General features: G+C 38.1%; 20 protein-coding genes and 2 pseudogenes across 26 annotated transcripts; 8 read left to right on the forward strand and 14 right to left on the reverse strand.

Moving 5' to 3' along the window:
• The first annotated feature begins 222 nt into the window (after positions 1–222).
• On the forward strand, positions 223–1,129 carry LOC137952717 (transcription factor bHLH52-like). Its single transcript, XM_068799776.1, has 2 exons — positions 223–831; positions 941–1,129. The coding sequence occupies exons 1-2, from the start codon at positions 223–225 to the stop codon at positions 1,127–1,129; spliced, it is 798 nt and encodes a 265-aa protein (XP_068655877.1).
• A 2,293-nt stretch (positions 1,130–3,422) lies between these two features.
• LOC137952718 (cysteine-rich receptor-like protein kinase 44) lies at positions 3,423–5,107 on the forward strand. Its single transcript, XM_068799777.1, has 2 exons — positions 3,423–4,662; positions 4,761–5,107. Exons 1-2 carry the CDS (start codon positions 3,423–3,425, stop codon positions 5,105–5,107), a joined length of 1,587 nt encoding a protein of 528 aa, XP_068655878.1.
• Positions 5,108–5,535: 428 nt separating this feature from the next.
• LOC137953244 (alpha N-terminal protein methyltransferase 1) lies at positions 5,536–8,967 on the reverse strand. Its single transcript, XM_068800536.1, has 8 exons — positions 8,668–8,967; positions 8,431–8,569; positions 8,090–8,148; positions 7,523–7,642; positions 6,712–6,813; positions 6,261–6,315; positions 6,042–6,139; positions 5,536–5,825 (listed from the first exon to the last, which is right to left on the reverse strand). The coding sequence occupies exons 1-8, from the start codon at positions 8,800–8,802 to the stop codon at positions 5,700–5,702; spliced, it is 834 nt and encodes a 277-aa protein (XP_068656637.1). The 5' UTR covers positions 8,803–8,967; the 3' UTR covers positions 5,536–5,699.
• A 160-nt stretch (positions 8,968–9,127) lies between these two features.
• LOC137953984 (pentatricopeptide repeat-containing protein At4g20770) lies at positions 9,128–12,911 on the forward strand. The gene is made up of 2 exons (XM_068801559.1): positions 9,128–11,892; positions 12,850–12,911. The coding sequence occupies exon 1, from the start codon at positions 9,128–9,130 to the stop codon at positions 11,564–11,566; it is 2,439 nt and encodes an 812-aa protein (XP_068657660.1). The 3' UTR covers positions 11,567–11,892; positions 12,850–12,911.
• Positions 12,912–13,106: 195 nt separating this feature from the next.
• Positions 13,107–24,477, reverse strand: LOC137952942 (thiosulfate/3-mercaptopyruvate sulfurtransferase 2). Of its 3 annotated transcripts, none has more exons than XM_068800071.1 (12): positions 24,180–24,477; positions 23,563–23,751; positions 23,269–23,328; positions 21,915–21,977; positions 16,631–16,755; positions 16,387–16,549; positions 14,663–14,722; positions 14,436–14,494; positions 14,116–14,197; positions 13,921–13,984; positions 13,689–13,756; positions 13,107–13,582 (listed from the first exon to the last, which is right to left on the reverse strand). In XM_068800071.1, the coding sequence occupies exons 1-12, from the start codon at positions 24,279–24,281 to the stop codon at positions 13,484–13,486; spliced, it is 1,134 nt and encodes a 377-aa protein (XP_068656172.1). In that variant the 5' UTR covers positions 24,282–24,477; the 3' UTR covers positions 13,107–13,483. The 3 variants fall into 3 exon arrangements, with proteins under 3 accessions (XP_068656172.1, XP_068656171.1, XP_068656173.1); XM_068800070.1 differs by having other exon boundaries at positions 23,563–23,766; XM_068800072.1 differs by having other exon boundaries at positions 13,493–13,582; positions 14,069–14,197; positions 23,563–23,766.
• An 859-nt stretch (positions 24,478–25,336) lies between these two features.
• LOC137953704 (uncharacterized) lies at positions 25,337–29,204 on the reverse strand. Its single transcript, XM_068801179.1, has 6 exons — positions 28,975–29,204; positions 27,380–27,532; positions 27,057–27,150; positions 26,730–26,812; positions 26,209–26,362; positions 25,337–25,650 (listed from the first exon to the last, which is right to left on the reverse strand). Exons 1-6 carry the CDS (start codon positions 29,092–29,094, stop codon positions 25,415–25,417), a joined length of 840 nt encoding a protein of 279 aa, XP_068657280.1. The 5' UTR covers positions 29,095–29,204; the 3' UTR covers positions 25,337–25,414.
• A 722-nt stretch (positions 29,205–29,926) lies between these two features.
• On the reverse strand, positions 29,927–30,295 carry LOC137952719 (auxin-responsive protein SAUR77-like). Its single transcript, XM_068799779.1, has one exon. The coding sequence runs from the start codon at positions 30,293–30,295 to the stop codon at positions 29,927–29,929; it is 369 nt and encodes a 122-aa protein (XP_068655880.1).
• On the reverse strand, positions 30,205–34,331 carry LOC137952720 (uncharacterized; annotated as a pseudogene).
• Positions 34,332–37,798: 3,467 nt separating this feature from the next.
• On the reverse strand, positions 37,799–40,812 carry LOC137953387 (probable WRKY transcription factor 14). Its single transcript, XM_068800762.1, has 3 exons — positions 40,265–40,812; positions 39,413–39,553; positions 37,799–39,095 (listed from the first exon to the last, which is right to left on the reverse strand). Exons 1-3 carry the CDS (start codon positions 40,810–40,812, stop codon positions 38,486–38,488), a joined length of 1,299 nt encoding a protein of 432 aa, XP_068656863.1. The 3' UTR covers positions 37,799–38,485.
• Positions 40,813–53,113: 12,301 nt separating this feature from the next.
• LOC137953138 (putative germin-like protein 2-1) lies at positions 53,114–53,844 on the reverse strand. The gene is made up of 2 exons (XM_068800377.1): positions 53,733–53,844; positions 53,114–53,649 (listed from the first exon to the last, which is right to left on the reverse strand). The coding sequence occupies exons 1-2, from the start codon at positions 53,839–53,841 to the stop codon at positions 53,114–53,116; spliced, it is 645 nt and encodes a 214-aa protein (XP_068656478.1). The 5' UTR covers positions 53,842–53,844.
• A 1,310-nt stretch (positions 53,845–55,154) lies between these two features.
• LOC137953007 (germin-like protein 8-2) lies at positions 55,155–55,895 on the reverse strand. The gene is made up of 2 exons (XM_068800178.1): positions 55,781–55,895; positions 55,155–55,690 (listed from the first exon to the last, which is right to left on the reverse strand). The coding sequence occupies exons 1-2, from the start codon at positions 55,890–55,892 to the stop codon at positions 55,155–55,157; spliced, it is 648 nt and encodes a 215-aa protein (XP_068656279.1). The 5' UTR covers positions 55,893–55,895.
• Positions 55,896–59,882: 3,987 nt separating this feature from the next.
• On the reverse strand, positions 59,883–60,647 carry LOC137952506 (putative germin-like protein 2-1). Its single transcript, XM_068799576.1, has 2 exons — positions 60,539–60,647; positions 59,883–60,434 (listed from the first exon to the last, which is right to left on the reverse strand). Exons 1-2 carry the CDS (start codon positions 60,645–60,647, stop codon positions 59,899–59,901), a joined length of 645 nt encoding a protein of 214 aa, XP_068655677.1. The 3' UTR covers positions 59,883–59,898.
• A 1,596-nt stretch (positions 60,648–62,243) lies between these two features.
• On the reverse strand, positions 62,244–81,556 carry LOC137952505 (DExH-box ATP-dependent RNA helicase DExH6-like). 2 transcript variants are annotated; one of them, XM_068799574.1, is made up of 16 exons: positions 81,303–81,556; positions 80,751–80,988; positions 71,755–71,845; positions 71,274–71,589; positions 71,045–71,119; positions 70,900–70,944; positions 69,390–69,480; positions 69,248–69,306; positions 68,944–69,105; positions 67,412–67,464; positions 66,562–66,595; positions 66,323–66,412; positions 65,215–66,219; positions 63,913–64,989; positions 62,612–63,033; positions 62,244–62,534 (listed from the first exon to the last, which is right to left on the reverse strand). In XM_068799574.1, exons 2-16 carry the CDS (start codon positions 80,866–80,868, stop codon positions 62,450–62,452), a joined length of 3,723 nt encoding a protein of 1,240 aa, XP_068655675.1. In that variant the 5' UTR covers positions 80,869–80,988; positions 81,303–81,556; the 3' UTR covers positions 62,244–62,449. The 2 variants fall into 2 exon arrangements, with proteins under 2 accessions (XP_068655675.1, XP_068655676.1); XM_068799575.1 differs by having other exon boundaries at positions 80,751–80,993.
• Positions 81,557–83,372: 1,816 nt separating this feature from the next.
• Positions 83,373–86,591, forward strand: LOC137953430 (O-fucosyltransferase 23-like). Its single transcript, XM_068800841.1, has one exon. It carries the CDS (start codon positions 84,575–84,577, stop codon positions 85,862–85,864), a length of 1,290 nt encoding a protein of 429 aa, XP_068656942.1. The 5' UTR covers positions 83,373–84,574; the 3' UTR covers positions 85,865–86,591.
• Positions 86,592–86,976: 385 nt separating this feature from the next.
• Positions 86,977–91,153, reverse strand: LOC137953058 (E3 ubiquitin-protein ligase RSL1-like). Its single transcript, XM_068800254.1, has 3 exons — positions 89,899–91,153; positions 88,200–88,921; positions 86,977–87,691 (listed from the first exon to the last, which is right to left on the reverse strand). Exons 1-3 carry the CDS (start codon positions 90,313–90,315, stop codon positions 87,301–87,303), a joined length of 1,530 nt encoding a protein of 509 aa, XP_068656355.1. The 5' UTR covers positions 90,316–91,153; the 3' UTR covers positions 86,977–87,300.
• Positions 91,154–105,198: 14,045 nt separating this feature from the next.
• On the reverse strand, positions 105,199–106,518 carry LOC137953851 (probable BOI-related E3 ubiquitin-protein ligase 2). The gene is made up of 3 exons (XM_068801377.1): positions 106,344–106,518; positions 106,011–106,254; positions 105,199–105,699 (listed from the first exon to the last, which is right to left on the reverse strand). The coding sequence occupies exons 1-3, from the start codon at positions 106,397–106,399 to the stop codon at positions 105,199–105,201; spliced, it is 801 nt and encodes a 266-aa protein (XP_068657478.1). The 5' UTR covers positions 106,400–106,518.
• Positions 106,519–108,173: 1,655 nt separating this feature from the next.
• On the reverse strand, positions 108,174–112,646 carry LOC137953506 (OVARIAN TUMOR DOMAIN-containing deubiquitinating enzyme 11-like). Of its 3 annotated transcripts, none has more exons than XM_068800930.1 (10): positions 112,513–112,646; positions 111,499–111,695; positions 111,293–111,366; positions 111,048–111,102; positions 110,552–110,626; positions 110,264–110,337; positions 109,959–110,007; positions 109,128–109,212; positions 108,624–108,680; positions 108,174–108,550 (listed from the first exon to the last, which is right to left on the reverse strand). In XM_068800930.1, exons 2-10 carry the CDS (start codon positions 111,661–111,663, stop codon positions 108,507–108,509), a joined length of 678 nt encoding a protein of 225 aa, XP_068657031.1. In that variant the 5' UTR covers positions 111,664–111,695; positions 112,513–112,646; the 3' UTR covers positions 108,174–108,506. The 3 variants fall into 3 exon arrangements, with proteins under 3 accessions (XP_068657031.1, XP_068657030.1, XP_068657032.1); XM_068800929.1 differs by lacking the exon at positions 112,513–112,646 and adding an exon at positions 112,387–112,506; XM_068800931.1 differs by lacking the exon at positions 112,513–112,646 and adding an exon at positions 112,055–112,188.
• Positions 112,647–113,325: 679 nt separating this feature from the next.
• Positions 113,326–118,192, reverse strand: LOC137952799 (vesicle-associated membrane protein 722-like). Its single transcript, XM_068799869.1, has 5 exons — positions 117,761–118,192; positions 116,317–116,458; positions 116,116–116,236; positions 113,843–113,905; positions 113,326–113,707 (listed from the first exon to the last, which is right to left on the reverse strand). The coding sequence occupies exons 1-5, from the start codon at positions 117,948–117,950 to the stop codon at positions 113,558–113,560; spliced, it is 666 nt and encodes a 221-aa protein (XP_068655970.1). The 5' UTR covers positions 117,951–118,192; the 3' UTR covers positions 113,326–113,557.
• Positions 118,193–122,572: 4,380 nt separating this feature from the next.
• LOC137953886 (exocyst complex component EXO84C-like) lies at positions 122,573–126,483 on the forward strand (annotated as a pseudogene).
• A 918-nt stretch (positions 126,484–127,401) lies between these two features.
• On the forward strand, positions 127,402–132,012 carry LOC137953346 (porphobilinogen deaminase, chloroplastic-like). The gene is made up of 5 exons (XM_068800711.1): positions 127,402–127,707; positions 128,690–129,095; positions 130,238–130,441; positions 131,195–131,372; positions 131,667–132,012. Exons 1-5 carry the CDS (start codon positions 127,490–127,492, stop codon positions 131,777–131,779), a joined length of 1,119 nt encoding a protein of 372 aa, XP_068656812.1. The 5' UTR covers positions 127,402–127,489; the 3' UTR covers positions 131,780–132,012.
• Positions 132,013–132,561: 549 nt separating this feature from the next.
• LOC137953018 (pentatricopeptide repeat-containing protein At4g16835, mitochondrial) lies at positions 132,562–134,680 on the forward strand. Its single transcript, XM_068800195.1, has one exon. It carries the CDS (start codon positions 132,653–132,655, stop codon positions 134,678–134,680), a length of 2,028 nt encoding a protein of 675 aa, XP_068656296.1. The 5' UTR covers positions 132,562–132,652.
• Positions 134,681–135,028: 348 nt separating this feature from the next.
• On the forward strand, positions 135,029–136,854 carry LOC137953019 (uncharacterized). 2 transcript variants are annotated; one of them, XM_068800198.1, is made up of 4 exons: positions 135,029–135,291; positions 135,398–135,490; positions 136,160–136,363; positions 136,535–136,854. In XM_068800198.1, exons 1-4 carry the CDS (start codon positions 135,117–135,119, stop codon positions 136,558–136,560), a joined length of 498 nt encoding a protein of 165 aa, XP_068656299.1. In that variant the 5' UTR covers positions 135,029–135,116; the 3' UTR covers positions 136,561–136,854. The 2 variants fall into 2 exon arrangements, with proteins under 2 accessions (XP_068656299.1, XP_068656298.1); XM_068800197.1 differs by having other exon boundaries at positions 136,160–136,344.
• The last annotated feature ends 1,318 nt before the right edge of the window (positions 136,855–138,172 follow it).

A 138,172-nucleotide genomic window follows, 5' to 3' on the forward strand; every position in this document is an offset into this window, starting at 1 on the left:
TGGGTAGTAGACTTTCAATTTCAGAGCAGCAAAAGTAGTTCATCACAGTTAATTTAAGGCAGAAAAGCTTGAAATATTCGACTGATAGCTTCTTACCTGTTGATGTATCTGTTTTTTTGTTTCTTTGCTGCGTCTAATCAATGCGAGGTCGTTCAGATTCCCATCTCCACGGCGTTAAGCTGCTTCAGCGATTTTGGGATGCACCATCATCTCAATTCAGAAATGATCAATGGCTTCCATCAAACCGAAGCCAATCTCGCAGGAGAATTTCTGTGCTTCTGCGACAGTTGCGGTAACGCGAGCACGCGGGTGGAAGGCTTCTACGAGGCGGAGTACCGTGATCCCTATGCAGAAACCAATTACTCCCAACTGCTTTCATACTTCACTCCACTGGATCACTTAGTAGAACAAGAAATCCTCCGTCCTCAGGAGTTCGATTTTTATCACTTCCCAAAACGTACTCGTACGTGCAACGATTTCTGGACTGCAGATCTTCAGTTCAATCCCTTTGATGGGAATGCTCAGAGTTCCTGTCCCCCGTCGAAATTCACAACTGGATTTCTGTCTTCTCCCCCGGAGTTTCAACTTCCGGTGACTTTCCCGACGGCCGGGAATGAAGCTCCGAAGCAATCCCAAGAAGCGTGCCTGTCGGTGCAGAGTGTGGCAGCTCGGCAGAGGAGGAAAAAGATTAGCGAGAGGACTCAGGGGCTTGGGACGCTTATTCCCGGAGGGGGCAAGATGAACACAGCTGAGATGTTCCAAGCTGCTTACAAGTATGTCAAGTTCATGCAGGCTCAGGTTGCACTTCTCCAGTTTTTGAGATCAATTCAGGTACTTTTTAAGTCTTCTTCCCCAAACTGACTAATTAAACAATCCACACGCTCGTACAGGGTGATTCTTTTTCTGAACAAATCCTGATTTTCTGTGGACTTGCCTGCAGGAAACTCAGGAATACTCAGCTGACAATCTTGAAGGCCTCCACGTACTTCTCTGCTCTGCGAAGATCCAAGAGAAACTGTACGAAGAAGGGAAGTGCATGGTTTCAAAAGAATTTCTTAGGACTCTGGTGAAAACGAAACATTTACAGTCAAATCCATCCATCTCCAAGGATCTGGAATGCTTGCTCTAGTGACTATGTTGAAGACGAACAAACTGAAAATTCATTTTTTTAGTACTAATCTTTCTCATGTAAATATCTAGTTTCCTAGGAATGGATTAGAGATCTTATTAACCTAACAACAAGAATTTGTATGTTTCCCTTTCTCCGATAAATCTCTTTTGGAAAAGTATAAGGCGAGCACGATTGTAGGATCATTGGAAAAACTTTTCCAACATTTGTATTACAGGAGTCTTATGGGAGGATGTCTCATAGTAGTATTTCATTTAAAGGTGTTTTAGTTATTTCAATCTTTTATTTATATTCAATTGTTTAATTATGTTAGGATTTATCTTTAATTATTAGTTTTTGAGGGTAACTGGAACAAATGTAGTTCAATTTTAATTGGATTTTACTTGTTTCTTATATTATAAATAGAGACTTATTATACTCAAATTACAACAATTCGGTGAATTATTTATCTTTTCCATAAATTCAATTAAATAGTTAAAATTAATTTTATTTTGATGAAAAATATATTTTTTAATAAAATAGAATAAATTGAATTTTTATACAATAAATTAATTCATAATTATTTAGTATGATTAAACAATAATAATGATAATAAAATTTCTAATCAATCTAATTATAAAATTTGAAATAATAAAAATAAAAAATAAAAAAGGAAGAAAGAAGAAGGAAGAAGGAAGATGATGAGGGAAGAAGATTTTAGATGAACAATGAAGGAGGATAAAGGAGATGGAATTTCACATCCCTTCGCTTTGTGTAAGAAATGGGGTGATTCACTTTCTCTTGTTGAACTGAATTGCTCCCCGACTTTCTAAGTTGGCTAACATTTTCCAGTTTCTTTTAGAGAAAGTGAATTTTCCCATCCTTTTCGCTGTGCACTAAAATGCCCTAAGGATCTGTTTGGAACCCAAGAAAATAAAAGGGGAGAAAAGTATTTTCTGTTGTTTGGCAATAGAAAATCATTGAGAGAAAAAAAATAAGAGAGAAAATCAGTTAATAAATTTTTTCTCACAAAATGATAAAATTTGGAGAGAAATAAAAAGAAATAGAAACTTAAAAGAAAATTTTAATCATCAAAATATTAAAATTTACTAATTTTTTTATTTTTTATTTTCCACGTATATCCGAATAAGAAAATCTATATTTCTCTTCGACTTTCTCTCTCATTTTCCGTAGGCATCCAAACAAGAAAAATAGAACTTTTTTTCTTTTCTCTGCACTTTCTATGTTCCAAACTCAGCCTAAGTGATAGCTTATTCCCACCAATAACAGGTGAATCTTGAATGGGATCGATTCAAGCTCTCTCCATGATCATCAATTGGAGCTGTTGCTCCATCATAGACTAACAAATCCAAATCCACCCTTTCTGGTTGTCAGTTTTAAATCCCTAATTGGACAGGATTCAACTTGTACATTTTACATAAATATATTAATAGCTGCCTAATATATATCTCTGTTCTCCACAATTTCATGAAGCTTTTTCTTCTTCTGCCATAGATGGAGATCAAAAAACAGACTGGGAGAATTTAAGGGGAAACTCTTTGAGCAGATTATTTGACAGACCGAGTTAGATGACCTTGTTTTAGGTGTTTAGTACGTCTGTAAATCCTGGTACAAGCTTCAGCGATTCCTTCATGCTGGGGACTTGCGGATTTTTACCAGCTTTCGGTCAAGACCAACTTGGGCTCCTCCAGGAACAGATGCACGGTGAAACTTTGTTCTTACGAAAAGGTTTATCCAGCTCTTTGTTCAAGATCTTAGCAATAAAGATGGCTTCAGAGAGCTTGAAAACCTGTAGTTGAGCTACTGCGAATTCTAGATAACGGGTCGTCTCTCTCGCTAGAAGTCTTTTAATCGCAGAGATGCAGAATCTGAAATTGATTACAAGATACTAAGAAGTAGAGCATTATCTAAGATGAAGCTGGGCAAGTCTGCTACCAGATTTATATGGCGTTGCTGCGAGTAGACTTTGAGAGTTGAAGCTACTGCGAAGTGACTTTATGTTCGTCAAGAAACAATTAAGAATCACCTGCAATTGAATCGACCACGTTGCCTGCATATCCGGGAAATTAAGGTTTTTCTTTTACTGTTCCTTGAATATGGATTTCGAATGATGTAAATTCGTTGATATTAATTCAAAAACTTGAATAACTTCGAACAAAGTCGATCGATATCTGCAACGTGGCGAGGACATGGCGCAATTCGAAAGGACTCGGGAGGTAAAGAATTTGAAATTCTAACCGTCAAAGGAATTAACTTCTATCACTTCTTCGTTCTCCATGTCTGTCACTTTCTAATGGCTTACGGCTCAGCAACTTTCTCCTTAGTCATCTCTCTGATCTCTCTGTCCATCTCTTCTACGATTTCGTCCACCATTATTGAAGATCTCAACCAGCCGCCCCCACCGAATTTTCAAGACACAGTACGTAAAAACTGCTTACAGAACCCCTCCCTCCGTTACTGCAACTCCTCCCTGCATGATCTTCGAGACATTTACAAATCGACAATTGTCGCTGAGCGCCTCTGCAACGAGTCCAAGAACCCAAATTGCACAGACGACTTCACCAAAATCGACCTTGGTTCTCGCCCTGTCATTGCACCCCTTTACCTGTCATTCACCTTCTTTTGGAAGTACTGTCCATTAACCGTTCGTTCTATCGATTTATCGAACAATTCCCTCGAAGGGCCTTTCCCATTGGAGATCCTCAACTGTTCACAAATCATGTCGCTCGACCTAAGTCACAATGACTTGCATGGTGAGGCACCAACAGAAGCACTCATACACATGGAGAGTTTGTCGTCTCTCAATCTCTCTTATAATCACTTGTTCTCTAGGAGCAATCTCACCCAACTCTTTGCTCGATATAACTCTTCCAGTTTTATTCATTCGGGTCTTTCTTTAAATGGTCATTCCGACCAATCCGTCAGATTCAGGCGAGTGATTCTACTGGTGTTGTTTGCTGTTTCTTTAATTACGACGATGGTTTGTTTTGGCTGGTTGTGCTTTTATCGCCCGGACTACTTACCAGTCTGTTTTATGAGACCAAACACGTTTACTCTCGCGATGTTGAAGGCGGCCACGAAAGGGTTTTCATCAGAAACTCTGGTGGCAGAGAGTGGAAGAGTCGAGATTTACAGAGGAGTACTGAGAGACGGATCTGAAGTCGGAATTGAACTTGAAAGAGGAAAGATTTCCGTCGAAACTCGCAGAGAATTTCTACAAGAATGTAAGGTTCTAGTCAAAATGCAACACAGTAACTTAATCCAGGTACTGGGTTGGTGTGATCGAAGAGAATTAAGGGCTGTTGTAACCAGGTGGATAGATGTGGATAGCATCCAAAGATGGTTATCAGGAGCCCCGCCATGGAGGCAGCGACTGAAGGTTTTGGCGGGAGTGACAGAGGCAATGTGCTATATGCAAGAGAATTGGCCCCAAGTAGGGTACGACCTGAGAACCAGTACAGTTTTGGTATCTGAGAGTCATGACCCCTTGATATCAAGGTATAAAATTGGAGACAACACTAGCAGTTCAAAGAGTAAGCTTTTTAAGTCCATTACAGCTTGTTATATCTGTATTTGGAACTGTCCTGATGGACAATAAATCTTTTCTGCTTCATGTGTTCTGCTTTTTCAGGAGTTTATAGATTTGGGGTTTTTGTGTTGGAGATAGTATCTAACAAGTGTTCCAGAGAAGGGTTTGAGAGAGGGGACGCAGGGTTTCTGGAATGGGTAAGGTCACATTATCCAGGACATGCAAGGAAGATAATGGATGAGAAGCTGAGGAAGACCAATATAGCTTATGAGCCAGTAAAACAAACGATAGGCATTGGCTTGATGTGTGCTGAACTCTCCATTAATCAGCAGCCGAGCATGGAGCGGGTTAGGCGCATGATTAAAAGGGTTTACGAGTCATCCATGACTATGACATCACCAACAGAACAAAGAACTGGAAGTGGTCACTGGCAGAATCAAGCGAGATGATCCTGTAATGACAATGTGCCTTCATTTGTATTGATCTTGTCAGCAAATAGATCTTTTTGTCTATAACATTCTGCCGGAGTTATTTATCAATGATTTAACACAGTTGTGGTTGTGATGCATTTAGCAGTAAAACTGGCGAATTCTCCTCCTCAAATAAAACAAGGAAATAACTTAATTGCACAGACAAGAACATCACTTAAGAATTGCTCTCTTCAAGCTTGACCAAAGTTACTCCCAACACAAACCAGTTTACAACCCAGAGACTGGGCTGAGTAATGAATGGCCTTCCATTCTTCCAATCTCTTGTTTCTTAACAAACTTTCCATTTAAAGTCAAAGCAGAAGCAAAACAAGGAATTATTACTGCCAAGCATATAGAAAACAAAACAAAATACGAAAAGATGCACAATGTGATCAAACAACACGATCTATAGCCAAAAAATAAAAAAAGTTTTAATCATTCAAAAGTTGGTCCATTTTGATGCTTCGAAGTCAAAGTTCATGAGGAAATACAGAGAATCTAAAGTAGAAGCAACTGAACATTTCATCAAGGCTTCTTCTTCTGTTTCACAAGCTTCCAGGAAAAATGTCCATCACTTGATTATAGCAGGCTTATTTTTTGATATCCTATTTTTGTTCCCACGAGGTCGCCTTGTTACGTCATTAACCAATGCATACATCTTTACAGCAAACATTTCCTCGGGAAACCCTTGCTGTTCCTGAAACAAACCCAATATATAATTGATGATGAGAGAAAAGAAAGTAAACTGACATAAAATATCTCACCAGTGTCTCTGGATACATAGGACTGCTAAGTATTTTCAGTGAAACTAGTATCACATGGAGCACGAAAAGAGGTTTGCTTTAACATGACTAATTATAGAGAGCCCTTGATGCTACTTAAAGTTGGTCATTGTTAAGTTCAGTAACAAAACCTTCATTTTGTAAATGTGCAATCCACACTGACTGAAAAGCTCTTTGAAGTACGAATCTGATCTAGTGATACTCGAATCCTCTTTGTCGTACACAAAACCTGCAGGTTCACTATTTCTGGTTATACCCAAACCCAACAAAGATATATATGTGTGTGTGTGTGTGTGTGTGTGTGTGGTGGTGGTGGTGGTGGTGGTGGGGAGAGAGAAAGAGAGTCAAACCATTTCGTGCTATGTTCTCCTTCAAGACCAAAAAACCATGAGATTTTAGGCCTGCCTACACAGCCAGAAGCAAGATTAGATCCAAGAGGTAAATAGTAACATAACAACATGGAGAAAGAAATAAAATAAAAGTTTATCCGGATAAAGTTAATTTTCTATAACATTTCCTTCATGCTGCCATTTCAGAATTTACTCAGTAAACTGGATTTTCAATTTTCTATGGCACAGAAAAGTCAGCTGCCAATATGTGTAAATCATTCAAAACCTTCCCATCCAATCATCAAGATAACTGGATCTGGATTGACTCTTTCAGATTTAACCAAGACATCAAAAGATTTTAAAGTGTTGGTCAAGTCAGTAAAAGGCTTGACCTTAAAAGGGCCTTAGGTGTGATGCCAGCAGCTCAGAGTTTTAAAATTGTGACACATAAACCGGTGTCTAATTTATTTACCTTTGCACGCTTAAAGAAGGCAATAAAGTCATCGTCAGTAAGATGTCCTATACACCACTGAATCCATATAACATCATATCTTCCAGCTTCTGGAGTAAAATCCTGTCAGAAAGCAACCAAAATTCCACTTGAAACCCAAAAGCTTTGAAACACAACCTGTAGAAACTTGCTTGAGGAGAAAACTGTGGTTCACTATTTGAGTGAAGGTCATCTCAAATTGACAAGCTCAAAAAAGTCTGCTGCATATTTTGCTACTGATTAATTATTGATGAAATAACAGCTTTCTCCCACTTTCTGAATTTGGAAAGGAAGTCCCCTCAAGTTGGTCATGAAGCAAAAAAAAAAGGGCAGCTATAAGGGTTTAAATGTTACAAAATGTCTTTCCCGACCATGAGGAGGCAAAGCTGGATACACATTTCATGTTTTTTTTTTTTTTTTTTTAAATAACAATGAGAAAGAAGATTTTATTAAGAGAAGCACCTCTAAGAGAAGATTAAATCATTGGAGAAAATTTTAAAAAGTACAAGAAGAGAAGAATCAAATAGGATGAGAGGGGCCAACAACAAGATGTAGCCTAGCAGCACCTTCTCTAGCTAGAGAATCAGCTATTCCATTTCATGAGAATTCGCTTAAAGGAAGTTCCTAAAACAAACCTTACTAATGGGAAATTAACAGCAAAAAATTTGTTTCATATTCGTAGTCATTCATATTTACGTTTTCTTTCTCATGCAAAAGCAATTTGCTCCATATAACTTCATTTGGTGCATAACACTCTTGAAAACACAACATTGCAGGTTGGTGATTAATTTACCTGAAGTGGGATACAATAAAAATTAGCAGGTTTGTGCATGTCTGAACTCAGGTAATTCTCAGGAGCTAAATTTTTCCGTGCTGCCTCCAGAAAATGTGATACAGGCTCAACAAGATCAACCTAAATCCAGAGAAAGAGCAAGTTTAGGGCATTAATGCAGCAATTTCTTTTGACTACAAAACCCTGTTATTTCTAGAAATCACAATCTGTAAGCACCTACTAATCCTTCAAACCATAACAATTGATTGTTATGGTGGTTTTTATAGTGTGAAGCCTAAAAAGAAATTTTTTAAGATATCAATTCCTTAAATTTAAACTATCACAAAAGAGCAGAATGAAATTCCCACCTGGGAAAAATATTTGAACCAAATAATGCAACTCTTAAGCAATCTACGTGATAAAAAAAATTCACATAAAATAAAATGTGAAAATTTCTGATCTTTGGTTCTGATATGGATCGAATCAGATGATACATATCAAGTTACAGTGATCCCTGTTCATTGATCTGCAGACTTAATTATGCTATGAGCAAAATATAATAGCAATAAAGATAACTTGCATTTCTACCTCATTAAAATGTCTTAGAAGAAGATTCTTAGTGACTCTTCCAATGCCAGAGCCACAATCTGCACCAAATGTAGAACACTTGTAAGAGCTAGTATGCCAAAAATCAATTCTTTTACAGATTAGTTGCGTACCCATTCCAGAAACTACCAAAAGGTAAAACAGGAAAAACACAAATTCTGAACACAACAATGAAGCATCATGCACATTAAAGATGTGCTCTCGGATCTCTTCTGAACTCAAACTCCTAAAAAACCCTGTCTTTCTTCGTGTAAACAGTAGTATAAACTGTACTCCATATAAAGCAGAATCCAATAAACAGAAGAAAATAATGGAAAAATTACCAAGAGCAACCAAGTTGCTGCATCGACTGCCCAGACGCTCGCACAAAAGGGTCTTCAAAAAAGCCTCGCTTCCGCGAACATCGACATCGTTCACATGCCCATACCCTCCTAAAACCCCATCTACGGACGCTTCGATTCCCTGCAAGAAAGAACACGGGGAAGGCCAAGTTAGGATATTTACTAACAGTCGAGCCCATACGCCCGCTACCTACTTGCTTTTGCCTTCCAGCCACTTACTTCCCAGTACCCGACCCCTTTGCGGTACCAACCCTTTCTCTTCTCCGCTTCATTTTCGTCGCCGATTTCTTCCTTCCACAATTCTTCGACTGTCCTGAATTCTCGTCCATCGGAATCCGACCCACTGACTTCCATGTTAACGTGCTTGCTTCAGAGAGCCGGAGTCCCGGTGAGTACCCGCTCTCAGAAAACGCTGTGCCCAGAAGCCACTGATCAATTCTCTGTTTTGCGGGCAGACGGCTAAAGATGTTCAATTTCGAGAGATTTATTTCACTCGGTTGAGATTCCAAATTGGCCCTTTCCTTTCTCTTGTATTTACTATGGACAATTTTGGGTCTAGAAAATTACCAGAGTATCCTTTCGGGAAAAGAGCATGAGAAAGTAGAAACCATGCACAAACCAGAATGACCGATACAATGGCGGGTAATTTCAAATTGCAGGATTGCATTTAATTGCCGAGATGGAAATCAGAATCAGCCATGCGAGGATCACTCAATTTGCAAATCTCTTGCAATGTTGCATCGACCGAAAGACCCATATCTCAGGAAAGATCCTCCACGCCCAGATCCTTAGAAATGACTTCTCCTCGGATATCTTCCTTGGCAACAAACTCATTGAATTTTATGCAAGTTGTGGTCATTTGCAATCGTCACGTCAAGTCTTTGATCACATGTCTCGTAAGAATGCATATTCATGGAATGCTATTATTGGGGCACTCTGTAAAGGCGGTCTTCTAAGAGAAGCACGTGACGTGTTTGTCAGGATGCCTGATCGAAATGTTGTATCCTATAATACCTTAATAAGTGCATTGTCACGGAATGATTTTGAGCAAGAAGCATTGGGTTGTTACTGTATGATGAAATTGGAAGGTTTTATGCCTACCCGTTTCACATTGGCAAGTGTTTTAAGTGCGTGTGGTGGATTGGAAGATTTAAATCAAGGAAGACGATGTCATGCTTTAGTTACTAAGCTTGGTCTTGATGATAACACATACGTGGAGAATGGTGTGGTTGGAATGTACGCTAAGTGTGGGAGTATTGAGGAGGCAATTCAAGCTTTCAATGAAATATCTCATCCTAATGAGGTCTCATGTACTTCAGTGATGAGTGGGTTAGCCAATACTGATCAGGTTGAAGAAGCTTTACAAATGTTCAGAAAGATGCATAAGAGTGAAATCCAAATAGACCAAGTTGCATTATCAGGTATTTTAGGTGTAATAGCACAAGGTGTAAGTGGAGAAGTTGATCGTCCTAATCAACATTTTTGCATTTTAGCATATCTCTATGGTCAGCAAGTACACACACTTGTTCTTAAACTTGGGACTGAATCTGATGTTCGTGTGGGTAATTCATTAATAGATTTATACGGAAAATGTACTAATATGACTGATGCTGAGCTGGTATTTGCAACAATGCAGGAGGTTAATATTGTTTCTTGGAATATTTTGATTGCTGGGTATGGTCAGATGGGCCAAAGTGATAAAGCACTACAACTTCTTGAGAGGATGCAACTTTTTGGCTTTAAACCTGATGAAGTTACCTACGTTGGCCTGCTTGGGGCTTGTGTCAGATCTGGTGATGTTGAAGCTGCTCGTAAAATATTTGGTAGAATGTCTAAACCCAGCAAAATTTCCTGGAATGCTATACTTAGTGGATACTGCCAAAAAGGGAACTATGGGGAAGCAATTGAGTTATTTAGGCAAATGCAATTTCAAGAGGTCTTTCCTGATAGAACTACCTTAGCAGTTATTCTAAGGTCATGTACAGGATTGGGCCTTCTTGAGTTCGGAAGACAGGTTCATGCAGCTTCAATTAGGGCACTTCTTCATTTGGATTTGTTTGTTGCAAGTGGATTAGTTGACATGCACTCAAAATGTGGAAATATAAACGTTGCAAGTAGGATTTTTGATAGAATGAAGGAAAGAGATGTCGTCGCTTGGAACTCTATGATGGGAGGTTTTGCACTCCATTCACTAAGCCAAGAAGCATTTACTTTCTTTAAACAGATGCAAGAAGAGGCCATCCGTCCAACACAATTCACATATGCTAGTTTGGTCAGCTCATGTGCCAAATTGTCTGCTTTGTCTCAAGGAAGACAAGTACATGGACAAATATCAAAAGATGGATTTATTGATGATATTTATGTGGGTTCTGCCTTAATTGACATGTATGCAAAATGTGGCAATATAGAGGATGCACGTGAATGCTTTGATAGTATGCCTACTAGAAATGTCATTTCATGGAATGAGATGATTCATGGGTATGCACAAAATGGATGTGGCCAAAAAGCCATCAATCTTTTTGAGGAGATGCTTAAAACAGAAGAGAAGCCTGATAGTGTAACATTTATATCTGTGTTAACAGCTTGTAGCCATGCAGGATTGACTGACACAGCAATTAAATTATTTGATCTGATGAAGGAAGAGTATAGCATTGAGCCACTAGCTGATCACTATACATGTATCATAGATGCTTTAGGCCGTGCGAATCGGCTTGAAGAAGCAGAAACACTGATAGAGAACATGCCTTGTAAACATGATCCTATTGTATGGGAGGTACTTCTTGGTGCTTGCAAAGTTCATTTTAATGTTGACTTGGCAAAAAAGGCAGCTGAGAAGCTTTTCCAGCTAGACCCTCAGAACTCAGCTCCTTATGTGCTTCTATCCAATTTATATGCAGCCTTGGGAAGGTGGAATGATGTATCAGATGTTCGGAGATTGATGAGTAATCGAGGAGTTGTCAAAGACCATGGTTATAGCTGGATAGAGTTTAAAAATAGGGTTCAAGCTTTCATGGTTGATGATGTTTTTAGGACAGTTCATAATGAAGTACTAGAAGAAGGAATACCACCTGTAAGCATGACGGATATGTCAATATATAAGTGGAATCGTGGCATTTGATGAGGAAAGTGAAATTTTAACAGGAATACCATTAGATTAAGTGAGGTGAATGTGGTCAAGTGTTGGTTCCTTCCTGGAAGGATGTATCAAGAACAACTACAAGGCCCTCAGGATTTTTCAAGAGTGTAATTCATCTTTAGCCATCATGTTGGAAAATTCATGACCTGTGTTTAGCCCCAGCAAACATGATGAGCTTGATATCTGGCATATGTGTATTTTGAATATATCGTGCAAATTTTAGCATGCACACTCAGCTCCTTGGACACCAAAAGTCGAAATCGGGAGACCTGTCTGTCTGCAAGGACTCCAAGCGCTTGCTGAACAAGGTAAAATCTAGCTGTCTTCTGCAGTGTCTTCCATTAAGTCAGCATTGGAGATTCATAAACAGTCACACCCATTTGAAACATCACACCTAATGTTAATTAAGTCTCTTTTGCTTGTGAGTTGTGACTCAACAGCTAGACACAAAGGAAGTATGATCAGAGACGTCATTTAACCAAAATGCGAAAGATTCCCAAGCTGATGAAACATGAAAAGCTAAGCCCTTAAAATTATCTTATACTAGACGTGTCTAACCCGATGCACACATCTAGATTGGGCCTTCCAAGCACAAGAATCTTTCCAAGAATTTAGGAGACAAAGTTCTCTTTTGTACTTCAGCTTGTGCCTAATTCACAAGGCCTAAGTTGGTTGTTGTGTAAAGAGGTTGACTGATTCAAGCTGAGCAGGATGACCTAAAATCTTTTTTAGAAACTGTGGACGAAGTTCTCCCTAACGCCTTATTTGGTGGCTTAGTCACGAGGCAGAGAGCCTGTTGGGTTGGATGGCTGCGTCTGCAAGGCAGTCAAAAGAATAAAATAGGCAAGGGTGTATTATTGTCTCTTCAGATCTGTAACAACTTATTTTGGTTTGTACAAGTTATCTTACAATTACCTCTACTGCCATGTTTCTGTCTCTTATTTTAAAATTCTTCTAGTTAACAGGTTTCTTCGATTTTGTTGGGTCTCTACTGATGAAACAGAAAATATTGAATGATAAGATATCTTCAAAAAATCCTTCATCTGAGCAGCATTTTGAGGCATAAGCACAGGAGAATGGCTCACTTTATTCTTTTTCTAGTATGTTCATGAAATGGAAATCATCTTTGTCGATTTATTTATGAATACTTCGTTCTATCCCCAAGAATAAATCCTACCGATGAAGGAAATGAATAGTTTTTTACTCTGTCATTGTGGAATTTAGGGACTACATTATTGAGTGCTCTGATATAAAAAATTCAACAGGGCATGAAGCAGTGGCGTTGCATGATGCCTTGTATTTGGCTTCTTCTAAATGTTCAAATGAAGCAAAATTTCCTGCCAAGCATTTATTTGTAAGCTGTCTACTCTGCCCTTTCAATAATTTTGGTGCAATATGGTAGAGCCAACTATGCTCTTTTATGACAAATATGGAGCCAACAAAGTCCAGCTAACAGAGCAGTTGTGCAATGTCAAGAGAAGGGCAAGAGTCTTTATTTCTGAGACAAACATTTTCCATGCACATGATAGCTTTATATATGTGTTCATGACAAGCATATGGAAATTGAAAGAAGATGACTTTATTTTTTATCTCATGCAAGAACTTCAGCTCATTCATATTCAAGCACATAATAAATTTGATAATCACAGAATGTCAAGCCTCAACTTGATTATATCTGAACTGGAAACTAATAGAGAACAAACTGAGTATTATGCTTCAGCAACAGTGCAAGTCAATGTATAAACATTTCGCGGAATAGGCTGCACTGCAGGCATTTGTTACGCCAACATAGGACATTTGCCACGCTCTTCAGAAAAACCTAACAGATCGTTAGATCTCTTCATGTGCAAATAAGACCAGATGTATCTAATACAACCCAATCACATACAGCAGCACAACTCATGTGTTGGTGTCGACTGGTGTGTCAGGATTAGCTCCCCATTCTGTCCAAGACCCATCATAGACGGGAACATCGTGTTTACCAAGGCGGTGGAGACCCTGGATTGTTTATATGTCATATTTCTGAAGTAAAGGATATGTACCTGGAATGAACTATAATTGTCTCAAATTCAACAATAATACTAATAGTCAAATATGAACTCACCAACGCAAGTATACAAGCAGTAACACCAGTGCCACAAGAGGTAATCACAGGGTGATCCAGGGAGACGCCTGAAAGAACAAGTCATAATGAAAATTAGTTTTTGAATTTAGACAATGCATGTTCAGGTAATCCAATTCTGGTGCCAACCTATTTATATATATATATATCGTAAGTATGTTAAGAGGTGTACAGTATTTCACATCAGATTATATGCATAAAATGAGTTTTGTACCTTCATGTTCAAATCTTTTAGAAAGTTCCTCCGTAGGTAGGAGGGTCTGTGAACTGTCCAAAATCTGCGAAGCACTATCCATGTGTTAATGGACATATCCAGAATGGCCGACATGAGCAACAATAAATAAATTTAACCAAAAGAAAACCTGAAGCAACAGAGACAAATAGGTATGATGACGATAATCTTTTCAACCTGCCCAAAAGGAATACATTTGCTGCCGGGCACATGACCACTTTTGATTCCTTTTCGAGGTTCAGGGGCCTGACCATCAAACCTACCACAGACCCATCACCCATCACAATCATATAGAATGCAAGAAAGGTTTCTATACATATGCCTATTGAAAATAAAGCAAATTTTCCTTATAAAGAAAGATAATAATAGTAGTCAACTTTTCAGTTCACAGTCAAAAATAAAATAAAATAAAAAGCAAAAAAAGAACAAGGGATAGCTTATCAATAGATAAAACTTGATCAACAAAATGCCTTCCTCAAGTGAAAAAGGTGTTTTACCTGGCCTTAGAGCGTGCATCTATATGTTGGTGTGTTTTTGACTCAATATTTTGCTTTACCTGAAAAATACAGAACTATTAGCCAGAAATCTTAGCAACAAATAGTACTTACACACATTAAGAAGAAAAAAGTTCACATTTCATGTTGAGTACATATGTGAAATTAAAGATGCATTAAAAAAATAAGCATCTAGCCCCAAAACCTGGAACAAGAATAAGAATGATAACCTGTTCAAGTGTCCAAACTAGATGTGGCTGAAATTTTACTTCAAAAGTAATTGGGCCAACCTGTAACAACAAAAGTAAAATTTATCATCCAAATGGTCCATTAAAGAAGCCTGTCATCAATATATATTACGAGAGCCAGCTGTTTGCTAATGTGGTCCACTCTCCACCCCTCTGCTAACAAATCGAAATTTTACTCTGAAACACTAACTCAGAGCTCAATATATTTCTGATTTAAACATTTAATTAAATATGGATGGGGGCGGAGAGGGGGACTGTTATTTTAGAAAAAAAAATTGTGAAAGAGACTATTTATCAAAAAAAATAAAAACCATCAATAATATTCTGTAAAAAGAACAGGAGGAAATAGTCCTACCGCTTACAAACAATGATTAACTGTTTTTTCAGTAACAATAATCAATTAAATGAAAAATCAAACAGTGTTGAGCAATTTTAGTTTTTTCTTCTCTCGGACATTTTGCCGAGTTATTCTTCGCCGATTCACCGCCCAGGAGGTATGGGAAGACCTTCGGGATCGTTTTTCTCAAAGCAATGCCCCTCGTATTTTTCAAATTGAGAGGGATATTGCTCGTCTTGCTCAAGATCAGATAACTGTTGCGGCTTATTACACAGAGCTTAAAAGGTTATGGGATGAACTAGGATCCTATAATGACATTGTTTGCTCTTGTGGGAGAGACCATAAAAGACGTCGATTGATGCAATTTCTCATGGGCCTCAATGAGTCATACAATGCAATCTGAGGGCAAATTCTATTGATGAGTCCACTTCTTTATGTTGTCAAAGCTTACTCTTCCATTGTACAAGAAGAGAAGCAAAGAAACTTGGAGACTGTATGTGAGACGACGGAGAACTCAGCCATGGTCGTTCAAAGGACTGAAACGGTAGCTTTGGCTATTCGACGTGGACAAGGTTCATGTTCTCACACTCCTAATTGAAAACTTTTGCACTGCTCTTATTGTGACCATGACAATCATGTCCGAGAAACATGTTGGAAGTTAAATGGGTACACACCAGACCACCCTAAACATGCTTAAAAAAGGCTTATTCAAAGAAGTACTCCTTTCAAACGCAACAATAGTCATCAGTCTTCCATCAACAATGTCAAGGAGGGTCCAATATTGCAGGAAGTGTCATCCATGACAAATGGTCTCTCTGATTTGCAAATCCAGCAAATCTTATCTATTATGCAAGGAAAAAGGACAACACAATCCGCCACTCCTAAAGCTAATGTTGTTGCAGCTTCCTCAGGTTTGTTGGGGGAGGCTGGTGGGGGGAAGGGAGGGAACTGCGTTATTTTAGAAAACAAATTGTGTAAGAGACTATTTATCAAATAAATAAAAATCATCAATAATATTCTGTATAAAGAACGGGAGGAAATAGTCCTACCACTTGCAAACAATGATTAACTGTTTTTTTCAGTAACAATAATCAATTAAATGTTAAATCAAACAGCGGTGGAGGAACATCTTTTGGAAAAGAAAAGAAGAACAGAATTGAAAAGCCACCCTTCCCGAAACCAGCCTTACAAATATGGCAGTTTGAAACATCATGAACAAAATAAAACTTCTGGGGGAGGTCGTAAATTTGAGCATTACAAAACCCACTTATTGCGCACAAAAAACTTCAAAACATGCAAACAACAATAGAAGAGAAAATACTCACAATAAGCAATCCAGTATCCAAAGAAGCCAATGATAAAGACTTACTGTTTGTCCCTGATAAACTTTCTCTATAGCTTCACTAGCAGCACTCGCTTTAAGAATAGCATCTCCAGAGGCACTAGATTCAACATCAAATCCTGAAGCACGCCATCGAGGCAAGCCTCCATCCAGCACCCAAACTTTGTCGTGCCCAAAAACTCTGAACATCCTGTATAAATCAAAATAATTAAGTAAGAAATAAAAGATGGTATAATATTAACAAATTTAACTTCAATAACATGGTTCATACCACCAAACACGAGCTGCACTAAAAATCCCCTTTCCATCATAAACAACTACCCCATCTTTGTTTTGGATGCCAAGAGCAGAAACAGCAGCAGCAAACGCTTCTTCTGATGGCAACATGTGCGGTAACTGTAAAAAATTAATATGCAGAAACATAGTCACATGTCTTAACCAAAAATGCTAGATAATATAGCAGCTGAACCACAGAAGTTATACTTTCTTTTATTTTATTTTTATAATGTTGGTTATGCACACACGTACACACACTTGTCCCCTGGTGAGACCTCACACTAGAAACTCCTCCATATGACAACTGAGTAAAATTCCCATGTCAGACATGTGATAAAATTGGAACCAATATGGTTAGTCTCTATTTTCTTCTTATTTGGAAACAACATCATTTAAGATTTCTTTTCCTCAGAAGTACCACAAATCAGAGATCAGAGAAAATAAATACAGCCAGAAACTTTTCATAGTAAATGAGTAACTTATTCTGTACAGAGAACAATATAAACAAGTGTTTCTATAAAATATAAAAAAGAAGGCAAAAATAACCAGTTTATATCATCACAGCCTAATTCGTTTAAACAGATGATAAGATGGTCCAAGTGACTAAAGTATTAAGTAAGAGAGTAACGATTAGATGCTAGTAAGTAGGTCAGCGAGGATGTAAACCCAGATGAACAAAGATAGCTAGACAGTTAATACTCACAAGATTCTACTGAAGGGCCAGCTTAGGCACCATTAGATGAATAAGAAAGCTTCTAACATGATTTCTTCAAGGTTCAACACTTCGGCAACCAATGGTGTTGCAGTTAGGTAGCCAAATTAGTGAACGAAATGCCTGTTTGTAATTTTTGTAAGAAGATTGAGAGGATTACATCATTTTTTTGTTTTTTTTTAAAAAAAGAATTACATCATCAATCAAGAATTGCATTATCTTGTTAGCTCTAACCAGAAGATGCCATGAGAGGAGCATTTAATCTTTTGCCAACCAAAGGAATTTTGCTCTCAAGTTTGTCTTCAGTCTAGCAAGTGTTACTCCATCCTATGGGTAGCAATTTTTTCCAATTACCCACCTTAGCACCTTCACATCTATTTATAAACAGATACACAATAAAAACCTGACTCTATGTAAGTATTCTGGTAACTTTGCCCATTTACCCATATATTGTTTGTATTACTTGAAGCTGCACTTTAAGCTGAGATTTTTTGGCAAAATTATTGTCGTAAGAGTTTGTTCTGTACTCAGACCATAAGACCCTTCGCTATCTCAACTCCTAGAAGAAACTCAACCATAGGTATGGTCGATGGGTTGCGAAAGTACAAAAGTACTCTTTTTGTCTTGAAGCACAAATCAGGTATTGAAAACAGGGTAGTGGATGTCCTGAGCCGCAGAGTTCGCCTATTGTCTACCACGAGTGTTCAAGTTATTAGCTTTGAGAAGCTCAAAGAAGATTACGCCTCGTGCCCTGATTTCGGTAACATTTATACTATGATGCTAGATGGACAATTTTGTACCTTCAATGACTCCCACGTAGAGGATGCTTATGTGTTTTGAGCCGACAAGCTATGTGTTCCTCAAACTTCAGTGAGAAACTTCTTGATATGGTAAATTCAAGTGGGTGAGCTAGGAGGCCATTTTTTGGCGCAACAAGACCATTGAGGAAGTAGATTGCCAATTTTACTGGCCTAGTTTAAAAAGGATGTTGCAAAATTGGTGGGACAGTGTAGGACGTGTCAATTGGCCAAACAAAATAAGCAAAACAGGATCCCATTCTTGCTGTTATTGACCCTTCCTCCAAAATGGCTCATTTATCTCCCGATACCAAAACTTCTAATGCTTCCAAAAGTTGTTCGACTTTTCTTTGATGAGATTGTCAAGCTATATGGTCTTCCTCATACCATAGTTTCTGATAGGGATGTTCGCTTCATGGGCTATTTTAGGAAAACTCTTCAGGCCTCGGGGAGGTACATGATTGAAGTTCTCTATTACTTACCACCCTCAGACTGATGGAGAAACTAAAGTTGTTAACTGAAGTTTGGAAAACTTCCTTTGATGCCTCGTTGGCAATCACCACCTCACGTGGGACTTAAATTCTTCTAGCTGCTCAATTTGCATACGATAATTCCATAAATAGGTTTGTAGGCATGAGCCTATTTCGAGTTGTCAAAGGTTACTAGCCTAGGAAGCTTATAGATCTCATACCCATATCTCCCCATGCTAGGGTTTCCGAGTCAACCACATCAATTGCACGTAGGGTTCAAGAACTGCATGCTGAAGTCACTAGACGTATTCAAGCAAGTATGCCCAATACAAACTTAAAGCCGATATGCATAAACGTGATAAACAATTTAATGTGAGTGACTAGTTTGGATTAAGCCTAAGCGATTTCCTATGGGATTTGCTTAAAAGGTGCATGCTCATAGTGCAAGACCTTTTAAGATGCTGAAAAGAGCAGGTCCAAATGCTTATGTTGTTGAGTTACCCCTAGAGTCAAGAATTTTCTCCACTTTTAATATTGAAGATTTGATGGCATATAGGGACCACCCCTCCGTTCCTAATGACCCTTTTTGTATTACACCTTCTAACTCCACCTCATCGCTTGACACACCACCTACTTCTTCATTTGATGTCCCTTTAGATGTTGCCTCCCTACCTGTAGCACCAGCACAAAAAGACCATATTGCTGCTATTCTAGATGAGCAAGCTGTTTTTACCAGAAGTGGTGAGGTTCAATGTTTCCTAGTACATTGGACAGGGCAACCAGATTCCTATTGCACTTGGATTTCGAAAGACATTCTGTAACAATTGGACCCTGATTTGTTGGAGTACACTCAAAGCAACCAAGAGTAACACTCAACAGGGTCAAGTTTCACCCACCACAAAAGAGTTGGTAGGGATACCACTCGTGCCCCCGATTACACGAGTATATACCCAGGGCATCTGACCCACCACATTGTGGCTGGGTGGTGACTATTCACTTAGAATTGATTAGGAAATATTTTGTAATTTTATTATTTATATTTTTCCATGTTATTAGGAGTTAGTTACGTTATTCGATTAGGGACTTTATAGTCATTTGAATTATCAATTAGGGTTTTAATTTGTTATTTAACCATTGTACCACATTGGATGGAATAATGATGATTTTGAAAAAAATTGCTTTGATTTCGTCTCCACCTCCGTCTTCTCTCTTCTTTTCTCCCTCTGTTTCTTCTTCTTCACTCTCGATTTCCTGAATGAAGCCTCATCGTGCTGCATCAGACCCCTTGCTTAACAAGAGAATCAGCAAGTTGAATGGCTAAGCTCAAAAGAGTGCTCCTTCCTTTACAGTGGTGAAGGGGTTTCATTCTGACCTCTCCTTCTTTTGAGGGGTCAACATCTGGGCTACCGGCTTCCAGTTATCCCTGAGGAGACCACCTTGGAGACAAGAAAAATAGAAACAGCTGATCCATGCAAGGATGGATCTGGCAATTTTGCCAATGACTGCTTCTGAATAGCTGGAATTCCCATTAAACCTTTTATAGTTTCTTACCAGCCGGAGCCCCCAAGGAATATGAACTAGGCAAGTAAAAATAAGAATCTTACCAAACTCCAAAAGCAAAACTCCTTTACCAAGGTAACAAAGCTCAGCAAGGCTGCTGGGGAGTAAAGCTTCAGCCCAATCCTATTGATGAAATGAACCCAGACACGCCAATAGAATTGATAGTGGGTAAGCGACCGACGCTTTCTTCCTCATTACCACTTAAACTACAGAGTCTTAGAGACAACCATGCCTCTTCTTCTCAAATTGTCTACTGTTAGAATCTTGCAATGAAAAACAGTCCAGAGAAAGAATTTCATATTTGGTGGACCAGATAGCCTCCAAGCAATATCTGTGTCATGCTGCTGAAAGCCCACTTTTGGAGGTATCCATGGCAGAAGCAACTGTGTACTGGCTGTTGTCCAATAGGTCCAAATAATTTTATCATTCATGTGACTTCTAATTCTTTCACCATTAAGATCAGCACTGAGAATACTATCCTCATCCATCTCCTAATCTCTCAACCCTCTTCTGAATTGAAAATCCCAACCAGAGTGGTCCCCACTAGCATTGAACAGACATCAAGAGATTAGAGTGAGGTTGTAATGAAGAGGCTTGGAGTGCTTGATTAACTTTCCCAATCCAATCCAATTTTTTTTTATTGTGCATATTCTAAGTTTTATCATTACTTTTTTGTTTAACCATGGACAAGTAAATGGACAAAAAACTTTGACACGTGGATAATCGGATGCTTACCTGTACACAACCCTATCACAAAACAGCACTAATACATTATAAAGTGCGAAGTTGGAAGGCAATGGAGGTAACTTGACACTTTTCTACTTCCTCGTAAAAACTAAGCCATTGATTATGAAGTGCTTTCTTATCAAGGTTGAACAAGAGAATGGACACCAAATACAAAAATGAGACACGAGATTTGACAACACTTCTGCATACATGGTAGACACAGATGAATAGGTGACAGATGAGCTCATAAGAACAATCAAGATAAACTGTAGGAATAGTTCAAAACAACACATGCATAGAAAAAAAATTGTTTTTTTATTTTTTTGAAAAAAATAGTGCCACTACTAATTACCATGTTGCCTTTGCTCAAAGCATTGGTACAATTTAATTCCACACAGGCCAAATTAAAATCTGTGTAATCAGGTAAGTTAATTGTTTAATCTTTCAATATATTTTGCATGTTTATTGTCCATAGTAATATCTTAGAAATACAGCATGTTTTTAACACATTACCTTTATCTGTGTTCCGCTGTGCTTAATTTTATGGTGCTTTGAGAGACTTTTTTAAATATTTAATGACTTTATATGTTTTAACTGTTTACCCATTTATTTTCCCACTTTCATATTTACCCATGGTAAACAGGTAAATAAATGGAAATAGAATACCCTCCACCAGTTTCAGACAGAATGGATAGCAGATCAATGGAACAGGTAACAGAAAACCCCTTACTCATTCCATCCATTTTCCGTTGCCTCCCCTACTACATGCTCTAGGAGTGATTCATAAGTTAAGGATACTCCTTTCTCCCTCAAAACTCTCTTAACAAAACCTATTATATTTAATAGGTCACTTCTTTCAATTATTAAGCAAATCCAAATGAGTTTCACTTAGGATACAATGGTGCTACTAGAGCAACAATATTTTGGCCATGACAAGCTACAGTGCTGTTATAGTTGCTGCATAAGAATTAAAGTATGCTGGGGGCAGGCATTTGTAAAGAGAAAGAAGCTTACATTAGTCTTACGATCAGATATTCCATCAACATCGAAGAAAAGAGCACCAGGGATGTGAGCCACCTGTTCAAACAAAGCAAAAGCAGCACCAGACATGGGCAACAGAATAAAAAGAATTTAAACAACCAGTATAGTAGGTGATCTTCAAAGTAAAAAATGCAAAAGAAATAAAGTCAAAATTGAGGACTTCAACAAAAAAAAAAAAGGAAAATAAGCAAAACAAAAACTAAGTTTCTCCTATGGGGGCAATTAAGCAAAACAAATCTACTTCAGACCCAAATAAATCTTGTATATTGAGAATGCAATCATAATCCTACTTTTTCTCTGTTTTCTCAATAGTTGGCAATTTATTTATTTATTTATTATTTGAAAGATGATATTTTTTTCCTGAAATGGCGGAGTTTGATATTCAAAGCCAGAGAATGTATATCAGCAATTCCCCACGGAATGGGAAGTGCACATGGATCACAGAACGGAAAACAAAATTACAGCCAGAAAGACTAAAACAATCAGTCAAAGAAAACAGCTAAAAATACGTTCTACTGCCTGTCTTCAGTCTTCCAATTGATCAACTCAATTTCCAGCAATACCCCCTTATTGGCTTTTCCCATTAGCTTCACTCTCTGCCGATCTCAGGGGGTGGGACCAGGCTATGTTAAGTCCCTGGGCGATGTCATATATCTCATCCTTCTGAGGCCGAAGTCTCCAAGGAAGCCTATTGCTGATTTTGCACCAACCAATCACTGATTTAGAATCCCTTTCAATAATGAAGGGGTAGTGAGCAAGATCTTTAGCAATCCACAGCCCATACAGAAGGGCATGGGTATTACTGCTGCTAACGCATCAGCGCAGCAAAAGGCCCCAGCATAAGAAATCTAGCCATCCCAGTTTCTGATGATGCTGCCATACCTGGCTGGACCCGGGCAGCCCTTGGCACTTTTATTAGTGTGAACAGTTGTGATTTTTTTATTAAGTAAGAAAGAAAAAAATATAAAATTTATATTATAACTAATAACACCATACAGTCCATATCTCACTGATCATATTTTGCCCCAACAAATAAGTATTTAAACACATTTTCAATAAGTGAACTTTATTTGTACAAAGCATTGAGAAGCCTTCTGCCTATAATCTAATATGATGCCCCTCTTTTATAAAATTGGCTGAAGTAAGCTAACCAACAGAAGCACTAGCTATGAAGGTTTTTACAGCACATGTGGCCACCCAAAGCCTGCCTCTGATATGGCATTTCTCTCTTTAGATTTCTCTCTTCTAAAGACTAAAGTAATAAACATGCACTGCATATTACTAAATCTCTCAGAATCAACCAACAGATAGAATAAAAAAGCAGGACCTGGTACTCTTGAAGTGGATTTCTCTGTTCATCTGGCATGTACCATGAAGCGTCTAATACCTGACAAATTTTAAAAGTTAAGAAATTAGAGACCTAAAAATATAGGTGTTTTCTTCATCTAGATTTTTAGATTATCTCTCTCCACAAGAAAACACTTTATAAAAAAGTCAGATTCTTTAACACCATTGACATCCAACATGTGAGCATCATGTTTCTGCATATGCCCGGGTGTTACCAACAGCAAAGAACTTATTTTTAGCAGCAAAAGAGAAAGAAGAATGTCATAGCTATTACCCTGACATCAGGCTCTCTAAGATTAGCGTGCAGCCACTCAGCAGATACAACAGGTTCATCAGTTGCCATAGGAATAGTGGCAAAATTACTTCGTGACCCGCCTGACGGAATCAACAAACAACGAACCACACGAGAAGTTTGAGATGCTAAAGAAAGGACGGAACCAGCATTGCTATAAAATGGTTTGCCCTGAAAATAAGAAGACTAAGTCGGTACTGGTAAGTGTAATGTATGTGCAACAATAACTCGAGGAAGAAAGCCAATAATGACAGTTCATTAAAAAACAATTATATATATCTCTCAAAAAAATCAAAAAGAAGTTCAAAATCCCTATTAATGTAAACAAAAAAAAAAATGATTCACAAGCAAATTGTCCACAATAATGCTCAAAAGAATAACTTTCCATGACAGAAGTCAATCAACGTGAAGCAAAACATAAACCGTTCAAATTAGTAACCAGAGGCAGCAAGGGAAACATTAGTCGGAGACGCAATGCATGATAAGCAAACAACCGTGAAAGAAAGGCGCCAATTAAGAAAAGACGGGACTTCCCAAACTGGTCGAAAAAGGGAAGAGGAACATGCAACGACCGAAACATGAAAAGACGGGCAATCTACCTTCAAGAATGATTTGCAGGCTGTTGGTGTCTGATTATACGATAGCGAAGGCCGTATCGATCGAAGTCCCGTTATTGTTCTCGTAAAAAATGAAGATGCCATCTAGTCAGATGATATCAGATGAAAGTTCGATTCAGATTTCCACTCACTGGGCGAGAAAGAATTAGAAGTATGTTCGCTCATCGTCGGCAGCAGCAGGTAGGAAAGGGGATTTTCATTATCGCGTGGAGTTCACAAGGGCTTTGGTGCCGTCCAGATGAACAGCCAGCAGCTGGATTCGGATTGTAGTCCGTGTTGGACTCGGTGTGGGTTTACGTACTCAAATCCTATCCTAGCGATAAACCTGTCGAATTGGCTAAAAATGACATGAAAAAACCAGCTTTGCAAAAAAGGAGATATATGTATTAAAATTAATTAATTATATTATTTTATTTTTTTATATTTCTGTCGATTCTTCTTTTTTCACAATAATTTGTTATTTCTTCTCGTTGTCTTGCCAATTTCACTTTCATTTTTTATCAATTAATACATATCATGCACCCGAAATCTGATTAGGTTTCGACCGATATGGTGATGTTTTGACTGTATCAGGTCATGTACATTGCAAATTACACTCCAATACGAGCGTAAAAATTTCTAATTTTTAAAAAATTAATAAAATTCGATTCATGTAAATAATTTTAGAAGAGTGTTTATGATTTACATCGAAAAGGATCACTGCAAGAGTTCAAGATATTATTAGTTCATAATTAATTTTTTATTTTTTATTTATTTGTTATATTTTTATCATTTATATTAATACATTTTCTAATATTCATTTATTAATTATAATTAATATTATTTTTTTAAATTATTTCTTCCATTTTACTTTGTTAAAATATTATTTATTGTTATTTATAATTATAATCTATTTATTTAATATTATTTAAAATAATATAATATTAAGCATTAAACTTTAAAATAAAGTTAATTATAATTTTACTTACCTACTAGTGTGTTAATTTAATTTATTAATTATAATTCTGTTTATTAATTATTGTGATTTACTAATTATATATTTTTATTAATTTTATACTAATTATTAATTATAAGATGATTATAAGTCGAACCATAACAACATAGGAACCTTTTATGATTTAATTTGTGGAGATAAATTGGTGAAAAAAGCAGACTTTAATCTCGTTTATTCAATTACAGAGTAAACATTGACAAAAATATTTTCCAACCAAAGTAACTTACCAAGGAATTTCCAGACCATCCCAAGCAAAGAACTTGCCATTATCACTAAGTTTTGTACTGTTGATTATACTTAAGAGCCTTTCAACTGAAAATTCTTTAGTAAACAGCTTGCCTTCTGGAACATTTCTCTGGAATGGTCTTGAAAGATCTGTATCTACAGTACCTGGATGCAGCAAAATGCATGAAACAGGATCCTTCTTTCGTGCAAGCTCCACCGATATAGTCTTTGTCACTTCAGTAACAGCAGAGAAGAAAATTTCAGAAAAAAAAAAAGAAGCAATTTGATACATTATAAATCTTCTGGCAGCAAACTAGAATATGTAAGTCCTTAGTAAAAGCATCCATGAACTTGTACTTCAGTGCTTCTCCTATTGATTAATGTTTAGAATGCCCTTTCTCTTTAGAATCATCCAATGAATTGATCTTCAGCAATAGATATTAGCTTTATAAGTCAGTTTGCTGGAGCTCAAGTCCAGGGCTGCATCTAAAGATTCTGAAATTGTTAAGATTTCCAATACTATAGGCTTCCCAGGAGCCTCGATGTACCCAAAGAGATGATGATATATGGCCATTCCCAAATATCTGGTGAAAGAGGGAAGCTTCATGATATTGTCAGTTATGAACCATTTGATGCAATTGGATCTTTTATGAAATAGACCAGTAAAGCTGCATATGAGACAACATCAACAGGTCTCAAAGCATCCTGGTAAAGCCATATTATATCCTCCCAAACTACTAAGAGATTGAATATTGACATAATAAATTAAGGAAACGAAGTACAGTACTATACACTGATTAAGTGCTGTCTTTGATGCACGATATGAATGCCAACCCCCTAAATGGTTGTCCCCAATGGAGCTCACTCTAGCACTTAGGTTTGCCACAACTGCAACATCTCTTTCAGTTCCACACCCACCTCCTGCCTTTAGAAGTGGCCATAAGTGCTGCTCTAGTTCACAGTGATTGGTGTCAGTTTTATCAATTGGAAGATCAGGCCAAGGTTTGCCATATCAATACAGGTACACAAATGCTTACCCAAAAATAAAAAACACGCATATATATAAATATCTGGAACATAGGAGCCATACCACCAAGGTCTGTATCAGTCAGTCAGTATTGGCTGATACGCACCATATTGATCTACCTAAAATGTGGTATGTCACCTGATACCGGATATGGCAGTACAGAAAACCATGGTTTAGACAGAGGAAAAGTGATAATGTCATATCCATCAATCTTGAACAAACTCTCAATCAATAGTTTCACATATAAGTGTTGAAGCAAGATTCAAAAGGCATCAAATATATGTACCTTGATCACTAAGATTGGTCCTACTGCGTTTACCTCATATGCAAGCATTAAAGATGACTTTTGTACTTTAGCCAATGTTGTTTCTGCACATGAATCCCATATAATAAGTTCCAATATTTGTTTTTGACAAACAAAAGGCATCAAGGGGAAAATTTCTTCATCTAGAAAAAAAAAAAGCAGATTTAATTCTAAGGAAAAAAAAAACTGATTCATTACTAGAGAAATCAAATTTTCTTCTTTATTTTCCATTCCTCTGAGCAAAATTTTACCACCACTAATTGGTGAAACACTGCTGTACTTTCTTTGATTTTTTTAAGGAACACCAACCCGGCTGCAGTACATTAGGAATTGAAAGAATTCCAGACGCATTAACAAGAAGGTTTAGAGATCCATATATTTCTCTAATAGAATCTGCTGCTTCCTGCAAATACAAATGACATATCTGAGTGTTGCAGAAGAGCTGCTTTATGAACTAACCTTTGGAAATGAACAAAGTATCAAGTGGCAAAGGTTAAATGAGGAAAAAGTATCAACCCTGTGGCCCAAACATATGTTCCTTTTGTGTAGATACCAAACATTTGAATAAAGTGAAAACAATAACAGTTCTGCTTTATCAGCTTTTGGGAAAACCAAGACATTTTTTGAGTTACCTCTATGGTTCTCTCAACTGTTACATCCAATGGTAGTATGTTAAGACGTTCCTCAAACCTCTTTTTCAAATCCAGAAGGCCAGTGGCCCCGCTAGGATTCCTACATGTAGCAATTACACGTCCTTTCTCTTGCTTCTCTAAGAGTTGCCTAACCTGTTCATCACACATTACGGTAAAATCATTCCAGATCTCTAATCAGTTTAGCATGCATTTAGCTCCTTTATCTTAAACATCCAGAGACAGCCTGTGTCAAAAATAATAGTGAAAGGAGTAACCCACCATGTCTGACTCCAAGAATGCTAAAAAATCTATCAAGTGACAAAGTCTTCAGACAAGAAATCTTTGTAATGCAATGATCTAACAACATACATGTATGAGGAAATATTCTATCAGACCAACTATGTCCATGGAGACTAAGATAAATGCAGCAAAGTTAACGCCATTCACAAATAATCCAACATATAAATGAATAAAGCTTAAAAAAGCAGGATAAGTTTATTACATTTCTTCCTGTTCCTTCCATGAAAGTGCAAAAGAAAGTGGACGAAAAACAAGAATCAAGCAAAAGAAATTAATTGAAAAGAAACAAGTATTAGAGTGGAAAGTATAAGCCCTTGAGATGACCATACTGTACAGATACAAGGAGGACCAACAGAAAGCTATCAGGTAAAAAAAAAAATATCAAATTCATTAAAGATTGTCTCAAGAGGATACAAATGAAAGTGTTACAGAAATCAAATAAATAAAACAAGATGAAATCTTTAGCAATAATCTCAACAAGTGAACTTTAATGTGGATCTAGAATCTCACAATTTGTGAATGTTATAAACAACTGTATTCAAGACAAGAATGAATTGTTGTAAAAAATAAAAGATAACCATAAAATTTGAAACTAATTAAAGAATAAAGAAAAGCCCAAACAAAAGGAACTTCTGGTGTTAGGTAAACCAGTTTCCTTCAAATAAAGCACAGAATTGTCAAATTTTGATAGGCAATGAAAATTTTTGAAAAGTTTCTCAAGAGATACTTCCAAACAAATATTTCAGAGAAGGAAAGTAAGAAGGACCATCAAAAACCCTACGAGCATATAGAAAGAAGAAAGCAACACTAAAACCAGGAACATGATGTGAATCTCAAATGAACAAGAAAACAGTTAAAATCTGATATTGCTACACAAACCTACAACATGGAAAATGGTTTGGACAATGGCACCAAATTAAAGTTCCAACCGACAATATACATAGACAAACTGTCAATTTTGGTTCTAGGAGAACGCAGAAGAAGATGCAGTCACAGGAGCTTTCGGCATACACCTAAAGAATTTTAGAAAGCGGTGAAGATACGGCGCCCCAGTTATTTCAAAAGTTCCCAGAATGGGAACCAGAAATCGTCTAGAATCAACTGAACAGAATAGGCTTTTCTTTCTTGAAATCAAGCACGTAGAATTGAACGCAAATGAAAGAAACTCAGGGGGCTTTAACCCCTAGAACCCATAATTGTTCTTCCAAACGAAAAAGCAGAAAAAGTACAAAAAAAGTAAGAGCAACAACCATAAATACAATACAATACAATTCAATTATCAAAAGATTGCTCACAAATTCAAGTCCTATTCCCCTGGAAGCTCCCTGAACCATGGACACTCCTTCCCAGCGCAATGCAGATTGGCAGAATGAGGCTCTTTGTATGAAACGCAACGGGGAAGCCATGATGTTCATTTGCAGTTCTAACAGTCCAGGAGACGATTGCGGAACATCAAGTCTCAAGCTTCGAGTTTGGATTTCGGAGTTTGAGAAGCAGAAAAGGAGAGAAAAATGTCGCCTTTCCAGTTGTCAAGATGTTATGGCAGTTTGGTGAAAAATGTCGCCTTTCCAGTTGTCAAGATTTTATGGCAGTTTGGTGATTCTGATTAAGGTGGGCGTTCAGCTATTCTCCTTCACCAAAACCATACAAGGGGCGAAATAAATTGCGCGAAAGGGTACTGTGGTAATTTAACAAACCGATAATCTACCAAGGAAGGTGGAGGATGGATCGTCAGTTACAGAAGGGATACTTTGTCGGCTGTCCAAGTGAAACTAGAAAAAAAAACTTCGGATATGCTCAGACAGACATAATTCCAGAAGAAGAAACTGATAAAAACAGCCAAAAAGCTTTGCCAAAAAAATTGACAATACCCAGCACTGATCGAAACTCCACTCTCCAGAAATTCATGAATTACTTCTTAAGCATTCGCAAATTTATTAATGCAAGAGTCCCTTGTTTCAACAAACAGTATTACAGTAATCAATGAGGATCGATTAATGTTTTCTCCTATTTATTAGTGAGAAGAAGAAATGAGCAATGATAGGAAGACAGCATAGACACTGGCAAAGCGTTTGCGGAGACCAACATGGACATTTCCCCAAACGGGTGATATACACACTGTTAAGAGAGTCAAGAGTAGTATGAATCAAAGCAACATATCAAGCGATCCAACTTGCGGACGATAAGATCCATCTGTGTTCTAAGCCGTAATCTTCTTATCCAGAGATAAACAAACTCCAAAGTCCTTCAATACGCGTAAAGCTCCGCGAGTTCTTCAAACGATTCAGGTTCAGCAGAAGCTTCAGAATCGGCATTCTCGAGCATCCACAAGAGATGGTCGAAGAGGACCACTTCGCACTTGACAGAGATGTCTGCGGCATTATGCTTGGACTTCTCGATCAAAGCGTTCAAGAGAGGGTGGTCCAGGAGCTTGGCGTTGATCATATAGCGCCTCCTCGAGCTGCCGACGAAGACAGCTTCTCTTTGCTCCTCCTCTGTCATCTCAACCCCAAAATCTTCCCTACTGGACTTGGACCTGAGACTACTATAAGAAGAGGACCTCCCCAGTTTAGACAAACTCTTACACTTTTTCAGTAACGCATTCATCTTCTTCATCTCTGGAACATTAAAGAGAGGGAGGAGAGAGGGAATCACTGAATCACCATCCGAGCAATGCTTGATATATACAATCACACAGGTGCAAGATTTCACGGTGGGTGACCTATCATTGTTTCTCCATGCAAAAGGGCATGGGACCATAGAAGCCAAACAATCTGGGTCCCATTCTTTGCTTTTTTACAGCCCGGAAACCGGAAAGACCAGAAGCAATTAATCTGTAATCAATGGCGGACGTGCACACAACGAGCGCTTGCAGCCGGCAAATTGCCAAGCTGTTGAAGGCAGGACATCAACCCCTCATGTGTTCATTGTACTGGAAGAATACGTCCAAATGGGCATGGAGGGCCCTGAAACGATGAATCGGACTGGCTCAGCCACAATGTATGTGCACGTGCAGGGCCTTGTCGTCTTGCTGAACTAAACAGCTTCACGTGGGCCGTTGATGGGCATTTGTGGGTCATAACAGCCTCATCATTTGAGACAAGGCACCTGAGGGCGACCCAGTCCTACAGAATCTCCCACTGGCCGACTCGTACAAAATACAGATGTGTACATGAGTCACTGATTTGACTCGTGACTCGAGTAAACTCATAAATTCAGCAAGTAGTCTCATGGCTGAATCCTATCTTGGGAAATAATTGAAGACTCAACCAGAGTGATAACTCCAAAAGTTGCCTAACAGAGACAAGGGGCAGCATATCCCTGTTGATATCTACCTTCCTGTACCACGTAAGTCTTTCCCCTCCAATCTCAGCTGCAGTAAAACAAGTAGTCCATGTCAATCACAACTGGCTGTGACTGCTTAACATATATGGTTCATGAAGGTGGACATCCAACGAGGTAGTTGAGAGAGATTTTTCTCATTATTATATGTTAAGAAATGGTATAAGCAAACCCATTTCTCAGATTGTCAATGTTGCAGCTGGCCCTGACATATATTTTTTACCTGGTTGGTGTGAATTGTAGGCATCTTGTTAGCCACACTTCCTCAAGAAAAGAGTTTGTGAGTGGTGGACTTGATTTACTAGTATAGTCTAAAGTGCAGTCCAGTAAATCTGGCAGTTATATCAATCCACCACCCAATGTCAATATAAATAAATGGGGCCATAACAACGGAAATATCCCAATGCTGCTGTTGCATCTATCCTTTTATTAAGTTTTTTCAATACCAGTCAAGAGTAACAAACTTACTAGTCCTTTTTCCCTTGCAGTGGCCAGTGACCCAACCGCCACAAAATCATCATATGACACCTGATTAGTTAAACAGATAATCAGACACCTTGGTTAAAGGAAGTGATCAGTTTCTGTAGTTACAGAAAACAAAAAAGAGTTCATGATATGTTTTAGATTTTACATAAAACAAACTTAAGACTTACCTGCTCTACATATCCATATATGTAGTTCTGCCTATTCCTAAGTCAACAAGTTTATTCTTTTTTATTTTTTAAGGCTTCTTTTTATGGATGCTAGAAAGACAAAACTATGGAATATGTGAATGACTTTCTTACAGTTTCAGCTCGAATGAAGCTTCTTTCAAAATCAGAATGAGTTGTTCCAGCAGCTTGTGGTACCATCATTCCTGAATGATGAAAGCATAAACTTTCATATAACATTCTATCCACATCATTCAATCTAGGGTTTTACTGATTAATTAAGCTAACCTGCAATCACGAATAGTCCATGCTTTGGTTTCCTGTAATTAATTTGAGAAGGTAACAGTTTTAGCCAACAGAAAGAAAGAAAGTGACAGCACAAAAACAGATGTTTTATTTGAATATAAATGTTACCTTCTCTCCTGATGTAAAGTAAGTTCACAAGCCTAATAGTTGATAAGTTGCCCTAATAAGGCTCCCCAGTCCACTATCACTGACCCCATGAGATTTCAAATACTCATTTCTTTCTTCTGGTGAAAGTTCAGTCAGTTCCGACTCGACCTGTCATGCCATAAATCTTAATCATCAATAGCACAATGCCTTGCCTCATTTAGTTTATACAAAACAAGTAGATTAAAAATAGGACTAGAGCAAAAAGCATGTACCAATGCTTTCTATTATTTTTTATTTTTTTTATTGTTATAAAAGCATGTAGTAAGGCTACAATGAGATTACCCACTGGTGCTTAAATTAAGCACCTTACTTGTGCAGATACTGTTACAAGCCCTGATTGCAGCTCTGATGCAAGTTCTCCCACTTGCTTTACATGTGGATTATCCCCAGGTTGAACAAGATCAGACTCAGCAACATTAGCCACGTATATGAGAGGTTTTATTGTTAGTAATCAAAGATGTTGAACTGCCTTCTTTTCATAATCTGTTAAAGAAACCAAACGTGCTGGTTTTCCTTCCAAAAGTGCCTGTTGGATTCTTTCCGGAGATGATTTCTCAGCTTCCTCCTGAGATAAGCAGTTGCAGTTAAGACAGCTGGACTCATTTGGGTAATAACTACACATTGTCTGTCATGAAAGCTGAAATTGTACCTTGACTTTTGACATGGACTCTTTTGCTTTGCCCTTTTTGAGTTTATCCATTCTCTTCTCTATCAGAAATTCTTGAAAACATCCTAATCCTATCAGTTTCATTTCATTCAGGGTTTAATTCGTGATTGTGAAAGCATGGTTCACCGCAGAAGGTTTTCTACAATTACATCATACAACTTGGTCCCATCCAACTTCTACTCAATGTTTGGTTATATTTATCCGTGCATAGAAAATACTTTAACCAAAAGTGAGATCTAAACTATTTGTATAAAACAAGCTCTAACTTTCATACCTGGTCAAGATCTGAGAATTTTGGATTGACTTTTCCATTCACATGAACAGTATCATCATCTTCACAGCAGAGCACAGCCTAGAGATTATTAAAAGAATAGAGAAATATTTAATCACTGGTCAGTTTATTAATGTCATAATGTTTACTCCAATTTTAGGACCACAACAGACCTAGTTGGAAAATGTCCACAAGGTTTGACAAAAATAAAAATAAAAAAATCAACAGTTTGGAGTTTACATTTGCATATAAAAGGAAGCATACACCTGAAGTATAGAGTCCATTCTATGAATATGTGACAGGAACTTATTTCCCAGACCATATTCAAAGAATAAGAAACTTTTGAACATCTGCACATAGCAATAAGCACAAAACCATCATACATAATGTACACAATATATTGCAGTCAGCACCAGCTAATGCTCTTGAGGGTTGCACATAGCAGTAAAAAAATGGAAAAGTAAAAAAGGAATAGCGCTTAAAATTTCTCCACAGAAAAAAGAAACTTCAATGCTATTTGATGCCGAGGTCAAAGCATGGTACATACCTCCACTTGGCTGGCCCCTTTTACCAATCCTGCAATGTCCACAAATTCAATAGAAGTTGCAACTACTCGTTGAGATTTGCTGAGTTTTCCAAGCACATCCAAACATGGGTCTGGAACTCCAACAATGCCAACATTGGGCTCTATTGTACAGAAAGGAAAATTAGCAGTCTGGGCTTTTCCACTCTCTACCTAAAAACAGTTTAGTCAAAGTTGCTCCAAAGCCAAGAATAGCTCAGTCACAGCTCAAGTAATAGAATAAATGTACACAGGGTTAGAATTTAAATCCCTTCCAGAAGAATGATAAGATAATGGAAGCAGAAGAAAACAGACACACATATACTGGGAGATATAGGGGAAACAGTGAAGCAGCTAATAACTAGATACGATGACCTTTACAGTCAACACAATTTGTTTTCCCTGCAAAATTTTCTATGAAGATGGCTGAAGTTTAACAAATGATACGTGTACCTCTAGGCCTACAACAAGTGGCCATACGCAACTCCAAACTCCAATTCCGACGAACTAAACGAGCACATAACAAACTCCAGTAAATTATAGCATAGCAAAGTCGCATGATTCCAGTTACATTGAACTGAACAGAGAAATGGGCTTACAACAGCTTTGAAGAGAGTAGACTTCCCCACGTTAGGAAGACCAACGATGCCTGCTCTCAAGCTCATGTTAATAGTCGAAGAAGCCGACAAAATCCGCGTTCGGGTCATTAAAGGTTGGGCCATTGAAGGGGCAGATTTCTTAAGAACGAGGTTTTAAGCTGAGAGGCGATTTGCGCCATGCCTGTACAGCTCTGTTTCTGAGCTCGCGAGCGGCGTCCGCTGACACAAGGACGTATGACATACAATAACACCAAGGCTTCATAGAGTTGCCTCTTCAACCACATGTAGCTTCTCTCTCAAAAGGCTCAACATAGTTTGTAAGGATTACTTGGTTACTATTTAGACCCACATTAATAGTGAAATATTTGTTTCCTTGCATTTTCAAAGTTTTGCCTTGATACTCTCTATGTTTGGAAAAAAAAATAGTACTCACATTCACATCTACTTAGTCATGAAGATATGTGGTGATTACTTGGGGATGGACCATTGTCATAACGTGTCCCAGGCATATCAACTTTAGAAACTTGTAGCGACCAAAGCATCCATCCAGCTACACTAGTGTCGGTTCCCAGGTGACCAATTCATTTTCTGGGTCATGCACAGAATTCCTACAGGTCCTTTGACTGCTAAGCTCACTCTCTTTTGCCTTCACCTTGAGATCAATCTAGAGGAAAGGAATCAACGGGTTTCTTGTATTTCTCTATCCAATATGATACAAAAGCTTCCTATGAATGGAAGCTCTATAAAATGTCATCTATTTAGGGAGATCAATAAAAGAGGTCTAAGTAAAATGATAGAGCTTGTCTAAAAGAACACCGTTAATAGTGGAGTCAGACTTGCCCCTTCTATTTGAAGTGAGTCCGTTTCGACCCGCTTTGAGTCTAGTTCTAGGCTTAGGTTTAAAACTCGGCTCAGGTCTCCATCTTGGGGGTCTATTTACGTATCGAGGCATCCATAGCGGAAGAGTTTGTCGATTTCAGCTATTTTGTAAAATGAATTTCTCCTTGACTAAAAAAAAAAAAGCTTATTATCCTAAAAACACGTATGTTTCATAGGCCAATAGATAGAAACTTGCGAGCCTTAAATTATTTATCGCGTATAGGAAACGTTTGGTCTTTTTCCAAAATGGTGTTATGAACCCTAGAGTCTTCTAAGAAATGTTACTAATAGATTTAGAATTAAAAAAATCTTGTGTTTATCACTTTGGGAAAATATCTAATTTCAGTTAGTCATTTTGAGATGGAACTAAACCCAACTTTAATATAGCGTGAAAATAGGTCTTACTTATAGAGATGATAAGGAAGGTTCATACGCGAAGGAGAGCGATAACCATAGTCTCAAAATAAATTTTTAATTGAAAAGTTCTTCTACTTATTACTTTGGAAGAATTCTTCTTAAACATTTGTTAGTCATTTTGAATCAACCACACTAATTTTAGCAGGATTGGTGTTAATGTTCCATATAATAAAACAACCGAAGACATCTGAGAAGAATTTCTAGTCGTCTATCTTTGCCATGATGGGAATTGTGTGGTTTACCACTAAGAAACTGTGTCTTTGATGCATTTCATGTGGTCACTTCCTTCAGTGGTTAATATTTGGTGGTTCCATTCCATTAAAAAGCTGTGACTGTGATTCATGTAAAGAAAAGTCCAGAACCAAGGCACCTGGTTGGTTCTGCAGTCACAATCCACGATGCCACAAGAAAGCTCAATCCCTGTCCGAGGAGTGGAGTGAGAGGAGGAACCCAGTGATGGTGATGCCAGAAACATGATATGTCACCTGTTCAAGAGAATGTGATTGAAGAATCGAGTAACAGTGGCAAATGGCGTTGTGACACCTTCTCTTAGTGGCTGTACTAGATAACCTAATGGTCTGCAACAATCAACATTATCAATTATGACTGTTTTCTCTGGTATCTTTCAAGAAGGACCACCATGAGCTTGGTCCCCAAGTCTGTGCATCACTTTCAAAGGACACCCACTTTGCTGTTCTTGTCTTTGAGCTGTTTAGCATTTCAATGGACAATTTGACACTGTAAAACTTCTTCTCTGGGACAAAACTTCAAGCACGTGGTGTAAACACAAAACAATCTGAGATGGAGCTTTCAGTGCTTCCATTCATTAAAACATAATGGCTACAGTCTGCTCCATAACTTGGATGCCTGCAACTGGCTTCAAACCTTTGATGGTTTATTCTCCATCAAATCGAAAACTTTCGGCGAGAAGAGAAAAGAGCAACAGGAGTAGTTTATTTTTTATTTTTTATTTTTTGTCTCACCAAAGTGGAGGAATTTGCGAAAGACGGAAGTGCGTAATTTTGCTACAGGCGCAGGCCTTCTTTTGAGCAAAAAGGTTGTCAGTATTTTTCAAAATTCAAAGTTCAAATGTTTCTTCCACCGGAAACGATCAATCAAATACAAGATCCCATTATGTTACTCTGGAAGCAACGAGAGGTCATTATTTTGCTATTATTTGCTTCAAATGTGGGAAATACAACCGTCTTCATCAATCCAATCTACACAATGATACAGATACCCCTGTGAGAGGAAATTTACTCTTTCTAGATGATAAGAAGAATCCAAAAAAATTGAACAGCAGAATTGAAGAAGAGAAGAGACATTTACAGCATATGCAAAGCAAGAGAAAATGGAAAAGGAAGAAGATGATGATAGAAGAATAACTTACCATAATAAGAACACAGAATATGAGTTGAACAAAAGCAAGTATGTGCCCACAATTGTTCCATAGTTGCGTTTTATTCCCTGTAGCTGTTATCAGTAAAAAAAAAGTAAAAAATCAACTCAATGAATCATAATGGCCAGTAGTGCATTTGATCTAACAGTTCAACTATCATGAGGTTGAAAGCCAACAGGATCAAAGCTTTTCTTATTAGAGTTTCTGGCCGGCAAACCTGGATTGGTTATCTGATATTACTAGATGACATTTGAAAACAGGTAGAGACCATACTTAAACCTGGTTAAGAGAATCCCCATGCAGAATATGGTACCAAAAATAAGCTGGTTTTTTCCTTCATCTCCTGGCCTGGAAGACCCACACTCCCCTTTCAGTTCTAAAACAGTGTTTATTAAGTGTTTAAGAAACTTAGTTTACTTCAAAATAATGTTCACTTTGTTATAGAGTGCATGCATGCAAGGCGTTAGACGTACAGAAAGTATTAGCCAGAAGATCCTCTCGAGACAATTGTTTTCCCATATAATGCTTCCGTATCGGCCAAAGCAATGGTTTCAGTGATTTGCTTTCCCAAGATTGCTTGCACATAAACGAGCAGAGATCACTCGCAAGTGAAACCTCCTTTCAAACATGCGGCTGTGAAACTCAAACCGAAAGCATTGAAGAAATAAATTGCCTTTAAGTAACTGCACGAACACAACTCTTAAATGGCTAACTACAAGAATACTCATAGATTATGCTTGAGGAACTGTCAGGGAGAATGGAGAAATGAACGTAAATCAGATATAAACTTGAATTATAGTGTCAAGTTATTATTCTCAGGAACAATCTTCAATAAGTTATACACTGGAATTTAAAGTTTAAACCTCCAATCTGTGACATGTTGGAGGAAAAAGGGGTCAACAAACAGAAAGCTGAGGAACCCAAACGCTTGTTTTCTCTCTCCCAGCACTGGTAAGTTGGTTTTGAACAGGAAATCAAAGATATTACAGGAATAAGTCAAAAGCTCTTTTTCTTTTGCCTTTCTCCTTCCTTCTACCCCACAGTTTCCTATCTTCTTTATAGAAATCGCATATGGCAAAAGGGAGTTGAATTATTTTTCCCACTTGGAAAGACAAGAGAAAGTGGAAAAGCCCTTCTCACATATCAACTCCTTGGCTTGACTTTTCTGTCATATCTTGCGAGATGTACTTGTTATTACTGTTGAATGCTTCTGTTCCTAAGCTTTCTGTCCCATCCTCCAATATTCCAAAGAATGTGGGTCTGCTGGGTCTTAGCTCCCAATCAGCCAACACCATCCTCCCTCTCTCTCTCTCTCTCTCTCTCTCTCTCTCTCTCTCTCTCGCTCTCTCTCTCTCGCTCTCTCTCTATCTAATCTGCAGACTGTTCTGGTGAATAACAGGAAAAGAAAAAAGAAAAAAGAAAAAAAAAGTAAAATGATCATCTCTCCCCACTTAATCTCAAACTAGAAAAGAAGGTTTATAACCAGACCCTGAATGAAGAAACTGCACCATCAAGAAACAAAGCACGATTAATTGTTTTAAATGGTGTTTAGTACTCCAAGGTCTTGCTATAAACCCTTCCTAGTTTCTCCTCCAAACGAGTTTCCTGGCCAATCAAAAAGGCTGAATGGATCCAATGCTTCCTTGTTTTCTGCATCTTCGTCAGATTTCTCCCCTCCAAATCCTTGTGAGAATATGAGGTTTAATGGGTCAGGATCTAATTCCCCCAACCCAGCGAAAAGATCGTCAGGTTGGTGGGAATCAGGCAGAGGAATCGGTCTGTAACTGGGGTGGAGGCCTTGTTGATGGGTTGGATCGAAGATGTGCTCTTCCATCTTTGTAGTTGGCTTATCAGTCTCACCCATTTCTTCCTTAACCGTGCTGGGATTCATTGACCCACCAGCCGTGACTGCAGAAGTGTTGTTGTTCTGGTTCTCCTTGTGTTCTTCCTTCATGTTTGTGGGTTTCGGTGTGCTAGTTGAAGTTGGATTCTTGGAAGCTGCATTGCTTTTGGCCGGCTGGGATCGTGTGGAACCCGCGAGTGCGTTTCTCTGTGTCGGCCATGGATGGTTGTGCTCAGAAGTGTATGTGATGACTAGCATGTTTGGATCAGTTCGGCTCCGCTCAACTTGTTTTCTTGCAGAGCAGCCTTTGGAGCTACTGCATCTGTAGTAACCTCTGTATTAAAAGGAAAAACCATGTTACCAGTCGAGTTAAAATCAAGATCATATTTCAAGATCTCATGTGAACGAGATGATTTGAAAGAAAGAGAATTTTTTTTTCTCTGTTGTTTTTATTCAGAACGATGATCTTTGTTTTCCTTCTCTTCTGAAAGAAAATGCTTTATTTAATGCTCAAACTAGTCAGCAGAATCAAAGGGAGAAAGAAAAAATGCTTCTAGTAGTGCTTCTCTTACGAAATCTATAGTACTGCTTAGTGGAGATCTCATTTGTTCTTGTTTCAGTGAAACGAAATACAAGAAGAAGTGAAATCACCTTGGATACGGAGAACCCTTTATTGGTTTCTGCCCATACTTTCGCCATGCCCAAAGATCAGAAGGAACAATTTCCCCACTTGGCCTACTGTTTGCAGCTGCAGGCGCCGGAATGCAGACCACCTTCTTTGCCTGGCTCTTTCTGAATTGACAAAAGCAAAATTGTTTTGATAAACTGTATTTCTTTTGCATTCCAAGTGACCAAAACACTCAGAAGTGGTGGAAGCACTGTGTCGACATCAATTTTCAAAATTGTTAAGAAGAACAGTCGTGTATGGCCAGTATTTTCCCTATCTTTCTCTATTTTTGGGTTTCCTGCTAATTGTTTTTTATGGTGGAAAAGATCCCGTGGTTAGGCTACAGTCGGCGGAAAAGCCAAAGGGTCATCTCTTGAGCAACAGCACGCTACAGAAATGAAGGAATTGGATTCTTTCTGGTGAGTTAGGCAAAAACAAGTTTCAGATGACTACATGAAAGCTAAATATGCCCCTTTTCATCCAGGTTAAGACCCCTGAAAACCAAGTCTATGATTGCAGTACTCAAAGAAGAAGCTCCATGAGAGTTTCTCATAACTATTCTCATCTACTCCTTGACACAGACTCGACCTTTGCAAAATTTCACAGAACTCCTTGCCCTGAGATTTCCGCCATGAATTCCGGCAAACCCGATCAATGTTATAGGCAAAACATGCCATTATGGTTGCTTATCTATTTTGGGCATTGATGAATTCATGAGATTAATATTGAAGCTTATTAAGCTAGGATAGAGGGTGTTGTATAAAATCAATGCACAGTACATAGAGGGGAAGATGATCAGAAGTAGATCGAAGGCCTGCGACTTAATTAATACTTACCTCCGTTTGATCCCGGGATTCCGAGGGGATGAAATCTGAACTCCTCCATTATCTACTGAACATCCTAAGGAGCTAGTGGCGACTGAACCGCCCCTCGGAGAGGCTGCCACGGGCGAGGGAGAATTACTGCTGGGAGAAATGGCAATCTTCGGGTTTGGGGAGATCTGAAGCATTCTAGAGAAGATATTAGAAGGCCTCTTCATATCTCCACCCAAAATCGTCTGAGCGAGAAAATTACCCTCAGCAACACTCTCTTCTTCCTCCATGTTCATCTTGACCAGACCTGCGGGGTTGGAACTGTTGAAGAAGACGGAACCCGCCAAGTCCAATTCGTGTAGCAAAGGATTTCTCATGCTAGAGAAAGGATCGCCGAAATCTTCAACTGGGTCTTCCATCCCGGACGGCAGGTTGGTGGCTTCTGAAGGAAATTGCCAATCGGAGATGGGGTTGTTAGATGCAACGCTGTTGGCTCCGCCGCCGCTGGCTCGAACTATATCTGCGAGATCCCCTTGATCATTCTCCATTCTCTGCCAGAAGAAACTGCACATTCCTCAACCTAAAAATCTACAAAGACCAGTAACAGGAGAACACTTCTGATCTCCAGCAGACTGATCACACGCCGAGGAAGCAATTAAACCATGCATTTCATATACGAGTTTTATACATGATTGAGGGACAGAAAGTGTTTTCGTGGGAGATGGGACTTGTTTCAAAAGGAAGGAGAGAGAAAGAGAGTGGGAGTTGAAACTCGACGCAAATCCTCGTTTTCAAAACAAACAAAGGCAGCAGCAGTTTTTCTAGACTCCCTATTTTAGAGGGAGAAGGAGAGACAGAGAAGAAAACGTTTTATTTCTCATTTTGATCAGCTTCAAACGCTGACTTTTCATTAACAGTTCTTCCCCATACGCAACAAGAGAAAGAAAGAGGGGCGCATGGAGATGGTTTATTAAATCATATCAACCAAACGGAGTCAAAATCTCTGCTACCCGTTCTTTTTTTTTTCTTTTCTTCTCAATTGAGGAATCTCTCTCTCTCTCTCTCTCTCTCTCGCGCTGTATTTCGTAGAGATTAGTGAAGACCTTTCCGAAGGTCCATTTTTAAATGCTGTCGAGGAAAAAAAAAAGATAAAAAGGCGGCAAGTAGCCGCATTTCTCGGCCAGCGTTTCGATACCAGTCCCCTTTTAAAAAATTCCTGCACAGTCTAATCTTTTTAAAATCATTTCCATTTTGCTGAAAATAAAACTGGCAAGTTACCGTTACGATTAAAATATTTCCACTCGAGACATATTCCCATCCTTTAATTTCGTTTTCCTTCTCTGGCAACTCTGAAACTACCATATAAAAAACAAGAATTCTCCATTAATCTCCTTCGATCTTTCCTCCATTAACGGTCAGAATGAATCTACAGAGTTGCGCAACTTCAATATTAATAGCAAACTATTTATGAATTCAACAAATTGTATAAGCTGCAAGTGAAGGTCCTTCATGGAGGAAAGCCGGCATGACAAGTTTTATTTTTTCTTTTCTTCTCTAATTGAGAGCTTCAATTTTTCTGGATTGAAGCAGGAGAGAGATAAGAACAAGGACACGGGCTATGATTTGCTTGAAAGACTAAAAAAGTCAACTCCCAGATTGACTTTGTAAGGAGTCGGCGGTTCTTTTCGTGGTTTCCACATTCTAGTTATGCACAACAAGTAAGATTTACAGTAATTTTATTCCTAATGTGCCCCTTGCTACATGTTGTAGTGGTGTCACCCTTTGGTGGGTCCCTTTGAAATTCTTGCAACCATATCACCATATCATTGGTGTTCAAACTCTAGGGTAATTCTGATAATTGATGTCAATCATATTATACCACAATTTTAGTATTAATTAATCTCTAAACTAAGGGACCTACGAATATTCGATCCCAAATGTTCCGGTCGACAAAAAGATCTGGACCATTGATTGAAACACCCTACCGACAAATCTGCGGTCGACTGAGACACAGGATGAACTGTCTAAAACATTGTATCACACTAATCCATTGGTGTTGAACATGAAGCATTTAGAATTCTAATAAAATGGGTCTTGTTGTCCTTTGGGAAGGTTTAACAAGCAGGGGCTATTATATGATTTTTGAAGAAAGGTGTTGTGGGGATGAAAGGTTTTGATGTGGGGGTGGTCCAAGTCCAAACATGAGGTGTTAATTCATTTAAATTAAAGAGATGGGGAGGTTTTTTTAATGGTGGTGATGTATGGGTGTTGGTGTGAAGGAAGGAGAGGTTGTCTTTAGTTTAGTATTTTGAGGGATTGAAGTATTCAATAGGCCAATGATCAGAGTCGGAATCACCGACCATCCTCCCTTGCTTGATGGGACCTTTACAGAATCTCCCTAGCCTGGCCTGAGAGGCCAATCTCTCTTTCTTTCTCTCTCTCTCTCTCATCCCTCTCCTTAATGTCTCACCACTCGGAGGGGTTGTTTCTGGACTGGAATGCTTACAAAGACCTAGGGTGGCAACGCTTCCCTTCATTTTCATCCATACACGCCTTACCACTTTGCTGCTTTTCAAGGTTCATGATGTCATATATATATATATATATATATATATATATATATGTCTCTCTGTTTTAAGGGTGGGATGACCTTGAGGAATCTGCGAATAATCCTACTTGATTAGAACAAATCAAGCCAATGATGTCATCTGCCCAATGAAATGGAAAGATCTAATGATAACCGGAAGTTGATTAATTAACAAAGGCCTCTGTGGGTTAAAAAGGGATAAAAAAGAATCAGTTTTTAAAGATAATTTTGTGTTCAGAGGAGGAAAAACAAAACAAAGAGAACCCATATGATGATCAAGTGGTCATTGAAGGCAGTGGTCCACACCCTCATTGATTGAGCTCAAGACAGAGGTTCTCCCACGTTCCTGCATGAAGAGAAGCCTACTGAAATCCCAGAAGAGAACAGGCTCACAGTGGGATTCTCCGTGCAGTGCCTCAGAGCCTGTCTTCCCTCAGGAATCAGAAGCATCCGCCCATGTGAACTGGACCCTTTGTTTAATCCTGGGTTTAATCCGAGCTTAGAAAAAGGCGACCAATTGGCACCCTACGACGCCATGACTCTCGATGCTGGCGACGACAAGATTCCGATTATATTAATCAGAACTGGATTTCAAGTCGCCCTGCAAGGTCATCTTTAGCTCCTCCGGTCACGCTTGATGACACCCATGTAAATCCACGCGCGTGACACTTGCCTCACGGCCTGACGCCCTTCCGCGTCATTCGTCGGCCACCGGAGTGATCCAATTGACCGGATCCGAGACGTTCTTTCAGACCTGAGAAGACAATCTTTGTTGCTTGTGAAGCACATAACCGTCGACATCACCACCGTGACGGTCAAAGGACTCGAAAAAGGCAGGAAGCAGCGTCCTCATCAACCCAACAAAAAGAAGAAGAAATAATTTCTCATGGTCCACCGCTGCAAGTGTCTACTTGTAAGAGTCCCAGCCATGCAAACCCTAGTATCTATGTAGGGCCCTTTTTCTGAACCACATCTTAACATAAGATTGAATTAGGGACTCATATTACAAGAAAGTAACGAGTTTGATTCCGTTTCAAGTTAAAACACGGCTCAGAAAACCCTGAATAATATAAACCCATCTACAGATCTTGGTATCCCAACCCTAATCATCTTCACTAACCCTAGATATACATCCACATGCATATTATACAAATGAAGCTTCTTCCCTAGGTAGTTCAACCATGATTGGAGTGAAAAATAAGAAGACTCCCCTCGAGAACATAAGAAACCCTAATATACAAATGCCTTCTCGAGAGCTCCAAATCCAAGCTTTTCTTTCTTTCTCATCTTCTGCAGAATTGGATTAAAATAAGGACTTAGGGTTTATGGGCATTGGGATGTGGGTGATGCACGTGCTGCTTTGCATTCTAAAATGGCTTTACTTCCAACGAGCTCATCTCAAAAGCCCTCCAAACTGAGTTGAGAAGCTCACCAGATTTCTACTCAAAGTGCCAACACAGTAGTCATCACCAGATCACCTTTTCCCAACCCTTTTTGTTGTCATCTGGGAAATGATAAGAAAATTGGGATTTTTTTATAACTAATGCAGGGTTTAGGGCTAAAGCAAAGGATTAAGTATCGGAAATGTCAAGAATTTTTTATTTTTTTTCATCAGAGAAGACGGACACTTGGCGAGATCCCTCCATTAATTTACTTTTTAACTTATGTTGAGATGTGGTTTAAGGAATCTCAGGGACACAAAGACTAATTGGTTTTTGGTTCTTGGGAAGAGATATTTAATGTCTGGGTTAGTATTAAGAAAAGGGTTAATTAAGCTATCTAATTTCTCTCACTTGGTATAGTTTGCAGCCCTACAAGGGTGGCACGTAGAGTCACATGCTCTACAGACACGTCCAAATGTAAAAAATTAAAGTAAACGCAATTCTTAACCTTAAGATTAACCACTAGATGTGCATATCAAACCTTAAAAGAGGCCTAAGAACATAACTACCTTCTTCTTCGTATTACACTGGTTCTCAATTTACCGAATGTAACCTGCTTTTCTTCCAGATATTAACTAGGGGGGTTACACTAGTTCTTGACGAACAATTATGGCTTCCTCTCGTCATAATCAACTAATGAATGATAAATTATTAAATGTTTCTGAATTTATTCATATGAGAAGCTTGTAGCTAGCTTCAGGGAAGTCGCCATAATGTACCATTTAAACCAGAAAAAAAAAAGAAAAAAAAAAGCGACAGCCAGATCCAACCAGACCAGCAGTCAATTTTTATTTGATTCAATGATAAATATAAAGCCCAGCCATATATATTACACCATCTGGATCTCCATCTTACGACGACATTGAAAGAGAATCTCACTTCTTGGAAAAAAACAAACATTAGCTACCCGCCAGCATGAGCTGATACAGATTCTTCTTTTCCCCCCCAAATCTTCCTAAGCTGTAGGGGCACAGCCCTGTCATAAAACCGAACCATCCTTTCACCAAGAAAGAGTTCAGAATTGTTTAAATAGTGATTGAATGAACTCATCAGAACTGAAAACTGTTCACTGATCATTCATGGAGTCAGTCACTGTTATGACACTCTTTATATAATCTGCACTGAAACATGGAGTCACTGTTGCAGAGAGGGCCACAAAACCCAGAAATAGTTTTAGATTATAACTGGTGTCGGCAATTATTTGGTGCCTGATGGGTTGCTTAAAATTGAGACTGGAATAGAAAAAGGAAATTATCAAGAATTATTAGGATTATGCAGGAGTTTGACTGTCAAATCATGGCATTTGTTGAGCCATCTTCATCGACAATTTTTCTGATTATGAGAGTGATAAAGTGAGTATAGATAATTGATGTTGGAAATGGAAATGAAATACTCTGATTGTTATTTCAAGATGGTAACGTTACAGGAATGATCAAATAATTTCCAGCATACAGAAATTAACTATGAAACTTAAAGACAACACTGAAGGAGGTAACTTGGGAATGGAGTTATCTGGTAATTCTAAATGCAGAAAATGATTCATGTATCTTTAACATGTTTGGGATAAGGCTGATGTTATTGTGGAAGAGTTCTAAATTGACAGAATGAGTGTCTTTGAGACTTCATGATTAAAAGTTGAAATGACAGAACAAGAACACTTTGGCTAATTTTGGTTGAGTAATATTTCCTTATAAGAAAAATGTGTCAAAGTCCATCCGATTGACTTGCGATATAGGCCTAAAAACATGTAAAAGTTGAATATCTTGAGGAAGTTTCAAACTTTCCATTATCTAGATTGAAGGCTCTTATACCTTAATTTTAGTGGTAGGAAATGAAAACTCTCTTGCCTAGTTCATTTGTGCTAAAATGTTTGGCTTAATGTCATGATTATGGATTAATTTCTGCTGCAATTTCCTTGAAATATTTATATTCATCCTTCTAATTTCGAAATTTTCTTATAGACAACCAATTTTTAGATTATTCTATCAAGTGCATTGAAAGATAAAAATACTTTTTAAACTTGTTATTACACCTATAGAAGGCTAATCCAATACGAAAAGTCATTTGGTGCGAAAAGTTATCTCAGTCGTCCGATCAACGACTATCTCAGTCGTCCAATCAACGGCTATCTCAGTCGTTCGATCATGATCGGACAACTGAGATAGTCGTTTCGTATATTTCGCACCAAATGGTTTTTCATATTGGATCAGTCATGTATACCTATATTATATGGTCTCATTGAAACTTCAGTCAATTGCAAGAATTGTTCTTTCTTAACTTCAGCCTCGTGAAGTTTTGGTAAAAAGAAAAATCAATAACAACACCCATAATGATAATTTCTGAGTAGAAATTATTAGGCAAAAGAGAGGTTAGGTTTGAAGTCTATGAAAGAAGAGGAATAGTACTATGATCTCTAAAATTAACATTAACATTAATGATATAATAGTGGGCCTGATAATGCAAGCTAATAATTACAAGACTCATCTCATGATTCAATTTCCTTGATGTCTTCAAACCAAATCAAAGAAAAGTAATCTACAAGTACATTGGTTGGGTAAGTTCTATTTCAAATGTAATCTGAAACCAGCCATCTCAATCTAGGCATGCAAATTCATGAATAGACTACATTCATTCCATCTCATAGGATCAATTCATCGGGGAAGAAATTTGTATAACTTGAGCCATCTTGTGATTTGTTAGGAACTTTGAAAAAAAATTAAAGTATTTTTTCTTACAATTAGTTGTAGATTAATATTTTAATTTTGATTTTAATTGATGTAATTATGTAATAAAACTTTTGTGAAATTTCTCTAAAAATACTATCTAGAGTTATAGGGTCCATTCAAAGATAAGATCTAAAGCACCTTAAATATTTATTTTTTAATAGTAATTTTCCATATTTATTTGTGCTTATTCTATATTTATCTATCTTAAAGAAAAACATATGTATGCAAAATTACCCCATCATAGATTTGTTTCTAGTTTGATAGAGATGGAAAAAATCATACCTAGTTATATATCTAATATTTTTTTAGCCTCAGTGAAGAACAAACCTAGAGGGGTGGGGTGGGGAGGTGGAATTTGTTAACTCTTGTTCTAAATTTTAACTCTTGTTTCTTAATCTTTATGCATGTGTATTTGTCCTTTTAATTAATTTAAAGTCCAAGGCTAATTTTATAATTTACATTCGTGCACAATTATCAAGATACATTTTGAAGCAATTATATACAAAGTATAAAATATTTGAGGTGGTTCACAATCCATCTACAAATTGCTAGTCCATCTTCAAGATGATTTAGCAACTTGAGGATCTACCAAGCTTAGGGTGTCTTACGACATCTACAACAAATTGCTTCTAAGACCAATTACAATATTATCTATGTAAGGATTTATGATACTCAATTGACCATAACAATCAACTTACATTAGCACACCCTGAATTAGATTTACATCAGCTAACTAGGCACACAAGCTTATACCCATAAAGGGATCTTCCAACAATTTAGTAGGCTACACAAACCTAGACCCACACATGGAGTTTCACAAGCTCACTAGGCATACCAACTTAGATCCACACATAGATTTTTAGCACTGCCTACCTACACAAGATCTTATAGCTCATATAGCAACAATTACAACTGCCCAATTTCTACTCCTCAAGCACTTCTCTTTAACACATAGGATTTGAGGATGGTCTTGCCTGTTCAAGGCTTGACTTAGATTGTAAGGATTACCTACTTATAATATAGCCCAACATAAATTACCTCTCAACAGGTAGATTTGAAAATCCAAGCCATAAGTGCACCAATACTAAATACCCATTCAATGTAATAATTAGTTCAAGATAGTACTTAATGATTTTATTTGAAAATATAGGCAGCTTAAAATAATCTTTGATAACTTAATTTTAAAATAGAGGCTCAATGTAAATTTGGGAATAGATTTTTAAATTGGAAAATGTACACAAAGCAAGTCACTAAAATAATTGATTTTAACGTGTACTAGTGCTAGTTCTTCGTACATGACCAAATACCATTGAAATATCTCAAAGTATATGCATGTAAATACTTGGATTTGAAATCTTAGTCCCAACTTTTAATATTTTGAAAAAAAATCCCTTCAAATGCCTCAATAACTTGGAATACTGGCATATAAGATATGATTTGAAAGTAAAGGAGGTAATAATACCTATTTCAAGTGGAATCAATCACAAAATTACTCAAAATGCAATTGCCAAATCAAATGTGATCTTTAAAAACTCTTAGCACACATTCAACAAACCGAGATCTAATCAATCAATATTTAAAAGAATAAGCATTGAAATACTTATCTTAATGAAGAAAATTATATAATTTGGAGCCTAAAACTTCTTAATTCATGTGTGAGGGCTTGGGAGGCATGGTTTTTATTGATGTGAGTTGGGGTTAAATAACACAAGTTCCAATATTCAAAAACTAGCTAGAATAAGTGGATAAAACTATTTTGACATTTTGCAAAAATAGATGAAAACTAAGCCCGAAAATTGTGGAAACTTCTGTGTCAAGCAGGAGTTGACTTCTTTTTCTTTCTCAAATCTCACTATTTCATGGGATTGACTCTTTTTTCCTTTTTCTTCAAGTTTTTGCTTCTATGTGGCTCAACTCCTTTTGCTAAGGGGTCAACTCCTCATAGTGGGTTTGACTCATTTTTCTTTGTCAAAATCTTCTATTTTTTTGTAGTTGACTCCTTTCGCTACTTCATCTTGACAAATGTATTAACTTCTATGCTAAGGTTTTGACTCTTTTGATGGGTTCAACTCCTTTTTCGCCTTCAAAACTTTTTGTTTCTTTGTAATTAACACCCTTTCTTTTTATGCTATGACAAGGGGTTGGCTCCTTTAGCTCCTTTTTCACCATATGTTTGATTCATTTTTGTCTTTTCACTTTAGGAATTCATATTTCTCATTAATGAGCTTGACTTCTATGCATGAGTTTAATTCCTTCGACCTTTGGCATTTCAATTCTTCAATTTTTTTATCCAAAGTGATTGACTTTTTGCTATGTGGTTGATTACCTTTGCCTGTTAGCTATTTGCACAATATGATTATTTCTTTCTCCCGATCAAACGGTGTTACAAAGTTGTTTGGACGGTGTGATTTCTACCATGAGCTACTTGTTTCTCTATTTTGTATGGACCACAAGGATGGACCATGGTTGGTCGAATTGGATGCTACTAAAAATTTTCTTTGAGGGTTTTATGGTTTACATAAATACTTAATGCGTATAATTAGTAACATGAGTATTTGTTATCATCAAAATTATCTTAACAAGGATCTCGAGACCAACACTCTTCCTATTTTTTTATGATGACGGACACCCATAAACATATAAAATATAAGCCCAATAAGTGCTTAAATATAAATAAATATCAAATATAAAAATCAAAACTTTCAATTTGATTCTCCAAAGTTTAATGCTATGTTTACTTTGTAAACAATTTATATGTTCAGTCCAAAATTTCTTTTCCCCTTTTGACATCATAAAAATTCATTATGGACGTTGTAAATATACTCTCCCAATAGTGATGATCCTCCTGTCATTATGCAATTTTCTACCCTTGGTTGTTACATTTTACTCCGACTTTTTATAATGTTCTATGACATTCAACCATAGGTAGCCTCAAATAGTATTACAATTAGAGCACAAACCTCATACATCTAAAACAATATACAATGACTAGAACAATCATCAAAATTGGGGGTTTAATTTCCCTTGGGGACTTGAGTTAGCAAAGGCTCCATTTACACCTAGATATATTAGGTGGTTCCCTTGAAGAATTTTTATTCTCGTAAGAAAGTTCCTTCATCTCTTCATCTCTTCCACACATTTTTAATGAGGTTTTTTAAATTTAAAGTTTAAGCTCTATCTCATTCCTTCATTTTCATTTCTTGCTTCAAAAACTTTCTTAACTTCCTCTACTTTCTAAATTTTCTTTTTTCTTCTTCAAATGAGATGAAGTTATTTTAAAGTTTAATTTGACCTCATTTATTGCCCATTTCTTCAGCCCTATGCATCTGATAGGCTCATCTTTTTAATTGGTCATCCCTCTCAAATCCCTTGGTTTTCCTAGCACACTTTGTTTTTCTTCAAGGATCATGTCCTTGGGGCTGACTTTCTTTGATCTCTTTCTCCTCATTTGCATCCTTCTATTTTTATACTTTAATTTTTTACAAGAGGATTACCATTTAGATGGATAGGTCCTAAGTTTGCCTATTTCATAAAAATGACACATCTAGAGGCCAAAGGAATGTGGTTGATACCATAGTAAGGGATTTCTATGGGGATCTTGTCTAGAGTTAATTTTCATAGGGAACTTCCTTTCCAAGGTTGGTCGATGGTTCATTCATTCTCCCAAAATTCACTAAGACATCAATGCTCATTTTCAAACCATTATCACAAATATAATAACCCAACATAATTCAATAAATCTTGACCTGCCCATGGTCATAGCTGCACTCCTCTTGTTGTTGATTAGATTAAACATTTTACTCAACATTCAAACTACAACAAGTTATGAATGAAATCAAAGGCAAGCAAAACGTATCAAGAAATAGTAACCTTTTTTTTATTTTTCATTATAAAACATATCAAATCTTGTCTTTCTTTTTTCTTCATGTTTATAGGGGTCAACTCTTATTTCAAACGGTCGACTCCTCATAGTTCTCTATCAAAACCTTTTATTTTCTGTAGTCGGATCCTTTTACTCCATCATGTCAAGGGGTCAACTCCTTTGATGAGTTAGTCTCCTTTTTCACATTCAGAACTTTCCAATTCTTTGTACTCACACCATTTGCCTTTCTATTATGACAAGGAGTCGATTCCTTTCATAGGGGTCAACTACTTTACCTCCTATTTCACCATATGTTTGATTCCTCTGTCTTTACACTTCAAGGCTTTGTCTTTCTGACTAATGAGCTTGACTTCTATGCATTGGCTCGGCTCCTTCAACTTTTGATGCTTCAGTTGTGCAAATTCTTAAATGAAGTGATAACTTCTTGCTATATGGTCGACTCCTTTTGCCCATTCTATCAAGCAATGCTACTGATCCTGACATGAGTTGCTTACTTTCCTTTGTATGTGGACCATTGGGATGAACCATGGCTGGTCGTACTAATATGTTGCCAAAAAAATTCTTTGATGGCTTTATGAGTTGCATAATATACTTAATACATAACTCGAGTATTTGTTATCATAAAAATTATCTCAGAGGGGATCTTAAGACCAACACATTCGACATAATGTGTATATCCTATTTCTAATCTTTCTCTTTGCCTTTGTAAAATATTTTTATTACTACTTACATAACATAATACCCAATCAATCAACTACTAAAAATTAACATTTATCTTTTATTTAATCATCCATTAACTATATGAAATAACAATGATCACTTTACCTTACAAGAAACTTTAATCAACTTGAAAGTCTCTGTGGTTCTCATCAATGTCTCTATTTCTCAAAAAAGTCTAATTTGATATGAATTATAGAATTTTATCTAAAAGAGTCATATGGACTTTTAAGGCTTTACTGGAGAAAAAAAATTACATATATGAAATTGCATTTTGCCTATCAAATACATTTAGTTACTAAACCATGAAAAATGTTGAAGAAAAGGAAAATCATCCCACAATTTGTTGTTTTCTCTACCTCTTAGGAACAAATCAAAGTGGTGGGCACTCTTAAGTCACAAGGTACTGAAACACAAAGCATATATCCCATCCACCAAATTCATTTGGTTTCATGAGACACATCTGGATCACTAATTACTCCCTGTTGTTGGGGCCTTCCATGCAAAGCCAAGGGAGATAGCATGGCCATGCAGCGAGACATCTCTTTTGACACAAAGCCACCAAGTGTCAATCCCCAATGAACAAGATAAAGGTCCCCCCTGTTCAAAGTGCTTGGTGACCTCATTGGGCACATTGGCCCCTACCCAAGTGTTTTCTGATACACACAGCAATTATGATTTTAGTGTGGTCTTGACTAACTGAGTTGATAATTTTATCCTATTGTCTTTTTTTTTATGATAAGGTATGAAAAATACCCATCTAAAGTAATGTAAACAGAAAAAAGTGTGAAAATAATAATGATAAGTAAATGAACTCGGGGAAGGCTTTTTCTGGTGTGGGCAGTTGCTACAAGCTCAGTTCTTGTTATCTTCAGTCTTGACAGCTTCCCATATGGACTGATTGACAAGATGTATAGGATTTAAACTAAAGGAATATGAAATGAGTGACTAGATGAGATGAATGATTTTGAAGGGTTTGAGTGATTGGACTCGATACCAAACAAGGATTTGATATTCTGATTTGATGGTCATTTCTAGGTTTCGAATCTCTTGGGGGGAGGACGATAAAACTCAAGTAAAATAGTATGTAAGGGCAGAAAAAAGATGACCTTTTAGAGAAGGTCAATTCCAACACCTATCATATTTTCGCTCTCTACCTTAATTTTCTTTCTCTTCTATTGTTTCTTCTCTTCTTGATCTCTTCTGTTCTTTTCTTTGTTTTTGAAACTGAAGAACAGATCAGTTATCTTATTTCACTCGGTTATTTTATTGATTTGGATATTCTATTTTTTTCATTTGTTTTTGTGCTTATCAGGATTACGGGTTATGTTCAGAACTCAGAGGACGAAACGACATTGTGAACTTGATTACAGATCTATTCAAACTTGGTTTAATTCTTGTCACAAATCCGCGCAAACCAAAAAATACAAACTACAAACTAGCCAGAAAAAAAATATATATATTAAAGAATGACAACATTTCAAATGGCTGAAACAAATTATTGTAATGGTTGTGCGCCTAGAATTTGGACTGAATGTAATTCACCACGCTCTTGTTCACTTGTAAGGCCTTGGCTAAAGCATCTTCGGCGATTGCTGGGCTTGACCCAAAAACGGTATTAGCAATGGTGATGACTCCTGGATTTTGGCTGCTGAGAGCAGCGATGGCAACTGCTTTGGTGAGGCCTGGATTATGCTGGAAATGGATGAGTCCGACAGGGAAGACAAAGACGTCACCCTTTTGGAGAAGCTTAGAAATGAGTCGATTTTCAGGGTTGGAAGTGACAAAACCGACGTAGAGAGTGCCTTCGAGGACTGTCAAGATCTCTGTTGCTCGTGGGTGAGTATGGGGGGGATTCTGGCCATAGGGTGCATAATCTACTCTGACCATGGAGATGCCCAGTGTGTTCAGTCCTGCAATCTGCGCTACATTAACAGGGGTAACAGTGGATCCCACTGCATTTGATATGTTGCGAGGTATGTGAAGTCCAGAGAAGGAGAAATCATCAGCTGTAGCAAGCATGGGGTCCTTGCAGACCAACCCGTTCACCAAAACTGAAAGAAAAAGCAAAAAACAAGTCAAGTTCATATCCACAATGATGAATTAATTGCAGGGAAAGAAATGAGAAGAGTATTACCATCTGACTTGGTGGCAACACAGAACTCCTGGAGGGGACTGGGATCAGATGCAAAACTGCAAGTGGAAACTGAGAGGAGAAGCAAAAGCACGAGGGTGAAGGCAGCCATCTTCAATTTCTCAAACTACAATTGAGATGAAACAAGTAGTGGAATTTCTTTAGTGAGCAAGAAGCATGCTATGCATGGATATTTATACAGAGAGAGGGAAGAAAGTCTTGACAAGTTGAGAGTAACTCTTGAAATGGTCGTGCTAATTTGACTGTTTTTTTTATATTCAATACGCCTGCAAGCAGTAGACGGCTTCTTCTCAAGCAATAGAGTTTAAGATTTTTCAAATACTTGCCGCGTGAAGACTGAAGAGTAAGAGTAGAGGACACCAGAGAACAACAACAGCAAAAATGATATATATCCATTTTAACTCAAGCCACTCTATTCTGCAAATAAGTCTTCTGTTGCAGACAAAAGATTAGGCGGCAGAAAAAAGAAAATATTACTTCTCTTTGCTGCATCTTTCTGAGAAGAAAGAGAATAAGCTGCTGACTTAGCTGGCCACGATCGTCTCTTCCTGAACTCATTAGTGGCCTCCTCTTGGCATAAGTAGAGTGAGCAGCAGCAAGAGATTATCTCGGGGGACAGCAAAAGACCATACATAGAGAGTTCTTTCACTCTTGCGACCCCCTTAACACATATATATGCTTGCACAAGTATTTCAGATTACGTATTAATGGAGCTTAACAAGTGGGGAGGTAATAGACTTTTCCCTGCCTCCACTTTTAAATTTCTTGCAGAAATGTTTTAATGGTCGAACCTAACATTGAGTGACCCATTGGTGATTGTGAATTGGGTCCAAGGCCCATCCCAAAATGACTAACCAAATTAAACTCTCATGTGGATAATTTGGGTTATGATATATGTGAAGTTAGGTCCAAGGCTCATCCCAAAATGACTAGCCAACTTAGGAAGGTTTTTTCCCAACTAATAAATTCAAGATCATTCTACTTACTAATATATGTGGGACTATTCTTTAACACTCCCCATCACGTGTAGGTCCTCTTTTTATAACTTTACACGTCAATAATTTGGTTGGAAGTCTACATACGAGTATTTGCTCTGATACCATGTGAAGTTGGCATCACAGAACAAGTACACATAAAAAGTGCAATTACTTAGTTTATCCTAACTCTTCTGAAGTTCTCATCGATAGTCTCGGGTCTGAGACTATTCTTAAGGATCTTTACTCTGTTTATTTTCTATTTAATAAATAATAAATAAAAATACGTAAACACGTAAAATTAACACCCTTAGTAAACAGAAGAATCAGAGTCCAAAAATCATGGATACTCTGATAAAACTTATTCTTGGCAATCCACAACAGCTTCCATAATTTATTCAAATGTAGATAACAGCAGAGTAAGCCTCCGTCAGAACTTGGATTGTATAAGCTCTACAATCTTCTTCTCCACCTGAAAAGCTCTAGCCAGAATACCAGCTGAAATCTTCGGTTTTGACCCAAAGACAGTATTAGCAACGGTGATCACCCCAGGGTTCTGGCTGCTCAAAGCTGCAGTAGCGACTGCACTAGTGTTCCCCACATTGAATTGGAAGTGGATGAGTCCGACTGGGAAGACGAACACATCGCCCTCCAGAAGCACCTTGCTGATGAGGCGATTCTCAGGGTTCGATGTGACAAAACCGACGAAGAGACAGCCCTTCAGGACTGTCAAAATCTCGGTAGCTCGTGGGTGCGTGTGGGGAGGGTTCTGGCCGTAAGGCGCATAGTCGATCCTCACAATGGAGATGCCCAGAGTGTTGAGACCAGGAATCTGGTTTACATTCACTGCTGTCACGTTGGAACCAACAGCATTTGTTGGGATTCTCACTCTGTTGAGCCCAGTAAAGAAGAAATCGTTGGCCATGGCGAGCTTGGGGTCCTTACAGACAAACCCATTAACTCGAACTGCAAAGCAAACAAATAAGTTATCACTTCGAACTCACTCCAAGTGTTTGTAAAGAGTAAATAATGGAGAAAACGATTAAGAGAAAGTACCATTGCTGTTAAGGTCCGCAACACAGAGATCCTGGAGAGGGCTTGGATCGGATGCAAATGTAAGAGAAGCAGCTAAGCTGAGGAGGACAATAACAAGGATGTTTCTGGCCATTCTCACTCTTCCTGTGGAGAGACTAGTAGAAGACGTACTTGTGAGTTGTGACTGAAGGAAGAAGAGAAGACCATTTATAGATGATAAGAGGCAAGACTCTCATATTAAAACAGATAAGGAATTGATTGAAAAGACCTTATTTGTATGCATTTTTCTGGCCTCATCTCATACTATCTACTAAATAGTTTAGTATACCTATGCAAATAATAGAAGCAATCTGCAGCATAAGCACCTACTTTGATTCTAAACATCAACTGGAAGCCAAACTTCAGCACTTAAAACTAATAAACAACTGTAATGGTGCTTAATAAAAACTTTTCAGAAGTTTAGTTTTTTGAGGTAGGCTCATAAATGATTCCTTGACATCCTATGAACTTTGGTTCATGTGTTTAGCTGGTTAGGAACCTTAGAATCGCTTACAAATCATTCTAAAGGACAATTTGTAGGGTACAAAATGATGAAAAAATCATTCTCTTTGATCACTTTGTTTATTAAAAGTATTCTTGTTGATCTACCTTTTTTCATTCATGCCTCCTCAATTTGTCTTTTCCTTCGTTTCCTATTGGGACAATAGTAAACTTATTTTCCCTAAGACTAGAAGAATTGGGGTAAAAATTCCTAAAAAATCAGCTAACATAAAAAAAATAATATTTACACTTTTACACACTATTTTGTGTTGCCACAAACAAACCCTCATTACATTTGCAACTTTAAAAAAAAAAAAAAAAACACATGAAACTCACAAGGTTATTTCCCAAACTCAATTGGAGTGCTTTAACATGAACCAAATTTTGTCTGAAACAATCCCTAAAGTAATATTAGATATAGGGGGGTTAGTCAATTAGAATCAGGAGATGAATTTCAGTCGCATTACTCAGTTCATCTCCTAACATCGTTAGTGGTGCACCAGCGCCCAATTCATGTTGATGAATCAGATATATCTGAAGATGATGCCCAAGGTTTAATTTCCGGATTTAGGATTCCGTAGTTTTTTGGAAATTGTCCAAATGAGCGTCAGGAGGCCAATTTTTTTTTCTTTCCCACCTGCTCTCTTCTCTCTCGGTCTCCTTCGTCTCCTTCTTCCTCTCTCGATCTCTTCCTCCTCTCTCATTTTCATCTCCCTCTTAGCCTCCTTCTCCCTTCTCCCGTCTCCATCCCGATGTCGAACATCGTCGCACGGCGGCTCCATAGCAGTTCTTGTTGTAGAGTCGCTCAATTGCGGCACCTCTGTTGCAACGCCTCCAGCGTAGCGTCATCTCCGTCGTAGGGCCGCCTCCGTCGCAGTCCCCCTCGTAGGGCAGCCTCCATCGCAGTCCCCCCTCCAGGGCTGCCTCTGTCGCAGCGTCATGAGGACGAAGACGCACTGCCGACACTGGCTCTGCCCAAGTTCAGCCAAGTTAATCTTGGTCAACTCGGTTTTAAAAAAAAAAGATATCGCAAACATGGTTAACCTTATTAATCCCAATCATCCACTGTATCTTCACAACTCCTCACTTAGGAGAATTATAGCACATGGAGTCATTCCATGACTATAGCCTTAACCGTCAAAAACAAATATGGTTTTGTTGATGGATCACTGATTTTTGTTTATTTATTATATTTATTTTTTAATTACTATATCATAATAGTAATTTAATTGTGGTAATTAAAATATTATTAAATCAAGCATTTGATAAATTATTTTGGTTCAATTAACCCATTTATATAATTAATAAAACCAATGGTTTTAAATTTAACGCAAAAATATTATTAATTAATAATACATAAAAATATATAGTGTGTTAAAGTTAAAATTTGATCAATTCTTTTTTTTAAATCATTCCTTTTTATGTTAAAGTATATCTTATGTTATTAATAAATTAATAACTTAATTTATTATATTGTTATTTTTAACTTTATTTTTTTTATAATTAATCATGTGCACAATTAATTGGCTCACATAATTACTATATTAATGTACAATGAACTGCAATCAATAAATAATATAATATCTAATTTAATTAATTAATATATTAATAGATTTTAATTATACATTAATTACTTATTAGTGTAGTAATCATGTTTGTTTTACCTAATTCAAGGTTTAGGTATTATGTTTTAATTAAGTATATTATTACAAGTTACTTTTTCTCTTATTTTTTAATTTTTTTAAATTTTGGGGCACTATCACTGGAAACAGTTTTCCAGTGCACATAAACTTGTCCATACTAACACCAAATTTGAAGTTGAAGTTCATATAGATAATTCAAATGAATTTGAAGTTGAAGTTCATGTTTACATAGTGTTTAAAGGGGGGGTGGGTTAATCCCCCCAAATGGATACATGAAGATCAAGTTCATGTCCAACATGAAGATCATCTTCGCACTTGGGGTTAGTATTGACGACTTCATGTGCACTGGAAAACAATTTCCAGTGTTAGTGCCCCAACATGAGAAAAACATAAAAAACAAGAGAATCTCTAAACCTTTACAGTACACTTAATTACAACATAATCTTTAAACCCCAAATTAGGTAAAACAACCATTATTACTACACAAATAAATTATTTAATGTATAATTACATATATTAATATATTTATTAATTGAATTAGATATTTTATTATGCATTAATATGGTAATTACATGAGACAATGAAATACGCACACGATTAATTATAAATAATAAATAAATAATTTTATAAATAAAAAAAATGAAAGTAATATGTGGAGTTATTAATAACATATGATATACTTTAACCTAAAAATGAATAATTTAAGAGAAAAATTGATCTAATCATAAATTTAACACACTATATATTTGTACATAATATATTTTATGTATTATTAATTAATAATATATTATCACAAAATTTAAAACCATTGGTTTAATTAACTATAGCAATCGGATAATTATGCCAAAATAATTTATCAAATATTTATTTTAAAAATATTTTAATTATGACTATTAAATCACTATTTTTAATATAGTAATTATAAAATAAATGTATTAAATAAATAAAAATAATTATTTTATAAATAAATTTTATATATTAATGATTTTGATGACGATAGTTTTAAACTATCGTCGTCTTCCTCAGGGGCGAGCCAGCAAGCAACGGCGACGGTGATGGGCCAGTGGGCAACGCCGATAGAGGTGGCGCTCCGACAGTACGCAGAGAGGGAGAAGAGAGGGAGGCCTAGAAGTCCAAATGTCAAAATCGAAGAAAACCGAAACTTAAACAAGGAAAATCGCAAGAAATTGAAAGGTCTTTTGGGAAAAAAAATAATAGCGTGAGGGAGAAGGGAGTGAGATGCCGAAAGGGAGAAAAGAGGGAGAAGAGACAGAGAGATAAGAGAGAGGGAGAAGCGAGCGGGAGGTTCAGAGGGAGAGCGAGTCCGAGAAAGAGAAGGACATCGGGAGGACGTTCGCAGCGAGAGATGGAGACAGTAGAGAGGGAGACCGGAGAGGGACGGCGGAGACGAGAGAGGGAGCAGAGAGCTCGGGCTTCAGGGAGACGACAGAGGGGCTGCGGGAACAAGAGCGAGGTGCGGGAACGAAATGAGGAGAAATGAGCGAGACGGTCTGAGCCAGAGAGAGCCCGCGCAAGAGCCATGTAGATGATTCTCAAAATCGGGCGGAAAACACTTTCCGCTCTTTATTCTTGAGACATGAACTCTTGAATCATGTATGTTCATGTACATGACATGAATTTCGGCGCTCCCTAATGACATCAGGATATGAACTGCGTAATACGTATGAAGATCATGTCCTGAGTCATGTGCACTAACCCCCCTAACCCCCCATATGGAGGGCATCCAATTTACCATCTTTATGGGACCTCACATGCTACTTGGGTGCACTTTTTCCCAGTTGGGTGCCTTTATAAACTTCTGAAAATAGCAATGAAATAAAATTTTAATAAATCATTACAAAACACAGAACAATGGATTAAACATTACAAAAATAAGAAACTGATCAGGTTCGGTGATCAATTTAAAATCGTGACTGCTTTTCAAAAAATTTAAAATTAAAACCGTGACTGGAGGTAACCCACAATCTTCTTATCCACTTGGAAGGCCTTGGCCAAGATATCAGCTGGAATCGGCGGGTTGGAGCCGAACACAGCATTGGCGACGGTGATCACACCTGGGTTTTGGCTGCTCAGAGCGGCAATGGCGACTGCGTTGGTCTTACCCACGTTGATCTGGAAGTGGACAAGTCCAACGGGGAAGACGAAGACATCACCCTTTTGGAGAACCTTAGTGATCAGGCGATTTTGAGGGTTGGAAGTGACGAAGCCGACATGGAGAATGCCTTCCAGGACAGTCAAAATCTCTGTGGCTCGGGGATGAGTATGGGGGGGATTCTGGCCATTGGGTGCGTAATCTATCCTGACCATGGAGATGCCCAGTGAGTTCAGTCCTGCAATCTGTGCTACGTTAACAGGGGTGACAGTGGAGCCCACTGTATTTGATATGTTGCGAGGTACGTGAAGTCCGGAGAAGAAGAAATCATCAGCTGTAGCAAGCTTTGGGTCCTTGCAGACGAACCCATTAACCAGCACTGAAGACAAACAAGAACGCAGTATTCAGTTATATATTACCAGAAAATGCATATTCGTCTGGAATTGAAGATTATGAAGACAGCAAACATAAGCATATAATTACCATCTGATTTCGTGGCAACGCAGAAGTCTTGTAGGGAGCTGGGATCGGATGCGAAAGAAACAGAGGAAGCAGAGAGCAAAAGGAGGAGTACAGGAGCAAATGCAGCCATCTTCCAACTTCAGGAACAGGAGAGATGATGGAATTCGATCAAATGTATTGTGATGAGAAAGAAGTGTGCCGTTAATGGGGTATTTATGGAGAAAAACAGCAAACGGAGTCAAGCCAGTTTCCTAAGAAATCTTCAATGGCCGTGCTGAGACGAGGTAGTTTTATATTTCTTGAAGACTTCGGTACAGAGCCAATGAGGAGGTAGATGGCAAAGAAGAACGACAAAAGCAAGCGCGACAGAATTCAATAAACAATAATTTTCTGACCCAGTTCATCACCTCACTAGACGCGTATGAAACAGGATCCGTCTTCCAACTGAAAGTAGGGTGGGGCACAAGTTAAACAGCCACCGGTTCATATTAATATAATTAAAATATATTTAACTGAGACTCTTCTATGAAACCTCCTCCTATAAGACCTCCTCCTATGAGACTCATGTAAAACTCCATCATCTTAATTTAAGATTCCATGCCTTACATGATGTAATATATCTAGGAGATATTTGTTTTGATTAAGAAAAAGATGATTTAATTTTCCAAGTATGTGTATGTCAAAGAAAAGATCAAAGGGTCCAAATTCATTCATCGAAGTTGGAATGTCTACTCGTGGGTTATACGTTGAAATCACACATTTTATTGAGCTACTTTGTGTGTTCGAAATAGCCAAATATAATACATAGAATGTCTAGGGTTTATGAGAGAGAGATTTAACGATGGCACAAGTTCCTACTAACCCAATAAAGCACAAGTTCCTTTGCCAAAACCCATTAAATTGCAAGATGACGCTGTCTCGTTATCTTTCCGTTCTGATGAACTGTAAAACCACCCCCACCGTTTCTTCAACGTCCGCCCCACTCGTGGTATCAACCACAATCCTCGGAACGCCTCCCAGTTCGTAATCCGTGCACCCTCGATACCCCTCTACCAGCTTCTGCAGCTCATCCCAGGTGCCGGGCTTGTGCCACCCGGCATCCCCTCCGGTGGTCTCCCAGCCCCTCCTCTCAACCCTCCGCCGCCAAATTGACTCGTCTCCAGGCCGACACTCGACGACGACGATCCGGGCACCACCGGCGACACGCAGAAGGCTGTCAAGGTGGGCTTGACGGGACAGCGGGGAGTCAACGACAACGCTGAGGCCCAAATCCAGCTGCGTTCGCGCCATACGCCAGAGGACGGCGTATGAGAGGTCGTTGAGGAGGGACGGCACGACGGAGGTATGCTGCTCGAGGGCTGCTGTGCAGTCTCTAATATCGTCTTTGTCGAGGAGCGGGCAACCGACGGCGAGAGCGAGGGCCCGTGCAAGGGTGCTCTTCCCTGTGCCTGGGTGGCCTTTCATGGCTACGATCAGAGGCGGTCTTTCTCCTTCCATATCGTCTCCCTTCCCCTAACAATCAGAGGCTCAAGCAAGGATCCCTAGCCTCTTTTGCATAAAAATTTGTTGGTGACCTCTACATTCGAGGGCGTGAGGCAGGATGAAAAGACAGTACACCCCGTATAACCTCTCTCTGTAACATTTTTCAATATAAGGTTAATTAAACAAATGAGTAAAGCGAGAACTCTTAAGAAGTACCTGCGATTCAACGGTAGCTCTGCAACTGTCAGGACGATTAAAATGGAAACCAAATTTGAGAAAATCATACAAACTTGAAAGGAATTTACAATATATGGGAAAGCATGATTCAGCACATCTTAATTTTCCTTGCGTGATTCTTCTTTCTATGACTACAAGAATGGACACTGTACATAATAACAACAGAAAAGTTTTCTATAGAAGCACACATAAGATGACCTGCACATCCATACACTACACTTTTGCATCGTGGTGAAGCCAACAATGGTTTACCTCCATGATTTCACCATAAGATTGGGAGCACTGATTGGTTAGGGAGCTGTACAAAAATTCAGCTCAGGATCAGCAGTTTCACCACATACTTTTACAGAAATCCAACACGCAATTTGTTTTCACCTAGCTCCAATTCCACGTCGTCGTTTAAAAGAATCACCGCTTGAAGGTAAGGGACCCCCTGAACCTTGACGCAGAACCCCTGGGGTTTTGCTTCTCCTTATCGGAGATTTTGAATGGCCTGGAGAGTCATTGCGAGGCAGCTGCACCGATTGAGCCATCTGGGACTTCCGAAAATGGGCATGATGATGACTGCTTCTGTCATCTGCCCAAATTGATCTAAGAAAGCCACTTACAGAATCTTGTCGTTGAAATTTCCCTTTGAGTGGCTTGCCTATTCCAGCAGCATTTACCATGGACGTTATTGACTCCACAGATTCCAATGCTGATGAAATTCCAGAAAGCCCATCAAAAGAAAGAAGACAGATAATGGCATAAATGGAGGCACCCAGAGCAGGAGGTAGGTCTTCACGTGGGTGCTTTACCTGAAACATGGATTTGAAGATGTGTTAGTAAGTGACAGGTGTAAACTTGGATTACGATTACAATAAAATATTGGAGAGGGATTGACAAACATAAAGATAAAGAAAGAAAAAACTAAGCAATGGACTCGGACCCCTTGGCATTAAGGTGGCGAGGTCCACATCTACCAGTTCAAACTGCATAAAGCCGGTTGTTCAACTGGATATAAAATCAGCTAACATCAATTTTTAATTTTAGTTATTAAGATTAAATATTTTAATAGAGAGGGAGGGGACGAGCCACTCCTCTCAGTACTAAGAGAGGCCAGGAAAAGGGTGAACTCCGCCTCTTCTAGTTGTTGTCAAGCCACCACCATGTGGAGTTCTGCACAACAGCGGGAATAGCGAAGGCCCCCTGCCCCACCTTCAGAGAAAAGGGAGCAAGGCAGACACAAGGACCTGTTGAGTCAATTAAGCCCCAGCCCCTAAAGAGAGGCCAGGAAAAGGGTAAACTCCGCCTCTTCTAGTTGTTGTCAAGCCACCACCATGTGGAGTTCTGCACAACAGCGGGAATAGCGAAGGCCCCCTGCCCCACCTTCAGAGAAAAGGGAGCAAGGCAGACACAAGGACCTGTTGAGTCAATTAAGCCCCAACCCCTCTCCCCCCCCCCCCTACCCCTACCCCAGTTTTTCCCCAGTGCAATGGGTCTTAATGAACCCAACTCAACTGGACAGTCCAGTCCAGTCTGATAGCACTGCTAAGAATTGAGATTCCCAAGAAATCAGGAAGTAGAAGATTAGTCAAGTTCTGAATGCATAGCAGGTATATGAGCCAACTAGTACCATCTTAAGAGGAAATATAAAGTCTGCAGGTAGAGAGATAAAAATTAGACTCCGGACTTACTTTGAACAGAATGGCAGCTGACAACCTCTCCCTCAAGCAGTAAAGCTGAGCTACATCAAGTGCTGTAGCCTGGAATTTAAGCCATCGATCAGCCACAACTGCGACTGTATTATCAGCAGAAGACATAATCCGTTCTTGTTGCATAGAAGCTGATGTTCCTTCCCCAACTTCGTCATCCTCCTCACTTCCAGAATCTTCATCATCATCACTCTCATTCCCATCCTCATCTGCTGGGGCCACCACCATCTCCGTTGCAAGTAACAGTAATGGGTATGGTCCTACCATCGAACAGTTCTTTATGTACATCCCTCCATCCCCACGTGTAATCTCGTCATATACAATCAATGGGCATGAACTAAAGTTGGCAAAAGACAGCTTGAAATTAGAAGAATGAGGATGCAATCGAACCTTGGCACCACTTGCTGTTTCCACAATTGCCCTTCTGTTTTTTTTAATTGGTGGAAGTAGCCTTCCCACCATTGGATACAGACCAGCAACTAAAACAGCATGAAGGATGCCTGGATCTTGAGCGTTCAAGCTGCAACCATTGAATTCTTCAGGGATAAACCCATTTCGAAGAAGTTCATTTAAAAGCTGCTTTCGCATGCCAAACAACATATTCATGGTGGCTTTTGAGACGAAATATCGAGAACAAAACTGAGCTTCTAGACCCTTATCTTTTGCACGTCTCCAACACTCAAATGCAGCTATAACAGTTAGTTGGTCACTGTTGCCCCCATATAATGAAGCTAATTCAGATTTGGCTGCAGCTGCTCTCTTCTTCTCATCAGGAGCCATGGGAAGAAGAAAGGGATCCCGATAATCTGAGGCACAGGCTAGAGTTAGCGCAGGATCCAAGCAGTTCATCAAAACAGCAAAAAGTAACATCTTGCTGATCGATGGATGGACAGGAAGAGAACCAAGTTTCCTGCCAAGTTCCGTGAGCTGTTCATCATGTGTTACCGCACCAATATCTTGAAGAACAATGATACCATTCCTAATTGTTTCAAGGACAGGAGGATCCAAAGTCTTCTGGATGTAATCAACTATTTTGCAGTCAGGGTCAAGTAGTTTCACCTGTAATGCACAAAAAGAAACAGAAACACGGGCATTAAAATTGAAACCCAAATTAGAGCTAGTCAGAAGCAGATCTAGACAAAAGTCAAGTGAATAAAGTGAACCTTTTAACTATTGAAGCAAAAAAAAAAAAAAACTTAACAGTGACTTCAATACCAAATTGATGAAAAGTTCACATTTGAGCAGGCTAATTCTCAAACAGTAATATAGTAGGGAAATTCTTGCCTGCAAGCAGAGTTCCTCAATTGGCATCCTTTTGATCTCAGGAATTTGGAAATCTGGTAGAGAAGCTGCACGAGTTCTTGAAAAAAGATGGTAACAAATCCCTGGCTGACACCGACCAGCCCGTCCCTCCCTTTGGCTTGCGCTAGCTTTTGAAACCCAAGATGAATGGAGCGTGGACACATTGTTGTAAGGATCATAACTTTTCTCTTTCATTCTTCCACTGTCTATAACATAAACAACATCATCGATGGTAACAGCTGTCTCAGCAATATTAGTTGAAAGTATGATTTTTCGAACCCCAGGACCAGGGCGTCTAAAGACCTTTTTCTGTTCCACAGATGGAATCATAGAATGAAGGGAGATTATTATAAACTTGGAAGAATCCTTAAAAAATGGTGAACAAAGTAATCTCTCACGGGTTTGATTTATATCATCCCAACCTGGAAGAAAAACAAGAACAGCTCCTTCACTGGAATCAAGACATATTTTCCTCAAGAGTCTCTCAATAAGTATAGTATCTATATGCTCTGGATTTATGCTCGATAGATATTTCTCAAGTAACTGTTGCTTTTCCTCAGACTCTGAGTTACTATTCCCCATATGTTTTTTCAGAACCTCAACAACTCCATCTTGGTTTGCTATTTGAGCATAATCAAGTGCAATACTCCCATCTTTGGCACACAAATAGCAATCTACACCATATGACAGAAGCATGCAAACATCCCCAACTCGACCTTTTCCAGAGAAAATCATCAAAGGTGAAGCACCAGTAATAGAATGCTGGTAATTTAATATTTTTGAGGTAGCCTTGGTGGAAACTAGTTCAAGCAAGGGGTCAAACTCATCACTAGACCATGCAAGTTCAATGGCTTCATCCAATGCAGTCCTATAGTCTTCATTCAATTCAGTGTCCTCCATGGGCCCAGAGAGGTCTGTGGGGTAGAGATGATTGTCTTCTGCTGAACTTAGTATAGCAAGAACATCTTCTAAGTAAAATGTTTTAACCTAAAATAAGAATAAGAAAATGTTTAGGGTGACAAAGGTTCACAGTAGTTGGTCAAGAAGAATGGTAACAGTAAGATACTGATTTGAGGGGCAAAAATATTACTGGATAAGTGAAACCAGGAACACGAATGATTGGGCAGCCACCAAAATATTGGGAGAAATGGTCTGCATCGAGTGTAGCACTCATGAGTATCTGCAGATGGGAAAATAAGTTGCTTCTTTATACTTAGAAAAAAAATGAAAAAATGAAAAATAAAAACTGTTTTTCAAATACCTTATGCATCAATCAATAAAAAGAATATATAACAGGAATAAAATCAACAGAGAAGGATGGAAGCTAACCAGACGCAGGTGAGGACATGATGGTAGCAGGTCTCTGCAGAAAGGTTGAACACAAAAAGAATTACAATTAGCCACCAAAAAAAGAAGGGTATGCATGATGAATCAATAAACTAAGCAGTGAAGCACGCATTCACCAGAGAAATTATGTAACAGACATACTAAATCATATGTCATTCTAAACAAATAAATAAATATAGAATATGCTAGTGTACGGCATGCTATTAATTGCAGGGAGTATGCAACAGTGCTCAGAAATTCCCGAATAATATACAAACCATGTACAGCAGCAATCAGAAGTTTATCAAGTAAAAACGGAAATGATATGCCTCAATCATATCACTATTTAAGCTCATAGATTCATAGGCCCCTGTCATGGATTTTCAAGGATCCCAAACGGTCTGACTCATATTAGACAGTGTTATGCCATCCATGTCTGCCAAATAAACAGACAAACCAGCTAAATAACATAAACACATCCTTAAAAAAAAAAAATCCTTTTCTTAGATGGCAAAAGATTTTATTAAGAAGGAGAGGGGGCAAGGGACACAACAAACAGAAGAGACGTGCCTCAGAGCCAGTACAAAAGAGAAACTAAAAAGAATAATTCGACTATAAAAGATTGGGGTTCATCAATGAACACCCAAATTTCAAATGAATTATGAACTCACATCACACGAAGACAGCAAGTCTTCTAAGTCAAATGATAAATCTGTACACAATTTGCTTAGAAAAATACCTAATATTGATTATGATAGCTGTACAGGATGCAGGAATAAATAAATAAATAACTTACAGCCCTGACATACATGATGTATAGGCAAATAATGAGAGTAGCCGCTTTTTTAGATACCTGAGAATAGCGAGCATAAAATCCGCAAAACGGTCTCGCTCATGAATTTCATCCTAATGAACAAAGACAAATATGACAAACAGAGATTAACAAATACATGGAGTCAACAAAAGTAAGGAAGCATACATGCCAAACGATTAAGGATACATGGACAAGAAATTCCAGGGCAAGAATTCAATCACTGCATTATAAATGGATTGGCATTTGACGAAAGGCTTACAGACATAAGTTAAACATATAACCGTCTAAAGGTCATGATAGCATGCAAGTATTAGTTGCCTTGGCACTATGATCACTGTTAAATTTGAGTGATTCTCCACACTAATACATGTTTCATGACCTGATACTTGTTCATGATACTTGTTCACAAGTCGTCTCTAGGCAGAAATATTTTGGGAATGCATGTAGAGGAGCTTTTCAAATAATGCACAGAAAATGGACCTCTATCACATTCAAAATCAACCAGAACTATGGCCTATCTCGACCTTTAATATAGATTCACACACTTTAGAAAACAGAACTGAGCCACAACTTCCCTTTACGACAGATTTACGAGCCATTACAATCTAACTTAAAGCTGTCTCTTATGTTGAACCTCTTGTGAGGTCACTGATGTGCTCCAACTGTTAGTAATAAAGCCAAGAAAGCTTATATGAAAATAAAAACTGTAGACCACTAATGTTTTTTAATATTTTGAGGACTAGATGTACACAATTGAGTAATATCCAACTAAGTGTTGAAAACTTTAACTGGAAAAATAACATTTCAATGAAACAGGAGAGATCAGATACTTTTACACACCCTATAAATAACAATCCATAATAGGTCAAAACTTGGGACAAGCAAAATTCCAGAGCCACAATTTGATCCTCAAGTATCTCATCAAAGAGTTTATTTATATTAACAGGCCCTTTAGTAATGTAGAGTATGCATACAATGTTTTATTAATGAAAGTCAATTTAAAAATGCCACGCTAACAAACTATTTGAGGGTTTTTTGTCATACATATAGAATAACAGACAAACTATTTGAGGGTTTTTTGTCATACATATAGAATAACAGAACATGGTGCGTTAGGAAGAGTTAAAAAATTCAAGATCTAAGGATACAAATGTCGGGCCACCTAGCCTCAAAGGGGATAAATTGTTGCACAGCGTAGAGAACAACATATTCACACCACATTTTGATTTCCAATACCATTCAAAAACACATCTTAATCTCTTCTATGTACAGTTATTTTACCCCCAAATTATAACTATTAACAGTATCCTGTAAATTTCATCAGTCCTTTTTCTATTATGTTTTAACTGCACCAAGATTTTATTTGGAAAAAAAAGTGCTAATTATGTAAAAGAACACTAACAAGTATAAAAATAATAATAATGATTATGATGATGATAATAATAATAATAATCGATTAACAAATAGAAAACATAGAGTAACACTTTATCATCAGATTTATTAAATACCTCATCAAATGACTGAAAGATCACATAACTTTTAAACATTATTTATGCAAGTAAATCAATTACCACAATGATATGTGTTATTCCAAAATTGATATCCTTCAATGACTTATTTTCAGCTTTTGACTTGGATATAACTCCCCCAATGTCAATCAGCATTCTCAGAAGAACACCATTTGTGCAAAACATTATGGACGACTGCTTCCCACCTTTAGATTCCAATCGTATCTGAAAAAGTTCAATGCAATTTTTAAAGACCAATAATATATATATGAATTCTCAGTAACAACAATTTTATTTCAGAAAAGCAATCTGAATCATGTACTGGAAAGAAGCTAAACTTGTAAAAGAATATTCAATAAGAACATACCTTGTAACCAACACTGTCTCCAACACTTTCTCCTCTTTCATATGAGATTCTCTCAGCAACTGCTCATGAAATATCAAAATACATAAGCAATGTAGGAATGAAGTAAATCGATGATTCAAAGAAAATTATTGTAAGAAATAACCTGATATTGCTGATATTCTTCGGGGCTGGGTACAAACAATCTTACACACTTCACCTTTACTCCACAGGTGATCCAGAAGAAATTGGGGTACCTGGATCAGAACAACAAAAAAATTTAGACAAAAAGAAGAGAGTGCTGCTATCAAAGATGAATGAAATAGGTGGATGTGTTTTGCCAGGCAGGGAGCTACCCTACAATCGCTGGTTGTAAGGGACGTGCTCCCACAAATTTTGTAATTTTCTTCTGCTTTATTAATACATCTTCTTCAAAAAAAAAAAAATGTACAGTACATATGAAAGAAAACTCATGAATAGAAGAAAGCAAGAGACACTTTGGTCAAAACACAACTAAATATCTTGTACCTCAACTATCTATGCCATAATGATAGTAAATCCTTAATTGACCCATTACTTTCAGTGCCCTTGCATTTCTGGATTTCCTCTTAAAGACGTAATTTTTTGGCAATTCTTAATTCTGGACCCCAAATTTTGTCTTTGAATTTTTCAGGTAAATAAGAGGAATAAAAAGAACAATTAATCAAGCACCATAGCTCAAGAAATTGAAGAAAATGCTGACACATAAATTTCGTTGCTTTGGTGCTTACAATTGTTCAATTTACTCCATTCCATTATAGTTTGCATGCTTTTTCTGGGTTTAGTTCTCACATACAAAAACTTCATTTGTCTATATGACTTGAGGTAGCAGTTAAATATCATACTATTCCAGAAAAGCTGATAAGAAAGAGGTGGAACAAACATAAGCTTCAAACTTATAAACCAATTCCAAGGAGTGAATAGAAAAAGAAAAATTGACTGGCATTTTAAAATGACCACAGGATTTGAAGTGATTTAAGGTAACCTGTGTATCATACTATTCCAGAAATAATATATATAAATAAATAAGAGGAGCGGAGAGTGAAGAAGTATGTCATTGTGCAAAGTTGTTCATAAATAAACACTTACCATTGACATGTGGAAAAAAAATTTTAAAATAAAAAATAAAAAGAAAAGAAGACATCAACCTAAGACTTATAAACTGATTCTAAAAGGCAGAGAGAAATAGTTATTTGAGGTCAACCAAAAGTTCAGCAGATTTGTGCATTGGAAAAGTGATAAGGTACAGGAGAAATCAATTAACCCACACTATTGTGCTTCAAATCCATAACTGCCAACATCCACAACACACAGGGAGCTTTGATTGCATTTTTAAAGAAAAATGCACATAATTCTCCACCAAAGATGGATATTTGGATGAAGTCCTATATCTTCTAAGATTCATAACTAAATTTATAACACACCGTACTCGAAAGTCATACAAGCTGGAGGAAGGCATCCTCAACCGTAACAGAAAAATCTATGTTACAACTAGGTGTACATCTCTTTCTATGACATATTTATTTTAAATACTCTATGACTAAAAACCAGAAAGGTTTCACAGCATACAAGTAACATGCGATGACATAAATTTTGCAGGTATAAGAATACACGTTACAAAAGATAAAGCTAGCTACCTGTGTAGTTTTCCCACATCCTGTCTCACCAGTTATTAAAAGAACCTGTCATGGAAACAACAATATGAGAATTCCAATTATAACGAACAGAGGGTGAAAAAACTCAAGTTGACCTCAAGTAAAACATATATATGACAAACATAACCTGGTTAGATTCTGCAGCTGACGTGATGACATCCTTGAAGGATGCTATGGGGAGTCTAGCTTGTTCTTGGGCAGTCTGCACTCAGAAACCAATACTTGTGTAAATCTCTATACAATGAGAAAAAGGTTCAACTAAGCATAAGATTTTAGGGCAAAGGCAATCTACAAGTACAAAAAATACAAACAAAAAAAAAGTCCAAAATTGACACCAAACAGGGTAAGAAAAATACCTGTCTTAACTGAGGGTCCTTATTCACTCTTGAAGTTAGTGATTCCAATTTTTTTGCAATTTCCTCCTTGGTCATAGAAGGTTTAGAGAAGCTACTATCATTCTTAGTACCTATTTTACTAACTTTCCGACTAAGATTACTACGGGTTTCCTCACTAAGCTCCCCATCAACAGGAGGATAATGAATAAATAAATCACGTAAAACTTCCATTGATGCTTCTGAAAATGCTAAATAACTGACATCCTCCTTCTCTTTTCTCCGTGGATCCTGCTTCATTTTATTTTTATAAACAGATACACATCTATTGTTTCCACGCCTGCAGAGAAGCCAAGATAAAAATTATTTATAAACATAAATATTAGTACCAGGAACAAAAAGATGAATATAAGTACTGGACATCATAGATTATTTTCATAGTAGCAAAATAAATAAGTTTACAAAACCTTAGATGATATATTAGCACAACAAAATTTACACCCACCCAGAGCTTTTTGACTCCATGCCCATCTTTTTGCAAATCTCATGCACCACAGCTCTCTCAGGATTAGATAATGTAGATTCAAAGGTGAGCACTGCAAGACAATGTAAAAATTAAGTTACATTAATGAGGGAGTAATCCATAACTATAACAAAAAAAAAAAAAAAAAAAAAATGATTATCTTTCAAACAATTAGAGAATTGGCCCTTCATAAAGAAAGGACCATAAAGAATTCAATGAATTCCTCCAAGATCATCATAATGGTGATCATACAGGCAATAAGTGAGGATCCATACTCATATACGTCTTCAGTGAACTTTAGAACCAATATTAGCCAATCTAAGTTGCATATTCATTATGAACAAGAATTCTACACTCATGAACTTCATATACCAAATGTAGCACAAAGTAAAAGAAACCTTCTAAGCCACACTGACCTCACTATTGATACCCTATAAAGTCTATACATATCCCTTGAACACAGAAATAAAGTTGCAAAAATTTGAAGTATTGCTAAAGACTATCCATGTAGTGGCTCCATGGTTGTAAAGGTTTAACTTTTTTTTAAATGAGTAAAGCTTTAACTTGATAACCAAAAAGTCCACAAGTCCATAATTCTAGAACTTTTACAGCTTGCATCCTGAAACTCAATAAACCTCCATATGGAGAAGTAATTTAGTTTAAATATTAACTTATCATGAAAAGAAATTTTCAAAAAAATAAAAATAAAACTTAAACTTTAAGAGAAGAATAACCACAGGGAAGCACCCCAAAGGCATTAAACATTGAATTAACCAAGGTTAGAAATAATCACAAGAAGAAATCCAAGTAGCCAAAGTCGGACAGGTTTTTAAACATTCTTCACTTGTCCTCAAACCACCCCTATAAAATACTTAAAACATGGAAACAAAAATACAAAATATGATTAAAGAGAAAAGGCACCATTAAACCAGTACAGGACAACATTATAGACAAAAATCTACACAATAGCACGGAAACCAACAGAGGAGACAAAGTCTACTTCTTAAACAACCTACAAGGAACTTTAATAGAAGGAGAGAGCGAGTGCGTGAATGAATGAGAAAAAGAGAGAGAAGGAGAGAGAGATGTTAGAGAAGACGTGAGTTTGAGTCAGAAGAGTATAGGTCAAAGGGACAAAAAGGGCATTTCAGATTTCTTTATTTATGGGCTTGACATGTGGAACACTCAAAGAAATTAAATCCCCCCTTTTTCCCATATATCTTCTCCCGAAGACTTACTGTAACATTCTGATTTTACAGAGAAACAGAAAATAAACGCTTCGAGATAGAAGCTCTTTGAAACACCGATACAGAGAGAAGAAGCCTTTTTTTTCTCCCGCCGCGACGTTGCTGCCGCAACAGAGATTTTTTTCTTTACCGTCATGTGCTGCTACAACGCTGTCGATTCTCTTCAGTTGGGCGTCTCCAACCATATAATAGAGAGAGAGAGAGAGAGAGAGAGAGAGAGAGAGAGAGAGAGAGAGAGAGCAGAGAAGAGAAAGAGTGTTGTATCCTCAGTGTAGAGGGAGAGAGCAAAGGGGAGAGAAGAATCGCCTCGGTAGAGGCTTTGTCTGGTTTGTTTTGTTTCTGACCGGTGTTGTTTGGGTGTCCGCGAGTCTCAGGAATCTTCATACAGGTTTCACTGTTTCTTTACAGATTTGTATTTCTTGTTATCTGTAGTGGTAGATTGATTTATGGATTTGTAAGATGAGAATGTTGTAAACATTGTGAACATATTTTCCCTATGATGAAATATCTGCAGCAGTTGTGGACTTAGCTATATTTGGACGAACCACATTAAAATTTGTGTACTGTCTTTTTTGCTTCCTAGGTAATCTGTCTGTATTTTTTTCCCAACAAGTGGTATCAGAGCAAGGTTGTACAGAAAGTCAGATTTGAGTGGGATCAATGGCCGCAGATGAAGGGAAGGTAAAAAATTGAAAAGTTCGATGGGGCGGACTTTGGTTTCTGGAAAATGCAGATAGAGGATTATCTGTATCGAAAAAATGTATACCTACCGCTTGAAGGAGTGAAGCCAGACAGTATGAAGGATGAAGAGTGGAAACTCCTCGACAGAAAAACCCTTGGAGTTATCCGACTATCGTTATCCCGCAATGTTGCATTTAGTATAGCAAAAGAGAAGACCACAACAGGTCTCATGAAGGCTCTTGCCAGTATGTACGAGAAGTCGTCAGCCTCAAATAAGGTGCATTTGATGAGGCAACTGTTCAATTTGCGGATGACAGAAGGAGCATCAGCAACTCAACATATCAACGAACTCAATATCATTACAACCCAATTGAGTTCAGTTGAAATTGAATTCGACGATGAGGTACATGCATTGATACTTTTGTCTTCCCTGCCAGAAAGCTGGAATGCCACTGTTACAGCAGTGAGTAGCTCATCAGGAAGCAATAAGTTAAAATTCAATGATGTTCGTGATCTAGTTCTCAATGAAGAAATCAGAAGAAAATCGTCGGGTGAAGGGTCGACTTCTTCAGCATTGTCTACAGAGGCAAGAGGAAGAACTAGAGGAAATAGACCTGGAAGGTCAACTCATCGAGGCAGTTCTCAGAATAGAAGGTCTCAATCAAAAAATCCAAACAGATCTCAGAACTCAAGTGTCAAGTGCTGGAACTGCGGGAAAATCGGGCACTACCAAAATCAGTGTAATAGTGCACCGAAGGATCAGGAGGCGAAGGTAGAAGCAAATGTTGCTTCCACCTCAGGGAATGATGCTGCATTGATTTGCTCTCTGGAGAGCAAGGAGGAGTCTTGGGTGTTAGACACTGGAGCATCGTTCCATGCTACCTCGCGGAAAGAACTCTTCGAGAAATATGTGTCCAAAAACCTTGGTAAAGGTATACCTCGCTGATGATCAACCGTGCGATATTATAGGCAAAAAATGTCAGGCACATTCCCGACCTGAGAAAGAACTTAATCTCAATAGGGCAGTTAGTCAGTGAAGGCTACACCACGACCTTCCATGGTGATGATTGGAAGATTGCAAATGGTGCATTGGTGGTTGCACGAGGAAAGAAGAGTGGTACTCTCTACATGACAGCAAAATCATGTTGTACCATTGCAGCTGCAGCAAGTAACCAAGGTTCCAGCCTGTGGCACCAGAGCCTTAGCCACATGAGTGAGAAAGGAATGAAGATTATGCATTCCATGGGGAAACTATTAGAGCTACAATCAGTAGAAATTGATATGTGCGAGGATTGCATATTTGGAAAGCAGGTTAGCTTTCAGACACATGGCAGAACTCCGAAGAAGGAAAGGCTAGAGCTCATTCATTCTGATGTTTGGGGGCCAACAACTGTTTCATCCATTCGTGGAAAACACTACTTCGTGACATTCATCGATGATCATTCACGGAAGGTATGGGTTTACTTTCTATGTCACAAGTCTGAAGTGTTTGATACCTCCAGAAGATGGAAAGCCATGGTTGAAAATGACACAAGACTTAAAGATCAAAAAGCTGAGAACTGATAATGGTGGTGAATATGAAGACACCAGATTCAAGAAGTTCTGTTATGATCATGGGATCCGCATGGAGAGAACCGTGCCAGGTACGCCTCAGCACAATGGTGTAGCTGTTATGAACAGAACTTTGACTGAGAGAGCCAAAAGTATGCGTATGCAGTCAGGCCTACCAAAGCAATTTTGGGCAAAAGCAGTCAACACAGCAGCTTATTTGATCAACCGAGGTCCATCAGTTCCACTAGAGTACAGAATACCAGAAGAAGTATGGAGCGGAAAAGAAGTAAGACGTAAGACTCTCACACCTTAAAGTTTTCGGTAGTATGGCGTATGTGCATATCAGTGATCAAGGCAGGAATAAGCTTGATCCCAAATCCAAGAAATGTATCTTCCTCGGTTATGGTGAGAATGAGTTTGGATACCTCATATGGGATGATGAAAACAAAAAGGTGATCCGCAGTAGAGATGTGATTTTCAGTGAAAGGGTTGATATACAAGGACAGACATACGGCAGATGACAGCAACTCAGTAGAGAGTGGGCCAGTATATGCAGAAGTGGATGATGTCCCAGATGATTCAGTAGCAAGCCCTCAGCCAGAAGAATCTGTTGAACAGAATAGTGCACAACAGTCCGACACATCACAGTCCCCTGTTCCAGCTTCTATATTGAGAAGATCTTGTTGACCTCATGTGCCTAACAGGAGATACATCAATTATCTACTGTTGATTGATGGAGGAGAACTTGAATGCTATGAAGAGGCATGTCAGACTGAAGATGCTAGCAAGTGGGAGTTTGCTATGAAAGATGAGATGAATTCTCTAATCTCCAACAAGACATGGGAACTAGTTGAGTTACCCATAGGGAATAAGGCCCTTCATAAAAAATGGGTGTATTATTTCAAAGCCTCTGGGGGGATAAGACAATGTGACCCTTTATCTCCATTCATTTTTACTCTCGTTGGGGAATACCTTACCTCTATGATCCGTTTTGCAAAACATTCGGGTTGGCTAAATCCTGTTTTTGCTGATCCGAGCCATGACGTTCCCATTTTACAATATGCTGATGATACTATCCTTTTCGGAGAAGGGTCCATGAGACAAGTTAAACACATGAAAGTTGTATTGAACATCTTTGAATTGACCACTGGTCAAAAGATTAGTTGGGATAAAACTTCAATTTTTGGATTTAACATTGAATCCTCCATTCTCGATTCGATGGCGAATTATCTGGGTTGTAAGGTTGCGTCTTTTCCAAACACATATCTGGGCTTGCCTTTGACTCCACTATTGCCTACAAGGAACTCCTGGTTCCCGGTTGTTGAGCGTCTCGCTTCATGGAAAGGGAAATTTTTATCCGAAGCTGGTAAGTTGGTTCTCATCAAATCTTGCCTACACGGTATTTCTTCCTATTTTTTATCCTTGTATCATTATCCTGCATCTATTCAGGATAGAATAGAGGATTTAAAAAGAAGATTCTTATGGGATGGGCCAAATGGGGAAAAAAAGTTTAGTCTAGTAAATTGGGAAGATGTTTGTAAGCCAATTATAATGGGGGGACTCGGGATTTGGGACATTGCTACCACAAACAAGGCACTGCACATGAAGTGGATCTGGAAATACAACATGCAACCCAATCTGCTGTGGCATAGAATGATTAAAATGAAGTCCGAAACAGTTCATGGCTGGTGGATGGACGAGGGAAGGTTTTATAAGTTATCTCCTGTTTGGAAGAAAATTGCCAAATTTTTACCAACTTTCAAGTCTGTCGTCAAATGCTACATCGGGTGCGGAAAAGAAACTCTATTCTGGACGGATTGGTGTATAGGCTCAAGTTGTTTGAAGGATAGTCATCAACGTCTTTATCAATTATCAAGATCTCATAGCACAATGGTTTCTGACCATCGGCAGCCTTCGAGTGGCTGGAATCTACATCTAAGGCGAGCATTGAATGATTCTGAAGCACTAGAAGCCACTAGCCTGGTCAAATTGCTCTCAAAAGTGACATTAAAAAGCTCTACTGACACACTCATCTGGACACCGAACAAACAAGGTATGTTCACCTCTGCTTCTGCGTACCGCCATATGATTTCATATCCGATTCCCCAAGCAACACATCCTGCTGCCTTTGCATGGTCGCTACCTACTCCTCCTCAAGTTAAGTTCTTTATCTGGACGATATACCGCAAGAAAATCTCAACCTCTGGCGCTTTACAAAGACGTGGCACTAATGTTCCAAACCCAAAATGCCCGTTTTGTAATTCATCTCCTGAAACAGTAGATCACACGCTTCTGCACTGTGCATATGCTCATAAGATCTGGACCGAATTGATGGATAAAATCAGTATATCATACTGCCCATCTCAAGATTTACATAACTCCATCCTAACTTTGGTTAGCTCACATCTCCCAAAATTGGAAAAAATTTTAATCTCTTGCTGTGTTGGACACATTGCATGGAATTTATGGAAAGAAATAAATAATCGAAAATTCAATCAGAAAGCTCTCCCACGGAAAATTCTTTGTGATTTGATTATCGGTCAAGTAACCTGTTGGGTTCTCCAACGCAAAGAATTCTACAACTTGAAAGGGACAAACATGCGAGGAAATTGGCGAATTGTTGCAGGTATGTCTAAACTAGCAAGAGCCCCTGAAATGGTTGAATGGTCCAAATCCCCTCCTGGGCACTTAAAACTAAATTTTGATGGAAGTGCTCTTAGATGTCCGGGACCGGCTAGTTTTGGCGGAGTTATTCACGATGAACAAGCCAATCTTATCTTCACATATGCGGGTCCAATTGGTGTATCTGACTCTACTAGCGCAGAATTACATGGGTTGTACAACGGTCTGAAACTTTTCAAACAACAAAAGGAAGGTGCTCTCTTATTTGAAGGAGATTCTCAAGTCATTATCAATTGGTGCATAAAGTCATTCAAACCTCCTTGGCGTCATTGGGAGTTATTTGAGGAAATCTGTAAGTTAATTTCTGTTTTACATTGTACTTGGAAACATGTTCCAAGATCAGCTAATCACTTAGCCGATGCTCAAGCTAAAAAAGGAGTTTCCCTCCAACACCTTATTGTGGAGGAAATGCCACTTTAGCTTTAAGGGTTGTAACATTTTTTCTTCAGTATTACATTCACACTTACTTCTCAAAAAAAACAAATGGGTGTATCGGGTGAAAGAGGAGTACGATGGCTCTAAGAGATACAAAGCCCGATTGGTTGTCAAAGGATTCCAACAGAAAGAAGGAATCGATTACAATGACATCTTCTCTCCCGTTGTGAAGCTCACTACTATCAGAACAATGTTGAGTATTGTTGCCACTAAAGATCTCTATCTAGAGCAGTTAAATGTGAAAACTGCATTTCTTCACGGAGACTTGGATGAGGAGTTATATACACATCAACCAGAAGGTTTCTCAAAAAAGGAGAAAGAGAATATGGTGTGCAAACTCCAAAAGAGTTTGTATGGTTTGAAACAGGCCTCAAGACAGTGGTACAGATCATTTGATAGTTTCATACATAAGAAAAGTTTCCAGAAATGTAATGCCGATCATTGTTGCTACTTCAAAAGGTACGCGTCCAGTTATATCATTTTGCTACTTTATGTCAATGATATGTTAGTAGCTGGCTCAGATATGGATGAGATCAGAAGTTTGAAGAGGCAATTGTCAAAAGAATTTGACATGAAAAACTTGGGTCCAACAAAGAAGATTATCGGAATGCAAATCACAAGAGATAAGCCAAGTGGAGTCTTGCAGTTATCTCAAGCAGAGTACATCAATCGTGTTTTGCAGAGATTCAACATGAGCAATGCCAAGCCAGTTGGCACACCCTTGGAAAAACACTTATGTCTATCCAAGGATCAGTCCCCTCACACAGAAGAAAAGAGAGAACTTATGGATAAGGTTTCCTATGCCTCAGCCATTGGCAGTTTGATGTATGCAATGGTTTGTACAAGACCAGATATTGGCCATGCAGTGGGAGTTGTTAGCAAATTTATGTCAAACCCAGGTGAGACCCACTGGAAGGCAGTAAAGTGGATCTTGAGATATCTACGAGGCACCACAGATAAGTGTTTGTACTTTGGCAAAGGTGAATTGAAAGTGCAAGGGTACGTACATGCAGATTTTGCAGGAGAAGTTGATCATCAGAGAAGCACCACTGGTTATGTATTTACCGTGGGCACAACAGCTATTAGTTGGATGTTGCAAATACAGAAGATTGTTGCATTATTCTCCACTGAGGTTGAATATATAACAATAACAAAAGCCAGTAAAGAGATGATATGGCTTCAAGGATTGTTAACCGAGCTAGAATTCAAACAAAGGATGAATGCTTTGTACAGTGACAGTCAGAGTGCGATACATCTGGCAAAGAATTTTGCATTTCATTCTAGAACCAAGCACATTAGTCTACGTTATCATTTCATCAGATCTTTGTTAGAGGATGAGGTGCTAACGCTGAAGAAGATCCAAAGTAACAGAAATCCTGCGGACATGCTAACAAACCGGTGACTATTGATAAACTGAAGCTATGTTCAGCTTCAGTTGGCCTGCAAAAATGAAGAGACAAAGAAAGAGCTGCTGCATTGACATGTGTGAAGACAGATTGATATCAGTCTTCAAGTGGGAGATTGTTAGAGAAGACGTGGGTTTGAGTCAGAATAGTATAGGTCAAAGGGACAGAAAGGGCATTTCAGATTTCTTTATTTATGGGTTTGACGTGTGGAACACTCAAAGAAATTAAATCCCCCCTTTTTCCCATATATCTTCTTCCGGAGACTTACTGTAACGTTCTGATTTTTACAGAGAAACAGAAAATAGACGCTTCGAGATAGAAGCTCTTTGAAACACCGATACAGAGAGAAGAAGCTTTTTTTTTCTCCCGCCGCAACAGAAATTTTTTTCTTTACGTCGTGTGCTGCTCCGATGCTGCTGATTCTCTTCAGTTGGGCGTCTCCAACCTCATAATAGAGAGAAAGAGAGACAGAGAGAGAGAGAGAGAGCAGAGAAGAGAAAGAGCGTTGTATCCTCAGTTTAGAGGGTGAGAGCAGAGGAGAGAAAGAAGAATCGCCTCGGTAGAGGCTTTGTCTGGTTTGTTTTGTTTCTGACCGGTGCTGTTTGGGCATCGGCGAGTCTCAGGAATCTTCATACAGGTTTCACTATTTCTTGTTATCTACAATGGTAGATTGATTTATGGATTTATAAGATGTGGGAACATATTTTCCCTACGATGAAATATCTGCAACAGCTGTGGACGTAGCCATATTTGGGCGAACCACGTTAAAATCTGTGTACTGTCTTTTCTGCTGCCTAGGTAATCTTTCTGTTATTATCCTAACAAGAGAGGGAGAGAGAGAGAGAGAGCAGAAGAAGAAGAAGATGCAGAAGAAGAAGCAAATAAATGAAACAGTGCAGGTTCATATATTAACATTAAAAGCCTGAAGAACTATAATGAAAGAGAAAAAATAAGATGAAAAAGAAGAGTATCCGACCTTCAGCATCTCCTGCACGGAACTTTTCCAGACGTTTAGAGATTTGAATGCGTACGGTTTCAGAGACATTTAGGCTTTTTTCTTGGAGACCCATTCCCATCTTCTGTCGCCTCCCCATAATCTGCTTCTTTCCTGACAGGAAGAAGTCGAGCTTCGAAATTTTGATTCTCGTTCGTCACCTACACGTATCAGTTTTCTTGCTTTACGAGACAACAAACCTGGAATGGTTATCCTCGCCCTACGCTAAGCAAACATACACGAGTTTATGCCTTCGGATATGCCAAGGTCGCTCAAACAAAATTTTCAACACCTTGCCAAATGATAAGGGCGGCGCAGGTTCGGGGAGCCTTTAATGTATCCCGAACCCGTAACGCACGCACCACTTCAGGTGAAAAACAGCAAAATTAAATAATAAAAATAACAACAAAATATATAGCATCCACGAACAGAAATTCATCGATTACAAATTTCAAGAACAAATCATAACTTGAAATAATTAATATAAAATTTAAACATTCCTAACAACAATATATATTATATACGATCTCGAACCTTAATTTTCCGCGTTTCTCCTTCAATATTTTACACCAATCCAAACTTCAGATGCCCGTTTCGTGAGTTGAAGAAACGATAGGCCTGTGAATGAAGGCTTCGGCAGTGTAGATAAACGAAGACCAGCCGACGAGTAATGGACTGAAGTAGGTATCGCAGAAGACGCCCTTTGATTGAGCTCGCGGCAGAGGAAGCTGAGGGAGGGGATTGCCGGTTTAGACGATCTGAGAAATGGGACAAAAAGAAGCGGGAGAAGATCGATTTAGGGTTTTGATCATGAGATTGTTTGTCTTTACTGTTATACTCTTAAATATATAAAGAATTTAATTTAATCTACATTATTTGAGCCGTCTTTTTAATGTAAATAAATTGCTCGAGCCTCAAATGTTAAAAGATAGTTGTAGAGTGAAAATAGGGACATTTTTATACCAACGAGTATGGATAATAAATAAAATATTAATTATTGATTTAACACCATTAAATAAAAACCTGTAAATTGACTAAATTCTAATCTACCTAATTTAGTTACACAAAACTTAGTCATTGGACTAAAATTTAATAGCTTTGTGTCCTTTATAGCATTTAGTCCCTTATCTTATCAGGTAAGGATTTAAAAAAAAAAATTAATTAGTATGTGTTAAATACTTAACCAATATTACCAAAAAGACATTCAACCTAGGACCATAACACACCCTTAGAGAAAGAGTTTGCCCTCAAACTCTTACGAGTTGACGTTCAAAACGACCCACTCTAGTGACACCATTAGGTTGCTCGAACTCACACCGTAAGTAGTGGTTCTGATACCAAATTTTTAGCCAATACATACTAATCTGATAAGTTATGTTAAACCAAATACTCAACCCAAGACCATAACAGTATGATTGTATTACTTTGTAACCCCCATTTTTAAAGATAATATATCAAGTTTTATTTATTTTTACTTTAAATAATTTAACAAAGAAAATCTTGATATCTATTATATACACATAAAACGACTATCCACTTTTCCATCAAATTTTATCTAAAAATTTTAAAAATTTCTCCAATTATAGAAGTTTTGGTTTCATTTACTTTTAAAAAACTACACATAAGCTAAATTTCTTATATTTAATATTTATTTTATATTTTTAGTATTTTATTTTAGACATTAAATTATTATTTATTACTTAATTTTACATTTGTTAGTATTATCTTTAAGATATTAAGAAAATTATTTATTCATTTAAAATTTAAATGTGATATTAAAATAAACCCCAATATATGCACCAATATACCGAATATACAAAAAATAAAAATAAAAATAAAATTTTTATTCCTTCTATTTATACACTGTTCTCACTGGGGTCAGGTTTGCAACGTCAGCAGATTGATCAGTCGGCAGCCCCTTGATGACGACAAGCTGTACCCAAAGCAGTTCAGTGGTCCCCGATGAATCAATACTCCGCGTGTCACGCTTGCATTACCTCAGCCATTTAAAAAGTCCGACAGAAAAGCCTCCCCGTCCCTTCCGGAAGCAAATTAGAAGATTTGTTCTGTCAGTTGCAACCTATAAAAACAGGGTCCACATTACACTTTATTATTCCTTCCAAATTGCTGAATCCAATGGTTCTCTTACATCGTGAATTACAATCTGGTCACCTTGATCTGACGATCACGATCATCTCATCTAGTCAATAATGTCACCGCAAATTTAGCTAGACCAACTTATTGTTTTATTAAAGACGTACATCTAGAGCAATATTTTACGAACCCCTCCATGTGGGCAGAAATCAGATCTGAACCGCTCAATAGGATCAAAGTTTGGTGGAAGCAATCAACGACTGAGATTGTCGATAGTTTCTAGAGAAGGAAAAAGGCAGGGATTCCCGTGAGAGGCAGATGTGGAGGGGTAAGTAGGGAGTACTTGGTTTTAAAAAGACGTACTTCTGCAACTGATTTTCGGTATTCCACGAGGACCATGACCAGGCTTTTTCTCGAGCTTCTTGCTGCCGAATTCGGAGCCACCGAGGCAAAGGCAGGTTAATTTTGTTCCGATTTATGTTTTTTTTAGATTCAAGGCTGTGTTTGTCGGGCCCTTTTTTCGCGTTTCTTTTCGTGTTTTTCAGCCGCTGTCAGCGCGCTCTGATTGCGGATCGGTTTTTTGGTTTTGTTTTGTCTCTTGTCTTGTTTGAGTGTTTTCTTTTGTTCTTCGATTCTAATCTTCATTCTGGATTTGGTTTTTGTGGAATTTTTCCCCTGCTGCTTGTGTAGTTTGGCGCAGAGAAATTATGATGCTTGGTTTGGTGGCTGCAAGAGGTTTTGTATTGCGAGTTTCTTATCTCTGTATTTGACGTCTGTGTTTGTAATCGTGCCCGTTGTTTCTGTGTATTTGACTGATTTTGCGGTGGTGTTTTAGTTGTCTTGCAAATGCTTATCCTCGTTGGAGTGCTGTTCACGTTTTGCGCTGTTTAAGTTCACGGACTAATTTCTCTGTCTTTTCGTTTTTATTACTTTATTCTTTTGATTTGTATGTTTCATTTGTTTGTTCTCATTGCTTCTAAGTCTTCTATGGTTTGCTTGGTTCTGCATGCTGTAAATTTACCGTTGGAGTGGGTGCCCTTATCGTGTTTTGAGAAGTTTTGAGGTTGATTTTTTAATTTTCTTGGTTATGTTTATTTTTTCAAGGCAGTTTGCTTTTAGTTTGCGGAAATGATGTTGCGAAATGTCATTATAGGGTTTCAGGGTTTCCGTGCCGGAAGTCTCTTATGTGGGTTGCTTCTAGGTACAAATGGTGGACAGATTTTGTTTGGAACAGGTTACAAGTGAGAGTTGTTCACGGTCTGTTTTTTCTTCCTTTTCTAAATGAGTGTCGATTAGAGAGAGAGGTGATTTAGTCACTTGCGTTTTGCAAAGGTTGGAAATGAGCAATTTTATGGGTTTTAATCTTTCTCTCATTCGGTGGTGCTATTTGTATTTCTTCATTCTCTCTCTCTCTCTCTCTCTCTTTTCTTTCATTTCGCTCAATTGACCTTTGGATTGGTAGTCATGCTGCAACGTGAAGAAGCATTTCGATCTCTCTGATTTCTATTATGTAGTCTTGTAGGTTCGGATTGTAAGTCAATTATCTTTCATGGTTTGAGTCGCAATATTATCGCAGGCGCCAATGTCAAAGTAACAAAAGGAGAGGGCTGTGAAAGAGCGATAGTAACGATTCGCAATGAACTGCAAGTGTTCTGGAAACTAGTTCAATAGATTCAGTAAACTGCAAGTTTCTTAGATTAATCGATCCTCACATGAACTCAATCTTCTTCAGATGCTATTGCCTGGTGTGTATCGTTTTAATCGTAAGGGCTCTTGTTCTGTATCCACTATCTAGAATTCTTACGTTCCAGGAAAAACCATGGGATTGGATTTATAGCCCTTCAATTTCAAATTCACAGCCCGAGATTAAAAAAGATAAGTTCTTGGAGGTTCCGCAGATTGTGTGGGGATTAAACAATCAAAAGATTGCATTCGCTAGGGCATGTTTAACTGCTCGAATGCTAAACAGGACACTCCTGATGCCTAGCTTGAGTGCATCTTTGTTTTATAAAGAGGTTGAACTCTTGGAGCCAATTGCATTTGAGAAGATTTTCCAATTCTATAGATTCAATATTCTCTGCAATGGTTTTGTTCAGCTGGGTCGTTATTCTGAGGTTTCCAACAAAACTGAGCCACTAGAGCTCAGAAAAGGAAGTGGCAGGAGGTGGACTGTAGAAAGGGACTTGGATCAATTAAAAGAGTTCAGCAAAACACCAATGAGTGAAAACGAGGTTATTCGGATTGTGGGGAAGAATCCTTTCCTTTGGCATGATCACTGGCCTGTGAAGGATTATGCAAAGATCTTTGAATGTCTGGTACTAGTCGATGAGATATCGAAGGAAGCAACAAGAGTTGTTTCTAAGATTCAACAGACGGGCAGCAAAGTGAAAACCAAATCCCAAACCCAGGAACAGAGTATTGATTCCATGAACTCTTCTGACATGCACACACCTTATATAGCTGTTCACATGAGGATAGAGAAGGATTGGATGATTCACTGTAAAAATCTTGAGCATAGGTCTAACATTAGCCAAATCTGCAGCAGTCAAAAGGAGATTATGGACAGGGTAGCTCACATTACAGGCCTGCAAAGACCTGTTATTGTTTATCTCGCAGTTGCTGATAGCCTTTTGGAGGATGAATCGGTGTTGAATGGCTGGGATGAAGGTTTGCTTCCCTATGAAAAGAAGAGACTTGGAGTTTGGGATGTATATAACAGGTTCCCTTATCTTATTAAATCTGCAATAGATTATGAAGTGTGTCTGAGGGCTGATATTTTTGTTGGTAATAGTTTCTCAACATTTTCTAGTCTTATAGTACTTGAGAGAACTCAGAAGTTGATGAGATTAGGCGCAAAGGATTCATGTGGGATGGATGTGAGATGGGGTTCTTATGCATACAATATCTTGGGAGAGTCTGGAGGTCCTCAGAGATGGACTACAGATATGTCTGCTTCTAACCTTCAAGCAATCAGTTATGGAACTAATGACATCTCATGCTGAATAGTTGTAGCTTCTCTTGGACTGGCTTGTGTTCCGTTTTTGTGAAGGAGGGTTTTCAGGATTTTGCCCTCTGATTACAATTATCAAGTTGCCAGAAAAGAAGATGCTATCAAATCTGAATATCCAGATAAACCCATGTATGCTCCTCTAGTGTTTGTACAAGGGATCATACATTTTCTTCTTTGACACAGATTTAAATTAGTTTGGAGGGATTGGTTCGCTGACAAACCTCAGCTCCTGGGAATAAGAACAGAGGAGGCCAGTCAGCTTCTTATTTTCAGAAAATGCAAATGCCACTGGGTACAAAAATTTTGTAAACATTTCTTCCACAGGTATCATACTACAATTTTTTTTTCAGAAATTATATTCATATAGCAGGGGAACTTGCTCGGACTACAATGTTACCAAATAATTACCCACGACCAGTCATTTTCCAGCTTGAAACATGCAGAAAACCTTCTGTTGCAGATTCAAAGTCCTCCCTCTCCTTCTGTGGCCAACTCTGTTTAATTCACAACTGGTTATGGCTAAGCAGGGAGTTCTTACAGCGCAACTGACTCTCATTTTCAATGGATCCTGTTTCACTGTATCAGAGCTTATTCATACTTGTAAATCACCTTTTCCCCACCTAACGCTCAAAATGAGTTTTGAGAACTATCATTCTTTAATTCTTGACAATTTATTCTGTTGGAGAATCGACAGGAAGGGGACTGGTACGAATCATGGATGTGAGATGTCTTTGGCTTTGGTCATACCGAAAGAGCCATGAGTCGTTGTTTGGTTTTCAAATTTAGTTTTTAATTTTCATAAAAAAGATATTTTTTTTATTTTTAACAGAGAAAAAAAGTACAGACATTAGATGACTAAAATTACTTTCAGAGTGTGACTGAAATCGTACATTAGATTGATAATCCACTCACATAGAGACTACACTCAATTGACCACAATAATCAAATTTAATCCTAAACTTACACCGACAAAGATATTTTGTAAAATGTTTAATGAAAGCTTTGAAAGCTTAATGAAATGTTTCAGATTGAACGATTTTGTGAAATTTAATCTTGTTTGACCAGCTGCAACGATGTAAAGCTCTTAAAATGGGGGACAGATGTAAAAATAAAGGATTCTCCCCAGGAAAGAAGATCCTCAGGTCAAGTGGTCATTCACTATGGATAATCTGTAGTTGAGAGTCTCTACATGTCTGAGGGAGATGAGCCTTCATGCCCCAGTTTTCCACAGTAATGGGAGAAAAGAGAACAAGAAGGTAACATAGAAAAAATTCAGCAGAACCAATGCGCTTTATGCATTGGCAATGTATGACTGAAACTGGCTGGAAAGGATCAAACATGAGAATTCCCTATGTTACCTTCCTTACAAATCATGCAGAGGAAAAGCAACTTATTATGACTGTTAATATTGAACATTAACAGTAGACTTCAATTATGGACATAATCTTCGAAGTAATTGTCACTAATCACAGAGACGAACCTCTCAAGCCAAGGTAGCTGATGGAGATCCTTTATGGTATCATTGTAAGAATCTGAACATCGGGGTGGAGATTGACCTGCATGGTGATCGCTGAGGCTGAACCCCCCGGCGAGAAACCTCTGGATCAAAGCTAACTGTGATCTTTCTTGCTCAGAATACCCATCTGTAATATCTGGCAGAGAATCAAATGAGTCCCAGGTCCACGGTTCTATTTCTTGGTTCTCTGTTGTTTGGGTGTCTAAACTCTCAAAGTTCAAATCATCCCAAAAGGCACATTGGCAGGTCTGTTGTCCATCCCTGTATTCAGCTCCGCATGAGTAGCAAAACTCGTGACCGCACCTGTAAGATCAGAAGAGTTTTTTCAAAAGACTTTTATATGTTCGCCTCTTGGCTCTATCCCCCCTCTAGTGGATCTAAAAATTCATCATGAGGGATTTGAGGAGTATCACAAATTTGCTTAATTTTGGATTAGAATGATGCCACAATTAACCGGGTTAGTTCAAACTGAGGTACAGGATCGGTTACTGCACAGAACCATATTGACATCTTTACCCACATAATGCAGGATAATCTATAAGCAGCTCACCAGAAGCTTACTTTAATGGACATGAAGATGATTCAAGGATGCCGACAGAAGCAACTCATAGGGCCACGCAGGAGGCCTGATCAAAGGCCAACTGCCTAATGTAATTCAGCCTTTGCTTCAAAGGCAAGTGGTTGAGAATCAGGAACCCTAATATAACATGGGAGTTTAATAATGGGCTCCCGTGCTCATGAATGTTATCCCAATGTCCCAAACTTAAAAAACAGTGATAAATTACCATCCACGGTAAGGATTTGAGCATACCAGCAGGTCATGTGGTAGCAACCTTGCACCAGCTCAATCATCCTCCTGCATAGTCGGCACCTCCTCCACATCTGATTCTGAGCAAGCCGACGCAGAGTGATGTCGCCAACATCCCTCTCCTCGATCGGCAGGTTTTGATACTCTTCACAAGTGATTGATGAATGCCATGGCACGACACAATTCACACAGATAAATCCTTGACACTCTGGACACTCTAGACAGCATGTCTCACTCTGGCTTGATGAGCTGGCCCTCGTAGATAAACACTGTCGGGGATTAAGCAGCACTGAACAACTTGGATACGGGCAGTAAATATTCGCTTCCGCCAGGAATCTTTCCATTTTCTCTGATGAGGAGATGGGAAGGAATGATTTGTACTCAATGGCAGATATGTAATATGTACATCTCAATTGAGGGCATCTTATAGGGGATACAGCGGTTACCAACTTTTTGTCCATGTAAGTTATTAGGCAGTGAGAACAAAATTTATGCGAACAATTTAGGGTCACCATTTGGGATGGTAACTTCTCCTCGTAACAGATTGGGCAATCTTCAAAAGACCCAAAGTGTCCAATTGCTTCACGAGCCAATCTAAGAGGCTTCTCTAATTGGCTACTGGGAACAAGTTTCAGAGAAAAAACTTCAAGTTTACTGGCATGTTCGAGGATCCTTTCACTTAGAGCTGTTAGCAGCTGATTGTCAAGCCTTTCACCTCGGGCAACCTGGCATGCATGGTAATTAAGTTTAAAATCAAAGTCCACTTTGACCATAAAAGTTCTAAACTGATACTGTATCTGCCACAAAAACTCAGAGTCATGTGTTCATCCAATTAATGTTAATTGCAAAAAAATGCAAAATGCAGGATTTATTGATGCTAGTATGCCCACTGATTTAAAAAACCAAAATAAGGAAAGACTGAACCCAGCAAAAGAAATGTTTTGACTGTACTGCAAAGATCAAGAAAATCCACAAGAAAATTCACCATCAAATAAAACAGAACTTAAACATTCATAAACAAAAAATGTTATTCACCCAAGCAGTTAATTTATTTTTATAGAATATGAACAATACACCATTTTCATTCAACTATCCTTACCATTGTTATTAAATATGTACCTAAATTGTCTTCATTATCCAGATTTTCCCCACACAACAACTATACTATATTCATACATACTCCTGCATTGATCACTTTCTGACTCCCTTGGCCTGTGTCAGATATTCATCTGAACTCCCCAAACCATCATTGTCTCCTTAATGAATGGGGGTTTAAGCAGATCAATGAGGTGTATCCCTTCAGCTCTTTTACCCTAATAGTAACTATATTGAATGAGCCAATGGACACCGATTCTGATGTTTTGGCTGCTCTAGAACCGATGTCAGTTCACTAATAGAGAAGTAGCCAGGGGTATCATCCCTTTTCTTTGGCAACAAGTCCCTGTGTAAGATAACCATTAGACGATTCCACGCATATCTAATCAGCTAATCTTTGCTTTTGAAGGGTAGCAGAGTCTGAGTTCCACAAGGACACCTGAAAACCTAATATTCTCACCTAGAACACAACAACCCATTTGTGAAACCAAAAGACAATCATCAAGCCTGCAAATCAACTTAGAATTCAATAAAAACATTCTCTGCACGGACACATTGTTACAGACATCTATAATATCCACAGTTTTGAAAAGGGGAATGTGCTTACCTGATCATAAACAACTTCAGAATCTGTGAATGCAAAAACCCTGAGAGTATCACTCTTCAAAGCCTCCAGCAGACCATCCATCAAAGCTAAAAGCTCCGCCACTACTTCCTCAACGTAGAAATCGAGTTTCTTCTGCACTTGGATAACAGGAACTTTTGACGATCTCTCCATAACAACCCCAAGTCCAGAAACACGTGAACTCAGATCGGCGGCAGGTGGGACTGAAACTCCTTTAAAGAACATCTTCAATGTGGATTCATCATCATCATCATCATCCTCAGCATCATGAACACCCTCATCTGATGACTCTTCGGACTCACGCCATTCGTCTTCCTCTGTGATACAGCTTCGGAATTCTTCCTCATCGTCATCAAAATCCATCGAAAATCCATCATCAAGGTCACCCAACTCCACCATTTTCACTTCCGCTGCCCAGACTAGATACGACAGAGCTGTAAATCCTAAATCTAAAAACGACGGCTAATAAACTGTAAATCGTTTCAAGAACTCTTTTTCAAAGCAAATCCACTAAAAGGAATCCGCCATCTGCGAAAAGTCTCTGCCCGTAGCCGGCCTCATCAAGATCCACAACAAAGTCTGACTGCTACAAATGCCCAGAATTACCCACCAAGGAAGAGACATTCCAATACCATTTCCCCGAACAACAGCCGCGATTAGTTCCACTTTAATATCGTCTTTGAGCACAAATCTCCAAGAAAATGAATTTCTCAAAGCTGTACGCTATCAAAAGCTATCAGAGACAACAAGGACACTTTGCAATCCTTCCTTCCCGATTAAAATCAAGGGAAAATATCTCTTAACAACTCCAACATCCAAAACTAACACAAATCTGAGGAACTCCAACGAGCCTAAACTTATAAGATTTCTTTAAACAAACTAAACTGGGTCTTTCAGCTTCACCTTTACACAAAACCCACGAAAATCCTAAAATATCCCAGAAACTCCACTTCCAGTACCTAAATTTCCAGATATCAGAACCATCTTCTACCACCAAAGACAAAAGACGTCGTCAGAAGGAGATATAAAAAAAACATAGCATGTTCCCTGAAAAGAATAGGACGGAAAACCAATTGGAAAACCTGTGCCGCTCGGGAGAAGGGAATGTTTCCTTCTTCAGTCTTCCCTGATTTTGGAAGCTGTAAAACACTAATAAAATAAAAGATAAGACCTTCGCCCTCTAGCAAGGTATCTAACTTTTTATCAGCAGCTTCAGAGATGAAAAGGGGCAGTTACTGTTTGCCGCAAATGGAGTAAGGTGAAAGGAAGAGTGCGCTGGAATTCCTCTCCACATTCCATGTCACTGCGCATAGAATATTTCTCCCTTCTCCTTTCCACAGCAGCAGGACAGATGTCGAGCTTCATGTCAAGCTGCCGTTAAAGTGAGAAGCGAGTGAGAAGCGTCGGTGGGTCTTTTCCGTAAATGTACAAGATTCTAAATGTACAAGCCATTTGTTTTCTTACATGTTACTCATGGTACCCAATCTTCCAATAGGATACGCTTACACTTGGTTCTGGTCATTATCACATGGACTGCGAATTAAATAATTGCGTCAGGTTCACGACTTTTGTTACACAATCCTTGAAATGCATCAAGTAGAGAGTGTGAGCACCGAAACCTAGATTTTACAAATGAGACATAATGAGAATCATGATAGAGCCCTTTGCTTTTGTAACCTTACTAGCGTGCCAACACATGATTCATTTATTTATTTATTTAATAATCCAATATTACATAATACATATTATGAGATGCAATCCATTTTAAAAAGCCTTACAAATATTATAACATAATCTTAAAGATATTATATGATGCATGGTATATATTAGGTTCGCTGCTCCCGCTACCGCTACTGCTACCACTATCGCTACCAACCACAGAGGTGATTAGAATCTTTGTTGGCGTAACCTTATCAAAAGTTAGGAATAGTTAGGTTTGGTATTGGTATTTTTGGTTATCATGATTGGTCACTAGGGGGAAGGGGTCCCAATCTCATATAGGTTAAGGGCCATGAGGTCCTTTATTTTAATTTTTGTGCAATAACCTTATTTAATAGTGTAATAGTTCAAAAATTTATTGTTATACACTAATATGGGAAGTTGGAACATTTGTACCAAATTGATTAGTTAGTGGGTACAAACTAGAGTGGGTAGGGGAGAGTGTATCGTTTCCTTATATATAGGGTAGGTCAAATTTGAACGAATGTTTATGCGTATTTTTAGCATAATATACCTTAATATACATGTTATTGATCAATATCCAATTAAAGGGGATAATTGAATTTTAGGGTTTTTTCTTACAAGAAATTGACAGTTGCATAATTAACTACATATTTTTTCCCTTTTTTTTTTTTTTAATTTGACCCCTTCAAATAATTTGACATCATGATTTATATCCTATATAGGCCTTAACCTAAGTTAAACAGAGGGGCCATGACCTAAGTTAAATTGCTCAAATATAAGAGTTTATATTTAATTTTCAAGGAGAAAGATGTCTCACCACTCATAACTGAGATGTATTACATTTTGTCATAGGTAAAACATATGGACAAATTGAGACACACACCCCACCCTAGATAATGGTTCCTTAATAATGAAATTGAGACACAATGAACCATGTTCCAACCATAATCTTGAAACAGCTGATCCAACCCAAAAAATGCCCAAAAGAAACACTTACAATAAGGTTGAAATGTACCATTTCAAAGGGAAGCCTCATAGATTTGTCATGGTCAAATTGCTTTATTAAATCAGGAATGAGACATTTGGGGTGAGACCCGTTTAAGTACACTTGCATGTGTACATGAATCAATGATTAAGCTTTAGGAGAATAATATTTTTCTTCTTCAATAAAGATAAAAAAAACTGCTTAGGGTTTCTTGAGAGCATGTTAACATGACTACTAGACTTTGAGAACTCAAATACATGGCCTACATTAGACAAAAAGGCTTAAAGAGGCAGCCCCAAGGATTATTAAAAGGCTATTTGAGCGATAATCATGATTTGTCACCCTTTTAAAACTCTAAGTTGTTATTTTACATGATTTGTCATGTTGCTTATACGTGTTATATGCTAAGCTTTAAGACGGCTTATTGAAAATTATAATTTGCTATTGCCCATTATTATACAATATGTATCATAAATTAAGCATATGCATACATAGTATAATGTTTATAAGCATCTACAGATAGACTATAATATGTATCGGATTTTTTAGTACTCGATAAAAACATATTTTGGTACAGATTTTTCTGGCTTTATGGGAAGATGTTGCAACTAAGACCTTGTTATTACATTTTTCAGGAATAGTGGAAAATCATTCCTAGTAGAAATATATTTTTAGGGACTATTAGTGCTTTTTGTTTCTTAGAAACATTTTTCTAGATGAAAATTCTTACCAGGAAAATCATATAATTTTCTTGTTAAGGTTCATGTTATTTTATTGAAAATTTATCATATAAGTATGGTAATGTATGAGATTGATTACTAATTTTTATTTATTTCCCTAAAAAAGGTACTAATGGGTCCATTTAGTTTTTAAATTTTAAAAAAATCATATAAAATCCTAGTAAGGTACTAATAAGATTTTATCTGAAGGTTTCTTAAAAAAATTGTATCCTAGGAAAAACTACAATATAAATTTCCAACTAGAGTAAATGTAATTTAAAGTATTTCATGAATTTTATGTCAGGTGACAACTTATTTGCACCTAACCCAACATTCTTGTGGAACCACTGGCTAACTTTCCATTATCTTCAAATGAAACCTTAACAAGTACCTTATAATTAAACTCTTGGGTGGTTGTAGATATGTTGCACTTGGATCCTTAATTGTTATAATCAGCAGATACGTGATGTGAACCATGATTCTTAACCTCCTAGGAAGTCCTATTAGCTAGGCGTTTGACATTCACAATCAAAAGAGTGTGCACAAGCATTCAAAGTACAAATAAAACAAAGTTTTTATAGTGGTTCACAGTTGTATTTTAAGATTGATAATTCGCCTTGGAGCTAAAGATTCATAAGAAAACTTTGACCTCATAATAAACAATTAAAGACTCTTTTAATTGGTAAGGCATGCAACTCAGTAATTTATTAAGTACAAATTTAAGTTGGATGTGGAATTGAAATATTTTAAAATTAATATATTATTATTTTATCTCATGCATTCATCATTGATATCCATTTATTTTTTTTTGTCTTTTTATAAAGTTTCAATAATAAATTGGATATAATGACTTTGTCATAAATATGATAAGGTAATAGTCAAGGTATGGATATAATGACTTTGTCATAAATATGGATAAGGTAATAGTCAAGGTATGGATTTATTGAATTTGTCATAAATATGGATATAATGATTTTGTCATAAAAAAAAAATACTCGTCCATTACCAGTCTCACATGGGTCAAGTCAAGGTGAGTTTCCCATTTAATTTTCATTATTGCCATCTTATGCAGAGTTATCGAAGAAATATAAGGTTAGTATTTCAAGCATCATAGTGTTTTTTACTGTTTAAGTTTTACATTGTAAATATTCATATATTGTTATCTATATTTTTAAAAATTTAAATTATTCATTATCTAGCTTTTAAGTATTTTATATTATTCTTTATATATTTATTATTTTAAATTAATAGTTTAATATTTTTATTATATATTTGGAATTTAAATTATTTTAAAATACTTAAATTGTAATTTAATTTTAATTTTAATTATTTTTTTATAGAGCTGATTTTGAATAAGAGTTGAGGAATGGATAACCAACTAATTTATCCGAGGAACCTTACAAATAGATCAAGTAACGGTCCGAATTTTGAATTTTGGCAGGTATAGACACTCTTTCATCCTATTTCGGCCACTTTCCAATAATTTTGTCTAACTATTGATCTGAAATCTATCATTATGGTTACTTGCTTTATTCTTCTTCTTTGCCAACACCATTGATTCACTTTCTCGATGGCAGTGGTATTTTGGGCCGCACCAGTTGGGTATCAGAATACGAGCAGCTCTCATGGCCTGAGCAATTGCAAGGTCATAAACTGATTCAATGTGGATGTGGAGAGGATTGGAAACTTCTTCTGCTACTACGTCCATGGCGTTTGGCCGCTTCCTATTCAGGTTTCTCTGGCTCTGATTACACCGTGCGTACATCAAGTTTCAAGAATCAGAGCTGATAAAAGAATAACCTTGTCAGCAGCATAAGTGATCTTCCGGAGAAAATTTGTGAAGAAGAAAGGGAAACAGGAACAGTAAAATAGAGGGTCTATTCTACTTTCACACCTTCTGCTTATAAAGGACTACTTGTTCCACTAATCTTCTCTGCCAAGTTCCATTCTAAGGACTCCAAATAGGCAGCAATTACTCAACTAGATCGGTGTCTTTGTTTTGTTATCTGCAGGGAAATGATGCACTCCATAGATTGATTGTTCAGGAGAACGATTTCGTCAAGCTCCAGAACAGGTTCATTGTCAATGACTGAAGGTTTACGGTGGGCAACGGTGATTACAGTGCAATTACTATGGCTCCTCCATTAGTCTTAATAGTTCTTATTTTTTCTCTCATTCTATGGGTTGAAGCAACTAAACAGATTTGGGTTCTCATCATTTAACTCTCGGAAGGAAGAGTCGGACTGAGAGAGTTTAAAGATCTTCAAATCCTAATGGAGCGTCACCTACATCGTTTTTCGCTGATTGACGAGTGGGTGATTCTGTGCTTCCTTTCAGAAGAACTAATCGGGCAAAGCTAACAGGGTCACTAGCTTCTGTTCTTCAACATAGTTTCTCTTCTGCTTCAGAACACTGTTACCCACATTTCTCTAATGGTAAATATTTTCAATTTGGTATTATTTATTCACCAAGACCCATTCCTTCAAACATTTGATGGAAGCACAGAGCTGCTACTAGAGGCCTGATTATGCAGGTATTGTTGGTGGCTTCAAGAGACAGCCCAATCACAACCGAGTGAACAACAATTCCCTACTCTAGAATCTGTTAAAGCACTTAAAAGAAATATAGAGACATCTTTCGTAGGTGATCAGGAGATTTTTTTTTGAAAGAACCCACCACGGCTACAACACGATAATCCAGAGACTGGTTGGTGTCTGCAACTCAAATTTCTATTGTGGTGCCATTAATCGTATTGTTGCATGGATTAAGGGTATCAAAATGGATCTTGATTTCAACCTCTCAGCGGCTGGTTCGGTGCCGATAGCAGTTTTCATAACAGCCTTCACCTCACTGGTTTGTTTATCATTTCCATTTTGTTCAAACTAACCAAATTGAAATCCTGATCTTCTCTTTTGTGTAAAAACCTCACGCACTGATCATGGGTCTCTCTCATCTTGAAAATGAACCAAACTTGTTTCTCCTCGCGGGACGGAACCTCTCACTACCTCAAAGGACTGGTTCTCCTTGTTATCGGCTCCTGTTTCTTCGTCAAGAAAACTCAACATCGTAAGTACTTCTGAGCCATCCAATTCCTTGTCTGAAACAAGAAAATCTTCAACGAACTCAATGCTTAACCATCTCTTTCCCACGTTCAGATCACATTCCTAATAATCCAAGAAAATGTAGCACAACGCGATCCTTAACAAAATGATGGCTCCTCTCAGTTGATTGTGGCTTGTCTAAAGCCATTTCTGCTTCTATTCACTGATCAAAAAGGAAAAGGTGGTCGCCCTTCCCGTTGATCTTTGCTTGAATTTTAGCCCAAGCAAGAGTTGAATCATTGAACACCACTTTTTGATCAGCAAGATTGCTAATTTTAGCTAAAAAAACTCATTTAGATCAAGACATGCTCTGGTAAGGCGGGTTTGCTGTAGGTCATGAACTTTTCCTTCAATTGAACTTGGGAAGTGCCTGTCTTTAAAGCTGGCTTCCAAGTACACAGAAGCATAATTGCTATCTCATGGATGCTTGTTGCTGTTCTTCGGTACAAGTTTTAGATGTAGAGAGGAAAAACAGGAATTGAGAGTATGGCTCTCAAAGGTTGGGTTTACCTAAATCCAAACTCAATCCAAATCACTAGAAAACCCAATAGGCATCCATTAAGACCTAATATGCAAATTGGGTTTATATTGGATTTTTAATGGATACCCAATAAGCTTCCACTAAGAAGCACTCAAAAAAATAATTTGAATTAAACAATACCTTACTGACAAAAATACCTTTAATTACACTTTATAAATATAATATAATATAACAAAAATATCAATATATTATGTAAATAACATACAATAAAAAAAAATAGCCTAGCATACAAGTACATGCATGTGAAATGTGGGCACATCAGCATTTGTGAGGTGTGTGGGTATGTTGGGGTGGGGGGTGTAGGGTATATGTGTGTAGTCTCACACATTTTTGTGTATATATGTGTAGTCTAACACGTGTATTAATGTACAACCACATATGTTTATATGTGTAAGCATACACATTGTACAAATGTGAAAGAGTGTAAGGGTTTACACATATGTATACGTGTAGGCCCACACATTTGTATGAGTGTGAGTGTGTATGGGCCCACACGAGAGTGTGTGTTCCACAAGTGCATATGAGAATGTTAAGTTTATAAAGTCCCACACATGTATATATGAGTGTGTAGACCTAGATGTGTGTGACTATGTGTGGACTCATATGTGTATGAAGTGTTAGTCTAAAAATTCATAATGCCAAAAAACACACCATCCAATCAATCCGACAACACTATTTGATTGAAAGGAAGAATCATTTTTTTCACACAGTCGTCTGAGAAAATGAAAAAAGATTCCATAGAGAAGGGAATCAAACAGCTAATACCAAAAAACACACTATCCAATCAACCCAATAACACTATTTGACCGAAGATGAGAAAGAAATAGTCATTTTTTGTTCACACAATCAGTCTAGAAAAAGGAAAGAAGATTCTATAGAAGAGGGAAGCAAACCTAATGCCAAAAAGCATACCATTCAATCAACCCAACAACACTATTTGACCAAACATAAGAAATGAGATCAATAAAATAGGCAAAAGGAAACAACCACACGAGTTAGAGAATAGAAGAATTGAAGTGCTAAAGGTCGAGAGAGTCATACCTATGCATAGAAGTCAAACACATAACAAAAAATATGAAGCCATAAAGTGAAAAGACAAGAGAAGTAAACAATATAGTGAAAAATGAGTACAAGGAGTTGACCTCTAGGAAAGAATTCAAACCATTGACATGAAAAAATGAATAAAGGAATCATTTATAGAGAATTAGAAAGTTTCAAAGAATAAAAGTAAAATCCACTTGGGAGGAGTATAACCCACTTGGAGAAATAGAACCCATGGTATGATTTGAACTGATCCAAGCAAGAGGACTCGAGCCCATGAGAAGATTTGAATCCCAACAGAAGAGTCGACCCCTGTAAGGTGTTGTAGGCGTGCAAATTTAATCATTAAAATTAGAACTCCGATTGACGGTCCAAATCATCTACATTGATTAACGATCAAGATTGAAGGAATTAGATTGCCAATTGATCAATGGTCAAAGTCAAATATCAAGATTAAATGAACCTGATCATAAATTGATTGATGGTCAAAGTCAAAGATCAAGATTAAAAGAACTTGATAGCTAATTGATCAATGGTCGAAACCAAAGATCTCAATGACCAAAACATGGAGGTATTATCAAATAGAGTATCAATTGTCAAAATTAAAGTTTCAATAAATATCTGAATCGATTGCTGAAAGATCAAAGCCCAATCAACGATTTGGATAAAACTTGATTGAATGGGTCACCCGATATCAAATTAAAGGAAACACCACCAAAGTGTCACCTAAGCATCACCTAAGTATGATATAAACAAAGAAGTTTCACAAGAAAGTCTCACCCAAGCAAACAAGGTGACACATGGGAAATATGTTGCATCCTACAAATGCCCCACTTAAAAAGAAAATATGGCATTATTTCGAACTGGTAAGGTAAGGTATCACACTCTTATGCGAAGAAGAAGAAACATGATCACATATCTCTTTCCCATTTATGTGTACCTAGTCAATGGAAGAGATAAGATAATAGAGAGAAAAAGGTGGGGTGGTTGAACCAGCCCCACCACCTTTATAAATAGAAGTACCCTTTAGGTATTTGGGGAAACTTTGAAAGTCAAAAATTATTTGGGAGAGGAAAATTATCGAAATTTATTTCAAAGCTTCAATTTGACAAAACTGAGTGTAGTCTCACACATTTGTGTATATGTGCATGGGCCCATATGTGTATGCATGTATAATATGGAACAATATGTTGTGTATATACACATGTGTGTAAGTACATATGTTTATGTGTACGGGCTTACACATTGTAAAAATGTGAGAGAATGGAAGAGTATACATATATGTATACGTGTAGAGTCACACATTTGTATTAGTGTGAGTGTGTATGGGCCCACATGTATTAGTGAACATGAGAGAGTGTGTTTCAGAACTGCATATGAGAGTGTTAAATTTATAAAGTCTCATATATATATGTATGAGTGGGTAGACCTAGATGTGTTTGATGGTGTATAGGTTCATGTGTGTATGATGTGTTGGTCTCAAGATCTATAACAAAAATTTTGATGATAATAAACATTAAGGCTATAAATTATGCATGTCAAGTATGTTGTGTAATTAAAAACCTTCAAATAAAATTTTCTAGCAACATATCTTTCCAATTAGCTATGGCCCAGCCCTATAGTCCATAGAAAAGGGAAGCAAGCAACTGATACCAAAAACCACACCATCCAATCAACCCAACAATACTATTTAATTGATTATTAAAATAAATAATAATTTTGCCTCATAGTCGGCCTAGAAAAGGTAAGAAGATCAATAAAATAGGCAAAAAGAGACAACCACATAGGAAAAAGTCAACCACATTAGCTAGAGAATAGAATAAGAATTAGAAAATTTCAAAGTAGAAGAGTACAACCCACTGGGAGAAGTAAAAGTTGTGATAGGATTTGAACTGAACAAAGTAAGAGGACTCAAGCCCATGAGAAGGTTTGAATCCCAACAAAAAGAGTTGACCTCTATAGGGTGTTGTAGGCATGAAAATTTAATCATTAAAATTAAAATCCTGATTGACAATCCAAATCATCTACATTGATTAAGGATCAAGATTGAAGGAATTTAATCGTCAATTGATCTATGGTCAAAGTAAAATATCAAGATTTAATGAACTTGATTACAAATTGATTGATAGTCAAAGTCAAAGACCAAAATTGAATAAACTTGATTGTTAGTTGAACGATGCTCAAAACCAAAAATCTCAATTTATCAAATAGAATGTCAATTGTCAAAATCAATGTTTCAATCAATATTTGAATTGATTCCTTAGAGATCAGAGCCCAATAAACTTGATTGCATGGGCCACCCAAGATCAAATTAAACGAAACACCACCTAAGCACAATATAAATAGAGTTTCATAAGAAAGTCCAACCCAAGCAAACAAGGTGACACATGGGCAACATGTTGCATCGTACAAAGGCCTCACCTAGAAATGTGGCATTATTTTGAACAGGTAAGATGAGGTATTACATTCTTTTGGGAAGAAGAATAAGTTTGACCACATATCTCTGTCTCCTTGCATGTGTACCTTATCAATGGAAGAGAGAAGATAAGAGAGAAAAATGTGGGGTGGTTGCCACCTTTAGAAATAGAGGTACCTTTTAGGTGTTTAGGGGGAACTTTGAGAGAGAGAAAATTATTGTGAGAAGAAAATTACCAAAGAATTTCTCAAAGTTTTAGTTTGATAAAACTGAATGTAGTCTCACACATTTGTGTATATGTGAATGGGTCCATGTGTGCATGCATGTATAATATGGAGTAATATATTGTGTATACATATACTTGTCTGTAATCACATATACTTATGTGTGTAGGCTTACACATTTTACAAATGTGAGAGTGTAGGCCCACACATTTGTATGTGTGAACATATGAGTGCGTGTTCCACAAGTGTATCCGAGAGTGTTAAATTTATAAAGGCTCACACTTGTAAGTTTGAGTGTGTAGACCTAGATATGTCCAATGGTGTGTGGACTCATGTGTGTATGATGTATTGGTTTCAAGATCCATAATAAAATAATTTTCATGATAATAAATACTCAAGCTACTAATTAGTTTGTTGTGTAATTAAAAACCTTCAAAAAAAAAATTCTAGCAACATATCCGTTCAATTAGCTATGGTCCATCCCAATAGTCCAAAGAAAAGAGAAGCAAACAACTGATGCCAAAAAGTACATCATCCAATCAACCTAAGAACACTATTTGACCGAACATGAGAAAGGAAAAATCAAAATTTTCCCACATAGTCGGCCCAGAAAATGCAAGAAGATCAATAAAATAGATTAAAAAAACAACTACATAGGACGAAGTCAACTACATCAGCTAAAGAATATAATAAAAAAATATTATTATAAATTAAGCTTAAACATATTTTTAATATAAACATTTATAATAGATAGTAATTTTTTTAATTGCTAAAGAGTTTTTTAAAATTTGAACTCTCAAAGAAAAACCCAATATCCAAAGAAATATAAAAAATAATTAATTAAAATTTTAAATATCATATAATTTATCGATATAAAATACTTTTAAAGTAATTAGTGAGCCCAAAGCTTTTAAAATTTGTTGGGTATACGACCAAAGTCCCACATTGGCTAAAAGTTGGGAGTATCATGGATATATGTATATGGATAATAATTTTCATTGGTTTGAGGCCTTTTAGGGAAAAATACCCAAGAGCAAATCCATGAGGGCTTAGACCCGAAGTGGATAATATCATACCAATGTGGAGAAAGGTAGTGTCCATAGTCATTACAAAATTAAAAAATAATTGACAAAAAATTTAAAAAAATTTGTTAGGAGAGTTATGATAATGAAGATAATAACCCTATCCAAGGGATTGGATAAAAAAAAACAATAAATCTATATTTAATATATTATATTAATTAATTTATTAAATTTAAATTTAGATATAATTTGTATATAAGAATTGACAATGAATAGTAATTTTTGAATTGACCCGAAGGTTACTCATTATCTTCTTTATTTAGAAAATGACACTGGAATCTGTTTTCCAGGTACTAACACTGGAATCTGTTTTCCAGCCACTTCAACTGGCCTGGACTAACACCCAAACATGAGTTGAAGTGGAAACAATTCATCTCACTTCAATTCAATTTTCCACTTCATTGTGGACTCTAAAGAGGTAAAAATCTAAAGAGTTTTCGCGATATAGACTCTAAGAAAATTGTAATATCTTAAAAATATAAAAATAATAAAAATAAATAATTTAAATGTCTTTTTATTGGTTTATAAGGATTATTTTTAAAATAAGCTGGTCAAATACAGTGTCCAAGACAGAGTTGTGTTCTGGACATGTATTACTTAACATGCTTAAATCCTTCTGAGACGGCTATCAACTCCATTCTTGTTATTTGTGGCTCTTTATGCCCTTTTGAGAACAAAAGTTTTTCCTAAAGGCAAAGTAGGACAGAAGTAAAGACGCAGAAAGAGACCAGCAGTCATGCACTCACCTCCCCAAAACCTTGATTGGTGTGTAATCTCCATTAGTCTCATCATTATCCTAATGTAATAAGTGATCTCCAGTTGACAATGTGAAACCCCACTAATATTGAGAACCCCACCTCTTAAATCATGCCTGATGCCACCACCGTCCCATGAGTGTGAGAGATAGAGAGAGAGAGAGAGCAGACAAGGAAACACAGACTCTCATACATGCACTCAAACTGTTTGTTTCTGTGAATTTCCGAGCATGTTCAGAAGCCACCATTGAATCATTCCTCTTGGTTAGTTTTTGTTTGTGATTATAGTTTTTCTAATGAAACGATTCTTTTTCTTTGTTTATCTTAAATAATGGCAAACAGAAACCAGGAAAAAATGATGCTGGCTGAGATGGGAAGTTTGGAGCTGCAATCAATGGTGTTGATGGTGTAATCTCTCTCTCTCTCTCTCTCTTCTCCTGGGGAGAGGGGAGTCATGGAGAGAGCACATGGATTTGTGTCGTAGTGGGGTGAGGTGATGTCCACACTTTATTGTGACATCAAATGTGTCAAATCCCACAAAGAATGGTATCCTCTCCCATGCCCATCTCTTTTCATTGGGTTTCCTTCCTCGCAACTGAGCAATAAATAAAATGTCTTGCTTCAGCGCTACTCCATACCCACCGAATCCCAGTCCCATGAAAAGCACTACTCATGGAAGAAGCATTGAAATTCCCACATAATGAAAGTTGCATTGGAGAAGAGTTGTGGTGTTTGAAATCATTTCTATGTGGACTGTTCTGTTCCCTCTCTCTCTCGCTCACAACTTTTTTGGATTTGGACATTGCAGATTTTTATCTAGACCATCCAACACTCATAAAAGAGACAAATGCCCTTGAGGAGAAGCAAAAGGAAGTATGGATAGGAGTGGGTGTGGGCCAAAGGCTTTCAAAAGAGAGAATAAATGGGAGAAAGAAAAGGAAAAGGAAGGAAAGAAACAACTGCTGCCTGCTGAGAATGAGTGTGAGGCGATGAGCACAGAGAACAACAAAGAGATTTTAGATTGCCTCACAGAATCCATTTACTTATAATGCTTTCTTTTGCACAGAGCCATACCCCCCAATCCCACTCAATCCCATGGAATATGGATATGATCCCACCAAAGTGGAAACAATGTGACACATCTTTCCATCTCCCCTTCCCCACCTTGGCCAGACCCATCAATTTTTTTTTTTTAAAAAGCTCTGGCTTGCAGGCAGGCATGGGTCTATAGATATGAGGATCCTTTTCTTCCTCCCGTGGACCCGTCTTCGCTAGGCAAAGATCGTCGAAACTCCGGCAAGGTGCGTGGCGCGTACGCCAATCAAAGTGGTGAACAGAACCCCTTATCCTACTGGTTTCTTTCTTGTTTGCATCCATGACAGTGCCCACACAGTGTAATTGAAGCATTAAATGGAGGAGAGGTTCTTCGCATCCATCTCGTGTTACATCTGCTAGGGAAAGTGTAATCAGAATCTGCCCCACTTCGACGTCGACGTGTGATTCTGTGGAGGGTGGAAAAGTCGAGTCTTCGATCTTCTTTCACACCTTTCTTTTCACAGCTTCCACGAGAAGGAGTGGAGAGTCGTAAAGCAAAGAAAAAGAAAATAAAAAACAGAGGTTGGTTTCGGTAACTAATTGACTCATTGGTTTGAAACGTATCGCCCGATCTGTTACGTAACCGCGTTACGATGTCACATGAATTTCCAACTTGGAGTAGACTGTTGCTCACTTTTCAACAAAATCCAATCAGATGGACCCACCAAATGGATGGTCCAGATCAATAAGTAACTATTGGGGCCCACTAAGATGCGAGATTTTCGGGCCCACAATGAACGAGTACTATTTGCTTGAGGCAGCCGGGCGACAAAAGTGCATATTTATTAGAGTCGGTTTCAGGGGTCACCGGTCCCACCTCCAAAATATTCATGCATCTCGAAGCACCTCGGGCCCAGCGGATCAACGGCTGCCGCTTCATTAAATTATATTTGCTCGGTCAACCTCCTACTTTCTGATCACCAAGACACGATTTTATCGGCCCTTAATTTATTCGAACCGCATGAGAAATTCCCAGACTGCCACGTGTGAATTGTCAGTGACCTTTTTGTCCGCTTCACGTGGAGCCCATAAGCCCCTGACTTTCCCTCTAACGTGGCTTCCGCCCTGCCCGCCAAAAACCAACCTCCCCCCTTGTCGCCTACTTCGGACACCGCTCCGCACTCTGCACCCAACCACCCCCCCAAAAAACAAGCCTGATGCGAAGAACCGGGTATACTAATTTAAAATATAATATATATTAATGATTATATTTATATTAAATTATCATAAATTTATGTGAAATAATTCACGTGCGAGCTCGGGGGCGTCGTCTCCGTCACGCTAAAGTACGCACGGGGAGGATGAAACTCAGCACGCCCGTCTGTCCCTTTCGTCCCCGAAGAAAACGCCCCTCGGTTTCATGATCGTCCAAAAACACCCAAGAAAACAACAAGCGGCGTGGACTTTCTCGTTTCTCTCACTTTTGTTTTCGTTTTTTAACTTTTCCCGCTTTTTTTCTCTCGGCTCCGTCTGCTTCTTTTTCTTTGAGCGGTTCGCCCGCCTAACCGACTCCCTCGCGTCCGTGCTCTGACAAGTACTCCCTACGTCACCCATGTGGTCCCCATCGTATTAGAAAAAAATCGTATATACGGCGTACGTATTAAGAAAGAAGAGATTTAACGTTTTTAACTGTGTTTGATTTAAGACATATTGACATGGACACTGGCGTTCTTATCTGATTTACAAACGGGGCAGGTGAGAAGGGCCGAGCCGCAACCGCTGCAGAGGCAGAGGTGCCGACACGGCAGCAGTAGCACGCATGACTCGGCCTTGTGGCAGTTTCTGCACTTCCGACTCGGCGGTTCGGCCGAGTCGGCATCTGTGCTGTCGCAGCAGGACTCGGCGTCGTCGGCGGCGGCTTCTCCCGCCGCAGGTTCGCAGTCCTGCGCGAGGACCTGCTCCAGGTTGGTGCGGAGGGCGATAGCGGTGGCTTCGTTCGTCCGGGCGAGGTCGCGCCATATCTGGTTCTCGAGACTCAGGCTCTTCACTCGCTCCTCGAGGATCCAGTTTAGTTTTCCGATTTTCTCCATCTCGTCTTCTTTGGCTTTGAGTCGCTTCAGGATGTTTTGCTCCACGGCGTCGAAAAGGCGGCGGAAGTGTCGTCTTCGTTTCTCAGAGAGCTCCCATCGTAACTTTTCGGTCTGCAATTCAAATGGGGATTTTAGTTTTCGCCACTCGACGGAAATCGTGCCGGAAAAACAGTTTCTCGGCAAATGAAGGATTATTTGCATGCAATGGGGAAATTTATTCAAAGGAATTTGAATGCAATCTCCAAAGGCATTAGTTCGATAATCCTGTCTACTTGTTGTGAATTTAAGTACAAGTTCCAGCTAGCCAATTAAGTAAAACATGCAGACAAATCAATAATTCGAGATCAAAATCTCCATTCGGACCCACGAGCCGCGAAATTATCCGAGAAACAGAGAAAGTCGAAGAAGGAGAAGAAATTTACATGATGAGCAATGAACTGGTCAATCTCCTGCTGCTGCTGTTGGATTTGGGACGACAAGTCCTCCCCGAGAAACAAGAATTCCCTGGACCTCTTCCGCGTCGGCGGCTCCACCGCCGGAACCGAATCGGTCACGACAGAATTGCACGACGGATAGGCGCAGCTATCGAACGTGGGCATTTGGATGCCGAAACCCATCTGGGTATTGTACAGATTGGCGTTGTTCTCGGAAGCATTTAAGATTTCCCTGCAAGAGCCAACGGACGTGAGGAAACCAGAGAAGGAGACCGAAAATTTCAAGACGAGAGTGACAGATGTGAAGACTTCACGACATACCGATTCTTTATGAGTTGTAACGGGAAGAAGTTGAGGTGGTGAGCTTCAACGGCCATTTGAAAAGAGATTTGGGTCTCTCTCGGCGACGTCAGTTGCTCTGTTTGTGTTCAGGTCTGGTGCTGGTGTGGTGAAGAGTCGAGAGAAAGAAAGAGAGAGGGAGGGAGGGAGAAGGCGAGAGAGGTGCGGAGGGAGAATCAGAACATGCAATAGAAGTGGAGAGATGGTGGAAGGGTTTTATTTAGGGTTTGAAAGGGAAAAAACAAAGAGGAAATATCGGTTTCTTCCTATGTACGGTTTTTTTTTTTTCCTAATGGCCCCTGTTTTTTGTGGAACTTTCCTTAAACCAAGCTGGGACCGTTCAAATGCTTCAGCTGAGTTGAAACTCACTGATTCACTCCAAATCGGATTGTCGGTCTTCTCATTCACCCGATTCCAAAACTTGAACCAAGTGAGTTGAGTGTTTTAGAGGGACCGGTTTGTAAATGTTTTAAAAATGGGGGACTGATAAGAAAGAGAAACAGACACGAGGGGTGGGGAGGGAAACCCGGGCATTTCTCTTATATTTATTCTGCGACTCGGGCAGGGCAGACGAGGGAAATTTGGTGCGAGCGATTTTTGTTAGACAAAATCCAAACTGACAGGAGCGATAGAGCGCCACGTGGCGCATGCGCCTGGGCCCTCGCTTTCTCACGCCACGTCGAAGCCCGGCTACAGTCCAACCGCTCGTCGCGTAGTGACCCCGTTCGTGGGCCCCACATCAATATTGCACGTGGATTCAGTGAACCGTTCAGACAGCTCAGATACATAGACAGATAGCTGCCGCCTTGGCCCACGAGGTGGCCCCGTGGCTGCTGCTTCCTCCGCTTTGGACCTGTTCCGTCAAATTCGTCAGTCGATTTCCGGGTGGTGGGACCCGTCTCCCATTCCCTCCTTTTACTGCTAATCACGGGATTTATGTCAAGTAATTAACTAGAAGTGATGGCCGTTGGAGATACGGCTCAGGCCCACATTTGATTCCTTATTGGTTAAGTGGGCCCACAAGAAAACTTGCCCATAAAGAGGTGATGACGAAAAAGGACGGACAGGATTGGATTGTTGCTCCTTTCTCAGGCTCCATTATTTGATCATATGTTCCTATCAATCAAACACCCATGGGAGAAGAGAGCATTAGCATTTAAGAGAGAGAGAGAGAGAGAGAAGGGGCCCACATAAGATATGGGTTGAATAATGGGCCATTACAAAAGCATCTGTGTCTGAAGATGGGCATAATGCAAAGACAGCAGAAACTTGAGTTGGATTTGTTCCAATCTGAAGCTGTTTTTGGTCTGCTTTGCCATGATGGTATCTTCAATTGGAGACATACCTTACTTGGTCATTGAAGCGCTTAAAGCCCCAATTTGACCGTTAGGTCTCCATTCAAGGAAAAGAAAGAGACCTAAAGGTCTTGGGGGTTCACCTTTTTCTTTCCTTCTTTTGTCTTTCTTCTGTTATGTTCCCTTCAGGAAGACTCTTTTGGGGCACAACCCACTCCTAGTGGTGAAGTGTCGGTTGTCGATAAGTGTAGGTGAATATGGTAAGGGCGTTATTTTTTTTTTTTTTTATAAATCACCACTTACGAGTTTGGATGCAAAACTCTACAAAGTCTTTGATGTAGATTGGATTTCATTATCAGTCCTAATCATGAATTACTCTTGATTTGTTTACTCACTTGTCATTACCTTTAATTAAGTGGACGCTTCATCATTAGGCATTGAACCCATAACAGTTAAAAAAATACAAAGGAAAAGTAATTCAAATAATTTGTTCCAAGATTATTACATAATTATTCACACTTATCAGATATTACTAGTTATTAATTTTTTAATAAAATATGGGTTGTCTGTGGTTTAGTGCTTTAGACAACATACTTAAGGCATAAGATCCTGGAAATTTTGGTTATTTTAGAGTTTGTTGAAACCATAATGATCATGTCACTTCTTCTATTTTTGGGGCGAAATCAAATTTAAATTCCTGTGAAAGGGAGGGAGGATTTTTTTATTTTTTTATTTTTTTTGAAACTATGGGAGGATTATTACATCAACTTGGAACAAATCACAGTATTCAGATAGCTAATGTATATATTTACATTATTCCTTCTTTACATAATCCCTGGAAAAGTTGCCTTTAGAAAAGCCAATGCTTTCTTCTAGATACACGAGTTGGGACGTCTGCAAAGTCCAATGGTAGATGTAAATAACACAACCAGAATTCATGCAAAGATAAGGAATGTGGTTCTGTTACCTCCAACTCCATACAAAGAATTGTAGTGTACTTCACTCCAAAAGCTTAGCCAAAGCTCTGCAAAGGAAGATAACTGAATCACCCCACAGAAAACCCACCAATCAGAACTAGGGTTAGACGTGTTTCCTAGTTTTCTCAGATTTTCCCACAGGTAAACACAATACACCCCCCTTTTATCGTGGATTCTTGCCATCCTGATACAACTTGGAAAGCTCAGACGCCCTCTCCTCATGATAACCAAATTTTATGCAAGCTTTCACTATGATATAACCATATTCTATCATGAAACTGTCTGCATTATTATAATGTCAATGCATGAAGCTTCCTCGGGTAAGAAGTTAAGATAACTATAATCAGAAGCACAAATATGTTAAGACAGAAGAAGCTACTACTGCAAAATATACTCTTGAGAATTGGGTAAAACGATAGGAAGCAAAGTCTATACCAGAAATTAGAAAGATGTCATATATACTAATGAGTCTAACATATTCCTGATAGCTTTACCTCTTGAAGGGCTTTGACCATTGGGAACAATTTCAATCAAGCAAGTGTCTCTAAAGGATGTAACCAAACAAATTTTAGCACCAAACTGCAAGTTAAAGTTAAAAGGGGTAGTCAGATTTCAGAACAGCAGTTTATGGTATTTACAAAAGACATGCTTCCATATGTTTAGTGAAGATAAAATGAATGATATGTTCATCAAAGTGAACAAAGAGATAGATAGACAACTGAAATATTATTTTTCTCCAAAAAGAATCTCATAAAGCACAAACTTCAAATAGAATGCCAAATCCAAGCTTGATATACAGGAGTATTACAGGCTACTGAATCAAGTGCCCTGTTAGATTTCCCAGATATAAAGATATCAGACAACACCAGAAAGACTGGCACCAGCAAGTAGGAACTGAGGAAGGTTAATGACCTGAAGACCCCCAGGCATCGTATGCATGTTCATTATCAGTCTCAAAAAACGAGCTCCTATATTTTTTTGCAGCATTTTAACCTTTTCTAAATAAATAGGATTATACCCTCCTGAAGATGGTATCACTAGTGCTTATTACAATTTTAGTTTCAGTTACAATTAAACACTAAAGTTTTCGTCAATTAACATTAGTTCGTGTACTTTTTTTCTGAAACAGTTTATCATCTTACATTCCTACACATTGTCAACAGATTGTGCCCTAAATTTCTAGTACCATAAAAGATTAAATTAAAATAGGCAACCTAAACTGATGTACCATTTGTGCACTGACAATTCCATAAGGTACAGCTAAATTTTAAATTTTCTAGTTTCCGACATTAATCTAAAATCATTGCATAAAAAGTGGACCTTACCCGATCAGCAGCTGCTTGAAGGGTAAGGTGATCTCCCCACTCTCCTGATCTAAGTGGGACAATGATTTGAACAGGAAAGAAATCAGTTTAACCAGATAAACATAAATGCATTATATGGATAACATTTAGATTCTTGTCGTAACAATGAAAATAATAATAATTTCGAGAAGTAATAATAACAGTACTGCCAACAACAACAACAACAACAACAGCAACAAAAACGAAATGCACCAAAGTATCACTGTCAAGAATAGGAACAACACAATCAACACAACAACAAATATCAGATCTACGATAAACCCAACCTTGTCATCTTCTTGAGATAGGCCTTATATTTCATTGGAACATAACCCTCATACAATTTCTGGCCATTCATAAGCTGCAACACCAAGACAAACTTTATGAATCCAGAAGCCATGAAAGATGCATCCACTAAAGAAACTGCTACAAAGTCCAGTCTGTGAGCTTTTGGATCTTTGGACTAGACAAAGTATCAAGTTATAAATCAGCCTCACCATGCATTATCCTCCCAACTAGACAAAAATAGAAAAGTGGGTCAGAAGAGTACATATTAGAAGCTTCTAAACTCATACCTGCTTCACAACCTGCTTCCTCACATGCTTGTGGTAATCAGGGTCACGAAACAGCTGGTCTGCCAAAGCTCGAAACTGCTCATAGATCAGAAAAAATTATTTGATACTTAATTACAAATGATAGAGAAAGTGAAAAAATTGGACATATTCAAACCAGTTATCACCACAACCTGCCTAAGCATAAAGACTGAAAGTGCACTACCATATCAGAAATGATATATAGTGGGTTATACAACGCATAAACTTGTCTGAGATCTCGACCAACCATTTCAGGGGCCTTTAATATGTGAATGGAAGTTCAAAGTTTGAAGGAGATTTTGGTACATTGACAAGATTTGAGGACCAAGCCGATCCACATTAAGATCCCTCAACAAACCCGGTCGCCAATACATACGTACTCCAAAGTCACCCCATGATCATGTTACTAGCAGTACAATATCATTCCTCACAAATAAATAAAAAGTATAAAAGCTAAAAACACAGGATATAGATAAACCTGGCAATTCCCATCCCCTTCCACTTGCAGTTCAGCTAAGCCATATGTTGTTAATCTGACGAAAAGAACAACCACTGAGAAGCAGAGAATTAAAGAAGACAATCTATGTAGCTTACATAACTTTTTATCGAAGATAATTGAAATTCCATGCCCATTAGAAAAAAAACTAACCTAAACGCTACCTACAAATAAGAACACCGAAAAAACATTAAAAAAAAAGAAATAATCTAAGTTAGGGTTAGGACCTCTGTAGCAAACGTTCATGGTCTAAGGTTGCATCATCCACTGTAGGAATTGTCCCATTGATTCGAGGTGTCAGCTTAAATAAACCAAGTGAGAGAAAATAATTATTAAGCATGAAATGGTATCACATATCTCGAAGGCAGACAATATCAGGACATGCATAAAGAAAAGGAAGAAAGTGATGACTTAAACAAAGCAATGACCTTACAGGAATGGAGTCTAAATGAGACAAGCGCTTTCCAAGTGTCCTATTCTCATGGTGATCTTCTCCAGATAAGATTCTGGCAATGGTATGGTCATCCTCCGTGTCTTGAAGACTGCTATTCAAACTCGAGCTAGAACTTGCATTTGTATTGTCATATTGTTCCGCCATTGTAATTCAAGACGAGCATTTCGCTTTAAACACTACAAACCAAGCCAACAGAGACGAAAAATATTCGAATCATTCAACAGAGGGCAACCGCCGGTGCACTAGAGACACCAAAACGGCATTGAAAAATAAAATAAAATAAAAAGGCGACAGTGATTCCATGACGGAAAATGTAGACAATATACAGAAAATTCAGCGCGAATAATAAATCACTACAAATTTGCGTAGGATTATTCTCTGGCCCATAAAATGGCGCTTCTGAATAACAATTGAAAGAATCATATAGAACTAGGAAAAAAAATCAAACAGCTGTTCATCCACCTAGTTTAATACCGATTTGCTATTCAAACGGCAAAAAAAAAAATCAATCAAATACCAGTACCCAATTCCTTACACTGTATATCAAGTGATCAACTCAAAACCAGATTGGCAGACAAGGTATAAGCGATGTTGATAGGTAAAATAAAGAACTAGAAGAAAGGCGCAAAAGAAAATATTGGCTAATCGCCTGCCCCTCCAATTCAGAGGTGTGTCAAGATACCGCAAAAAAGATTTATATCACACAAACGACCCCAAAAACACCTCCCAATCCATAATTTAGTCAGGCTCAATAAAAACACCTTTAAAGCCGCAGCAGATTCCCAAACATACCAAACGTAAAAAGGCAAAAGTGCCAAAAAGAGAAGGACAGAGAGAAGCTAAGATCCAAAGGGCAGGAAGTGGTACCAGATTCTGGAGCGAGACTTTTCCCACCAAAAAGCTGGACCAGGTAAAACGGAAGCTCGGAAACAGTAAATCAACGACGAAATTGAATCGCAACAAAAGGGAAAGCGGAGAGGGGAGAAAACTCACAGATTATAAAAGTGTTCGGCTTGATGGGTTCGTAAGCGGTGGATTGGGATATCCTGGACTGGAAGTCATCCTTGGTTGCGGCAACTGTTGGAAACAGCAACTGCCTTGGAAGGTTCGAGTCAGACGTGAGAATCGGGATAATTTTGGACACGCGGCTGCGGCGGATGCTTCTCTCATCTTAAATCAACGGTTGTGGTGTTACTGTGCGGTGCGGGTCTTCTATGGGATCTTCGGACAGCAGTTCCCTAGACGGACAGTTTTTTCCCCATTTTCCACTATTTTCTTCACGCTTTTGGTTTTTCTTATTTTAATTTTTATTAATTTCATGGAATATTCTATACTGTAAAAAGAAAAGAACCAAACGAATAGCAGTATCCAACCAGCATTTGTTGGGCTATTTGCATCAACAGCGACACGAATAAAAAGCCAGAAGAACGGTGCTATTGCTACTTAGCTACCGCTCTCATATATTTTTGCGTAAAAATTTCGTTCCACGGAAACAACTTTTAGGAAACCCTTCTAAGCTGAAACGTCGGTCTGTGTCCCCTAACTTGATGTAGTTCGACAAATCCCACATATCGCACATATCACAGAAGAGGTGAGAGCCTTGCCTTCGTAAGCAATATGGTCATTGCGAGGTCAGATTGCCTAACACTCACAAATTTAAACGATCTTTACTGGCATGTATTTGCTTAGTAGACAAATCAATCCGAACGCAAAAACACATCAAGAATGTATTTCGTGTAATTCCTCATTTACAAATCGCAACAGATGCAAAATCTGTTTTCTGAAACGGTAGAAAACAAATAGGGATTCGGTAGCTTATGCAAAAACACATCACGAATATATTTCATGTATCGCATCAAGTTTGCACTAATGTCAACAAATTGCACTTTTCAAGGTGCCAACACCTGCAACACCCTCTATATACTTTCCAGTTTTCTGATTCGAAATCAAATTTTCAATCCATTTACCTTTCCTACATATATGCAAAGCTGTCTAATACCATAGACGTGATCTCACTGGATTGCAGAACAGGTAGCCCTCACTTTCCGCAGTTGAACCCATGGCAGACGGATAGCACTATGATTAAAATCAAAGCTATCAAAATCCCCAAAACAACCAGCTTAATCTTCATGTTCTGGAGCCACATCTTTCTCCTCATCTTAGTTCCCTGACTCCGGAAATCTTGTGCCTGTTTGCAGAAACAAGATTTAACTCAATACCTACTCTATAAAGATAGATGATAATCAGAGTAATATTAACATCATCTGTTGACAACTTTGTACAGATTATTTTTGCAAAACAGGAGAGCATCCAACCAGCATACCTGTGACCGAAGATTCTCGGTCTTGTCAACAAGGACTTCAATTTTCTCTCCACGGTCAAGAACCTGATAGATGATGTTGAATAAGAATCTAGTTAATATAACAAACGTCATTCATATACATATAACAGCTTAGCTTATAAATCAGTGTTCGGTGAGAGCTGCCTAAATTAATTATCCATAAATTAATTATCCGCCCATATAACGGACAAAATCTCCAGAATCTATGTCAGCTTCTTCGTATACCAACCATGGCCAAAAAACAGAAGACAGAGCAACAAACCATACAATGTGAACAAATTGCAGACATGACTTCAACCTGCAAATTCTCAATAATCAAATCCAAAATTTTCTTCAGCCTATCTGGCTATATGGATCCTTTCGATTCTTATCTATCATTAAAACAATGCCCATTTAGACCTTTTTTTAATAAATCTCACTTCATAAACTTCATTCATCTCGTTTTCAACACTAAATTTCTAGTCAATCCTACCTTTATAAAAAAATCTGATGCACTACCAGGTCCTACATCACACAAGCTCAAATCATATCGAGGTCTTACATCACACATGCTCATACCATATGCAGGTCTTACATCACGCATGCTCATACCATACCAAACATATTAGTTTGCCCTCTACAATGCCACCCCGAGTACACCAAAGTCTCCAAGTCTAATTTTATCTTTCCTAGTTTTGCCACATGTCCATCTCAATTCTCTACATTCTCATCTTCAAACCCACTGCATATAGTTGTTTCTTCATTGCCAAAATTCCATCCCTCAAAAATGCAAAAATCACAGTTTGTCTTGTAAAATTCAACCTTCACTCCCATAGCAAGTTACTTGATACCATCCCCGCTTCAATCATCCAACAGTCATTTTCAGCTACATTAAACTTCAGTTTCCCCTCGTTAATAATACTGCTAATAGCAAATGGAATAAAGCAGATGGCTCCCAAAAACATTCCACACCCTTCTCAGTATAGCCCTAAGCAAACTGGTGAAGGGCACCTTTCAACTTAAGCCAGATAACTTCATAATCATACTCATATTTCCCGAAATTATCACAAAACGGATCTTACAACTGATTATTGTCCAACCAAAGATGGAAGCAGTTCACAGTTGCAAACATGATGACCATAAAAAATGAGCTAATTAAAAAAAAAATCATGAACTAAATAAGCATGTTTCTGTTCTTTTAAATAATGGATATAGTCATGATAAGAAAAAAAATTATAATGGAAATAGTTACACTAAACACTTCTAATTCTTCAAATTCAGATTTTTCAAGTATTTTTTTCTGAATATAATAAAGAAAATTCCAAAGATGCCAAACACAGCAGTATTCACACCCATCCATCTAGTAATGAAGACGATCCATTTTATTATCCCAAGAAGGATATCCCAAGCCTGTTATGCCTTTCAAGATCAGAATTCACCAATAAGATCAGCCCTTTACTGCAGACTTGCTATATTGAAGGAAAGAGTAAACGGGTCACATTGCTCAATAACCCTCATTCCATCACAGTCCATCTTCCATTTAGTAAATCCGCCAGGAACATCTTTCTCTTTTAACTGAATCAAAATCTTTACAGAGAAAAAGAAGCCAAAATCCCTCACTTGCTAATATGAAATTCCAAATATGTAACAAATCCACATAAAAACAGCAGCACAGTAGCAGCTAGTGCCAGAAATGTGCACAGTTTTACAGAATATATTGGATTAGCCCTTTGACATCATGGACACATTGAAGGGCTCTAGTATAAGGTGTTGGGTTCAAGTACCACCAGGGTGCTGGTTGTTTTGTTTGTGCAATCAACATTCAAGAGAACTGTACAGAATGTAAAATGCAGGACTTTTCAGGAGGCACAAAAACTATATCGCATGAAGCCATTACTTTGGCAACCGAATTAGACAGAACACCAATTTCTCCATTTCCAAGCTCTGCCCTTGTGCATTAAAAGCTAATTAAACTCCATAGTTACTCTCAGATTTTAACTGGCTTAGACTTTCTGATACATAGAGATTCTTCAAAATCCTTACTAAAGGGACGTAATAATCACAGATAACTAATGAATTGACTTCTACTTATAAGTCAGAAAAAGAGTTGAGATAGGACTTATTTGTCATCATATAAAGCAAAATGAGGTCCAAGAACATCTAATTTCATGCAAATGCACGACCCAGGCAAAGAGGACTAACCTTTTAAGTAAATATAGGCTAATCATCTCCCAAACTTAACCTGGATGAAACCAAAAATATTCACCAGCACATACCTTCTCTATGTTCTCCATCATGACACCTTTCACTTCAGAAACCTGGGCCTTCACTTTTGCTAACTTACTTATTTCCTCAGGATGATCTACGCAATATTGCATGTGGTCTCGTAGCTTAGGTCTACAACACCAAGAAACAATTAATATAAAACCATAAAAAGTCATGATCAGAATTCAACCACCCAAAACCATAGGGAATACCCAAATTCTTTGCTGAGGCTATTTGTGGTTGCCGTTGTGGCCTTTCCACTCCCATATCTTGAGACAAAGTCATCCTTAATACGTTCCAAGAAAGCCATAGGGACTTGTCTTCCTACCGACTCATCAGCAACCACACAGTATGCTGCAAACAAGGTAATCATACATTTAATAATAGTTCATCGTCATTGCCAGAGATATGCCACTACTATGTCAAACACATAAAAATAGCTAAACAGGAAAATAAAATAGTTGTGCTATTATGATGACTTCAGCAGAAGCATATAGCCAATAAAATAACTAATATTAACATGGTTCAGAAAAAAAATAATAACAAATCATTTATATAGCCCAGAACTCCATCATTCAAAAAAAAATGCATCCAACACACTAAATGAAAATATGTACTTTAAAAAAAATGTAAAAATACGTTCTTCATTCTAAATTTTATGAAACAAGTAATCCTGCCTTGATATAGTTTGATTATTTATGAAGTGCAACTTCAAAGCACGGGAGAACACCCCGCCAGGCCCCCAAAAAACAAGTGCTATAGAAAAAGGGGGAAAAAAGTCTACAATTTTTGACAGAAGAGAGAAATAAAACATCTAAACATAGTAAAAGAGCTCGATGATGACTCTTGATACCTCCCAGTCTCAAACATAATTTTCAGAAACTCCGCACTCCTAGGATAACTGCCATTGTGCAGTATTACTAAAAACTGACAGCATCCTCAATCACAAAGGTGCTTGCCGTAACAGAAGGAAGCACCAAAAACCAAATGTGCTGCAACAGTAAAAATGGACCAAGTCATTAACCATATACCACTTAATCATGATCTAATCATCCATGATAAATTTGGAAAGAATCACGTAGATATGAAAACACGTGAACACCTTTTCATTGGACGGCTTTAATTAAATTAATCGACCACATAAAGCAGGGCTAAAAATAGGATGGGCGACGCAGATCCAACGGCAAATTTCCTCTGCATCGTAGGAATCACTGTTGCAAAGCATCCGGAATCGCCTAGCGACATTTCGGTCATGATATCAAACAGATAGAGCAGTCCAGACCTCTCGATGGCATGTTAAAAAAGTCAATAAACAGTCCACTGAAAACATTATTCTGACAATATCACCTTCAAATATCAAATTAGGCAGTTCATGAATTCCTTTCCCCTTCCGTTTCTCTCTTAAGACTGTCATTCCAACCCGCGCAAGTTCAAACATTAAAGATCCTCTAACTAATCATCAAAACTACCTCAAACTTGTAACTACCAAGAACAAGAAAAAAGTCCAAAGCAACCTGCAAATCAGATCAACCACAGAGCGGGACTCACGCAATTTCACCACAATCCATCAATATCAAACAAGATCCATCAGCCAAACAACAAAACCGATTAGATCTCGATAAATCAAAACAGCCGCACAAGGAAATCAAAACTTACTGAAACCATTCTCGACGAGATAATTGAAAGTGTGACCATCGCAGTTATACGTGAACTTGTTGTTGCTGGACGGCAACTTCTGCAGGCACTGAGCTGCGATCGAAGTGAAATTACCGGTGAATTCCGTGAACTCCGCGAGGACCACCGTCCCCCGGGCAACCGCAGCGTAGATCAGGGATTTCTGCCCCATATTCGCTCTCTACGAAAAAAATGACCTCCGGCTTCCTTTTCTTCTTCAACCTCTCTCCTCTTCCCCCTTCTCCCGAGAGGAAAGAGAGCCGAAGCAGACGGAAGAAAAAAAGTCGAGGGATTTGTCGTTGTCCTTCTAGGGTTTTGAATAAAAATGAATTTCCGTTAACGCGCTCTTTTCTTTTGTAATTTTTTTTTCTTCACGGGAAATGATGGAGCAACAACGGCGGTGCGGCTGTCGCTTTTCCGTCTCGGTTCCTGTGAAATACCATTCTTTGACGCCTTTGTTCGAAAGGAAACGTGTCGAATGACCAAACCACCCCTCTTCGTCGACGTCGTCCAAATCACGCTTCAAGGCGGGAACACTTGAACCGCATCCTGACCGTCGGTTCATGATCTGCACGACACGTGGATTCGAAGTTGTTTAAGGGACACGATTTGTAGGTAGGCAGAAGAAGGTGGATCAGATCGAAAAGCGACTTATAGGCGTGTTTTTTAATTATTCCGGTTTAGCGGTCCTGAGACACCCACTCCCAATTGTCAGGGTGTTTTAGTAATTCCTTCGGAGTGGATGGATCTTGTGGTGAACCGAGAGTGGTAGCGGTGCAGGGATCCGGCAGGAGTAAACTCCGTCCGTTCGATGCAGGGGAGGTGTCAATCCAGCTGGCTGGGTCAGTTAAGTACATGAACCGTTGCAATTAATTAAATTAATCAGTTTCATAAATATAATAACATTAAAATATAATATTATATATTATTTTAATGTTTATAATAATAAATTAATTTAAAAATATATATGAAATTATCATCTAAACCATTGATTTGATTGGTCTTATGGGAGGTTTTCTGGACTGGAGTAACATTATGTGACATTATGTGACATTATGCGAAATTATCTAAGATGCTTTGGATTGTGATATAAGCAATGCATTCGGAAAAATCGAGACAATTTTACATATAATAAGTCTGAAAAGTCAAAATACATCTCTTTTGAATTTTCATTAACCAGAAGAGAAGTTCATGAATGGCGGTTCATTGACGAGTCTCTGCCTGTCGAAGACGATGGGACAGAATATACGGTGAAACCATTCCATTCATGGCGGAATTCATAAGATAAGCATCATCACAAGGTAAAACGCAATTATCAATTCAGATTGTTGAGATCCCGATTGAGACAGCAAAACAAAGCTGGCAGAAGAAGGCGCCATTGATGGTTTCAGATCAACAGCAGATTTCCCATCGTAATTTTGTATTATGGCATCCAAAAAGACGGATAAAATTATAAAGAAAATAACGAGAGTCCACCAAATTGAGCTCCGCTGTGCTGCTGTCATTAATGTGAAATAGAGTATCAGGCCGTCTCCCTAACGAATGTCGAACGCTTTCACACCGCCGGAGCCTTTTATGTCAAAGAAACTCGCCGGAGTAGGTGAGGACGAAGAAAGAAGATGCGGAGACGGATAGAATGGATCTTCTCGAAGTAGTTAAAGAAGATAACGCAAGAAATCTGTATGGTTTTTTAGGAGAACTCGACTGTGTAGGAGGATTTGTAGGCCAAGGAGCTGACGCATGGGGGGGGGGGGGGGGGGGGGGGGGGGGATTCTCGTCTTCATCTTTGATTTGCCAGACGGAGTGTTAAACGTAACCTCATAATCGGATAAGGTTCGCTTTCATTTTGTTGACTATTAAAAACTTCGGAATAATTAGTAGAACGATGAATAAGATATAAATTTTAATATTCTACCGGTAAAAACACCCTTCCAAACGAAGCTGTATTTTAATAATAGAAAAAATATACATACTATTAGGTAAGGGGGGGTGGCACAATCTAAATTGGTTCTCAAATCATTGGGACTCCGCTAAGGTCAATTTTTACTCAAACTTAGCTTGTTAGTTTGTGAGCCAATTCTTTAGTACGATCTATTGTTCAATCCTTTTGGGTCCGTCAACGTCTAATATTGTTGTTTGCTAATAGAAAAATATTATTGACCGAGGTATTTGTTATTTCCTTTAGGTTTATTAAATTAATTATTATACATTAGTATATTCTATTGCAAAATTTTGGACTCCTTTGTGATAACTTCCAGTTCAATGATACTAAGTTCATCATTATATTTTTTTATATTTTTTTGTAATTTTAAATATAGGTTGGAGTTTGAACCTTGCTCTGACTCAACTCAAACTTGGTTAAATTTTTTAGACTCAAACTTTATTCCAATTTTAGACTCGAGGTTGAGCTCATGCTCGAAGTATTCAGATAAGCCAAACTCAAACATATGCATATTCAAGTTTGGCTCGACTCAGGCCACCCCTACTAATAGGGACACTCTCCCCAGTGGAAAATTATTTACCGGATGTACTCAAATTATCTATGCCATGGTATGAAGTCTTGTTTATCTCTATGAAATGGGCGGAATTGCGATCCCAACGCCAAAAATATTTGCCAGGTTTAGTAATTTTATACATGGCACTAGTGGTTTTGTTGTGCACTTATTAGTTTTTTTGGAATAATTATTAGTTCTAAGTTTTTTTGATTCTCCAAATACCGACAAACACCACACAATTGGGTACCATCCTAGTAATATTGTAATATCAATTATCCTAATTTTCAATTTTAATCATCTTTTATGTCATATTTTTAACTATGGCCTATTAGATGACATATTACTGATATAAGTATACAGTTAATACTAATTATACTTTTAAATGGATACAAATTTAAAATACTAAAATACCTTTTTTTATATTTTATTTATTAAAATTATAACTAAAATAAATAGAAAGATGAGACATGGGAGAAGTAAGAACTAGCCCTTTAGAGCACAAGGAGTGAGCAATTGAATTGAACAATGTGCAAACTTCCAATAGTCATTTCTCATACCTGCATTTCTATCCACGTCCACCGTACGTGCTTTCCCTTCTGGCTTTTCCAATAGTCACAGGCTACGCTCCTTGCATCTGCGCTCGGTTCACTCACGCGAGAGAGAGAGGAAATGGAGAGCGGCGACGAGGAAGACGATTTTCCTTTTCATGAATGGATCACGCCGCGGTCCAGGATCAACTCCATTTACCAATCTCAAACCGAGAAGGTCCGCAAATCATCCCTTCACTTCTCCCCCCTTTCGTTTAACTTTCACTGCGTTTCTTTATGCAAGTCCAATTGCTGGAACAAGTTCAAATCTGTTGGAATTGGATTCTTTAGTTGGTGTGTACTTTGTAATGAAGCCATTTGAAAGTTAGGATAGTGCTGCTGTATTCTAGCATTGCACTATGCTCATATTCCTGTGACTTGCCGTGTTTCGGGTGAAGATAATGTTTTTTTTTTTTTTCGAAGAGAACTTGCAACTTATTTTAGCAGAACGCTTGGGGCTGGTTTTCGTTTTATTTCTCTGTAACGAATGTCAAAATTTTCTGTTTCCAAAAGATAAATTTGAAGCAGTTATCAAATTTGATTCGGGCATTTTGTGGTTTTTAGTTATTACGCATTTTGACAGTATACGCATATGTATTTTCTCAGCGGTTCTTATAGCGTGATAAGTGATGGGCAATAGGATCTCTAATTTCCTATCTTCATACCTTAGATTGCAAATTGTCAGTACGTTTCTCTTTTCATGCATATTTATATATTTGTGTTCTTCTTTTCTCTTAGTGTCAGGCCTTAGTACATTAGCAGGTCGTTTTGGTTATTTGGATAATTGTTTCAATCTCACTATGAGAAATAAGCTTGTGTTTGGCCAATGTGATATGTTATGACATTTTTTTATTTGTCGGGAAGAACATACTTTTGTTTATGGCAAAAACTTTGGTTCACAGCATGTACTGCAGAGACTAAATCTATGCAAGCTTATTTATTTGACAACAAGGAGTAGGGGTGGTACCAAGCCAAACCGGCTCCCATATTGTTCGAGCTGAGTTTAGTTCATTTTTACTTTAGCTTGGCTCGAGTTCAAATTTGAAATAAGGCTCATTAAGTATAACAAGCCAAACTTGAGATTTTCCAAGCTCGTGAACCGACTCGTTAGCATAGAATTTTTTACGAAAATATCATTTACTTTGATTGCTCTCGTCAATTCACTCTTTAGTTGGTTGATATTTTTTCTTATTTACCTCAAACCACAAAGACGATCGATCGTTCAACCCTTTTGGGTCCCTTAATATCTAATATTATTGTTTGCCAATGGAATAACTACTATTGATGGAGGTGTTTGCTTTTTCTTTTAGGTCTATTAAACTGGTTATTATACATTAGTATGCTCCATTGCAAAGTCTTGGACTCTTCTCTGATAGCTTACAATTCAATGGTACTAAGTTCATCACAATATTCTCTTCATTTATTTTTGTAGTTTTAAATGTAGGTTAGAGTTCGAACCCGGCTCGAGTTCAAACTCGGTTAAAATTTTTGGGCTCAATTCCAATTTTAGGCTCGAGGCTGAGCTTGAGCTCGAGTTCGAAGTATTCAGATCAAGCTAAGCTCCAACATATACAGGTTTGAGTTTGGCTCGGCTCAATGCCACCCCTAGCAAGGAGGATATGTCCTTGTTCTTTTTTAAAAAAAATTGAAGCACTTTTGTTTGTGTAGACATGAAAATTTGATCATCAAATTAGAAGACTGATCAACGGCTCCAATCAAACCCAAAGCTTGGAACTATCATGAATAAGGAAAAACAACATGCAGCATAATATAAAAGCGATGTCTATGTGCACAAATCGACTGGAGCAGTGGGCTGAGTGGGAGGTTCATCTTTTGGTCACTTAGTAAAGGAATATGCACCGCTGTCTGAGACAATTTCTGCTCTGTGTGCTGCAAGTATCTTAATCCAGGCCAGCCTCACTCACTCCTCAATGTTAGAATCACAGGGGCTGAATTTTCTAATTTACTTGTAGTGCTTTTGCACCCGTTTATGGTAGAGGTCCTTGAGATGAATTTTAGACGTGCTAGAAGGATGGTTCTTGACTTAGCAGGTGATGAAGACACAGTACCCATGACACTCAGTATGGGCCCCCACTTTCACCTTTTGCATCTTCAACTGTTATGCTTACTGGTAGTGGAGTAAAATTTATGAGCTTTGTGACGGTATGTTATATGCAAACTTGCAAATAATTGGGCATATGGATTGTTTGTAGTTGCAAGATGAGTACTAGTATATGTCTAGAAAACTCAGTTGTCTCCTATAAATGGATTGGATATCAAGATATCCGTTTATAAATCAGGTATCTGGCATACAGATATCAAAACTTATGTTACATAATAATTTAAATTCTGATATCAGAATAAGTTTTGATTCTTAATGTCATTATTCATTTCATTAGTATGAAGAGATTAAGTACAAATTCATTAAAATGTTTAAGATAATAAGTGGAAAACTGAGGCTCATAAAGTTATGCAAATACCCCTCAGTTTCGGTCATCAAATGTACCATATGTAGTGGTTGGAATAAGACTCAGAATATTAATGACAATGATGTAGAAGAGATAGAGGATACATGCCCATCTGAATTGCTGAGAATGATTTTAGAGATTTGTGTTTCACCTACATTTATATCTGTTGACAGCCCTACTGAGATCCACAAATTGAAGGGCCTCAAAGTGAGAAGAAATATTTAATAATTTCACTACTTTTTAAGTTTTACCAAGATTCGTAATTAGGACTTCAGAGAGAGTGATCTCATACAGATCACCTTATGATACAATCGCTATCAAGTGACTTCTTTTGGGGTCTATTTTTTTGAATGGGAGTTTGGTGTGTTTGGAATTCATTGCGGATATCTCTTCTGACAGTTATAGCTCTGATATTGATCTCGGGAATATGCGTTCCTGGAAAACAGTGTTGGTGAGTTACTGTGTACTCAGGATATACCCTTTATGGGGCAAAAGGGAGGGAGGGAGGGAGTGAGGGAGATCTCCTTCTGGAATTGTGACTTATGTCTCTGCAGAAAGGCAAATGAAATCCCACAAGTAGGATAAAAAATGCCTTTTTTAAAGCTATAGTCAATCTAGATTGCCTAACGTTGGAAATTCAGTTTTTTTCTGGAAATGGAACTCAAGGAGTGAGTTCCAGACATTAACCCGCATCCTCAGTCTGAGAGAGATAGAATTGACTATACACGTGAAATAGTAAAAATATGAAATTCCTAAGGGGTTGATCTACGCAATTACTGTGAGACATTGTCTAGAATTGTTACAAATGGCATCTAAAGAAAAAATTTTAAGACGGTGAGCATAGTCTTTGGTGTTTAACTAATTCATTAATCTTTCTTGTATTAGGCAGAAAAAATGTGCCTCCAGAAACTTAATATCTTATGCTTATACAGGTTTATGATATTGATATCATGTCTAAATCTGTCCAACAAGTGTCAATTTCTGTGTAATGCTCCAGTTTTCTCTTGGTATGCATGTAAAGCAGGCTTGAGGAAAAGTTCCTACTATTCGATTTTGTACTGGATATACATGTTCAATTCCTAATGCGAATTCCAGTTCGGTTTACAGAAGATTGTAGAACCATTAACTCCAGTGGCAATTTCTCATTTTGGAGGGGCCGTTTTACAACATAGGCTTTCACGAATTGTTTGAAAAATATATAGAAACTCTGATCGAAGTCTTATCCGCCCCCCCTGAAGATGATAACCTCTCTGATCTGAAGGAGCCCATGCTTTACAAAGCTGAAACTGATGCCCAACAGCTTGCACTCCTATGAACTGCATTTACTGTTGCTGATGAACTGCTATCCTTGGCTATATCAAAGATATTTTATCCACAAATTGAAATTAAAGAACCAGAATCTGGGTCCACTGAAAATAGTCGGACTCCTTTGTTAATAATCCAGTAGAATATAAAGATTGGAGGCACCAACTCCAACACTTTAAGCCCAGAGATCATTTCTGTCATCACTATATTTTGAGCTTCATATATTCAAGAGAAGGGAAATCAAGGTTAGATGTACAGATCTATTTGGACAGTAAAGCTAGTGATCTTTACTGGGATTCTGACCCACTACTATCATTGCCATTCCAGATAGTCCTTTTGTTTCAGTTTTTTTGTATTATTTCATCTTTCAACACTTAGATCAAATGCTAGGGTTGCAATTATTGGCAGAAACCATTCCAGAGTTGGTTCTACTGTGCCAGTAACTTATACCCGCTTTGGTTCAATGCAGACTTTCACCATAGTTTGTTAGTATTAATTATGTTAATAGTTAGCTATCAGAGGATAGGTCATTGTTTGGTAGTGAAACATCGTGTGTCAAGTAGCCTCTTGTCTAGTAAAGTATCTCATGGGTCCTCTGAACTTTAGACACACAACTACTAGTTTATTTCATCACTCATTTTCCTCTTTAATGTTTTTGTAATATCTTTGGCAGGCCTTATTTGCAAGGTTTCAGCAATTGGCAAGTGTTGTGGGGGATGTATTACTTGGTAAAGAAACGATTGAAAAGATCTTGCTAGCAAGGCGAACAGAGATGGTAGTGATGTGGTTATCAGATGTACAATTTTGGGATGTATTTGAGGATGAGTCTGTTGATCTTCAGCCATTTGGGTTGCAACAAGTATGTACGGTCTTATAGCTTTGTGCTAAACTTGTGCTTCACACGCTCTCTCAATGTTTTTTGTTCCAAACAAGTTTAGCATAAAGCTATAAGACTGTTCCAAACGATGTTTTACTGCAATTTCGTCACATGCTTTCAAAAATGCTTGTTATCCAATTAAGAGTGAAATCTGAACTGACCTCCAATTCGGAGGTGATATCATGTTTCAACTTTTACAAGGACAGTTGATGGAAATAGTGAGTACTTAACAGGTCTATCTAATATTTACACGTTTTTCTTTCTTTCATTTTTTTTTTTTGTTGCACCAGTTGATTCTTGACATGCACTTTATAGTTGAATTGCAGTTTGTGGTGGTTATCCATCAACGCATGTCCATCAGATTGCATCCGCTATAATTGCAAGAGCAATACAAATTTTCTCTGGTAGAGGCATAGACCCACGGTCCACAGAGGTACATTTGAGCCCATTTCTCCTTTATCTTGTCTTTTTATTCAATGTGTTTTTCTGTAGTGCTGCAAGGTTGCAACTTGAAACTGAAATGGTACTTTTTCTTAAGTGCCCTTCCTGAGGACAAATGGTTCGTGGGTATAGCAAAGGCAGCTATAAATAAGCTTTTGTTGGGCACTAGCGGCTCTGTATCATCTGAAATCGATGAAGAACATATCATTGTCCATGATCTCAGGCAAAAGCGGCTCTGAATCATCTGAAATAGATGAAGAACATATCATTGTCCATGATGAGATCTCTGATTCTGACGACACAGTTTCCACCCTCTCTTCCGGATTGTCAGCTGAGACATTTGTTTCTGCTACCATTAGTGAAGCAGAAAGCTAGGCAAAGGACAAGGAGTAGGATATTCTGATCAACTGGGTGTATGCCAACTGGGTTAAGTATTTGGTGCAAATTAACAATGCCAAAGTTACACAGAGGCAAAAGAGTATCTGAATTCATCCCATAGTTACTGTTGTATAATTTTGTTCAAATCATTAGAATATGTTGTTGTATCTAAGCAGTTTTCAGGTAATTTTTCCATCTCTGTCTCATCCTCTCCCTTCCCCTCTCTCTGTCTTGTCTGTGTGTGTTTTTTTCTCGTAAATATAGAGAAGCCTTCCTCATGGCGATGGGTCGCCTCCAGAAGTAGTTATGTTAAAATGATGTGGTGATCTTTACTGAGGCAGTTGGTCGTCAAGGAAGGCTTTTTGATGCCTCCAATGTGGCCAATGGCCAGTGCGAGTTCATCAGTTTTCACTGTTCAACAGTCGAATCAATTGAATTGGCAGGGTCGATTTGAGGTACACTTTCTTTCATATATTTGAATATACAGCCCCAAAGAAGAGCCCAGATCATTGAATCCAAACCACGCCACTTGTTTAAAAGACTAGGAGTGAAAAGAAATCTATCCGTGCCAGGTCTCATTCTTCAAATGCACTAATAGTTGGTGGGCAAAAGCTAATAAACAGACCTTTCAAGTACTGAATTAGAGCTGGATGCTTAGAATCAGGGCATCGTGTTTGGATTCATTATTTGATTTTTACTTCATTCATCATAAAATATAAAACACTTTTAGTTGTTATAAAGCGTGTAAGCAAGCATTTGACTAAATCTGGTTTTCAAATCCCTCCTGGATTGTAGCTGGAGAATCTCCTGAACGCCAAGCGCATTTTAGAAGGAGTCCTTGAGATCGAGCTACAGTTTATCTAATCGTACTTTTGGTACCTGGAAAGACTGATGACAGCAGGTTAAAAGCTTAAAATTGCTGGCAGTTGTCGACCTCGGTAGATGCATTTTATTTCATCTCCTCCATCAGTAGGCGCATTTTAGCAGGTCCCAATTTAGCTGTCACTCGAGTCTAATTTGATAGCAGTGAGAAAAAATAAAAGAAGACAAGTGGATTGGTCAATCCCCTGACATTATCTTCTTCCCAATCAAAAACCCATATCACCGAAGTCTCTCTTCCTTCTTTCTTTCCTTCCTCCCCCCCTTTCCATCCTTCTCTCATGGAGACTATCACCCTGAGACCCACCTTTCAACCCCCTCTTCTTTCTTCAGCCAAAATGCACCTTGGTTCCATTTCTGCACTGGGGTTCCCTCCACCTTCTTTGAAAGTTCAACCCTCGAGACCCTCGAGGAGCCTCATTGTAGCGAAAGCTACTGTTGCTGTTGAGCAGGAGCTGCAGACAAAGGTCTCAGTTATTAGAATTGGCACGAGAGGAAGGTAACTCTTGAAAGTTTCTGTTTTCCTGCCTTCTGGGTTTTGTTCGTTTAGGATGTCTCCATGATTTGGTGTCTCAGTAGTTTGTTTGTTTTCCTTTTGAGTTTTCAATGAGAACTTTATGCGCTTGTTGGTTTTGCTTCTTTTAATTCTATCATCTCTCGGGGTCTTTCTTGGTTCTTATAGATGAATTATGCACATCCCGTATTTTTTTAGCTTCGTTATTGAATTTTATTTTATCTCTTCTTAATATAAGCATCTGCGGAATGTCACGGATTTTTTTGAAAATACGTTCGAATGCATTATTTTGGGATGTTAAAGCCATTTACTTTCTGAATCTTTTAAAGTAATACGGCGTCGGATATAAATTTGCATATCCCCAACGTCGTGGTATGTGATGATGATGATAAACTTACAATTTGTATGGTCTAGATATTCTCCTTGACACTGGAATTTGATTGCTTATGCAATTTTGGTTCTACTTTTGTTCTTCTCTGTGCAGGCTATTTCAGTTTGTTTACTAGGATTACAATTTTAAGATATTTCTCTATTTTTTAAATGGCTCTTACCTCTTTATTGATCGATTTGTGAGACAACTGAGGTGATTTGGTTTCAAACCTCTCATAGTATATCATGATGTTTCCTGGGTTTCTCTGGTTCTTCAGTTTGTTACTCAATGGTGTCTACTATAGTTTTATTACTGACTCCTTTTCTTTCCAATTTTGTGTTTTGTTTCATGCATCTAGCTGCCAATGGAAGAATTTGTAGGTAAAGAGAGAATTTCTGTGTCTGTTCTGGAATATAGCATTTTTTACTTCCTAGTCATTCCCCCTTCTTCCCCCATTTCTCTTATCTTCTAATCTTTATCGGTATTTGTTTCTGGAATGTGTGTCAAATGGTTTTTATGTAAATAAAAGGATCATTTTATCACTATTTTGAGTCCTAATCCATTTCGATATTATTCGACCTGCTCTGTGTAGGACAGTCCTCTAGCACTAGCGCAAGCTTATGAGACACGAGACAAGCTCATGGCAACCCATTCAGATTTGGCTGAGGAAGGGGCCATTGAAATCATCATTATTAAAACCACAGGGGATAAAATTCTAAATCAACCGCTTGCAGATATAGGGGGCAAAGGTCTTTTCACAAAAGAGATTGATGAGGCACTTTTAGAAGGAACAATTGATATTGCTGTTCACTCCATGAAAGATGTCCCTACATACTTTCCAGATCAGATGATTCTACCATGCAACCTTCCCAGAGAGGATGTACGAGATGCATTTATTTGTTTAAGTGCAAGTTCACTTGCTGAACTTCCAGCTGGGAGTGTTGTGGGTAGTGCTTCTCTCCGGAGGCAGTCTCAAATACTATACAGATATCCATCTCTTAAGGTCAGTGCTTGAATCAAATTCGATTTTGCATTATTCTTTTCTTTTTCCAAAAGTCATTGGGGGTAAACATAAAATATAAAGTAAAACACAAAATTTACTCACAAATGTATGTGTGTTATATTGGAGGCTGGTATCTCTGGCATTATTTCAACAGAATTTAGAAAAGCTTGACAAATTGCATTTAATTAGTGATTGTGGGATTTGTTGTGAGACTGAATTTATCTCTGACAAGCTAATGTTGAGATCAAATCCTAATAAATATCATACCCATTATTCTCTCTGTGGCAAGCCTTGCCATATTCTGTACTTTAATCTGTATATCAAAAGATCATCTATTATTTGAAAGAACTTATAGACATGAGTTTGTTTTCTATGTAAGAAATGCAATGTTCTTTCCCACCTTTTAAATCAATTTGTTAGTCCCGGCAACAAATGCTATAATTATGTTCTACCTAGTCAAGTTAAATCCTGTTAGAAATTGCATACACCATTTTGAGTGATCTTCAATGATGTATTTTTCTGATTACCATTTGACTCATTTTAGATGCTCATTTCAACCCTTTTAGAGGCACTTGTTTACTTAATAAAATTATTCTCACAATTTTTTAGGGAAGAAAAGAAAATATCAAGTGGAAGTATAAAGGTTTCATCAAACAGAACTGTTTGTAGTTATCGATATAAATGAAGAGATAATTTAGTGTACTTATAAAATAGGGAAATTCATCCTTTCTTCAAAAAAAAAAAAAAAAGTTAGCATAAAATAGGGTCGAATATAATTATAAAATCAAGTATGCAAAGAAGCTAGACTAACTCAAAGACATTGGAAGGGGATGGTAGTCTCAAGAAACTCTTTGTTGGATAATCTTCTGCTGACTTTGGAATTTGGAAATAGCAATGGTTGCTTATAAATATGAAAGCCACTATTTGTAATTTAGTTTCATGGAAACCTGTTATGATTCTTAACAATTCCCTTAAAACTCCTCATGTTGGACTGTCTTGTAGATCAAACTTCTTGGTAACCATGTCCGTTGGAGGTTTATCTAGTCATTTATGTTTATTCTTGTATTATTATTTAGGAAAGAAGACTATCAACTGTAGCGTTCTGTTTCTTTTTGTTTGTCTGAAACTAAATTATGTTGCAGGTGGTCAATTTCCGAGGGAATGTCCAGACCCGTTTGAGAAAACTAGCCGAAGGGGATGTCCAAGCTACTTTGTTGGCACTAGCAGGGCTTAAGCGGTTAAACATGACGGGGAGTGTCACTGCTATTCTATCTGTGGAGGAAATGCTTCCAGCGATTGCGCAAGGTGCTATTGGGATAGCTTGCAGAAGCGATGATGATAAGATGGTAAGTATTAGATTACGTCATGCAGGATTGGTAAATAATAATGGACTAAAATTCAATAAAGAATATCGAAGTTTCTCTCTAGAAGTTTATTTGTCAAGATATTCAAATCAATGATGTTATTTCTCTATGTACCTGTCAATATGACAAGTTGTTTTGTCTCCTGGCACCTGTTTGTGGATCCTCCCATCTGTGAGGTCTGGCATCACCAACCTAAGATTGGTGGACCTCTACTTGAGTGTAATAGACTGCTTGGTTCTTAGGGGAAGAATGGTAGAAGTTTTAGTTGAATTTTGCCTCGTGCTTTATAAGGTTACCAGCAGATAGTTTGTAAGGTTATCAACAGCTTAGATGCCATAGTAAAGAAACAAGAGGCACCTTCAGATTCACTTTTGACAGGTTTAGGTCACTATGTGGGGCAGTTCATGGCATTTTTCACAAAAATAACAAATGATCTTGGAAAGAACTTCTGTGTTAAGTTGTATCCAAGATTGTTAGGCCAACCAGCATTCTGGGCTCCTGTTCATTTTTTCTGCTACATCTGCTTAAAATGGGGTTGGAGGTGAAAGGATCCTAAACCTAAGACAGGAAAACCACAGTTGTCTCAGCTGGACCTAAAATTCTTGTTGATGCTTTGGTGGCACTGGTGAAGCATCATTGAACTGGATGTGTGTAAACTTCATGTTTATGGATCATTTTGCTTTATAATTCCTTTATTCTGAATGCCTAAATAGGTCTTGAATTTGACCTTGGCAGGCAAACTACATAGCTTCACTGAATCATGAGGAAACACGACTAGCAGTTGCATGTGAGAGGGCATTTCTCACAACCTTAGACGGTTCCTGCCGCACGCCTATTGCCGGCTATGCATACCGGGATAAGGATGGGAACTGCATGTTCAGAGGCTTGGTTGCTTCTCCTGATGGAACAAGAGGTTTTTTTTCTTTTCCTTTTGCATCTTTATTGATTCATATTTTTTTTACGAAGGGTTGAAAAAGATGCTGAAGTAGAATTATGTGGATACAAATTAATGTACAGTGCCACAAGCTGACCCCATAAAAACATGATAATAAGAAGGGAATCCCTGTCATAACCGCATTCCAAAATGAGTAAATGAATCAAACTAGACAAGCATAAGTAAACTTTTGAAAAATATAGAATTTATTTATATTGTCAATTGATTAGTGTTCATGAATTCAATCAAACCTGTTACTTCCTCATTTTTCAGTACTTGAAACTTCAAGAAAAGGCTCGTATACTCTTGAAGAAATGGTTCAGATGGGGAAAGATGCTGGAGAAGAGTTGCTTTTGCGGGCCGGTCCCGGTTTCTTTAACTGGTAACTGCCATCCAAATGGAGTAAAAAAGAAGGAAGAAGGGAGACAGAGTATGAAACAGAGCGGCATCCCTAAAGGGAATTGGAATTTGTATTTTTGTAATCTAATGGTTGTATTTTAAGTTCTTTGGATAGTTGATTAGGGGAACTTTTTATTCTGAGACAAACAAATGCATTGATTTTTCCTCTCTCCCTGCTTGTGAAGGTTCATGGTAAATAAAAAATGGCAATTGCAAACAATTTCAGCTTGTAGTTAATGGAAAAAATGGGAAGTCGGATGCCGTTTCCACTCATAAAAGTGAAAAAAAAAAACTTCACACTAAATGAAGAGTCAAGCGAGCACAAATAGCCTGGTCAAGACTTTATCATGTCTTTAATGGAGATTGAGTGTGGAGAAGAAGCTTCTCATTCTCATTTCTTCATGCCATACGATTACTAATGTGACCATCAAATGAAGACGGATGCATCATAGAAAGATTTATTAGTGGATAGTTTTACCCAATTACTTGTTCTACCATTTCACCTGTTCGTTTATCAACAATGGTGGAACCAAAAAATCTCCTTAAAAGTATAAGAAAGAGAACTCTCTTGAAGTAGAGGACGATATGGTCGATACGAATTACAGGGTATAAGATATATATTAGAATGTCAAACACTCGATTCTGAAACGGAATTCAGGGGTGGGAGTTAAGGAAACCCGATTTGTCGGGTTTCAAAATCCGATACATATCGGACAATTAAGTATTCTAGAACACCAGTAATGCCTTGTTGTAACTCGTAATACGCCCGTAAGGTTCTATTGAGCGAAAGGCTACGGGACTGCTTGATTTTCTGTGATGTGAAGCTGCCATTCGTTTCCTCGCGTTTGGGCTAATGGGGAATGTTTGTTAGAAGCCGATTTATCCAATTTTCTCCCACGACGATCACATCCCTGTCGAGAATCCGTCAGTCTACTCTCACATCCCTCGCCTTCAATGCTGATTCCGATGGTACGCAACTCGATCCAGTCGGCGCTCGGTGTTTACCTCTTTCGAGGTTTGACTTGGTTTCCGCCGATAACGTGATCGCTCACAAGCCGTTCGACGGAAATTTCCAGAGGAGCATACTGCCTGATGGAGTCCTATCCTCGCATAGGTTCATCAGGAGATGCCTAAGAAATGGGGACTTGGGTTCTGCTCGTAGGGAGTTTGAAAAAATTCCCGTTAAGACCAACTTTTCCTGGAACTTAATTTTGTCCGGTTACTCGAAGCCTGGCAAATTGAAAGAAGCGCTTCTATTGTTTCACCGGATTGCTCAACCCGATATCTTCTCTTTCAACATCTTGCTCTCATGTTATTTTCAAAACGGTGACCTCGAAGCCGCTCATCTTTTCTTCGACAAAATGCCTGTTAAAGATTCTGCTTCGTGGAATACAATGATTTCTGGCTTCTCTCATAATGGAAAGATGACTGAAGCGCTCCAAGTCTTCCAGGCCATGCCTGAGAAGAATGACGTTGCTTGGAGTGCCATGATATCAGGTTACATCCAAAATGGTAATTTGGATTCGGCAGTTAACCTATTTGAACAAGCTCCACTTTCCGACAAGGGGGTCTTTTCCTGGACGGCTATGATTACGGGTTATATGACATTTGGGCATACGAAGTTAGCGCGGGAATTATTTGATGAAGCGCCGGTGAGGAACTTGGTGACCTGGAATTCTATGGTGTCTGGTTACGTGCGGAACTTCCAGGGAGAAGATGCTCTGAAGCTCTTCAAGATGATGATTGAATTCTGCGTTAGGCCAAATCCTTCCACCTTCAGCAGTGTTCTCCTGGCTTGTAGTGAGTTGTCTGCTGTGACACTGGGTAAGCAGATTCATCAGTTTATTTACAAATCCCCTTTGTATCTAAATACAACATGTGGGACTTCATTACTGAGTATGTATTGTAAATTCGGGGTCTTACAAGATGCATCTAAAATGTTTGAGGAGATGCCTAGAAGGGATGTGGTGACTTGGAATGCAATGATTTCAGGTTTTGCCCAGCATGGGATTGGGAAAAAAGCCATTGAATTGTTTGATGAGATGAGGCTTGTGGGGAATAAGCCAAATTGGATCACCTTCGTGGGTGTCTTGTTGGCTTGTAACCATGCTGGGTTAGTGAAATTGGGCATGCACTATTTCGATTCGATGGAAAGAGATTACGAAGTGGTGCCCAGGCCAGTTCACTACACTTGTATGGTTGATCTGCTTGGTCGGGCTGGTTTGCTCTCTGAAGCAGTTGAGTTGATCAATAAGATGCCTTTTAAGCCACACACAGCCATCTTTGGAACCCTTTTAGGTGCTTGTAGAATCCACAAAAACTTGAAACTGGCAGAGTATGCAGCTGAAAAATTGCTCGAGTTAGATCCCCGGAGCTCGGCAGGCTATGTTCAGCTGGCAAATATTTATGCTGCAATGAACAAGTGGAATGAAGTTGCTCGAATCCGACAACATATGAAGAACAGTAATGTAGTAAAGACTCCCGGATATAGCCGGATTGAAGTGAGAGGCATTGTTCACGAGTTCAGGTCTGGGGACAGGGTGCACTCAGAGTTGGGTCTGATAGAGAAGAAACTGATCGACTTGGAAAAGAGAATGAAGCTGGCCGGATATGTGCCGGACCTTGACTGTGCACTGCATGATGTGGAGGAGGAACGGAAGGCATTGATACTATCCAGGCACAGTGAGAAGTTGGCTATTGCTTTCGGGCTGATCAGTATGCCTCCAGGTGTTCCAATTCTCATTTTTAAGAACTTGAGGGTCTGTGGGGATTGTCATAGTGCCACCAAATTCATCTCACTTGTTGAGAAGCGGGAAATCATTGTGAGGGATACAAGCCGGTTTCATCATTTCAGTAATGGAAGTTGCTCTTGTGGAGATTACTGGTGAAGAAGACAGAGCTGCATTGTTTCTTCTAATTTAAGTAGTTCTTGTGGCATCAGAATTAAAATTAGATTTGTCTTTGCTGTATTGATTATAATTTTTTAACATTTCAACTGTTAGTAGTGATTGTTGAATGCTACCATCTTTAAGCTCGTCATAAGGCCCTTGGGTTTTTTCTGTAACTGTTAATTTCAATTTAGCCACTCATGTTGAAGCCTTAGCCAGCTATTCTGACACGTGTGGGAGGCTAGTTCCGGGACTCGCTGAGCCGTACAAACTCGATCCCCTTGATCCCTCCAATTTTCGCACGAAAACGAGCATTCAAAAAAGCGCGCGAGTTTTGGGACTCACTGAACTCGTAAAGCAAACTCTCAGACCAGAGGTTACTGGTTAGGGTTCAGGTCTTCCTGATTTCAGGTGTCTTTTTTTGGTTTTTCTCTCCATGGAGGAGGAACACGACTCTATCGATGATCGGAGAAGCGACTTCACCGGTCTTATCGATCTGAAATCTCTTGAGCGGGTCACTGATCTTACGTCCCAGATCCATAATCTTCCTTGCTGCATCAGGCGTGACGGAAAATGCGAAGTTTCTGACTATTTCAAGCCCCAAAACACAGGTGATTTCAAGTTCATTTGTCTCTCTTCGATTGCGTTGTTCGTGACTTTACCGAGCTGTTCCATTATTATGTTTTGAAAATTATTATTGTTATTATTATTTTTTAGGTGTGGTTGTGGAAGGGTTGGAGGTCGTGGAAGCTTCGTTTAGGGGCCGGAAGTTGCGGGGGACCACGGTTCAGGTTCCTGATGGTTATCGTGGTAAATGAATACATGAAGCATGTCATTTCCGCCTTCCGTCAGTGACTCTAGCGTGTTCAATCGATACCTTTTTTCACGGGTTACTACAGAGTGGTGTTTCTTTTTTAATTCTGGGAACTGTGACGTTCCTGAATGTTGATTAAATTGGACGCTTATATCAAGAATGCGTTCAATTTAACCAACCGATTTATCTTATCGATATTAGTTTGTATACCCAAAATTCGAGTCTGCATAGTGAAGACTTGATTCAAATTTTAGGTTTCACGAGAAAGAGAGATACCTCTCTATGACACCCTGACTTTGTAACTTCTGATTTAAGTAGCATCTCAGTTACTGGTAAATTGGTAATCATTGACCATCATTCTGGTGCTGCCAACAGCATTGGTTAAGCACATAGATTACTGAAAGCCTGGGGTAAGACGAACTGCACAATGAAGAGTGCCTTCTTCTTCAACATTAGTTTGCGGATCAGTCTGTTGTTCATCATGTGAAAATGGAAGTGATGCAGTTGAAAATTTTGGGACTAAAATGCTTATAAATTCGAAAACATAGGAATTGGAGTTATGTTACCTCAGTCTGAGTTCAAAAGCTTACTTGATTTACTAAAAAATAAAAAGTAAAACGAAAAAATACCAATGTTACTTGACCTGATTGTGATTCCATATGCAGGCTTGGTCTTGGAAAGAAGGAAGAATATGGGAAAAAGAAAAAGTGTGGAAGTGTGTGATGAGAACTCCAGCTGCTGGGAGGCCAGTGCAAAATTTGAAAAGATAACATTCTGGAATCATGATAGCTTTCCTTCACAAACTGATGCATTTATGCGTTTTTTCCATTGGTTCCCTGTTGCTGATGCCGTAAGTTTTGGTTATAATTGTAAGCACTTGCATGGGCAGAAGTTTTATGAATTCTTAGTTCTCTTCCTTATGACTTATGGTTTTGACTCGCTTGCAACTGTCTGCAATATAAAAAATGTATAGATGGGCATTTATTTTTATTATGTTAGTGTTCTGCTTATTGTAACTAGCGATAGTTGCATGGATGCAGTTGCACAAGCCTGTGACACTGGATGACTTAGCTTGCAGTTCCAATTCTTTGGAACAAAAGAGGGCTTGAGTGAGAATTATGCTGCTGCTGGACTTAATGATTTGAAAGACAAAGAAATAGGAGCTGGGATCTGGCGGGTGAATGTGCAATCCATTTATCACTGTTTTTTATGTTTGTTTTGTATTCCTGAATTCAAAGAGAAATTTACTTGCTATATTTTCTGGTCACCAAGATGTAATTTTTCTTTTTTTTCTAACTATCTGAAAGAAATTTCTATTCAATCACATAGCTTTTCACGTAACCTAGACTTACTGAGAAGATTTGATTACATGATATCTATTGATTTTGTATCAATCTGTGTAAATTGGAATTGGTCTTACACGTATAATGTTTCTTTTAGCCATTTCTAAAGGTTCTTTATGTGAAACACAAATTTCTCAGGGGTTATGTTTATCTTATATGCTAGTTGCCGTGAAACATCAAAATTTTATCAGGTCCTTTGCTGTTTCTGTCATGTCTAATTTCTTCTACCTTATCATCTGTGTTATTTTTTGTTTTTGGCTCTGGGTGGCTACTGGCACTCAAATAAGTGCTAAGGCTCCTATTTTTTCTATGCAAAAGCAGAATTGCGAGAACCTCTAAGTGTAATAATGTTGCAGTCCTAGGCTAGCTGAAAACAGGCTGTGGACACAGTTCCCTCAATTTATATTCAGATCTGTCCTTCTCAATAAAAAATAAAATTAGACTATGGTTAGTCAAAGAGAAAGTAAGCTAATGTCTTATTTTTTTTTAAAAAAGAAAGAATGCTAAAGAAAGAGAAAAGGAAAGACACTACAACCACTTCTTATCACACTGTCAGTTCATGTAAAAAACCCATGAATGTGCATCTACACCTGTAAATCATTTAAGAATCATAAGTATTTAGTTCTGTAGATTTCTTTTGGCCAAGGCTTCAATCTTGATACCAAAAAGATAAAAGCTCCCAAGTCCCACATTGATATCTCATTAGCATAAATCACCAGCTTTATACATGTGCAGACACCCTTTGGCATGTTTCCAAGTTTTTGGCTTGATCTTCACCTCTTTGATCACTAACCCTTTCTCCACTGGTTATTTTCTATCTCATACATGGTGGAGTCAAACTTTGCACCATTGCTTTTTCTGGGGTGCTGAATAATAACCCCCCTGGAACATCTGTCCACTTGTTACAATAAGTTTGAGATAAATGGGAGAGAACAAATTTAAAAATGGGTTTGTTTTCTGGCAACTGAAGGCAAAAGATGACAGGATGAGTATTGCAACTGGGACTTCTTTTCCCAGCTTCACATATTTTTGTATCAGCTCTACACATACATATAAAGATGCTCACATGAGCATAATTCGATTCCAGCTTACCATATATTTTTTTTCTGCAAATGCGTGTTATTCTCTCTGATCCATATCCACAGTAAATACTCTCATTTCTTTCATGTGTGAGACACAATAGTATTATCCTGTTGTGGTGTGGGAGGACTATTATTTTTCTCCCTGCAGCAAACTGAAAGGGCAAGGCATCTGGTAGTGGCTAAAGAACTTTTACTCATTATCTACATTAACTTACAGTAAAATAAGGATTACAGTTTACCAAACTGATGGTAG

Source organism: Aristolochia californica, unplaced genomic scaffold, assembly GCF_029961685.1.
Source record: "Aristolochia californica isolate CCGP_79_NKW_82.1479 unplaced genomic scaffold, dmAriCali1.0.hap1 SCAF_16, whole genome shotgun sequence".
Taxonomy (NCBI): domain Eukaryota; kingdom Viridiplantae; phylum Streptophyta; class Magnoliopsida; order Piperales; family Aristolochiaceae; genus Aristolochia; species Aristolochia californica.

Coding starts and splice junctions, on each gene's coding strand:
- LOC137952942 (XM_068800070.1), bottom strand. CDS start 24,281: ATGGCATCTTCATTTTTTACGAGAACAATAACGGGACTTCGATCGATA. Junction 23,329..23,562: donor TTAGAGAGCCTGATGTCAGG/GTAATAGCTATG, acceptor AAAATTTGTCAG/GTATTAGACGCTTCATGGTA. Junction 21,978..23,268: donor ATCCACTTCAAGAGTACCAG/GTCCTGCTTTTT, acceptor TTGTTTGAACAG/GTGGCTCACATCCCTGGTGC.
- LOC137953387 (XM_068800762.1), bottom strand. CDS start 40,812: ATGTGCAGTTTCTTCTGGCAGAGAATGGAGAATGATCAAGGGGATCTC. Junction 39,554..40,264: donor AATCCCGGGATCAAACGGAG/GTAAGTATTAAT, acceptor TTGTCAATTCAG/AAAGAGCCAGGCAAAGAAGG. Junction 39,096..39,412: donor AAGGGTTCTCCGTATCCAAG/GTGATTTCACTT, acceptor CTTTTAATACAG/AGGTTACTACAGATGCAGTA.
- LOC137952506 (XM_068799576.1), bottom strand. CDS start 60,647: ATGGCTGCATTTGCTCCTGTACTCCTCCTTTTGCTCTCTGCTTCCTCT. Junction 60,435..60,538: donor CGTTGCCACGAAATCAGATG/GTAATTATATGC, acceptor GTTTGTCTTCAG/TGCTGGTTAATGGGTTCGTC.
- LOC137952717 (XM_068799776.1), top strand. CDS start 223: ATGATCAATGGCTTCCATCAAACCGAAGCCAATCTCGCAGGAGAATTT. Junction 832..940: donor AGTTTTTGAGATCAATTCAG/GTACTTTTTAAG, acceptor ACTTGCCTGCAG/GAAACTCAGGAATACTCAGC.
- LOC137953244 (XM_068800536.1), bottom strand. CDS start 8,802: ATGGAAGTCAGTGGGTCGGATTCCGATGGACGAGAATTCAGGACAGTC. Junction 6,814..7,522: donor TTTATTGTATCCCACTTCAG/GTAAATTAATCA, acceptor GCTTTCTGACAG/GATTTTACTCCAGAAGCTGG. Junction 6,140..6,260: donor GGAGAACATAGCACGAAATG/GTTTGACTCTCT, acceptor GTGAACCTGCAG/GTTTTGTGTACGACAAAGAG.
- LOC137953346 (XM_068800711.1), top strand. CDS start 127,490: ATGGAGACTATCACCCTGAGACCCACCTTTCAACCCCCTCTTCTTTCT. Junction 129,096..130,237: donor ACAGATATCCATCTCTTAAG/GTCAGTGCTTGA, acceptor ATTATGTTGCAG/GTGGTCAATTTCCGAGGGAA. Junction 130,442..131,194: donor GAAGCGATGATGATAAGATG/GTAAGTATTAGA, acceptor TGACCTTGGCAG/GCAAACTACATAGCTTCACT.
- LOC137953430 (XM_068800841.1), top strand. CDS start 84,575: ATGAACTCAATCTTCTTCAGATGCTATTGCCTGGTGTGTATCGTTTTA.
- LOC137953506 (XM_068800930.1), bottom strand. CDS start 111,663: ATGGCGGAACAATATGACAATACAAATGCAAGTTCTAGCTCGAGTTTG. Junction 111,367..111,498: donor CTCATTTAGACTCCATTCCT/GTAAGGTCATTG, acceptor GGTTTATTTAAG/CTGACACCTCGAATCAATGG. Junction 111,103..111,292: donor CATGAACGTTTGCTACAGAG/GTCCTAACCCTA, acceptor TCTTTTCGTCAG/ATTAACAACATATGGCTTAG.
- LOC137953984 (XM_068801559.1), top strand. CDS start 9,128: ATGGAAATCAGAATCAGCCATGCGAGGATCACTCAATTTGCAAATCTC.
- LOC137953851 (XM_068801377.1), bottom strand. CDS start 106,399: ATGGCCGTTGAAGCTCACCACCTCAACTTCTTCCCGTTACAACTCATA. Junction 106,255..106,343: donor TTACAACTCATAAAGAATCG/GTATGTCGTGAA, acceptor TGGCTCTTGCAG/GGAAATCTTAAATGCTTCCG. Junction 105,700..106,010: donor ACCAGTTCATTGCTCATCAT/GTAAATTTCTTC, acceptor TTTGAATTGCAG/ACCGAAAAGTTACGATGGGA.
- LOC137952718 (XM_068799777.1), top strand. CDS start 3,423: ATGGCTTACGGCTCAGCAACTTTCTCCTTAGTCATCTCTCTGATCTCT. Junction 4,663..4,760: donor CAACACTAGCAGTTCAAAGA/GTAAGCTTTTTA, acceptor CTGCTTTTTCAG/GAGTTTATAGATTTGGGGTT.
- LOC137953019 (XM_068800197.1), top strand. CDS start 135,117: ATGGAGGAGGAACACGACTCTATCGATGATCGGAGAAGCGACTTCACC. Junction 135,491..136,159: donor GGTTCCTGATGGTTATCGTG/GTAAATGAATAC, acceptor TTCCATATGCAG/GCTTGGTCTTGGAAAGAAGG. Junction 136,345..136,534: donor GGTTCCCTGTTGCTGATGCC/GTAAGTTTTGGT, acceptor GCATGGATGCAG/TTGCACAAGCCTGTGACACT.
- LOC137953138 (XM_068800377.1), bottom strand. CDS start 53,841: ATGGCTGCCTTCACCCTCGTGCTTTTGCTTCTCCTCTCAGTTTCCACT. Junction 53,650..53,732: donor TGTTGCCACCAAGTCAGATG/GTAATACTCTTC, acceptor TTTTTCTTTCAG/TTTTGGTGAACGGGTTGGTC.
- LOC137953704 (XM_068801179.1), bottom strand. CDS start 29,094: ATGAACATCATGGCTTCCCCGTTGCGTTTCATACAAAGAGCCTCATTC. Junction 27,151..27,379: donor CAGTTGAGAGAACCATAGAG/GTAACTCAAAAA, acceptor TTGTATTTGCAG/GAAGCAGCAGATTCTATTAG. Junction 25,651..26,208: donor AAAGACAGCACTTAATCAGT/GTATAGTACTGT, acceptor CTGTTACTGAAG/TGACAAAGACTATATCGGTG.
- LOC137952719 (XM_068799779.1), bottom strand. CDS start 30,295: ATGAAGAAGATGAATGCGTTACTGAAAAAGTGTAAGAGTTTGTCTAAA.
- LOC137953058 (XM_068800254.1), bottom strand. CDS start 90,315: ATGGTGGAGTTGGGTGACCTTGATGATGGATTTTCGATGGATTTTGAT. Junction 88,922..89,898: donor CTGAAGTTGTTTATGATCAG/GTAAGCACATTC, acceptor CATGCATGCCAG/GTTGCCCGAGGTGAAAGGCT. Junction 87,692..88,199: donor TGCTACCACATGACCTGCTG/GTATGCTCAAAT, acceptor CTGATCTTACAG/GTGCGGTCACGAGTTTTGCT.
- LOC137952799 (XM_068799869.1), bottom strand. CDS start 117,950: ATGGGGCAGAAATCCCTGATCTACGCTGCGGTTGCCCGGGGGACGGTG. Junction 116,459..117,760: donor TCTCGTCGAGAATGGTTTCA/GTAAGTTTTGAT, acceptor CCTTGTTTGCAG/CATACTGTGTGGTTGCTGAT. Junction 116,237..116,316: donor AGCCTCAGCAAAGAATTTGG/GTATTCCCTATG, acceptor TTGGTGTTGTAG/ACCTAAGCTACGAGACCACA.
- LOC137953007 (XM_068800178.1), bottom strand. CDS start 55,892: ATGGCCAGAAACATCCTTGTTATTGTCCTCCTCAGCTTAGCTGCTTCT. Junction 55,691..55,780: donor TGCGGACCTTAACAGCAATG/GTACTTTCTCTT, acceptor TTTGCTTTGCAG/TTCGAGTTAATGGGTTTGTC.
- LOC137952505 (XM_068799574.1), bottom strand. CDS start 80,868: ATGGGGAGGCGACAGAAGATGGGAATGGGTCTCCAAGAAAAAAGCCTA. Junction 71,120..71,273: donor AGGACCCTCAGTTAAGACAG/GTATTTTTCTTA, acceptor TTCTGAGTGCAG/ACTGCCCAAGAACAAGCTAG. Junction 63,034..63,912: donor CAGCTGCCATTCTGTTCAAA/GTAAGTCCGGAG, acceptor TCCATGTTTCAG/GTAAAGCACCCACGTGAAGA.
- LOC137953018 (XM_068800195.1), top strand. CDS start 132,653: ATGTTTGTTAGAAGCCGATTTATCCAATTTTCTCCCACGACGATCACA.